Source organism: Bufo bufo, chromosome 4, assembly GCF_905171765.1.
Source record: "Bufo bufo chromosome 4, aBufBuf1.1, whole genome shotgun sequence".
NCBI classification, from domain to species: Eukaryota; Metazoa; Chordata; class Amphibia; order Anura; family Bufonidae; genus Bufo; species Bufo bufo.
The window spans coordinates 464,186,416-464,318,146 of NC_053392.1; the positions used below are offsets into that span (position 1 = coordinate 464,186,416).

The window sequence follows — 131,731 nt, forward strand, 5'->3', positions numbered from 1 at the left end:
CTTCTCCTGAGTACGGCGATACCACATGTGTGACACTTTTTTGCAGCCTAGGTGGGCAAAGGGGCCCACATTCCAAAGAGCACCTTTAGGATTTCACAGGGCATTTTTTACACATTTTGATTTCAAACTACTTCTCACGCATTAGGGCCCCTAAAATGCGAGGGCAGTATAACTACCCTACAAGTGACCCCATTTTGGAAAGAAGACACCCCAAGGTATTCCGTGAGGAGCATGGCGAGTTCCTAGAATTTTTTATTTTTTGCCACAAGTTAGCGGAAAATTATGATTTTATTTTTTTTCTTACAAAGTCTCATATTCCACTAACTTGTGACAAAAAATGAAAACTTCCATAAACTCATTATGCCCATCACGAAATACCTTGGGGTGTCTTCTTTCCAAAATGGGGTCACTTGTGGTATCGCCGTACTCAGGAGAAGTTGGGCAATGTGTTTTGGGGTGTCTTTTTACATATACCCATGCTGGGTGAGGGAAATATCTCTCTAAAAGACAACTTTTCCCATTTTTTTTATACAAAGTTGGCATTTGACAGAGATATTTATCTCACCCAGCATGGGCATGTGTAAAAAGACACCCCAAAACACATTGTACGGCGATACCACATGTGTGACACTTTTTTGCAGCCTAGGTGGGCAAAGGGGCCCACATTCCAAAGAGCACCTTTAGGATTTCACAGGGCATTTTTTACACATTTTGATTTCAAACTACTTCTCACGCATTAGGGCCCCTAAAATGCCAGGGCAGTATAACTACCCCACAAGTGACCCCATTTTGGAAAGAAGACACCCCAAGGTATTTCGTGATGGGCATAGTGAGTTCATGGAAGTTTTTATTTTTTGTCACAAGTTAGTAGAATATGAGACTTTGTAAGGAAAAAATAAATATAATAAAAAAATCATCATTTTCCGCTAACTTGTGACAAAAAATAAAAAGTTCTAAGAACTCACTATGCCCATCAGCGAATACCTTAGGGTGTCTTCTTTCCGAAATGGGGTCATTTGTGGGTTTTTTCTACTGTCTGGGCATTGTAGAACCTCAGGAGACATGACAGGTGCTCAGAAAGTCAGAGCTGCTTCAAAAAGCGGAAATTCACATTTTTGTACCATAGTTTGTAAACGCTTTAACTTTTACCCAAACCATTTTTTTTTAATCAAAGACATGTAGAACAATAAATTTAGAGAAAAATGTATATAGAAATGTAGTTTTTTAAAAAAAAGAAAAATTACAACTGAAAGTGAAAAATTTCATTTTTTGGAAAAAATTTCGGTAAATTTCAATTAATAACAAAAAAAGTAAAAATGTCAGCAGCAGTGAAATACCACCAAATGAAAGCTCTATTAGTGAAAAGAAAAGGAGGTAAAATTCATTTGGGTGGTAAGTTGCATGACCGAGCAATAAACCGTGAAAGTAGTGTAGTGCAGAATTGTAAAAAGTGGTCTGGTCATTAAGGTGTTTAAAGGGAACCTGTCACCTGGATTTTGGGTATAGAGCTGAGGGCATGGGTTGCTCTATGGCCACTAGCACATCCGCAATACCCAGTCCCCACAGCTCTGTGTGCTTTTATTGTGTAAAAAAACCCGAATTGATACATATGCAAATTAACCTGAGATGAGTCAGAGCTTGAAAATATGACTCTTCTCTGGTCACACAAGTAAAATATGACTCTTATGTTAATTTGCATAAAAGGCGGGAAGTACAAAAATGCATAATACTTATTGAATTCGTCGGTAAATGAAATTAAAAGTGTAATTTATACGTTTAGGGTAACACAGTGAACATTTTGAAACACTCAGTGAGGGTAGCATAGTAGAGGTGACAGGTTCCCTTTAAGCTAGGGGGGCTGAGGTGGTTAATCATCGCCTCTCCTTACCTTGGTGTTATCATGGTTGCTGTTGTTTGTGTGACCAGTGACAGTGACCAGTGAAATAGGGGGAACATTGGCCAGTAAGATAGAGCAGCATCCAGGAAGAAAGGGGAGATAGTAAGCAGTAAGATAGGACAGAGACCAGTAAGATAGGATGAATAATAACCAGTATGATAGGGTAATGACCAGTAAGACAGGACAGTGGAAATGTCAGATTATTAAGACCACTGATACATACGATAATGGGCGATACAGTATTTAATAATGGGTAAGTTGTGAGAGTCACCCACAATAAATATCATCCATAACCCCAATTGTAGTATAAAAAAACTGATTTTACTGATTCATGACCATACCCAAAAACAGGACATTGAGATAACCCATAATTCCCAACATATCTTCTTTGGTGTTCTATATCATCAATCTCACTGACTTGAAGATAGGACAGTTAGCAGAAAAATAGGGCGGATAGAGACCAGTAAGGTAGGGTAATAACCAGTAAGTTATGACAGTGACCAGTAATATATGGAAGTGAATTGTAAGATAAGGCAGTGATCTGTAAATTAGGGTGGGAAGTGACCAGTACGATGAAGGGGGCAGTGAATAGATAAACCAAAGGCACTGGAACCTTATTGGCTGCTATGAACAGCTCCACTCGACTTATGCAGAGGTTTAGATGAACCTCTTCATCCACATAAATCATCCCATACAGTTCCCTGGTCCAGTAATGTCTGACTGAGAACTTACCATGATCTAAAGAGGGGTCGCAGACGTCACTACAGACACACGGATGCTTATCTCTTGCAGACAGAGGGGATGATGCAGCAAAGCTGGGAGACATCTTCCTCCTCTTGCAGCCGGCAACCAGGAATGACAGTTTGTAACAGCAATTATCAGTCATGTTTCTGAGGGGCAGTGCTGATTGGTTGATCAGATTCTAATCCACCAATCAGCAGCTCTCTGTTCTCTACAGCCTGGGACTGGAGGAGCACACAACAGTCCGAGCCCTGAGTGCAGCACAACCGATGTGTGCGACTGCGAGGTGGACTGCATGTTCTTGATTCAAGGACCAATTATTACCTCCATAGCAAAGTGTTGGTAGGGTTGATGCAAATTACATTTCCCATTAGTGTCCATACTTTTGCTCTTTTTCCCCTGAAATACCTCAACTTTTTTGTTTATAGTAAGGTACATATGGTTAAAGGAAAACATTTTATTTTATTTCACTATGCCGTAAATAAGCATTATTATTAATCCCACTAGATGGATTTTATCCTGTTCCTGTTATTTTTCACCTTCCTGACAGAGCCTAGTTTTAAAAATCTGTAACTTTGGGATGCTTTAATTATCCAAGCCATTAAGAGACTCTTTTTCTAAATTTTCTAAATTTTTATTTCTCTGCTTTTGTATTTAACTTTTTTTGCGATATGTTTAACCCCTTAGTGACCACCCATACGTGTTTTTACGGCGGTCACTAAGGGGCCTTAGGCTGGGCCGCCGCATTTTTACGGCGGCCCAGTCTGAGCGCTGCACGGCTCCCCCGTGCAGCGGGGAGTGCGGACCCGGCTCTCACATGAGAGCCAGGGCCCTGCTCTAACAGCCCGGACCGGCAGGAGTGCCGATCCGGGCTGTTTAACCCTTTACATGCCGGGCGCAATGGCGCCCGCAACATGTAAAGTGGTGACAGAGGGAGCGGACTCCCTCTGTCTGCCATCAGCACCCCGAAAATGCAATCGCGGGGTGCTGATGTGTTGGGAAGCTTACCTTGCTTCCGATCAGGGCCCCGAGCCTGTCTTCAGTTATCTCCAGCAGGCTGTGCCTCTCTGGCGCAGCCTGCTGGTCAATGTTTGAATAGCATTGCTATTGAAATGCAATGCATTATAGAGATAATGCATTACATTTTAAAAGCAATCAAAATACTGTATATTATAGTCCCCTTGTGGGACTATTAAGTAGTAAAAAAAATAGAAAAAAATACACATTTATTAAATAAAAAAATTCCATAAAATAAAAAAATATGCTTTTTTTTCCATTGAAAATACTCTTTTCAATGAAAAGAATTGCAAAAAGAAAATATCCCCCATATGTTTGGTATTGCCGCATCCGTAACGACTGGGAATACATAAATATTACATAAATTATCCCCTATGGTGAACGCCGTAAAAAATAAATAAAAAAAAAAGACAGAATTTCAAATTTATTCTTAGTTTCCACCGAAAAAAACGTAATAACAAGCGATCAAAAAGCGGCATTTACTCCGAAATCGTACCAATGAAAAATACAAGTCGTCTTTCAAAAATCAAGCCCTCACACAATTCCATATAAAAAAATAAAAAAAAGTTATGGGTCTTGTGAAGTGGCAATGCAAAATCATTTTTTTGGTTAATAAAAGGGGTTTTATTGCAAAAAAAGTAGTAAAACGTAAACAAAATTATAAGTATTTAGTATCACTGTAATCGTACTGACCCAGACAATAAAGATATTATGTTATTTGTACCGAAAAATGAACGCCATAAAATTAATAATGTAAAAACGCAGTGGCAGTATTGCTATTTTTCCCCATCTCCCTCCCAGAAAGAGTTAATAAAAGTTAATCAGAAAGTTATGTATACCCCAAAATGTCGCCATTGAAAACTACAACTTGTCCCGTAAAAAACAAGCCCTCATAAAGCTATATAGACGAAAAAATTAAAAAGTTATAGCTCTTGGAACGAGACCATGAAAAATGAAGAAAAACCCTTGGTCATAAAGGCCCAAACAGGCTTGGTCACTAAGGGGTTAATTTAATTCTGTATTTGGCATAAAAAGCAAACATAAAAGAAAAAAGAAGAATATCCAGGAGGCTCCTGAAAAATGGAGAGATCTATTGCATGAGTTGGCAAATCTCCTGGGCATCACGGAAGCATTCTGGCACTTCCCGTATTACAGTCCTCCATGAACCTGTGTGTGGGATCAGATGCAGCTCTGGCACCCAAATGTACACTGAGGGGGCAGTGCCATGTCATGAAAAGGATGTGTGGCCTATTAGAATTGTGCATGGTCTGCAGAAAGGGGCAGTGCATTGTGCCTGTGTATACTATGAAGGGGACATGGCAGACTCCAAGAAATCAAGCACTGATGGCCTAACCTAAGGAAAGGGCATCAGAATTAAAGTTGCAATGAAAACTTGCTCTGCTATATGGCTGCCCAACTGCGGTGCACAGTACATTACACACCGATCAGCCATAACATTGGAACCACATACTGTAGGTGAACTGAATAACATTATATTGTGTCAATATCAATTGTGGATTATACATATAAGGTGACAAGTGAACATTCAGTTCCTGAAGTTGATGTACTGGAAGCAGGAAAAAGGAGTCAGAGCACACTGTGCATTACAGCTTGCTGTATATGTAATTGAGACCCCAGACCTGACCTCTGAATTAATTCAGACCCAAACCAAGCCAAAAAATGTATTCTATCCTCTGACCAGAACCCTAAATTATTTCAGACCTCGTAGCAAACCCCTAAGTTAAAGGAGCTGTCACTCCTTCACTCCTTGTTCACTGAAAATGTGGCCGCTGGAGTCATCAGCTGATGTTCTCTCAACATCTCCAGAAAACAGCTGATTTTGCTGGGGGACGCCTCGACCATCCACATCCAGCCAGGTATTTCAGTTCAGATGGGTAGTGTAGGGGGCATATTACTTAATGTGGGGAAGTGTGGGGGGGCAGTATTACTAATGAGGGCATTCTAGAAGGGAATTACTATTGGTGGGACAAGGAGGAGCACTATTACTATGGGGCACTATTATTTCTTCAGGATAGTATTTGTGGTATTGGGGCCGAGGCACATTGTGCAGCAGGATAACACTGTGGGGACTCCAGGTTGGGGGATGATGATAGAAAAGTGAGGACACTAAGATGTCTGTGTGTCACACTCTGCAGAGACGAGGAGCGGATGAAAGAAGTGTTTGGACCAAATGGAGAAGATGATGACAGAGAAGATCTACATTGGAGGAGACGTCACCTGGGAGGCCCTGGATGTGAAAGTGAGAGGTACGTGCTGCTATATATCAAGTACAGCAAAATGCAGGGGGTGGGGGGGGGGGCTTAGAGAATTGGGCCATATTCATTGGGGCTGTATATATAGTGTATTTATTTATGTGTACCATGTATATGGTGTATTTATGTGTATGTCCGTTGGATATATATGGTGTTTGTGATCGGATCGGCTAGCAGATGATGAGCCCTAACCTTAGCAGTGGGGGTGTGGCGGAACTGCTTGTGTAAGGAAAGCCTAAAGGGGGCCACCTTGAAAGGAGGATGTGTGAGTTGAGGGCTGTGGGTGGGAGGGTCAGCTGTAGCTGAAGACCGCGTCACCCGGGAGCTCGCTGCTCCTACCTTTTGTAGTCCTGCTGGCGCCTCCCCTCACACAAATGCGGCGTCTGCCGCGCCTATACTTGTGATCGGATCGGCTAGCAGATGATGAGCCCTAACCTTAGCAGTGGGGGTGTGGCGGAACTGCTTGTGTAAGGAAAGCCTAAAGGGGGCCAAAAATGACGCGTGAGACACGGATGGTACAAAGGACTCATGTTACTGACTTATAGTAATACCTTCTGAAAAGCACAAGACCTTTCGGAGCGTGGATTGGGAATGTACCTGGTATAGCATGACGACTGCCACCTGACCTAGTTACATTATGATGTGCGCTGGGGTGCTATATATTTGAAGCTGCGGAAGCTGCGCCTATCCTAAAGGAATGCCCCGTGATAGATCGCGGGTTTACCTTTAGCTTGGAGAGGAGGATCCGGACGTGCTTTGGGAAGACTAGAATGCTGAGGGGAACGGAGCCAAGAGTTAGTAGAGGAGATCAGCTGAATCATCGTCAGCCGGGGCCCACTGGTGCGTGTAATCAGCCTTGTAATCAGCCTCCCCTCCCACAAATGCCGCAATATATTTGCTTAATACCTGTGGTCGGATAGGCTATCAGAAAGGCGGGCCTACCCTATCTACCATGAGCAGTAGAGTTATGCCATGACCGCCGTGGTAGGGTGGCCTAAAGGGGCCAAAAAGAGCCGACCTTGTTTAGAGTAAATATATACATACCGTTACGACACCCGATTTTGAACGGAAAAAGACCCTTCACGATGGAGGTGCGGAATATACCGTATATATCACAGTGACTACCATCTACCTTACCTCTTTGTCATGTGTACCGCCACATCGTTCTTGGAGATGGTTAATGCTGATGCAATTGAAAGAGTGGCCAGTAACCAGAAACGATTTACTCCTATGTTGACTAACAACATATGACCATATTACGAGAAGGTCTGAATCCTGAGAGCTGCAGACTGAAACAAACAATGGTGAATCTGTTGGTCGGGCCTAGATGAATTCCAACCATCCGCCCAGGGCCCAGATCGGGCACCAACTGTTCCTGGTGGCAAAATACTTTACCTCTACTTATTCCCCAGGCCACACTTCCTATTAAGGCCCACGAGTCAGAACATGATGTCTGCCGTCTTACTGTAGTAGTAAATTAAGTGAAATGTGTAAACCCACCAGGCCTGGGGAACCATCCACAGGAATACATGCTATATCGATTAACGAGCTAATGTTGCCTGTAATGAGGACAGAACGTACATGATACCTGCAGTTGTGACAGAAAAATGCTTAAGGTCGTGATGAACTGTGTATGCTGCGCCTATAGTCGTGATAGGACTAGTCGTGTCAGAAGACATGACGGACTTCGTAAGCTGCGCCTTATTACTGTACCTCCTACTGGAAGATGGACCGAGACCCAGGACTTAGGCCGGACACCAACACCCTCAGTCCGAGTTTGTAGATGAAGTAAGCATGCCTGGGAGAAGATGATGTCCGCAAAGGCAGGCCTGGGATGACTGCTAATAAAGAAAACAATGAAACCCAACAACCTAGAAAATAAAAGTCAGGGAGAACAATAACGTGAGTGAGGCTCTAATGGCATGAGTCACATGTGCGAGCCGCCACGAGAAATTGTATTGCGAGCCACAGATTGCCGAGCCATGCGAGCGGGTCTGAAGGCAGAATAAGACATGGAACTTACTTGTTGTGGGACTACGCAGCCGGCCTCGAGTGGCGTTGTTGTGTGTAAAATTTAACGGAGAAGCCATACGTGAGAGACTCTAATGGCGGAGCCATGCGTGAGAGACTCTAATGGCAGAGACCTGTGTAACACTGAAAGGGAGAAGCCATGCGTGAGAGACTAATGGCGGAGTCATATGTGTGACACTAAAACGGAGAAGCCCTGCGTGAGACTAATGGCGGAGTCATACGTGTAACACTAAAAAGGAGAAGCCATGCGTGAGAGACTCTAATGGCTAAGCCATGCGTGAGAGACTCTAATGGCTAAGCCATATGTAACACTAAAAGGGGGGGAAGCCATGCGTGAGAGACTCTAATGGCTAAGCCATATGTAACACTAAAAGGGGGGGAAGCCATGCGTGAGAGACTCTAATGGCTAAGCCATGCGTGAGAGACTCTAATGGCTAAGCCATATGTAACACTAAAAGGGGGGGAAGCCATGCGTGAGAGACTCTAATGGCTAAGCCATGCGTGAGAGACTCTGATGGCGGAGTCATATGTAACACTAAAAGGGGGGAAGCCATGCGTGAGAGACTCTAATGGCTAAGCCATGCGTGAGAGACTCTGATGGCGGAGTCATATGTAACACTAAAAGGGGGGAAGCCATGCGTGAGAGACTCTAATGGCTAAGCCATGCGTGAGAGACTCTAATGGCGGAGTCATATGTAACACTAAAAGGGGGGAAGCCATGCGTGAGAGACTCTAATGGCTAAGCCATGCGTGAGACACTCTGATGGCGGAGTCATATGTAACACTAAAAGGGGGGAAGCCATGCGTGAGAGACTCTAATGGCTAAGCCATGCGTGAGAGACTCTAATGGCGGAGTCATATGTAACACTAAAAGGGGGGAAGCCATGCGTGAGAGACTCTAATGGCTAAGCCATGCGTGAGAGACTCTGATGGCGGAGTCATATGTAACACTAAAAGGGGGGAAGCCATGCGTGAGAGACTCTAATGGCTAAGCCATGCGTGAGAGACTCTAATGGCGGAGTCATATGTAACACTAAAAGGGGGGAAGCCATGCGTGAGAGACTCTAATGGCTAAGCCAAGCGTGAGAGACTCTAATGGCGGAGTCATATGTACCACTAAAAGGGGGAAGCCATACGTGAGAGACTCTAATGGCGGAGCCATGCGTGAGAGACTCTAATGGCGGAGTCATGTGTGACACAAAAAGGGAAAAGCCATACGAGAGAGACTCTAATGGCGGGGCCGTTCGTGGGAGACTAATGGCGGAGTCATATGTGTAAACCTAAAACGGAGAAGCCATGCGTGAGAGGCTCTAATGGCGGAGTCATGTGTGTAAACTGAAATGGAGAAGCCATAAGAGAGACTAATGGCTAAGCCATGCGAGAGAGATTAATGGCGGAGTCATATGTGTAAACCTAAAACCCGAAGAAGCCATGCGTGAGAGACTAATGGCGAAGCCAAGTGTGAGAGACTCGTGGCGGAGTCATATGTGTAAACCTGAAAACGGAGAAGCCATGCGTGGGAGACTCTACCGGTGGAGCCATATGTGTAACACTAAAACGGAGAGGTCATGCGTGAGAGACTAATGGCGGAGCCATGTGAGAGAGATTCTAAGGGCGGATTTTTAATTATATATGTTTTATTTATTTATTTATTTTTTGACCACTTATGCAGCTCCAGTATGACTTGGGGACTCGCATAACCATGACCCTCTCCAACAACCTGGGACTCTAACCAGCCTACACCCTATTGTACCCCTAACGGACAACATGAAGAACGGTCATCGGGCCCCCTAAGCCATGAGGCCCCCTGAGCCAAGAGACTGACCTGGATGACCTTACGGTGACGATAAGTAATTTAAAATGTAAGCCAGACCTAATGGAAAATGCATAGACATTAATGATCCGAACCACTTGCATAAATTAAACATTAACCAACCGTGAAATTGATGACAAACGAATGAACACCTGTGAAACATTGTAGGAACTTACTCCTATTGGCCCACTGTCCACTAGGGAGCTATTTGGTTAACTGGGGCGGGAGATCAATCTGAGTGAATGTGAACCAGAAGTAAAGGAGACCAGTCTGAGTGAATGCCAACCAGGATTAAAGAACACCAACAGAAAAAGGGGGTAGGCCTAAGGAATGTAACAAACCATCGAGGAAAGAAACGTAAGCCTGAAAAGAAAGCAGCTATGTTTATCGGAAGAGCGGTATCAGAGCGGTGTGCTGATAGCCCTAGTAAATGCAGAGTAACCATTATGTAGCAATGAAAGAAATGCAGCTTTAGGTGGAAGCGGAGTATAACACATGATGTAAGAATAAGTGGGTAAATGCAGCTCTGGATGTGAGTGGAGCCTAAACATGGTATGGGCACACTCTGAGTATGAATATGAGGAGCATGGTATCAAGCAGCCGTATGAATGCAATCTGAAAGTGAGCAGAGTATTAATGTAATGCAACAGCGAACGCTGCTCTGGTAGTGAATGGCGTATAGGACAAAATGTAAATGCAGACACACGGATGTAGCTTTGAAGATAACAATCCTAACCCCGATCTTTTGACCATTGGAGCCCAACCCCCTTCACCCCAGAGCGCTACACGTCATGGACCGCTTTTAAATCATTAACCGTTGATCCACATTTACCATAATTTAACCCAGCACGCGTGCTTGAGCCAACTGCAAATACGCGCCCCGCGTGCGCTAAGCGTATTTGGGTACTCAGAGAGGACAGACAGACACATGAACCTGATAATACATGGTGATGCGCGACTAGCGCCCCGGCGATGAGGGGGCGCAGCTGATTGTTGCAGAATACCCGGGCCGTACGCCCCTTATGAGAATTTTCCCTACGTGACCTATCAGCAGCAGGATAATGTCACCATCGCCAATATTTCCTCTTTCCTCTTCCCCCCCCCCCTCTCCCACGGGCAGATGCTCCCCTTATTTATATTTTATTTGTCCCCTTATCACTGAAACTGGCGCCCTGTAAGGGAAATGTACTTGATGGTGGACTCCCATGTTTGCATTGCCACAGCCCTATTATCCCCAGACAATGCCTTTAACACACCTACAGTAAGCGCTGCTATAGTGAGGGATGCTGAACTGCCACTTGCGGCAACCTGTTGGAAGAACACATGTGAGGAAGCGGGTAGATGCGCCGCAAGGACCGGGCGTGCGTGCCAGTGATCCGGCGCCACTGGTAAGTGTGAAAACATGTCTGGCTGGTGTCTGCGCCGTGCCGCCCCCCCCTCCCCACTTACCCTCCGTATGTACCGATGTACGGTCCCTCGCCTCGGCTGCACGCCCTATACTTACCCACCGGAGGAAGTATCGGGGGATCGCGTTCCACGCCGACGCCGGTGCAAGAGTAGGAGCAGGAGAATCCCGGAAGTGACATCAGCTGTAGCTGAAGACCGCGTCACCCGGGAGCTCGCTGCTCCTACCTTTTGTAGTCCTGCTGGCGCCTCCCCTCACACAAATGCGGCGTCTGCCGCGCCTATACATGTGTCGTGACGCTGCGCGTCCGCCGTTGAGTAGGGAACCTGTTCTTAAAAATTTTAATCCCATCCCTGACCCCACCGTCGGTAATCTGTCTGCTTAGCCCCCCCCCCCCCCTCCACGTCAGCGGTCTGTTTACTATCCAAACCCCCTCCGCCTCCCGTTACCTCTTGGGTCGGTCGGCAGGCTCAGTGAAGGACGTGAAGGAACGTCAGCGGCGCCGTGGCGGCAGGGAGGAGCTTAATGGACGTCCCCTACGTGACTCATCCCGAGAGGGGGTGACACCATTTTCTACCGCACCGGATGATATCAGCCGTAGCAACGCCACTGGGGATACATAGGCGTCTGTAAGTAAAAACATTCAGGGCTTTGGCCCTGGATGTTTTGTCCTAGGCCCGAATCTACTGCCTGCTGGACCCATATGACTGTACAATTAAATCCCTGCACTGCAGCGCTACCATACTGAATGATGTGCACCGGGCCCCCTGCTCAGCTGGTCCACAGATAGTGAAAATACAGGGGGGACTACTGACCAGGATGCACTGCAGGAGCTGAAAGCAGGGCCGGCCTTAGGGTTGTGCAACCAGTGTGGCAAAACAGGGTGCATTGCCCTGCATTCCTGAAGGGGGCGCCAGAGCAACTTTCCCAAAGGCAATGAAGCTATTCATTTTCACCTTGCTCCATCCCTCCTTCCCCGTCATCAGCTCTTACCTAACAACTGTGACGGCCCCTGAGTTTTCTGTGAGCTGTGAAGTCTCTTGAGAAGGAAAGCAACAACTGCTTCCTCCCACATGCTGTTTTGTTAGGAGCAGTTTGTGTGGTGCACTGTGCACCTCGTCCAGACACCCCACAGAGATGAGAAAAACAAAAGAAGACTTGAGCTGCTAAACATCCAATTATGAAAAAATACTTTATTGTTACATAATAAATGTTACATATATTGCCGTTAAAAAGGGGAGAAGGGACAGAAAAAACACCATCCCGGCATACAATAGACCACTAAACACCAATAAAATACATGTATAATCGAAAATTCATCAATCAGATGTATGCCATCTTTATAAATTCTGGGGTGAGTCCTCAGCACTAATGGCATAAAGGGGGACAGGGGTGGACCAATAGGTACAAAGGTCCTCATATAAAATATAGAATATATTGTAGATGGAGTGTATACCGACCTATCCACAGTTAAACATAGCCTAGTGTCATAACAAACAGACAAACAGTTACAGGGTTGCTCACAATTTAGCCTTGCCCAAAATGCCAGAACAGTAAACACACCCCACAAATTACCCCATTTCGGAAAGAAGACACCCCAAGGTATTTGCTGAGGGGGCATATTGAGTCCATGAAAGATTGAACTTTTTGTCACAAGTTAGCGGAAAGGGAGACTTTGTGAGAAAAAATAAAATAAAAAATTTCCGCTAACTTGTGCCCAAAAAAAAAACTTCTATGAACTCGCCATGCCCCTCACGGAATACCTTGGGGTGTCTTCTTTCCAAAATGGGGTCATATGTGGGGTATTTATACTGCCCTGGAATTTTAGGGGCCCTAAAGCGTGAGAACAAGTCTGGTATCCAAATGTCTAAAAATGCTCTCCTAAAAGGAATTTGGGCCCCTTTGCGCACCTAGGCTGCAAAAAAGTGTCACACATGTGGTATCGCCGTACTGCGGAAATGTGTTTTGGGGTGTCATTTTACATATACCTATGCTGGGTGAGATAAATATATCGGTCAAATGCCAACTTTGTATAAAAAAATGGGAAAAGTTGTCTTTTAGAGAGATATTTCTCTCACCCAGCATGGGTATATGTAAAAAAGACACCCCAAAACACATTGCCCAACTTCTCCTGAGTACGGCGATACCACATGTGTGACACTTTTTTGCAGCCTAGGTGGGCAAAGGGGCCCACATTCCAAAGAGCACCTTTAGGATTTCACAGGGCATTTTTTACACATTTTGATTTCAAACTACTTCTCACGCATTAGGGCCCCTAAAATGCCAGGGCAGTATAACTACCCTACAAGTGACCCCATTTTGGAAAGAAGACACCCCAAGGTATTCTGTGAGGAGCATGGCGAGTTTCTAGAATTTTTTATTTTTTGCCACAAGTTAGCGGAAAATTATGATTTTTTTTTTTACAAAGTCTCATATTCCACTAACTTGTGACAAAAAATGAAAACTTCCATAAACTCATTATGCCCATCACGAAATACCTTGGGGTGTCTTCTTTCCAAAATGGGGTCACTTGTGGTATCGCCGTACTCAGGAGAAGTTGGGCAATGTGTTTTGGGGTGTCTTTTTACATATACCCATGCTGGGTGAGGGAAATATCTCTCTAAAAGACAACTTTTCCCATTTTTTTTATACAAAGTTGGCATTTGACAGAGATATTTATCTCACCCAGCATGGGCATGTGTAAAAAGACACCCCAAAACACATTGTACGGCGATACCACATGTGTGACACTTTTTTGCAGCCTAGGTGGGCAAAGGGGCCCACATTCCAAAGAGCACCTTTAGGATTTCACAGGGCATTTTTTACACATTTTGATTTCAAACTACTTCTCACGCATTAGGGCCCCTAAAATGCCAGGGCAGTATAACTACCCCACAAGTGACCCCATTTTGGAAAGAAGACACCCCAAGGTATTTCGTGATGGGCATAGTGAGTTCATGGAAGTTTTTATTTTTGTCACAAGTTAGTAGAATATGAGACTTTGTAAGGAAAAAATAAATATAATAAAAAATCATCATTTTCCGCTAACTTGTGACAAAAAATAAAAAGTTCTAAGAACTCACTATGCCCATCAGCGAATACCTTAGGGTGTCTTCTTTCCGAAATGGGGTCATTTGTGGGTTTTTTCTATTGTCTGGGCATTGTAGAACCTCAGGAGACATGACAGGTGCTCAGAAAGTCAGAGCTGCTTCAAAAAGCGGAAATTCACATTTTTGTACCATAGTTTGTAAACGCTTTAACTTTTACCCAAACCATTTTTTTTAATCAAAGACATGTAGAACAATAAATTTAGAGAAAAATGTATATAGAAATGTAGTTTTAAAAAAAAAAAAAATTACAACTGAAAGTGAAAAATTTCATTTTTTTGAAAAAATTTCGGTAAATTTCAATTAATAACAAAAAAAGTAAAAATGTCAGCAGCAGTGAAATACCACCAAATGAAAGCTCTATTAGTGAGAAGAAAAGGAGGTAAAATTCATTTGGGTGGTAAGTTGCATGACCGAGCAATAAACCGTGAAAGTAGTGTAGTGCAGAATTGTAAAAAGTGGTCTGGTCATTAAGGTGTTTAAAGGGAACCTGTCACCTGGATTTTGGGTATAGAGCTGAGGGCATGGGTTGCTCTATGGCCACTAGCACATCCGCAATACCCAGTCCCCACAGCTCTGTGTGCTTTTATTGTGTAAAAAAACCCGAATTGATACATATGCAAATTAACCTGAGATGAGTCAGAGCTTGAAAATATGACTCTTCTCTGGTCACACAAGTAAAATATGACTCTTATGTTAATTTGCATAAAAGGCGGGAAGTACAAAAATGCATAATACTTATTGAATTCGTCGGTAAATGAAATGAAAAGTGTAATTTATACGTTTAGGGTAACACAGTGAACATTTTGAAACACTCAGTGAGGGTAGCATAGTAGAGGTGACAGGTTCCCTTTAAGCTAGGGGGGCTGAGGTGGTTAATCATCGCCTCTCCTTACCTTGGTGTTATCATGGTTGCTGTTGTTTGTGTGACCAGTGACAGTGACCAGTGAAATAGGGGGAACATTGGCCAGTAAGATAGAGCAGCATCCAGGAAGAAAGGGGAGATAGTAAGCAGTAAGATAGGACAGAGACCAGTAAGATAGGATGAATAATAACCAGTATGATAGGGTAATGACCAGTAAGACAGGACAGTGGAAATGTCAGATTATTAAGACCACTGATACATACGATAATGGGCGATACAGTATTTAATAATGGGTAAGTTGTGAGAGTCACCCACAATAAATATCATCCATAACCCCAATTGTAGTATCAAAAAACTGATTTTACTGATTCATGACCATACCCAAAAACAGGACATTGAGATAACCCATAATTCCCAACATATCTTCTTTGGTGTTCTATATCATCAATCTCAGTGACTTGAAGATAGGACAGTTAGCAGAAAAATAGGGCGGATAGAGACCAGTAAGGTAGGGTAATAACCAGTAAGTTATGACAGTGACCAGTAATATATGGAAGTGAATTGTAAGATAAGGCAGTGATCTGTAAATTAGGGTGGGAAGTGACCAGTACGATGAAGGGGGCAGTGAATAGATAAACCAAAGGCACTGGAACCTTATTGGCTGCTATGAACAGCTCCACTCGACTTATGCAGAGGTTTAGATGAACCTCTTCATCCACATAAATCATCCCATACAGTTCCCTGGTCCAGTAATGTCTGACTGAGAACTTACCATGATCTAAAGAGGGGTCGCAGACTTCACTACAGACACACGGATGCTTCTCTCTTGCAGACAGAGGGGATGATGCAGCAAAGCTGGGAGACATCTTCCTCCTCTTGCAGCCGGCAACCAGGAATGACAGTTTGTAACAGCAATTATCAGTCATGTTTCTGAGGGGCAGTGCTGATTGGTTGATCAGATTCTAATCCACCAATCAGCAGCTCTCTGTTCTCTACAGCCTGGGACTGGAGGAGCACACAACAGTCCGAGCCCTGAGTGCAGCACAACCGATGTGTGCGACTGCGAGGTGGACTGCATGTTCTTGATTCAAGGACCAATTATTACCTCCATAGCAAAGTGTTGGTAGGGTTGATGCAAATTACATTTCCCATTAGTGTCCATACTTTTGCTCTTTTTCCCCTGAAATACCTCAACTTTTTTGTTTATAGCAAGGTACATATGGTTAAAGGAAAACATTTTATTTTATTTCACTATGCCGTAAATAAGCATTATTATTAATCCCACTAGATGGATTTTATCCTGTTCCTGTTATTTTTCACCTTCCTGACAGAGCCTAGTTTTAAAAATCTGTAACTTTGGGATGCTTTAATTATCCAAGCCATTAAGAGACTCTTTTTCTAAATTTTCTAAATTTTTATTTCTCTGCTTTTGTATTTAACTTTTTTTGCGATATGTTTAACCCCTTAGTGACCACCCATACGTGTTTTTACGGCGGTCACTAAGGGGCCTTAGGCTGGGCCGCCGCATTTTTACGACGGCCCAGTCTGAGCGCTGCACGGCTCCCCCGTGCAGCGGGGAGTGCGGACCCGGCTCTCACATGAGAGCCAGGGCCCTGCTCTAACAGCCCGGACCGGCAGGAGTGCTGATCCGGGCTGTTTAACCCTTTACATGCCGGGCGCAATGGCGCCCGCAGCATGTAAAGTGGTGACAGAGGGAGCGGACTCCCTCTGTCTCCCATCAGCACCCCGAAAATGCAATCGCGGGGTGCTGATGTGTTGGGAAGCTTACCTTGCTTCCGATCAGGGCCCCGAGCCTGTCTTCAGTTATCTCCAGCAGGCTGTGCCTCTCTGGCGCAGCCTGCTGGTCAATGTTTGAATAGCATTGCTATTGAAATGCAATGCATTATAGAGATAATGCATTACATTTTAAAAGCAATCAAAATACTGTATATTATAGTCCCCTTGTGGGACTATTAAGTAGTAAAAAAAATAGAAAAAAATACACATTTATTAAATAAAAAAATTCCATAAAATAAAAAAATATGCTTTTTTTTCCATTGAAAATACGCTTTTCAATGAAAAGAATTGCAAAAAGAAAATATCCCCCATATGTTTGGTATTGCCGCATCCGTAACGACTGGGAATACATAAATATTACATAAATTATCCCCTATGGTGAACGCCGTAAAAAATAAATAAAAAAAAAGACAGAATTTCAAATTTATTCTTAGTTTCCACCGAAAAAAACGTAATAACAAGCGATCAAAAAGCGGCATTTACTCCGAAATCGTACCAATGAAAAATACAAGTCGTCTTTCAAAAATCAAGCCCTCACACAATTCCATATAAAAAAATAAAAAAAAGTTATGGGTCTTGTGAAGTGGCAATGCAAAATCATTTTTTTGGTTAATAAAAGGGGTTTTATTGCAAAAAAAGTAGTAAAACGTAAACAAAATTATAAGTATTTAATATCACTGTAATCGTACTGACCCAGACAATAAAGATATTATGTTATTTGTACCGAAAAATGAACGCCATAAAATTAATAATGTAAAAACGCAGTGGCAGTATTGCTATTTTTCCCCATCTCCCTCCCAGAAAGAGTTAATAAAAGTTAATCAGAAAGTTATGTATACCCCAAAATGTCGCCATTGAAAACTACAACTTGTCCCGTAAAAAACAAGCCCTCATAAAGCTATATAGACGAAAAAATAAAAAAGTTATAGCTCTTGGAACGAGACCATGAAAAATGAAGAAAAACGCTTGGTCATAAAGGCCCAAACAGGCTTGGTCACTAAGGGGTTAATTTAATTCTGTATTTGGCATAAAAAGCAAACATAAAAGAAAAAAGAAGAATATCCAGGAGGCTCCTGAAAAATGGAGAGATCTATTGCATGAGTTGGCAAATCTCCTGGGCATCACGGAAGCATTCTGGCACTTCCCGTATTACAGTCCTCCATGAACCTGTGTGTGGGATCAGATGCAGCTCTGGCACCCAAATGTACACTGAGGGGGCAGTGCCATGTCATGAAAAGGATGTGTGGCCTATTAGAATTGTGCATGGTCTGCAGAAAGGGGCAGTGCATTGTGCCTGTGTATACTATGAAGGGGACATGGCAGACTCCAAGAAATCAAGCACTGATGGCCTAACCTAAGGAAAGGGCATCAGAATTAAAGTTGCAATAAAAACTTGCTCTGCTATATGGCTGCCCAACTGCGGTGCACAGTACATTACACACCGATCAGCCATAACATTGGAACCACATACTGTAGGTGAACTGAATAACATTATATTGTGTCAATATCAATTGTGGATTATACATATAAGGTGACAAGTGAACATTCAGTTCCTGAAGTTGATGTACTAGAAGCAGGAAAAAGGAGTCAGAGCACACTGTGCATTACAGCTTGCTGTATATGTAATTGAGACCCCAGACCTGACCTCTGAATTAATTCAGACCCAAACCAAGCCAAAAAATGTATTCTATCCTCTGACCAGAACCCTAAATTATTTCAGACCTCGTAGCAAACCCCTAAGTTAAAGGAGCTGTCACTCCTTCACTCCTTGTTCACTGAAAATGTGGCCGCTGGAGTCATCAGCTGATGTTCTCTCAACATCTCCAGAAAACAGCTGATTTTGCTGGGGGACGCCTCGAACATCCACATCCAGCCAGGTATTTCAGTTCAGATGAATGGCTGTCCCTGTAATAGAAGGGTGACCTAAGTCTGACTGAGTCAGGGATGCTCATACAAAGCAGCTCTCAGTTTTAGCTCTTAGAGGGGAGTCCCAAGCCCTAATACAATGTCCTGATGCCACGTTTCCTTGCTACTCCAGAAGAACGGGAATTCCAGGCCCAAATACAACGTTCTGATGCCAACGTTTTTTGCTAGTCAGGAAGAACGAACTGCAGCGTGTAACACCTATCAGTTGTGAGACGCTGAGTAACAGGATGGAATGCTGGCAGGGAGTGGGCCCCTGTGTTAGGTGCCAAGATTGGGCCCCATCAAGCCTGGGAATTTAGGTACGGGGCTATGGCGTGAACTGAATCTAATTACATAATGTGAGGCAGTGTGGGGGCAAATTACATAATGTGAGGCAGTGTGGGGCAAATTACATAATGTGGGGCAGTGTGGGGGGCATATTACTTAATTTTGGGCAGTGTAGGGGGCATATTACTTAATGTGGGGTAGTGGGGGGGGGGCAGTATTACTAATGAGGGCATTCTAGAAGGGAATTACTATTGGTGGGACAAGGAGGAGCACTATTACTATGGGGCACTATTATTTCTTCAGGATAGTATTTGTGGTATTGGGGCCGAGGCACATTGAGCAGCAGGATAACACTGTGGGGACTCCAGGTTGGGGGATGATGATAGAAAAGTGAGGACACTAAGATGTCTGTGTGTCACACTCTGCAGAGACGAGGAGCGGATGAAAGAAGTGTTTGGACCAAATGGAGAAGATGATGACAGAGAAGATCTACATTGGAGGAGACGTCACCTGGGAGGCCCTGGATGTGAAAGTGAGAGGTACGTGCTGCTATATATCAAGTACAGCAAAATGCAGGGGGTGGGGGGGGGGGCTTAGAGAATTGGGCCATATTCATTGGGGCTGTATATATAGTGTATTTATTTATGTGTACCATGTATATGGTGTATTTATGTGTATGTCCGTTGGATATATATGGTGTATGTGTCGTGACGCTGCGCGTCCGCCGTTGAGTAGGGAACCTGTTCTTAAAAATTTTAATCCCATCCCTGACCCCACCGTCGGTGATCTGTCTGCTTAGCCCCCCCCCCTCCACGTCAGCGGTCTGTTTACTATCCAAACCCCCCTCCGCCTCCCGTTACCTCTTGGGTCGGTCGGCAGGCTCAGTGAAGGACGTGAAGGGACGTCAGCGGCGCCGTGGCGGCAGGGAGGAGCTTAATGGACGTCCCCTACGTGACTCATCCCGAGAGGGGGTGACACCATTTTCTACCGCACCGGATGATATCAGCCTTAGCAACGCCACTGGGGATACATAGGCGTCTGTAAGTAAAAACATTCAGGGCTTCGGCCCTGGATGTTTTGTCCTAGGCCCGAATCTACTGCCTGCTGGACCCATATGACTGTACAATTAAATCCCTGCACTGCAGCGCTACCATACTGAATGATGTGCACCGGGCCCCCTGCTCAGCTGGTCCACAGATAGTGAAAATACAGGGGGGACTACTGACCAGGATGCACTGCAGGAGCTGAAAGCAGGGCCGGCCTTAGGGTTGTGCAACCAGTGTGGCAAAACAGGGTGCATTGCCCTGCATTCCTGAAGGGGGCGCCAGAGCAACTTTCCCAAAGGCAATGAAGCTATTCATTTTCACCTTGCTCCATCCCTCCTTCCCCGTCATCAGCTCTTACCTAACAACTGTGACGGCCCCTGAGTTTTCTGTGAGCTGTGAAGTCTCTTGAGAAGGAAAGCAACAACTGCTTCCTCCCACATGCTGTTTTGTTAGGAGCAGTTTGTGTGGTGCACTGTGCACCTCGTCCAGACACCCCACAGAGATGAGAAAAACAAAAGAAGACTTGAGCTGCTAAACATCCAATTATGAAAAAATACTTTATTGTTACATAATAAATGTTACATATATTGCCGTTAAAAAGGGGAGAAGGGACAGAAAAAACACCATCCCGGCATACAATAGACCACTAAACACCAATAAAATACATGTATAATCGAAAATTCATCAATCAGATGTATGCCATCTTTATAAATTCTGGGGTGAGTCCTCAGCACTAATGGCATAAAGGGGGACAGGGGTGGACCAATAGGTACAATGGTCCTCATATAAAATATAGAATATATTGTAGATGGAGTGTATACCGACCTATCCACAGTTAAACATAGCCTAGTGTCATAACAAACAGACAAACAGTTACAGGGTTGCTCACAATTTAGCCTTGCCCAAAATGCCAGAACAGTAAACACCCCCCACAAATTACCCCATTTCGGAAAGAAGACACCCCAAGGTATTTGCTGAGGGGGCATATTGAGTCCATGAAAGATTGAACTTTTTGTCACAAGTTAGCGGAAAGGGAGACTTTGTGAGAAAAAATAAAATAAAAAATTTCCGCTAACTTGTGCCCAAAAAAAAAACTTCTATGAACTCGCCATGCCCCTCACGGAATACCTTGGGGTGTCTTCTTTCCAAAATGGGGTCATATGTGGGGTATTTATACTGCCCTGGAATTTTAGGGGCCCTAAAGCGTGAGAACAAGTCTGGTATCCAAATGTCTAAAAATGCTCTCCTAAAAGGAATTTGGGCCCCTTTGCGCACCTAGGCTGCAAAAAAGTGTCACACATGTGGTATCGCCGTACTGCGGAAATGTGTTTTGGGGTGTCATTTTACATATACCTATGCTGGGTGAGATAAATATATCGGTCAAATGCCAACTTTGTATAAAAAAATGGGGAAAGTTGTCTTTTAGAGAGATATTTCTCTCACCCAGCATGGGTATATGTAGAAAGACACCCCAAAACACATTGCCCAACTTCTCCTGAGTACGGCGATACCACATGTGTGACACTTTTTTTGCAGCCTAGGTGGGCAAAGGGGCCCACATTCCAAAGAGCACCTTTAGGATTTCACAGGGCATTTTTTACACATTTTGATTTCAAACTACTTCTCACGCATTAGGGCCCCTAAAATGCCAGAGCAGTATAACTACCCTACAAGTGACCCCATTTTGGAAAGAAGACACCCCAAGGTATTCTGTGAGGAGCATGGCGAGTTCCTAGAATTTTTTATTTTTTGCCACAAGTTAGCGGAAAATTATGTTTTTTTTTTTTTTCTTACAAAGTCTCATATTCCACTAACTTGTGACAAAAAATGAAAACTTCCATAAACTCATTATGCCCATCACGAAATACCTTGGGGTGTCTTCTTTCCAAAATGGGGTCACTTGTGGTATCGCCGTACTCAGGAGAAGTTGGGCAATGTGTTTTGGGGTGTCTTTTTACATATACCCATGCTGGGTGAGGGAAATATCTCTCTAAAAGACAACTTTTCCCATTTTTTTATACAAAGTTGGCATTTGACAGAGATATTTATCTCACCCAGCATGGGCATGTGTAAAAAGACACCCCAAAACACATTGTACGGCGATACCACATGTGTGACACTTTTTTGCAGCCTAGGTGGGCAAAGGGGCCCACATTCCAAAGAGCACCTTTAGGATTTCACAGGGCATTTTTTACACATTTTGATTTCAAACTACTTCTCACGCATTAGGGCCCCTAAAATGCCAGGGCAGTATAACTACCCCACAAGTGACCCCATTTTGGAAAGAAGACACCCCAAGGTATTTCGTGATGGGCATAGTGAGTTCATGGAAGTTTTTATTTTTTGTCACAAGTTAGTAGAATATGAGACTTTGTAAGGAAAAAATAAATATAATAAAAAATCATCATTTTCCGCTAACTTGTGACAAAAAATAAAAAGTTCTAAGAACTCACTATGCCCATCAGCGAATACCTTAGGGTGTCTTCTTTCCGAAATGGGGTCATTTGTGGGTTTTTTCTATTGTCTGGGCATTGTAGAACCTCAGGAGACATGACAGGTGCTCAGAAAGTCAGAGCTGCTTCAAAAAGCGGAAATTCACATTTTTGTACCATAGTTTGTAAACGCTTTAACTTTTACCCAAACCATTTTTTTTAATCAAAGACATGTAGAACAATAAATTTTAGAGAAAAATGTATAAGAAATGTAGTTTTAAAAAAAAAAAAAAATTACAACTGAAAGTGAAAAATTTCATTTTTTTGAAAAACTTCGGTAAATTTCAATTAATAACAAAAAAAGTAAAAATGTCAGCAGCAATGAAATACCACCAAATGAAAGCTCTATATTAGTGAGAAGAAAAGGAGGTAAAATTCATTTGGGTGGTAAGTTGCATGACCGAGCAATAACGTGAAAGTAGTGTAGTGCAGAATTGTAAAAAGTGGTCTGGTCATTAAGGTGTTTAAAGGGAACCTGTCACCTGGATTTTGGGTATAGAGCTGAGGGCATGGGTTGCTCTATGGCCACTAGCACATCCGCAATACCCAGTCCCCACAGCTCTGTGTGCCTTTTATTGTGTAAAAAAACCCCGAATTGATACATATGCAAATTAACCTGAGATGAGTCAGAGCTTTGAAAATATGACTCTTCTCTGGTCACACAAGTAAAATATGACTCTTATGCTTACATATGCATAAAGGCGGGAAGTACAAAATGCTAAACTTATGAATTCGTCGGTAAATGAAATGAAAAGTGTAATTTATACCTGTTTAGGGTAACACAGTGAGACATTTTGCAACACTCATTGAGGGGTAGCATAGTCGAGGTGACAGGTTCCCTTTAAGATAGGGGGCTGAGAGTGGTTTAATCATCGCCTCTCCTTACCTTGGTGTTATCATGGTTGCTGTTGTTTGTGTGACCAGTGACAGTGACCAGTGAAAAGGGGGAACATTGGCCCGTAAGATAGAGCAGCACCAGGAAGAAAGGGAGATAGTAAGCCAGTAAGATATGGACAGACGACCAGTCAAGATAGGATGAATAATAACCCAGTATGATAGGGTAATGACCAGTAAGACAGGACCAGTGGAAATGTCAGATTATAAGACCACTGATACATACGATAATGGGCGATACAGTATTTAATAATGGGTAAGTTGTGAGAGTCACCCACCAATAAATATCATCCATAACCCCAATTGTAGTATCAAAAAACTGATTTTACTGATTCATGACCATACCCAAAAACAGGACATTGAGATAACCCATAATTCCAACAAATCTTCTTTGGTGTTCTATATCATCAATCTCAGTGACTTGAAGATAGGACAGTTAGCAAGAAAAATAGGGCGGATAGAGACCCAGTAAGGTAGGGTAATAACCAGTAAGTTATGACAGTGACCAGTAATTATATGGAAGTGAATTGTAAGATAAGGCAGTGATCTGTAAATTAGGGTGGGAAGTGACCAGTACGATGAAGGGGGCAGTGAATAGATAAACCAAAGGCACTGGAACCTTATTGGCTGCTATGAACAGCTCCACTCGACTTATGCAGAGGTTTAGATGAACCTCTTCATCCACATAAATCATCCCATACAGTTCCCTGGTCCAGTAAGTCTGACTGAGAACTTACCATGATCTAAAGATGGGGTCGCAGACTTCACTACAGACACACGGATGCTTATCTCTTGCAGACAGAGGGGATGATGCAGCAAAGCTGGGAGACATCTTCCTCCTCTTGCAGCCGGCAACCAGGAATGACAGTTTGTAACAGCAATTATCAGTCATGTTTCTGAGGGGCAGTGCTGATTGGTTGATCAGATTCTAATCCACCAATCAGCAGCTCTCTGTTCTCTACAGCCTGGGACTGGAGGAGCACACAACAGCCCGAGCCCTGAGTGCAGCACAACCCGATGTGTGCGACTGCGAGGTGGACTGCATGTTCTTGATTCAAGGACCAATTATTACCTCCATAGCAAAGTGTTGGTAGGGTTGATGCAAATTACATTTCCCATTAGTGTCCATACTTTTGCTCTTTTTCCCCTGAAATACCTCAACTTTTTTGTTTATAGCAAGGTACATATGGTTAAAGGAAAACATTTATTTTATTTCACTATGCCGTAAATAAGCATTATTATTAATCCCCACTAGATGGATTTTATCCTGTTCCTGTTATTTTTCACCTTCCTGACAGAGCCTAGTTTTAAAAATCTGTAACTTTGGGATGCTTTAATTATCCAAGCCATTAAGAGACTCTTTTTCTAAATTTTCTAAATTTTTATTTCTCTGCTTTTGTATTTAACTTTTTTTGCGATATGTTTAACCCCTTAGTGACCACCCATACGTGTTTTTACGGCGGTCACTAAGGGGCCTTAGGCTGGGCCGCCGCATTTTTACGGCGGCCCAGTCTGAGCGCTGCACGGCTCCCCCGTGCAGCGGGGAGTGCGGACCCGGCTCTCACATGAGAGCCAGGGCCCTGCTCTAACAGCCCGGACCGGCAGGAGTGCTGATCCGGGCTGTTTAACCCTTTACATGCCGGGCGCAATGGCGCCCGCAGCATGTAAAGTGGTGACAGAGGGAGCGGACTCCCTCTGTCTCCCATCAGCACCCCGAAAATGCAATCGCGGGGTGCTGATGTGTTGGGAAGCTTACCTTGCTTCCGATCAGGGCCCCGAGCCTGTCTTCAGTTATCTCCAGCAGGGCTGTGCCCTACTGGCGCAGCCTGCTGGTCAATGTTTGAATAGCATTGCTATTGAAATGCAATGCATTATAGAGATAATGCATTACATTTTAAAAGCAATCAAAATACTGTATATTATAGTCCCTTGTGGGACTATTAAGTAGTAAAAAAAATAGAAAAAAATACACATTTATTAAATAAAAAAAAGTCCATAAATAAAAAAATTTGCTTTTTTTTCCATTGAAAATACGCTTTTCAATTAAAGAATTGCGAAAAGAAAATAGCCCCCATATGTTTGGTATTGCCGCATCCGTAACGACTGGGATACATAAATATTACATAAATTATCCCCTATGGTGAACGCCGTTAAAAAAAAATAAAAAAAAAAGACAGAATTTCAAATTATTCTTAGTTTCCACCGAAAAAAAACGTAATAACAAGCGATCAAAAAGCGGCATTTACTCCGAAATCGTACCAATGAAAATTACAAGTCGTCTTTCAAAAATCAAGCCCTCACACAATTCCATATAAAAAAATAAAAAAAAGTTATGGGTCTTGTGAAGTGGCAATGCAAAATCATTTTTTTGGTTAATATAAAGGGGTTTTATTGCAAAAAAAGTAGTAATACGTAAACAAAATTATAAGTATTTAGTATCACTGTAATCGTACTGACCCAGACAATAAAAGATATTATGTTATTTGTACGAAAAATGAACGCCATAAAATTAATAATGTAAAAACGCAGTGGCAGTATTGCTTATTTTCCCATCTCCCTCCCAGAAAGAGTTAATAAAAGTTAATCAGAAAGTTATGTATACCCCAAACTGTCGCCATGGAAAACTACAACTTGTCCCGTAAAAAACCAAGCCCTCATAAAGCTTTATAGACGAAAAAATAAAAAGTTATAGCTCTTGGAACGAGACCATGAAAAATGAAGAAAAACGCTTGGTCATAAAGGCCCAAACAGGCTTGGTCTCTAAGGGGTTAATTTAATTCTGTATTTGGCATAAAAAGCAAACATAAAAGAAAAAAGAAGAATATCCAGGAGGCTCCTGAAAAATGGAGAGATCTATTGCATGAGTTGGCAAATCTCCTGGGCATCACGGAAGCATTCTGGCACTTCCCGTATTACAGTCCTCCATGAACCTGTGTGTGGGATCAGATGCAGCTCTGGCACCCAAATGTACACTGAGGGGGCAGTGCCATGTCATGAAAAGGATGTGTGGCCTATTAGAATTGTGCATGGTCTGCAGAAAGGGGCAGTGCATTGTGCCTGTGTATACTATGAAGGGGACATGGCAGACTCCAAGAAATCAAGCACTGATGGCCTAACCTAAGGAAAGGGCATCAGAATTAAAGTTGCAATGAAAACTTGCTCTGCTATATGGCTGCCCAACTGCGGTGCACAGTACATTACACACCGATCAGCCATAACATTGGAACCACATACTGTAGGTGAACTGAATAACATTATATTGTGTCAATATCAATTGTGGATTATACATATAAGGTGACAAGTGAACATTCAGTTCCTGAAGTTGATGTACTAGAAGCAGGAAAAATGGAGTCAGAGCACACTGTGCATTACAGCTTGCTGTATATGTAGTTGAGACCCCAGACCTGACCCTCTGAATTTAATTCAGACCCAAAACCAAGCCAAAAATGTATTCTATCCTTCTGACCAGAACCCTAAATTATTTCAGACCTCGTAGCAAACCCCTAAGATAAAGGAGCTGTCACTCCTTCACTCCTTGTTCACTGAAATGTGGCCCGCTGGAGTCATCAGCTGATGTTCTCTCAACATCTCCAGAAAACAGCTGATTTTGCTGGGGGACGCCTCGACCTTCCAATCCAGCCAGGTATTTCAGTTCAGATGAATGGCTGTCCCTGTAATAGAAGGGTTGACCTAGTCTGACTGAGTCAGGGATGCTCATACAAAGCAGCTCTCAGTTTTAGCTCTTAGAGGGAGTCCCAAGCCCTAATACAAGTCCTGATGCCACGTTTCCTTGGCTACTCCAGAAGAACGGGAATTCCAGGCCCAAATACAACGTTCTGATGCCAACGTTTTTTGCTAGTCAGGAAGAACGAACTGCAGCGTGTAACACCTATCAGTTGTGAGACGCTGAGTAACAGGATGGAAAGCTGCTAGGCAGTGGGCCCCTGTGTTAGGTGCCAAGATTGGCCCCATCAAGCCTGGGAATTTAGGTACGGGGCTATGGCGTGAACTGAATCTAATTACATAATGTGAGGCAGTGTGGGGGCAAATTACATAATGTGAGGCAGTGTGGGGCAAATTACATAATGTGGGGCAGTGTGGGGGGCATATTACTTAATTTTGGGTAGTGTAGGGGGCCATATTACTTAATGTGGGGTAGTGGGGGGGGGCAGTATTACTAATGAGGGCATTCTAGAGGGAATTACTATTGATGGGACAGGAGGAGCACCTATTACTATGGGGCACTATTATTTCTTCAGGATAGTATTTGTGGTATTGGGGCCGAGGCACATTGAGCAGCAGGATAACACTGTGGGGACTCCCTGGTCTGGGGGATGATGATAGAAAAGTGAGGACACTAAGATGTCTGTGTGTCACACTCTGCAGAGACGAGGAGCGGATGAAAGAAGTGTTTGGACCAAATGGAGAAGATGATGACAGAGAAGATCTACATTGGAGAGACGTCACTGGGAGGCCCTGGATGTGAAAGTGAGAGGTACGTGCTGCTATATATCACGTACAGCAAAATGCAGGGGGTGGGGGGGGGGGTGGGGCCTTAGAGAATTGGGCCATATTCATTGGGGCTGTATATATAGTGTATTTATTTATGTGTACCATGTATATGGTGTATTTATGTGTATGTCCGATGGATATATATGGTGTATGTGTCGTGACGCTGCGCGTCCGCCGTTTGAGTAGGGAACTGTTCTTAAAAATTTTAATCCCATCCCTGACCCCACCGTCGGTGATCTGTCTGCTTAGCCCCCCCCCCCATCCACGTCAGCGGTCTGTTTACTATCCAAACCCCCCTCCGCCTCCGTTACCTCTTGGGTCGGTCGGCCAGGCTCAGTGAAGGATGTGAAGGGACGTCAGCGGCGCCGTGGCGGCAGGGAGGAGCTTAATGGAGTCCCCTACGTGACTCATCCCGAGAGGGGGTGACACCATTTTCTACCGCACGCGATGATATCAGTCGAGCAACGCCACTGGGGATACATAGGCGTCTGTAAGTAAAAACATTCAGGGCTTCGGCCCTGGATGTTTTGTCCTAGGCCCGAATCTACTGCCTGCTGGACCCATATGACTGTACAATTAAATCCCTGCACTTGCAGCGCTACCATACTGAATGATGTGCACCGGGCCCCTGCTCAGCTGGTCCACAGATAGTGAAAATTCAGGGGGGGACTACTGACCAGGATGCACTGCAGGAGCTGAAAGCAGGGCCGGCCTTAGGGTTGTGCAACCAGTGTGGCAAAACAGGTGCATTGCCCTGCATTCCTGAAGGGGGCGCCCAGAGCAACTTTCCCAAAGGCAATGAAGCTATTCATTTTCACCTTGCTCCATCCCTCCTTCCCCGTCATCAGCTCTTACCTAACAACTGTGACGGCCCCTGAGTTTTCTGTGAGCTGTGAAGTCTCTTGAGAAGGAAAGCAACAACTGCTTCCTCCACATGCTGTTTTGTTAGGAGCAGTTTGTGTGGTGCACTGTGCACCTCGTCCAGACACCCCACAGAGATGAGAAAACAAAAAGAAGACTTGAGCTGCCCTAAACATCCATTATGAAAAAATACTTTATTGTTACATAATAAATGTTACATATATTGCCGTTTTAAAAGGGGAGAAGGGACAGAAAAAACACCATCCCGGCATACAATTGACCACTAAAACACCAATAAAATACATGTATAATCGAAAATTCATCAATCAGATGTATGCCATCTTTATAAATTCTGGGGTGAGTCCTCAGCACTAATGGCATAAAGGGGGACAGGGGTGGACCAATAGGTACAAAGGTCCTCATATAAAATATAGAATATATTGTAGATGGAGTGTATACCGACCTATCCACAGTTAAACATAGCCTAGTGTCATAACAAACAGACAAACAGTCTGGGCGATGTACTCCACACACATGGACTCACCGGACAGTGATAGGGTCTATATGCTGGGATGGCATTACTTGTTTTCTAACCCCACAGAGATGACCTGCTGGTGCTGTCCCTGACATGCTTCACTAAGTTACTACAAAGGCTTCAAGTGGTGAGTCTGTCTATATCTACCTCTTTCTATCGATCTATCTATTTATCTACATAATCTAAGAATGAACCAGCACCTCCAGGGTTAATAGCAGGTGCAAGCTACCATGCTATGCTAGCGAGCTATGTATATACAAATAAAGTAGCAGCACACCACTAAAAGCACTAAGATATCTATCTATCTGTCTATCTATCTATCTATCTATCTATCTATCTATCTATCTATCATCATACTGTAACTATTTATCTCTCATATCTATCCATCCATACCTCTATGTCAGTCTGTCTATCAATCTATCTGCAACGGCACCTCCCACCAGGGCCCTCCTATAACGCGTCCCAGATGTAGGAAATGCTGAGTGGTGTAGTGCGGCCTAAATGTCTCTTTATGTGTCACGGTGCTACTACGTGGATACTGCTGGACCCCAGGCTTTGGCTCTGAAGCAATGAAAAGGGGGAACAATTAAGGGATTGAAAAGAACTTGAGTCCAGACTGGACTGTTTTTTTTTACATCAATTGACACAACCAAGATAAGGGTTTTGGTCAGACCGATACTAATAAAGTGGGCTAAACCCTGAAGTCCAAAAAATATTCACAATATGGGTAGCTTATTAATACTTAACATTTAATTATATCAAAAGTTAAAATGATGGGCCCTTAATGTATAGATTATAAAAATCTAGACTGAGTGCAATTGGGATATTGCATACAACTCTCCGTTGGCAATGCCAATTCAGAGAGAGGAAAACGGACCAAAAAGGAGGAAGGGATAGATATAATGATAGGTTGAGAAGAAAGGATGCGTAGTAAGAGGGACACACTGCTGGGTCAAAGCCCTAGATGTCCCTTATCCTAACTCCTCAACACACTATACATCCATCACTAACCCTATATAGCCCTACCTAGACATGGACTGCCCAGCTTTGTCCGAGAGATAGAGTGTGGTCCCTAAATCTAGAGGAAAGCAAACTAAATCAGAAAAAGGAGGGCAGTGTATAGAGACTGACAAACAAAAAATATGAGACAACCTATATTAATTGCAATAAATAAGCTATATAGGTACAGTGCTCAGGGATCAATAGTAGGTCCCAAGTTGGTAAAAAATGTCCCTTTTGTTTTTTTTTACACCATGTCCCATTTGAAGCCCCCCTGATGCACCCCTAGAGTAGAAAATCCATAAAAGTGACCCCATCTAAGAAACTACACCCCTCAAGGTATTCAAAACAGATTTTACAAACATCGTTAACCCTTTAGGTGTTCCACAAGAGTTATTGGCAAATGGAGAAGAAATTTCAGAATTTAAATTTTTTGCCAAATTTTCCATTTTAATCCATTTTTCTCAGTAACAAAGCAAGGGTTAACAGCCAAACCAAACTCAATATTCATGGCCCTGAATCTGTAGTTTACAGAAACACCCTATATGTGGTCGTAAACAGCTGTACGGGGACACGGCAGGGCGCAGAAGGAAAGGAATGCCATACGGTTTTTGGAAGGCAGATTTTGCTGGACTGGTGCACCCCTAGAGTAGAAACTCCAAAAAAGTGGCCCCATTTTAGAAACTACGGGATAGGGTGGCAGTATTGTTGGTACTAGTTTAGGGTACATATGATTTTTGGTTGCTCTATATTACACTTTTTGTGAGGCAAGATAACAAGAAATAGCTGTTTTGGCACCGTTTTTATTTTTTGTTATTTACAAGATTCATTTGAGGGGTTAGGTCATGTGATATTTTTATAGAGCCAGTCGATACAGACGTGGCGAAACCCTAATATATATACTTTTTTTATTTATGTAAGTTTTACACTATAACAGCTTTTTTCAAACAAAAGAAATTATGTTTTAGTGTCTCCATATTCTGAGCCATAGTTTTTTTTTATTTTTTGGGCGATTGTCTCAGGTAGCTGCTCATTTTTTGCGGGATGAGGTGACGGTTAGATTGGTACTATTTTGGTGGGCAAACGCCATTTTGATCGCTTGCTGTTGTACTTTTTGTGATGTAAGGTGACAAAAAAAATGGTTTATTTAGCACAGTTTTTATTTTTTATTTTTTACGGTGTTCCTCTGAGGGGTTAGGTCATGTGATATGTTTATAGAGCCGGTCGATACGGACGCGGCGATACCTAATATGTATAACTTCTTTCCCCCCCCCCTATTTTTTACCAATTTTTTTTTACTTTATTGTGGAAAATGATGTTTTTGTTTATTTTTACTTGAAACTTAAATTTTTTGGGAGGGAAAACTTTATTTTTTTCCACTTTTTTTTCACTTTATTTTTTGTCCCACTTTGGGACTTGAACTTTGGGGGGTACTATTCCTTTACTTCTGTATTGGAATGCATTGGCTGTATGAGTAATACACACAGTATTACTCATACAGCTTCCTGCCTGTGAGATCCAGGGGGCTGGATCTCACAGGCTCATCACCGGAAGGCAGCGCGATGCCTTCCTTAGACATTGCGCTGCCTTCCATGCCATCGGGTCCCCCCCCACAGCCGCATGGGGACCCGATGGCACCGCCGACACCCGCCCCAACCGCAGGTAAAAGCCGCAAACCGCAGGTCTGAATTGACCTGCGGTTTGCGGCGATCGCCGATACGGCGGGGTCACATGACCCCCCTGGCGTTGTGACAGGATGCCGGCTGAATGATTTCAGCCGGCATCCTGTTCGGATTAACCCCCGCGGCGCCCGCAATCGTGATTTAAACTTAGGACGTACCGGTACGCCCCTGAGTCCTTAAGGATTCGGGAAATAGGGCGTACCGGTATGCCCTAAGTCCTTAAGGGGTTAAAGGCAGCTAGGTGTTAACAAAAACCCAGACCGGCACTGCGATCCAGTCCGGTGTTTTACCTTACCTGACTGCTAATTAGTCCAGCAGCACACACTGGGAGGAAAATACCTGCCTCCACATACAATTCCCTTTACTGTGTCACATTACCCCCCATTTGTTCAACCTTGAGGGGGTGAAACACAAGCATAAACAGTGCACCCGGGACCGTGCCTCCGCGTTTCCCTGCAACCGGCCTGCTCTGTGCTCCACCGTGAACTCAAAGTTCTGCAGTGACAGAGTCATCTGGTGACCCGGAAACTTTCTCTCTTTGTCCAGTGGTGACAGGCAGTGGCCAACTCCGTATCGCTCCTTCAGAGGTGGCTTGCCGCCGAGCCACAGGCACATGGTTCGGCTCTTTACCAGACTTTGCCTGGGGCTCAGTGACAATATCACGGTGGTTAAGGAAGGGCGTTCAGGGAGGTCAAGAGGGCACATCTGTGTTCCGAATTACGAATTCCTGGCCCCCTGAGTCTGTTTAGCGGAAAATTGATTATGATTGACTCCCAGCAGCTCTGTGTCTTGATGCAGATAAATGGTCCTATAACCAGGACGCGTTTCGGCGATGTGCCTTCATCAACAGGGTACATCCAAGTGTGTTAAGAACAAGATATATATACAAAAGATACCGCCAACAGGGACGGAAGGCCCATCCACAAGGGGAGTAGCCACAAAGGATACAAAACATCAATATAAATCTGCATACTACAATAGTAAACAAACAAAAAGCACTATGATAGAAAGACTATCTTACATGTTGTAGACTATTCCCATGATAGATAATTAGATAGTTGAGTCTGAAAAAAATAAACAATAGATCAATTATAATCAATAAAAAGTAAAAATGTATTCATGTTTCAGGTGCATAACCTCATATACCTATTCAGGCCTCTTGGGTGCAATGTATCCAACGTGGTGGATCCAGTAAGGCTTCTCTCCGTAGCAGAATTTTCTTGATATCACCCCCCCTACGTGGTCTAATTACCTGTTCCAAAACCTGAAACTTCGGCTGGGCTATGGAATGTCTACATTTCTCAAAGTGGCTTGGTATAGGTAACAACTAATTTTTTGTTCTGATGGTTGACTTGTGCTTATTAATTCAGTCTCTCACTGCCTGCATTGTCTCTCCAATGTACAGCAGACCACAAGGGCATTTGATGAGATAGATAACGTTGGAAGACTCGCATGTAAAGAAACCCTTTACTTCAAATGAACGTCCAGTATGTGGATGATAGAATGTAGGGCCCTTTATGATGTGCGAACATTGGAGACAATGCAGGCAGGGAAACGTGCCTTTACGTGGTGTTGACAGTACACTCTGGCGTGATAAGCATTTGGTACCTCCTATATATGCATTACCTAGCATTGTCCCTATAACTAGGGTTCTTTCTATTGCAGATCAGAGGTGGACTTTTAAATTTCCAAAACCTCTGGATAGGCCTTACCAACAGGTGCCAATGTTTTCTGACAATATTGTCAATCTGTGTGTTAAAAGGATGAAAATTTGTGTAATGAATGCTACCCTAGCGGTGTCCCTTTTATTAGGGTGATCTCACAATCGATTGGTCAACACACACTACTTAGCTAGTATGTTTGAGGGATATCCTTGTTCCTTAAATCTGGTATTCATTTCCTCAAGCCTCTGGTTCTGTATGGATGGATCCGAAACAATCCGTGTCACCCCGCTGGTATTGAGATCTAGGGGGGGATGTGCACTCGTATAATGTAGAATGCTATTTCTGTCTGTCTCCTTCCTGTAGAGGTCAGTGGATAGCTGACTCTCTTGGTTTTTTATAACCATCGTATCCAAAATGCTGACCATGTCCCTGTCACATGACATGGTGAACCGATATAGACTATCACAACCTGTATTTAATCATCAATGAACATCAACAGGTCTCACGTAGCCCTGCCCATATGCAAAAAATATCATCGATAAATCTTTTACAAATAAGGACATTGTTACTGTATAAGTCATTGGTGTAAAAACATTGGAGCCAATTTTTTTAGGGATACTAGGGAATCTGTCCACACAGGGCCAGGTATCCGGACGGGGACGCTCCTTGCGGGGAAAGGTTCCCCGTCTTGATAGGTAGGGCAGTACTAGCCCCTGCCCCCTTCTCAGGGCCCGTTAGGGTTAATTACCCTGTCACCCACTTATGTCAAAGGGGCATCCTCCCTTTGACATAAGGGGCATCATATCTCCTCACATCCTATCCTCCCCTTTGACAAAGGGGCATCCTATCCTCCTCCAGTGTGGCTACCAAGTACTACAGGGCCGTCTCCAATCATCAACCATCTCTGTGAGAAACACTGGTCTACAATCAGGTGAGAAGTTCCAGTTATTTACCTTTACATCATCTTGGCCACACTGTGTATATACATGCTTCCCCCCCCCCCAAAAAAATAAAGGGAACACAAAAAAACACATCCTAGATCTGAGTTAATTAATATACTTCTGAAATACTTTGTTCTTTACATAGTTGAATGTGCTGACAACAAAATCAACACAAAAAAAAATGGAAATCAAAATTTTTCAACCCATGGAGGCCTAGATTTGGAGTCACACTCAAAATTAAAGTGGAAAAAAAACACACTACAGGCTGATCCAACTTTATTGTAATGTCCTTTTAAAACAAGTCAAAATGAGGCTCAGTAGTGTGTGTGGCCTCCACGTTGCCTGTATGACCTCCCTACAATGCTGTGCATGCTCCCTGATGAGGTGGCGGACGGTCTCCTGAGGGATCTCCTCCCAGACCTGGACTCAAAGCATCTGCCAACTCCTGGACAGTCTGTGGTGCAACATGACGTTGGTGGATAGAGCGAGACATGATGTCCCAGATGTGCTCAATTGGATTCAGGTCTGGGGAACGGGCGGGCCAGTCCATAGCATCAATGCCTTCGTCTTGCAGGAACTGCTGACACACTTCAGCAATATGAGGTCTAGCATTGTCTTGCATTAGGAGGAACCCAGGGCCAACCGCACCAGCATATGGTCTCACAAGGGGTTCTGAGGATCTCATCTCGGTACCTAATGGCAGTCAGGCTACATCTGGCAAGCACATGGAGGGCTGTGCGGCCCTCCAAAGAAATGCCACCCCACACCATTATTGACCAATGCCAAACCGGTCATGCTGGAGGATGTTGGAGGCAGCAGAACGTTCTCCACGGCATCTCCAGACTCTGTCACGTCTGTCACATGTGCTCAGTGTGAACCTGCTTTCATCTGTGAAGAGCACAGGGCGGCCCAGTGGCGGAATTTGCCAATCTTGGTGTTCTCTGGCAAATGCCAAACGTCCTGCCGGTGTTGGGCTGTAAGCACTACCCCACCCTGTGGACGTAGGGCCCTCATATCTCCCTCATGGAGTCTGTTTATGACCATTTGAGCAGACACATGCACATTTGTGGCCTGCTGGAGGTCATTTTCCAGGGCTCTGGCAGTGCTCCTCCTGTTCCTCCCTTGCACAAAGGCGGAGGTAGCGGTCTGCTGCTGGGTTGTTGCCCTCCTATGGCCTCCTCACATCTCCTGATGTACTGGCCTGTCTCCTGGTAGAGCCTCCATGCTATGGGACACTCGCTGCCAGACACAGCAAACCTTCTTGCCACAGCTCGCATTGATGTGCCATCCTGGATAAGCTGCACTACCTGAGCCACTTGTGTGGGTTGTAGACTCCGTCTCATGCTACCACTAGAGTGAAAGCACCGCCACTGCATTCAAAAGTGACCAAAACATCAGCCAGGAAGCATAGGAAACTGAGAAGTGGTCTGTGGTAACCACCTGCAGAACACTCCCTTTAATTGGGGGTGTCTTGCTAATTGCCTATAATTTCCACCTGTTGTCTATCCCATTTGCACAACAGCATGTGAAATTGATTGTCACTCAGTGTTGCTTCCTAAGTGGACAGTTTGATTTAACAGAAGTGTGATTGACTTGGAGTTACATTGTGTTGTTTAAGTGTTACCTTTATTTTTTTGAGCAGTGTATGTACAAGTCTATGCCCGTAGGGCTGTCATTCATTATGTTTGTTGTAGAGGCTCATCCTCTAGTGTCTATCTATTTTAGATTGTATCGTTATTAAATGCTAAGTTTTATCCCTCTGTCCTACGGGATCAGTATATACGCTATTTAACCTTGGGATTAAGTAGGCCTGGTCGCCAAATCTGGCCTTTCCGCTTTTCTAAACACATGTTTCTTCAAATGCAGCCATGAATATATGTGCATAGGGCGGGGCCACGTTCGACCCCATCGCGGTCCCACGCTTCTGGAGATAATAATTATCCCCAAACAGAAATAGTTCTCCATCAGAACAATCTCTAACAGCTGATACAAAAAATCACGTCTAGATGGTGAATATTCACTGGTTTCTAAGATCATAGAGACTGTCTGAATACCCTCCCTGTGGCCAATCGACGTTGTATAGCCAACAAACGTCGATAGTCAATAGGAGGCTATCTCAGGAACATGACCCAAATCATTAATCATCCTCAAAAAGTGGTGTGTGTCCAATAGAACGACTTTGTATTTTTTCTTCTCAAGGACCATAGCCTTCTCTAGGACCATAGCCAATGGGCTAAAAATAGAATCTACTGAGGACACAATTGGGCATCCTGGGGGGTCTACAAGAGTCTTATGCACCTTTGGCAGTATATATAGCACCGGGGTGATTGGAGACTGTTTAATCAGAAATCTACTCATATTTTGGTCAATCGTCCAGCTGTCTCAAAAGCTTGACTAAGGTAATAATCTTCTCTTTAATTCTCCAAACCGGGTCTCTATCAAGGAGTTGGTATGTTTGAGAATCAGACAGCTGTCTCATGACTTCACTTATATATTTCTCCCTATCCATCACCACAATTAAACCCCCCTTATCAGCAGGTTTTATCATTAAAGTATTGTCTCCATGAGGGCCCTGATCGTTCCTTTTTCTTCTCTTGTTATATTATGTGTCATGTAAAGTCCACCATTCTTAATCTTATCACAATGCTCCCTTACCTATAGGTGTGGCTCCTGCAGGCATGTAAATTTATTTCGACAGCTAAGGTTATCACGTGCTCTGTGACCAATCAGACTTTTCAGGTCAGGGATTTCATTAACTGTAGGAGCAAGGGGCAATTATTATATGCAGTGTATGTGTCAATGGACTATATAGGTAAAATAGTGAGAGAGGTGAGAAGGAGGATCCTTGAACATTTTAACGACATAGTGAAGAAGAATGTAACACCGGTGGCACTGCATGTTAATGATCACCATGGGGGGGACCCGAGATGTCTTAGATTCTCGGTTCTTGAACTGGTACCTCCATCTCCCCCGAGGGGGGTGACTGGGACAGGAAGATCCTTCAGAAGAATGTGAATGGATACATCGATTCCGGTCCCAGTCCCACGCGGGATTAATGAGAGATTGACCTTCTCTTGTTTTCTCTGACTGTTACTATGAAGGTAGTGGGTGCCCTGTCCTGGCTGTCTCGGTCTGATATGGCTGGGCCCACTGTAAAATTAAGTATCCCTTTACTGGCCAGATGCGGGAAGCATCTTAAAATTGAACATTATCATGATCAATGAATGTAATAGTTTCATTGCTAGGTTTGACACCCTCTACAATCTTAGGAGGATGCCTAATGACACTTTTAGACTATGGTTCTATTAATCACTGTACCTCCTAACTGTAATGAGTTCCTTCCCTTCACTCTATGCCATTGAGATTGGTCATCTTTGACAGTGACATCCCTTTATTGCCCTGGTGCTTGCCATGCGGCGGCTGCTGCTATATATATGTTTTAGTAAGATAAAGGCAGTCTAGGTATTAATGGGTGTTTCGATGTGTTAGACAGCGCTCTTTTCACTATATTCTACCTGTGGTGTAGGTCTGGAATCACGTGGCCGGAAGTGCATCTGCGGTTCACTGCATTCCATGTACCAGAAACATGTGACCGGAATTGCGCTCCATCGAAAACATATGAAGAATGTGCGTTCCATCGACCGGAAATTACTCACTTCATAGACCGGAAGTGATGTCAATTGCTAGGCGACACGGACGCAGTATCTATGGGCGGGAACCATGACCGGCAGGAGTGTATTTAAAAAGGGGGACTTGGGGCACATATGGTAGCGGGCCTCTGGAGGAGCCGGTACGCTTTATCTCATAGATGGACGATAAACTGTAAGTAGGAACACACTTTCCCCAGGAAGTCTTTATCATTCTGATGATTTTTGGTGATACTGAGTATGTATTCTTTATGAATTAGGACACCTATATGTGTTGATGCCATCTTGCTACTCATTGGACATTTCTTATCTCTGTGGAGACTGTTACTTCCGGTTTCTGCTATTGGTGGTCACTGGTGGAGGTGAAAATTTTGGAACCTGCTGTGTTCTATACCATTAAGTTTTTCTCCTCCACAGATGTCTCTATGGAAATGTAACCTCATGGGATATCAACTTCCTTATGCTATGGTCCGCGTATTGTGCAAATGAGATTGATCTCCTCCCGCTATCATCTAATGGCCCCCTCACAATCGATATGAATACATAACGGACACTAATATATCGCTATTGGTGGTCCTCACCCAAATTGCGGATATCACTTTATCATTATTGGTACACGATATCTATGATATCAATTGAGCTTACTTACCCCCTGATGATCCCACATAGTGGGGGAAACGCGTTGGGGTTTTTCTTTATGTCTATCTACTCTTAGGGTGAATTCACTACATATACCTTGATGCACTGTGTACCTTGTTGACTGTTATAAACACCAGCACTAGGGTTGTATACAGAGTCCATCAATTTACCCTATCTCTATAGGGGAGAGTATATGTATAGTATTTATTTTTTCTTCCTTATTTTCACTGACAGGCACCTATTCTACTTCCACCACTTGGCTAGGGTTGATTTAGGACCTTTTTAGTCCAGGTCCGAGGACAGGGAGTCCCCACCATCAGGGGTCATCCCTGGGCTGAGCACTAGACTAGGGTGAGACTATAGGGACAGTTCTCCCCACCCTTCAGGATATATCTGCATAGCTGCCTGCTGTGGAACTATCTGAGTTTAATCTCAGTGATTTTTGTTCCGTGTGTCTTATTTTAAGGTTATTTAATTAAAGTTTATTAATTTTAAGGGTTACAATAATTGCTGGAACTGGATTTTTGTCTACTAACCCTGATTTAGATTGCATCTCTACTTGCTGGACTAGGACAATAGAAAGAACCCATTAAAAAGATCTCGACTCTTTATTCTTTACTACTGCCTAAGATCAATCTAACTGAGTATTGGTTTATACCTAAATGGGAGTGAGATCTTGGTGTGAAATTTTCGGAGAGTGAAAAGACACAACTGCTGTCTCTATCACCAAAAATTTCCAGATGTATAAAACTGCAGGAAAATGATTATAAGGTGGTAATGAGATGGCATTATACGCCTGTTAAAATTAATACCCTTTTCCCAGTGATCCCGTGTGCTTGAGGTGTGGGAGTGAGAAAGGCTCCGATCAAAGAATTTTGGACGTCGGTTTGCGCGCAGCTATCTCTAATATGCAACATCCACCTCCCAGTATCCCCTAGGATTTTCCTACTAGGCCTTATGACAGAAGTGCAAATTTCCTCTACTGCCAAACATTTAATCCAAATACTACTAGGAGCGGCCTGGATCTTAGTGGCTAGTTTTTGGAAACAAGCTGAGGCCCCCCTCGATTTCGCATGGCAAAACAGAGGGGATCAACTATACAGTTTTGAGCAATTGGCCGACTGGGAACTTCACACACCAAAAAAATTCATGGACTAATGGGACCCGTGGAAGAAATATAGAGGTCTAGGATTAGCCACTTCCAACTCTTCGCAGACATAATCGCCTCCTATTGTGGAACACCCTACTCTCATAGCTTCTTATATGTGACAACTAAGGCTACTTTCACACTAGCGTCGGGGGTTCCGCTTGTGAGCTCGTTTGAAGAGTCTCACAAGCGGCCCCCCCCCGAACGCATCCGTCCAGCTAACAATGCATTCTGAGTGGATGCGGATCCGCTGAGAATGCATCAGTCTGGCAGCGTTCAGCCTCCACTCTGCTCAGTGAGCGGACACCTGAACGCTGCTTGCAGCGTTCGGGTGTCCGCCTGGCCGTGCGGAGGCAAATGGATCCGTCCAGACTTACAATGTAAGTCAATGGGGACGGATCAGTTTGAATTTGACACTATATGGCTCAATTTTCGTCTGAAGCTACTTTCACACTTAGAATTTGTTCTACAATATAATGCAGATGGATCCGTTCTGAACGGATCCCAAGTCTGCATTATATGAGCGGATACGTCTGGGCAGACCCCAGACGGATCCGCTCTGAACGCAAGTGTGAAAGTAGCCTAAGACAGGACCCCACTTTCCTTCCTCTCCTTCCCCCCCTCATTTTCCCCTCTCCCCAACCCTTAAAGGGACACTGACAGGCCCAATTAGCATATTTAGGCATATATATGTCAGTACAGGTCTTATAAAGTATATTAAAATCATCTAAGTATCCCCCCTGTCCACCTTATAAATACCGAAATATTAAGTTTTATAACCTGCTTGTCCGGTCACCAATCTGCCCAAGGGGCGGCGTTTCATCTGAAAATGCGCCCAGCCAGCCGCTCCCAACTGCCGTCTGCAGCCCCGCCCAGCTCATCAATATTCACTTCGCTGGGCGGCGGCTACAACTCTCCCGACTCAAGTGCCCGGTGCATGCGCATAAAGCAGGGGCTGCAGCGCTCTGTACGCAGGCGCGATGTGACCCCGGCCGGGCGCATGCGCTGAAAATTGGACGGAGGACGTGCCCAGAGGATCGAATGGGCTGTGCGCAGAATCTTGAGTCGGGAGAGTTGTAGCCGCCGCCCAGCGAAGTGAATATTGATGAGCTGGGCGGGGCTTCAGACGGCAGTTGGGAGCGGCTGGCTGGGCGCATTTTCAGATGAAACGCCGCCCCTTGGGCAGATTTGTGACCGGACAAGCAGGTTATAAAACTTAATATTTCGGTATTTATAAGGTGGACAGGGGGGATACTTAGATGATTTTAATAGACTTTATAAGACCTGTACTGACATATATATGCCTAAATATGCTAATTGGGCCTGTCAGTGTCCCTTTAACCGCCCACCCCCATTTCCCCACCCCTTTCTTTTTGGTTAATACACTCACTCTGATTTGGTGATCTCAACTGATGTGATATGTCTTTGATAGGCCATGTCGACCAACTTTTGTATCTGTTACTATATTTATGCTTTTCAGAATTAAAATATGTTAAAAAAAAAAAATTATGTTTGTATGCCAGAGGATTTCTAATGCCATTTAAGAGTTTTCCAGTGCAAATTTTGATGAATCCATTGTGCCATACCTGTCGACGACATAAATGTGGCAAGCACACCATAAATAAGCAAAAGTTGCATATTGCTGGGCAAAATAGGGTTTGCTCAACCATTTGTGACTTTTGGGTGCTTAATACATTAACTCCAATTACTGTAATCCAACTATACTTTGTTGGAGCTGAAATTAGTGGGCAAAGGTAGGATTGTGATTCCACAAGTAAAGGTAAGTAATAAAATCCATAGATAATCCAATGTGCATCAGACCAGCAAAAACTGGAGTGGTGCAAATGCAGTGGAAGAAGTACTTGAAATGACAGGCACAATGTTATGGGGACATCTACAGTGCATTTGGAAAGTTTTCAGACCCTTTTTTTTACAAATTCAAATTTTTCCTCATCATTCTGCCCTCAATGCCCCATAATAACAAAGTGAATACAGAATGTTAGAAATCTTTGCTGATTTATGGAAAAGGAAAAACTAAAATCTTGCATTGACATAAGTATTCAGACCCTTTACTCAGGACTAATAGCAGCGATCACAGCCTTCAGTCTTCTTGGGTGTGATATCACAAGGTTTACACACATGGATTTGGGGATTTTCTGCCATTTTTCTCTGCAGATCCTTTCAAGCTCCATCAGGTTGGATGGGGACGTCGGTGGACAGCCATTTTCAGGTCTTACAGAGATGTTTCATTGGGTTCAAGTCAGGGCTCTGGCTGGGTCAGTCAAGGGCGCATTCACAGAGTTGTCCCTAAGCCACTGCTGTGTTGTCTTGGCTGTGTGCTTAGGGTCATTGTTGGAAGGTGAACTTTCAGCCCAGTCTGAGGTCCAGAACACTCTGGATCAGGTTTTCATTAAGAATACCTGTGTACTTTGATCTATTCATCTTTTCCTCAACCCTGACCAGACTCTCTGTCCCAGTCGCTGAAAAACAAGCCACAGCATGCTACCCCTACCATGCTTCACTGTAGGGCAGGGGCGTTGCTAGGGTCTGAAGACATCCGGGGCACGAGCCCACATGAAGCCATGCCCCCATCCCATGAAGTCACGCCCTCATCGTCACCGAGGGGTGGGGGGGCCTTCACAGTGGATGGGGGACTGTTGAATGGGGTTAATAACTACAGTTAAGGGCCTAGCCGTCTGGGCAACCCCACAGATCATCCATAACAGTGCCATCCACAGATCCCCCTCCCCATAACGGTGCCATCCACAGATCCTCCTCCCCATAACAGTGCCATCCACAGATCCCCCCCCCCCCATAACAGGTCCATCCACAGATTCCCCCTCCCATAACAGTGCCATCCACAGATCCCCCCCCCCATAACAGGTCCATCCACAGATTCCCCCTCCCATAACAGTGCCATCCACAGATCCCCCTCCCCATAACAGGTCCATCCACAGATTCCCCCTCCCATAACATTGCCATCCACAGATCCCCCTCCCATAACTGTGCCATCCACAGATCCCCCTCCCCATAACAGTGCCATCCACAGATCCCCCTCCCCGCCGTTCACAGGAGTGTACATTAACATCTTACTGTAATCCCAATCCGTATCCTGCAACTTTAACTTTAAATCAGCACTCATCTCTAGTCTTTATCGTACTCTCAGCTAGTCAGCTCCAGTAACAGGCAGTGCGGACGGTGCTCACTCACTGACGTCCCGCGCCTGCGCCGCCTAGTGGGAGGAGCAGGCGCCTGACGTCAGTGAGCGAGCGCTGCCTGCTGTTACCGGCGCTAAGAATCTAGTAATGAGATGAGCGGCTGATTTCAAGTTAAAAGTTAAGTCTGCAGGCGGATTAGGATTACAGTTTAGAGTTAAATATATGTGAGCGGTGGGGCCGGCGTAGCGCAGGAGAGTCAGAGCGCCAGCCGACCCTGCCAGTGCCAGCAATCATTCGGGGAACTGGTCAAAACATCCGGGGCTCAAGCCCCGAATGTTTTGACCTAACAATGCCCCTGCTGTAGGGGATGGTACTGGGCAGGTAATGACCAGTGCATGCTATCCTCCAGACATGACGCTTAGAATTGAGGCCAAAAAGTTCAGTCTTGGTTTCACCAGACCTGAGAATCTTGTTTCTTTAGGTGTTTTTGTGCAAACTCCAGGTGAGCTTTCATGTGTCTTTTACTGACGAGAGGCTTTTTTTCTGGCCACTTTGCCATATTAGTGGATTTCTGCAGTGATGGTTTACCTTCTGGAAGTTTCTCCCATCTCCCACAAGATCTTTGGAGCTCAGACAGAGTGACTATTGGATTCTTGGTCACCGATCTTACCAAGGTCCTTCTGCCTTGATTACTTAGGCTGCTTTCACACTAGCGTTTTGCTGGATCTGGCAGGGTTCAGCAAAAACGCTTCCGTTACTGATAATACAACCGTCTGCATCTGTTATGAGCGGATCTAGTTGTATTATCTTTAACATGGCCAAGACGGATCCGTCATTAACTTTATTGAAAGTCAATGGGGAATGGATCCGTATTCTATTGTGTCAGATTGTGTCCCTATTGACATACATTGTGGGTCATGACGGATCCGTCTTGCTCCGCATCTCAGGACGGAAAGTAAACCGCAGCATGCTATGGTTTGCTCTCCGGTATGAGAATTGAACGGAATACATTTTGGAGCATTCCGTTCTGTTCAGTTACCTTTTATCCCCATTGACAATTAAAGGAGACAAAACGGAAGCGTTTTTTTTCCGGTATTGAGATCCTATGACGGATCCCAATATCGGAAAACATTAACGCTAGTGTGAAAGTAGCCTTAGTTTGATAGGGCGGCCAGCTCTAGGAAAAGTCCTGGTTGTTCCGAACTTCTTCCATTTTGTGCACTTTGGAACTTTCTGTCTCTGAGCTCCACAAACAGTTCTTTCCTCCTCATGGCTTGGGGTTTGCTCTGATATGCATTGTCAGCTGTGAGAGCTTATATAAACAGTGTCATTCCAAATCAAGTCCAGACAACTGAATTCGCTGCTTTTCCGGCATAGAGTTCCGTCAAAAGGGTTCAATACTGGAAAAGAACTGATCATTTTTATCCCCATGCATTCTGAATGGAGAGCAATCCGTTCAGGATGTCTTCAGTTCAGTCTTTTTGACTGATCAGGCAAAAGATAAGGGCTCTTTCACACCTGCGTTATTGTCTTCCGGCATAGAGTTCCGTCGTCGGGGCTCTATGCCGGAAGAATCCTGATCAGGATTATCCTAATGCATTCTGAATGGAGAGTAATCCGTTCAGGATGCATCAGGATGTCTTCAGTTCCGGTACGGAACGTTTGTTGGCCGGAGAAAATACCGCAGCATGCTGCGCTTTTTGCTCCGGCCAAAAATCCGGAACACTTGCCGCAAGGCCGGATCCGGAATTAATGCCCATTGGAAGGCATTGATCCGGATCCGGCCTTAAGCTAAACGTCGTTTCGGCGCATTGCCGGAGCCGACATTTAGCTTTTTCAGAGTGGTTACCATGGCTGCCGGGACGCTAAAGTCCTGACAGCCATGGTAAGTGTAGTGGGGAGCGGGGGAGCAGTGTACTTACCGTCCGTGCGGCTCCCCGGGCGCTCCAGAGTGACGTCAGGGCGCCCCAAGCGCATGGATCACGTGATCCATGTGATCACGTCATCCATGCGCATGGGGCGCTCTGACGTCATTCTGGAGCGCCCCGGGAGCCGCACGGACTGTAAGTATACCGCTCCCCCGCTCCCCGCTCCTACTATGGCAACCAGGACTTTAATAGCGTCCTGGGTGCCATAGTAACACTGAAAGCATTTGGAAGACGGTTCCGTCTTCAAATGCTTTCAGTACACTTGCGTTTTTCCGGATCCGGCAGGCACCTCCGGCAACGGAAGTGCATGCCGGATCCCAACAACGCAAGTGTGAAAGAGGCCTAAAACCGCAGCATGCTACGGTTTTATCTCCGGCGAAAAAAAACTGAACACTAGCCTGAATGCCGGATTCTGCATTTTTTTCCCATAGGAATGTATTAGTGCCAGATCCGACATTCAAAATACCGGAATGCCGGATCCGTCCTTCCAGTCTGCGCATGCACAGACCGAAAAAAAGGTGAAAAAAATAAATGCCCGATCCATTTTGCCAGATGACACCGGAAAGACGGATCCGGCATTTCAATGCATTTGAGACTTACAAATGCCATCAGTTGGCATACGTTTTGCCGGATCCGGCAGGCAGTTCCGGCGATACATATCTGATTCAATATCTGATTCCAGCAAACTTTAGTATTAAAACTGGCAGGCAAACTTGTCTCTGCTACATCTGTTTCCCTCTGGCTCTGCTGAACTGACAGGCTGATTGTATGACTCTGCTTCTTCAGTATGCTGCACTTCACTTTGTAATCTGTCTCTAGATTAGGCCAGGGAACTTTCCTCCTGGCTACTGAGGCTTCAAGCTTTGGCCTCCATGACCAACAGAGCGGAAGGTGCTCTGGCTGGCTTGGCTTGGGCACGTCCAGCAGAGATGTGCCCAGCACACCCTCCCTTGGCACTGTTGGCAGGGGGTAAGCTAAAACTAACTAGAACTTGTCCCCACCCTTCCTGCAGGAAGTGGGACTCGCCCACTTCTCCACAGAGGGGGGTTACAATGGAATGAAAGGTTCCATTCTCTCTAAGTACAGCTCTGCCGAGTTTGCTGCCACCTGCTGGTGAACCAGATACATTATATGAACGTAACAGTTACATTAGAAATAGGAATGCACAATGTAGTGGACCTGGAATATGAATGCATAGATGACTTTATGTTAGACCATTAAAGACAGTAGCGGGGTGAAGAAGTAGTAATGCCACTCTAGAGTGTTACACTGACCGCATGTGATGCTGCTGTGATGAGCACTCTGACGGGGGCCCGGCATGCAGTACAGTGACAGTGCTGGGCCCCGTTACATGTGAGTGCAGTAGGCCCCCTATCCCAGCCAGACCTGGTTACTGGGGGCAGTGGAAGGATATTACTGGGGGCAGTAGAATGACATTACTGGGGCAGTGGGGGACATTACTGGGGGCAGTGGGAGACATTACTGGGAGCAGTGGAAGGACATTAATGGGGGCAGTGGGGACATTACAGGGGTCAGTAGAAGGATATTACTGGGGGCAGTGGGGGACATTACTGGGGGCAGTAGAATGACATTACTAGGGCAGTGGGGGACATTACTGGGAGCAGTGGAAGGACATTAATGGGGGCAGTGGGGACATTACAGGGGTCAGTAGAAGGATATTACTGGGGCAGTGGGGGACATTACTGGGAGCAGTGAACGGACATTAATGGGGCAGTGGGGACATTACTGGGAGCAGTGAAAGGACATTAATGGGGGCAGTGGGGGACATTACTGGGGTCAGTAGAAGGATATTATTGGGGGCAGTGGGGGACATTACTGGGAGCAGTGAACGGACATTAATGGGGCAGTGGGGACATTACTGGGAGCAGTGAAAGGACATTATGGGGGCAGTGGGGACATTGCAGGGGTCAGTGGAAGGATATTACTGGGGGCAGTGGGGGACATTACTGGGAGCAGTGAACAGACATTAATGGGGGCAGTGGGGACATTACAGGGGTCAGTAGAAGGATATTACTGGGGCAGTGGGGGACATTACTGGGGGCAGTGAATGGACATTAATGGGGGCAGTGGGGACATTACAGGGGTCAGTAGAAGGATATTATTGGGGGCAGTGGGGGACATTACTGGGAGCAGTGGAAGGACATTAATGGGGCAGTGGGGATATTACTGGGAGCAGTGAAAGGACATTAATGGGGGCAGTGGGGACATTGCAGGGGTCAGTGGAAGGATATTACTGGGGGCAGTGGAAGGACATTACTGGGGCCGGGCAGATCCAAAGTTTATCCTGGGGCCCATAGAACTCTAGTTATGTGACTGTTCACTGTGTTATCTGTGCTGTTACATAGAACTGCAGGTGACATCTACTACATTATCTGTACTCAGAGAGTTATCACTGTGTTATTTGTGGTGTTACATAGGACTGCAGTTGAATCTACTACATCATCTGTACACGGAGAGTTATCACTGTTATCTGTGGTGTTACATAGGACTGCAGTTGAATCTACTACATTATCTGTACACGGAGAGTTATCACTGTGGTGTTACATAGGACTGTAGGTGACATCTACTACATTATCTGTACTCAGTTATCACTGTGTTATTTGTGGTGTTACATAGGACTGCAGGTGACATCTACTACATTATCTGTACTCAGTTATCACTGTGTTATTTGTGGTGTTACATAGAACTGCAGGTGACATCTACTACATTATCTGTACTCAGTTATCACTGTGTTATTTGTGGTGTTACATAGGACTGCAGGTGATTACTACATTATCTGTACTCAGAGAGTTATCACTGTGGTGTTACATAGGACTGCAGGTGACATCTACTACATTATCTGTATTGTCAGAGCTATCACTGTGTTATCTGTGAAGTCCAGCTAAGGGCTCTTTCACACTTGCGTTATTGTCTTCCGGCATAGAGTTCCGTCGTCGGGGCTCTATGCCGGAAGAATCCTGATCAGGATTATCCCCATGCATTCTGAATGGAGTGAAATCCGTTCAGGATGCATCAGGATGTCTTCAGTTCCGGAACGGAACGTTTTTTGGCCGGAGAAAATACCGCAGCATGCTGCGCTTTTTGCTCCGGCCAAAAATCCGGAACACTTGCCGCAATGCCGGATCCGGAATTAATGCCCATTGAAAGGCATTGATCCGGATCCGGCCTTAAGCTAAACGTCGTTTCGGCGCATTGCCGGAGCCGACATTTAGCTTTTTCTGACTGGTAACCATGGCTGCCGGGACGCTAAAGTCCTGGAAGCCATGGTAAGTGTAGTGGGGAGCGGGGGAGCAGCATACTTACCGTCCGTGCGGCTCCCAGGGCGCTCCAGAGTGACGTCATTCTGGAGCGCCCCTGGAGCCGCACGGACTGTAAGTATACCGCTCTCCCGCTCCTACTATGGCAACCAGGACTTTAATAGCGTCCTGGCTGCCATAGTAACACTGAAAGCATTTTGAAGACGGTTCCGTCTTCAAATGCTTTCAGTACACTTGCGTTTTTCCGGATCCGGAGTGTAATTCCGGCAAGTGGAGTACACGCCGGATCCGGACAACGCAAGTGTGAAAGAGCCCTTAATGTGGCTTTTCTACCCTCAAAACACATCCACATGGCCTCCGGGTGCCTCGTTGTTGTTTTTTTTTTTTTTACAGAAAATGGAGAAGAATGCTGCAGGCTGTGGCGCCAATTCGCCACTGAATACGGACGGGCAATAGAATGCGGATGTAGCAACCGCCAGCATCCCCGTCCGCAGCAGGAGGATGAGAGGCGGAGCCCTGCACGCGCGCTCCCGCCTTCCAACTGACTGCGGGAGGACGCGCGCCTCCACCCCGAACTAGAACATTCTGTATTAGGCGTGCTAGTGCTCAGAGGCCACGCCCATATGCCGATGACGTTTTTACGTCCTTAACCCATTCGCCGCCGTGTAGCTATTTGTGTCCATTCTTTCAGTGTTTTCTAAAAACCTGCTTCCTTCTTGGTGGTGAAGGGGTGTATGAAGTGGGCGGAGTCTCGTGGTGGCTAAGCAGCAGAGGGGTAGCTCTTTCTCTGCGTGCTTAGCGAGGCGGTTGGAGAGCACGTTGTAGCGGGTTTGAGGCCGGGTGTGTGAACGGACGGCAGAAAATGGAGGGCCCGCTAGCCGTGTTCGGGGAGCGCAGTACCGGAGAGGCCGTCAGGAGCCAGAACGGTAGATATTCATCATGTCTTCAGGCCCTATAAGCAGGCCCGCCTGAGTCAGCATGGAGGGCCTGGAGAGTAGCGGTACTCCACACCGTCCACAGCCAGATACAGGATCCCAGTATGTCACGTGTGGCCTCAGGAGGAGCAGAGTGAGAGACCCTTATATAGAGTGAGAGACCCTTATAAGGCTACTTTCCCATCTGCGCGTTCCCCTATTGAGATCGGTCGTAGGATTTCAATACTGGAGAAAAACTCTTCCGTCTTGTCCCCATTCATTGTCAATGGGGACAAAACTGAACAAAACACAATGCGTTCTGTTCCGTTTGGTTGCGGACAGAATAGCGCAGCAAGCAGCGTTTTTCTGTCCGCGATGTGCTGCGGAGCAAGGCCGATCCGTCCTGACACACAATGAAAACCAATAGGGGCGGATCCGTTTTCTCTGACACAATGGTTTCAGAGACGGATTCGTCTTGGCTGTTTTAAACCTAATACAACCGGATCCGTTCAGAACTGATGCAGACGGTTGTATTATTATGATGGAAGCGTTTTTGCTGATCCATGATGGAAATTGTGTGAAAGTAGCCTAATTGGTGTTTTACTCCTGTAAATCCCTTCTGGGGTTAGGAGTCATGTGGGTGGGCGGGCTCTTCAGTGACTGGCAGCCTTCCCTGTTTGCTTAGGCCTTGATGCACACGACAGTGTCCTGGATCCGCACCCCATTTTACATTTTTTTGCAGATTACACACCGACTCATTGATTTCTATGGTTCCGCAAAACTGACATCGCATGCATGTCATCCATGTGCCGTCCATCCCGCAGACTATAGGACCGTTGTCTGTTTTGTGGACAATAGCCCTTTCTGTTAATGGGACTGAGAAGAAAGCCGATTGCACATGGACGGTGTGCAAGTAGTCACTGATAGGACCGCCCACATGACTCCTAAGCCTTGAAATGGCAAGGATTTAACCGAATAAAATATGAATTGGGCTGCGTTCACACCACCATATTTATTTGGAGACATGCAAAGCACGGATTCGCAAAAAGTACGGCTGCTGTCCATGTTGCATTTTTTTATTTTATTTTTTTACACATTTTTTTTTGGGGGGGGGGAGGGCGGGGCGGCCCACTGTAACCATGCCTATTCTTGTCCCCAAAACGCGGGGCCACAGATGAACGTGCTGGAGGGGGAGGCCTTCTACACCGGTCCTAGTCTGGAGTAAGATGCAGCATTTGTCTCCTCTTTGCCGGTCTGTGCGCTAGAAAATCAAATGTAACTTAGGTTTGTGCTATAGCGTATGGTAATTTGTAGGGGTGCACCGAAATTTCGGCAGCCGAAAATGCACCTAATCCACTTCGGCCGATATTGTTACATATCGGCCGAAAATATGGGGTGTGGGATTTGTCACCCACCATCTGCGGGCGGGCGCCGGGCGGGCGGTTTACTTTGTCACTGCATCTTTATTTTACCTTACAATCGTGAGGCTCCAGTAACTAACAACTCTGCAGGCAGAGCGGAGGCCGGCGTAACGTCACTTACTCACGTGACGCGCCTGCTCCGCCTCCTTCATTCATAAAGTGGGCGGAGCAGGTGCGTCACGTGAGTAAGTGACGTTACGCCGCCCTCCGCTCTGCCTGCAGAGTTGTTAGTTACTGGAGCCTCACGATTGTAAGGTAAAATAAAGATGCTGTGAGCAGCAGGGCCGGGGCTGTTATGGGTAGGGGGGATCGGTCTATGGAACTGCTATGGGGAGGGGGGATCTGTGCACTGCTATGGGGAGGGGGGGATCTGTGCACTGCTATGGGGAGGGGGGATCTGTGCACTGCTATGGGGAGGGGGGATCTGTGCACTGTTATGGGGAAAGGGATCTGTGCACTGTTATGGGGAAAGGGATCTGTGCACTGTTATGGGGAAAGGGATCTGTGCACTGTTATGGGGAAAGGGATCTGTGCACTGTTATGCCCATAACAGTGCACAGATCCCCCTCTCCATAACAGCGCCGTGCACAGATCCCCCTCTCCATAACAGCGCCACCCACAGATCCCCCTCTCCATAACAGCGCCACCCACAGATCCCCCTCTCCATAACAGCGCCACCCACAGATCCCCCTCTCCATAACAGCGCCACCCACAGATCCCCCTCTCCATAACAGCGCCACCCACAGATCCCCCTCTCCATAACAGCGCCACCCACAGATCCCCCTCTCCATAACAGCGCCACCCACAGATCCCCCTCTCCATAACAGCGCCACCCACAGATCCCCCTCTCCATAACAGCGCCACCCACAGATCCCCCTCTCCATAACGGCGCCACCCACAGATCCCCCTCTCCATAACGGCGCCACCCACAGATCCCCCTCTCCATAACGGCGCCACCCACAGATCCCCCTCTCCATAACGGCGCCACCCACAGATCCCCCTCTCCATAACAGCGCCACCCACAGATCCCCCTCTCCATAACGGCGCCACCCACAGATCCCCCTCTCCATAACGGCGCCACCCACAGATCCCCCTCTCCATAACGGCGCCACCCACAGATCCCCCTCTCCATAACGGCGCCACCCACAGATCCCCCTCTCCATAACGGCGCCACCCACAGATCCCCCTCTCCATAACGGCGCCACCCACAGATCCCCCTCTCCATAACGGCGCCACCCACAGATCCCCCTCTCCATAACGGCGCCACCCACAGATCCCCCTCTCCATAACGGCGCCACCCACAGATCCCCCTCTCCATAACGGCGCCACCCACAGATCCCCCTCTCCATAACGGCGCCACCCACAGATCCCCCTCTCCATAACGGCGCCACCCACAGATCCCCCTCTCCATAACGGCGCCACCCACAGATCCCCCTCTCCATAACAGAGCCACCCACAGATCCCCCTCTCCATAACAGCGCCACCCACAGATCCCCCCTCTCCATAACAGCGCCACCCACAGATGAATTTCATTCATGAAAAAGAATTATTAATAAAATCATTAAAAAAAAAGTATTTTAAAAGTATTTGGGCAAAAAGGCAGTTTCGGTTTCGGTTTTCGGTCAAGGGCATCCTGAATTTTCGGTTTCGGTTTCGGACCAGAATTTTCATTTCGGTGCACCCCTAGTAATTTGGCACAGTGATGGCAAAATTGTCAAATTTTTATTTTTTAAGTGCCATTATATACCGAGCTTCGAAATAAGACTGGAGTGAGCAGCTTTCCACCCGGCCTCGTGGGGCAGCTCCCCAAAACACATTACCTTTTCCCTGTGAGAATGGTCACAGACCGCCATGCGCAGTGCAGACCGCTCCGATTGTTGTAAACCGGATTCTACGTGCCCTTCACATCTAATATTTCCATAGAGCGCGTGTGCACCAAAACAGGATTGCCGTCGGCATACCAGCCGCTCTGCCATAGTCACCACAGAGGTTGGTGTCAACTTGTCATGTCACTGAAAGCGTCATAAAACAAAAGGGTGGGGGTATAGGGTATGTCTTTCCCTAAATCACCCTAGTTCTAGGCTCACACCCCGAAGTCGCTCCTTGATGGTAGGTGTGCTCGTGCCTAGGAGGCCCCAGATACGACTAAGTCCACAGGTAGTTGCCCAATACAAAATAAGCCCCAAAAAATTAAAGCAAAATGCCTGACTTGTCCTGTGGAATCTGCCTCCCTTTTTCTTCAGTGTGAGGCCAGGACGAGGCTAACAAAGGGCATGTCCTTATCACGGAGTCTGTTCAAGGTTTAGCTCCATTTAGTGGGTCTGTGGTATCCAAACTGAAAAACGGTGCCATGTTTTTTCCTGTGTGAACAGGGCCACACTCTCTTGTAAGGTGCACTATGCTGGGACAGCTGGGGTCCCCATTGCACTTCACTCTATGACGAGGGGGGGGGGGGGGGGTTAGTATCTTCCTCCTTTGTACAGGGCATATTTTATATCGTGTGCACCTCACTCTGGATACATCAGAAAGGACATGTTATTGAGGATATGTAACTCCCCTGTAATTCTTCTTTCAGTGATGGCAGCAGCATCCATTGCCAATATCGTGAAAAGTTCCCTTGGTCCTGTTGGTCTGGATAAAATGTTGGTGGACGATATTGGGGTAAGTGCACAGACTAGTGTTACTTCCATCTTAGTTCAAACATAGCCAAGCCCCATACTGAAAAGAATTGAAGTCCAACCCCAAAATCAAGGCTGGAAATGGTTTAAAATGAAGAAAGACACTCACCTTGTCGCTGCTATTCCGTGCCAGTGCTGAGGGTCCCATCTGCGCTGCTCCCGGTCCCCTGTGGACCAGAAATGTGACGTCCCATCCGTGGTTACATTCACTGATGAAGCCTTTCACTGGCCTCAGTGATGACATGTCCCAAAGGCCTCATGCACACGACCGTTGTGTGTTTTGCAGTCCACAAAACGCGGATGGCGTCCGTGTGCATTCTACAATTTGCGGAACGGCGCGGACAGCCTTTAATATAACTGACTATTCTTGTCCGCAAAGCGCGGACAAGAATAGGACAGGTTGTTTTTTTTTTTTGTTTTTTTTGCGGACCACGGAACAGAGCAACGGATGTGGACAGCACACGGAGTGCTGTCTGCATCTTTTGCGGCCCTATTGAAGTAAATGGGTACGCATCCGAGCCGCAAAAACTGCGGCTCTGATGCGGACCAAAACAACGGCAGTGTGCATAAGGCCAAAGTAGAACGTGACCACAGTCACGTTCTGATTGTGGACCTGTGGCTGCATCGGTGAATGTAACCACGGAGGTTAGTGACGGCAGTGGTCTTGGACCAAAAATTGTTTCCCGTCCCTCTTGGTCCACAGGGGTCCGATGGGAGCTGTGGTGCTTGAATGCAGGGCATCTGGAAAGGTGAGCGAGATTTTTGACCACAGCTTTTTTTAAATCTGGCAAGACAACCCCATTGAATTTAATGGTTTTGTATTAAAGAGGACCTTTCATGGGTCCAGACATTATAAATTAAGTATCAGGATATGTAGGGCATAGTGCAGGGATCTAACTGCACTTCCTATTTTTTCTGGACGCCTCTCCGTTCGCCCACAGTGGCCCCCGTTGTATTCTCCCGCCTGGTATGCTAATTTTAGCATCGGAGCAATGAGGAGGAGACTGAGTCTTTCTCCATGGGCGTCTCCTCCCTGGCTGTGACGCTCTCCGCTGCGATTGGTCAGCTGACATCCAGGGAGAAGGAGACGCCCAGTGAGAAACGGCGATGCTAAACTTAGCATACCAGGCGGGAGAATACAACGGGGGCCACAGTGGGCAAACGAAGTGGCGCCCAGAAAAAATAGGAAGTGCAGTTAGATCCCTGCACTATGCCTTACATATCCTGATATTTATTTCATGATGTCTGGACCCATGGAAGGTCCTCTTTAAAATCTTGCACTGTCAGTGTATGCAGCCCCATTTTAGTACCACGTCTTCTTTTCTCAGAATAAGTGGCTATGCTAATGGGGTAGAGCAGCAGCTGCTATTGTCTGAAGGGGAATGTGTGTCGGTCACCTTCTCCAATATGAAATAGCAGAACATTCTTCTTTCTGGGACTTATTTATTTATTTTTTGGTGGTTGCTGTCACACAAAAAAAAAGTGTATGTAGGGCATTTTATAATTTAATCTGACCGCGGTGGTTTTAGCTACAAAATAAAAGCCAATTCCTTCAGAATATTGGCGCCGAAATTCTGCCAGGAGCCGCATTGTTCCTGCCTCCTATTCTTTTCAATGGAAGGCGGTGCTGAAGTTCCCTTCTCGCCGTGGTCACGGCCGCTCCGCACTCTTCTGTGCTACCTGCTATTGAGAAGAATTGGATTATATTTCTGCAGGTTTTCTCCTTATTTGTCATGCGCTGTTCATACATTCTCTCATAGTCGCTTCCTTATTCTAGGATGTGACTATAACTAACGATGGGGCGACAATCCTGAAGCTGTTAGAAGTGGAACATCCTGCAGCTAAAGTGCTGTGTGAACTCGCCGAACTGCAGGACAATGAAGTTGGAGATGGAACGACATCAGTTGTGAGTTTTTATTTGTTTAAAGGGGTTTCCCGGTATTTGTATATTGATGGCCTATCCTCAGGAGCTCAGGCATTGGAAATGGTCACCGGAACTCTGCATAGGTGCTTCCATTGTTTAGTGCCTGTGCCTGCTATGCAAAAGCTTGGCATGGCTCATCTATGCCAGGCTTTAGGAAAGCAGCAATGTGCAGCCACAGGGGAATCGGTACTCCTATGCGCGGTGGTGTGCTGGAGTATGGATTGAAAGCAATATAGTCATCTGAACTTCCAGTTGCCTATATCGCATGGAAAACAACCAAAACAAATATATTAGAAAAAAATCATTTTAGGGCATTTGCAGTAAGTTTGAACAAATTTTACAAGTTTAGGTACGATGACCACTATGTAATGCTACAAAAGAAATGTCTAGCGGGTCTGGATTACCCCTTAAGTCAGACCAGTTTGATGTTATGTTGATTAGCTGATCTGAAGAAGAGTTCTCCATGTCATTGGACCACATTTATCAAAATTGTCTAAGGAAAAACTGTCCTTGTTATCGCCCAGAGACTACTCTGAACTCATGAGACATGAAAGCCATAAATTGTTATGGGTGCCATTAAAAAAAACACAAAGCCTAAAAAATTTGATCTTCAAAACCAATGCAAACATGTCTCCTCCTTTTGTACTTGTGTGACATAATAACTTTCAGGTTTAGTTTTGCTTTCTCAGATGTTTGCGGATTCCTATAGTGAGTTTTAACCTAGTCATTTCTGTATGTAGGTGATTATTGCTGCAGAGCTGCTGAAGAATGCTGATGAGCTGGTGAAGCAGAAGATCCACCCAACCTCCGTTATTGGTGGCTATCGTCTGGCTTGCAAGTGGGTAGTAGCTTCACTGCTTTGACAATGCAGTGGAACATTCTCCTTAGTTCCTCAACTATTTCTGTTTTTCTGAATTCGTTGTGAATGTATGAGGGGGTACATGTCGCTTGACAATTACAACAATGGTACACAGAACCCATGCCGTTTGTATGTCATGGGAACATTTTTTAATTTTTTTAACTAGTAACATAGGTGACCGCTTGGCTTTACATTTTATAGGTTTCACTTATCAGATGCTTTTATTGTAATTGCATGATGACCCCGTTTTAGTACCACTTCTTCTTTTTCTCAGAATAAGTGGCTATGCTAAGGGGGAAGAGCAGCATCTGCTATCATCTGAAGGGGAAGGCGTCTCCATCACCTTCTATATGAACTAGCAGGACAATTCTTTGTGATTTTGGAATTTTTTGCAGATTTTCCTAGACCGGATTCACAGCGTGATTTTGTCATTTGCAGGGTGAGGTGTATTTCCCCTGTAACTGGGGCTACTATGTCAGCCCCTGTCAAAGGAGAAATGTATAGAGGGGAGAAAAAAGACATTAAATGTCCCCGAGAGGTCTTGTATGACCTTATGGGGGAAGCAAAGTGTAAAATAAGAAAATAGTGTTTTAAAAAATAAATTCCACAATTAAGTAATTAAAAAAAGTTAAAAATAGAGAAAAAAAATTATAAAATAGACAGACATATTTGGTATCGTCGTGTCCGTAACAACCAGCTCTATAAAAAATATCACATGACCTAACCCCTCATGTTAACATCGTAAAAAATAAACTGCTAAAAAGCTTTTTTTTTGGTCACGTTAAATCACAAAAATTGCAACACCGAGCGATCAAATAGGCGTATGTCCCCCAAAATATTACCAAACTGTCACCTCATCCTGCAAAAAATGAGACCCTAACTAAGACAATCGGTCAAAAAATAAAAAAAAAACTATGGAGACACTAAAACATCATTTATTTTTGGTTTCAAAAATGCTATTGTGTAAAACTTAAATAAGAAAGTATACAAATTAGGTATTGCCACATCCGTAATGATCTGCTCTATAAAAATGTCACATGACCTAACCCCTAAGGTGCCAAAACGGCAATTTTTTGGTTACCTTGCCTCACAAAAAACATAATATAGAGCAATTAAAAATCATATGTACCCTGAAATAGTACCAATAAAACTGGCAGCTTATCTCCTAGTTTTCAAAATGGAGTCACTTTTTGGGAGTTTCTATTGTAAGGGGGCATCAAATGGGACATGGTGTCTAAAAACCAGAACAGCAAAATCTGCCCTCCAATAACCATACCGCACTCCTTTTTCTTCTGCGCCCTGCCGTGTGCCCTTACATCAGTTTACGACTACATGTGGGGTGTTTCTGTAAACCGCAGAATCAGAGTAATAAATATTGAGTTTTGTTTGGCTGTTAACCCTTGATGTGTTAAAGAAAAAAAATGGAAAATCTGCCAAAAAAGTGAAATTTAGAAAGGTCATCGCCATTTCCCTTTTTAATTCTTGTGGAACACCTAAAGGGTTGTTAACAAAGTTAGTCAAATCAGTTTTGAGTAACTTGAGGGGTGTAATTTCTACAATGGGGTCCTTTATGGGTGGTTTCTACTATGTAAGCCCCACAAAGTGACTTCAGACCTGAACTGGTCCTTAAAAAGTGGGTTTTGGAAATTTTCTTAAAAATTGTAATTGCTTCTAAAATTCTAAGCCTTCTAACGTTCTAAAAAAATAAAATGACATTTACAAAATGATGCTAACATAAAGTAGACATGGGGAATGTTAAGTAATAACTATTTTATGAGGTTTCACTTTCTGTTTTAAGAGCAGAGAAATTGTAATTTTGAAAATTGCAAATTTTTCCAAATTTTTGGTAAATTTTGGATTCTTTTATAAATAAAGGTGAAAAATATCGACTCAAATTTACCACTGTCATGAAGTACAATGTGTCACGAGAAAACTGTCTCGGGCTACTTTCACACTAGCGTTCGGGGCTCCGCTTGTGAGTTCCGTTTGAAGGCTCTCACAAGCGGCCCCGAACGGATCCGTCCAGCCCTAATGCATTCTGAGTGGATGCGGATCCGCTCAGAATGCATCAGTTTGGCACAGTTTGTCCTCCGCTCAGCAGGCGGACCCCTGAACGCAGCTTGCAGCGTTCGGGTGTCCGCCTGGCCATGCGGAGGCAAACGGATCCGTCCAGACTTATAATGCAAGTCAATGGGGACGGATCCGTTTGAAGTTGACACAATATGGCTCCGTTTTCAAACCGTTTGCATTATCATGAAAAAAAAAAAAAAATTTTTTTTTTTGTTCATGGTAATGCAAACGGATCCGTTCTGAACGGATCTAAGCGTTTGCATTATAGGTGCGGATACCAGACGGATCCGCACCTAACGCAGGTGTGAAAGTAGCCTCAGAATGGCTTGGATAACTAAAGGCGTTCCAAAGTTATTACCACATAAAGTGACACATGTCAGATTTGCAAAATTAGGCCTGGTCAGGAAGGGAGTAAATGGCCCGGATGTGAGGTGGTTAAATGCAAAGCCAAAAATGCCATGTAAAAACTTTAGTGAATTTGATCCACTATAGATTTTAAAGTAACATCTAGGCTAATGAAAAAATGTTTAACACCAACAGATCCTACTTGTGAATTTTGTGATTATATTTTTTATTTTTTTTGCTGCAAGAGGTTTTGAGTACTTTTTAACCAAAGCCAGAAGTGGATTTGAAAGGTATCAGAAGTATAAAGGAAGAACTTCTACTTCTCCTTCCTGCCTGATCCACTTTTGGCTTTCGCTGAAAAACATGCAGGAAAACTGCTCCAGGAAACCTACCCTACTATTAGGTCATAAAGAAAATTGTTTATTTAAATCCAGCCCATAATTTTAAACCGTTTTTGCATTTATGCTTTTTAAGGGGTTGCTGAGTTTTGGTAAGATATTAGATGTGAGATGTGTCTAGTTTTGCACAGTGGGGGGTCTGAGCGCTGAGTCTCTCTCGTATCAAGAGAGGCCCATAGGCTTCTATTAAAAAAGAGACAGCGTGCGATATGCAAGCACTTCTTATTCTAGTGATCGTAGGGGTCTCGGTGCTCAAAACCCCCACCAAGCGATCTCCACCATATAGAAAGCCTTACCAAATCCAAGCGACCCTTTAAATACTTGACAGATATTTCAGGAATGTTAGTATAGCGCCACCTGCTGTTTCTGTTGACCAGCTTTTCTGTGCCCACATCAGCAAATGTGCCAAGTACCTGCACATGTTCAGTCCTCGGGTATGTGAGTGATGTCTGGGATGTCACCCTTTTATCTAATGCTTTCTGTTCTCTCAAATAGAGAAGCTGTCCGATACATCACTGAAAACCTCACAATTAACACGGATGAGCTTGGGAAGGACTGTCTTCTTAATGCTGCCAAGACTTCCATGTCCTCTAAAATAATTGGAGTGTATCCTTTTCCATTTGTTAGCCACGGTCTTGGAAATTATTTGTGCTGCCTGCTTTCACATCGTTCTATCTGAATGAATTTAGATGGCAGCTACCTGTAAAGTCTTGAGAAATAACTTTGGCGCTGGGGGGGATTGATCTGAGGCTGAGAAAGGGACAAAGGTAGGGACAGTGACAGAGTGAATGCTGGGTGGTTAACCAACCCCCCCCCCCCCTCTGGACCCCTCTGGGATGAGCTTGGCTGCCATTAATGCCAAATAAAGAACTAAATATATAACATTCTTAACTTTAAATATTAGACAGCTATGTTTGTTCAAAATAACGCCTGTACTATTTGTAATACAGTCCTGATCGAAAGTTTAAGACCACTTGAAAAATTGCAAAAAATCATATTTAGCATGGCTGGATCTTAACAAGGTTCCAAGTAGAGCTTCAACATGCAACAAGAAGAAATGGGAGTGAGACAAAACATTTTTTGAGCATTTAATATAATGAAAACAACGAATAAACTGAAACAGGCTGTTTTTCAGCTGATCAAAAGTTTAGAACCACTTTAAAAATTAGTTTTGGCATGCTTGATGCAAGCGTTTCCATGAGGCGAGTGGGAACATTTCTCCAAGTCATGAAGACGGCCGCACAAAGGCCATCTACTGTCTGGAACTGTTGTCCATTTTTGTAAACTTCCCTTGCCATCCATCCCCAAAGGTTCTCAATTGGATTTAGATCAGGGGAACACGCAGGATGGGCCAAAAGAGTGATGTTATTCTCCTGGAAGAAGTCCCTTGTCCTGCGGGCATTGTGTACTGTAGCGTTGTCCTGTTGAAAAACCCAGTCGTTACCACACAGACGAGGGCCCTCAGTCATGAGGAATGCTCTCTGCAACATCTGGACATAGCCAGCGGCTGTTTGACGCCCCTGCACTTCCTGCAGCTCCATTGTTCCACTGAAGGAAAAAGCACCCCAGACCATTATGGCGCCCCCTCCACTGTGGCGCGTAGAAAACATCTCAGGTGGGATCTGCTTGTCATGCCAGTAATGCTGGAAACCATCAGGACCATCAAGGTAAAAAAAACTCATCAGAGAATAAAACTTTCTTCCACCTTTGAATGTCCCATGTTTGGTGCTCTCTTGCAAAGTCCAAACGAGCAGTTCTGTGGCGTTCAAGGAGACGAGGTCTTTGAAGACATTTTTTGTTTTTGAAGCCCTTCAGTCTCAGATGCCGTCTGATGGTTATGGGGCTGCAGTGAGCACCAGTAAGGGCCTTAATTTGGGTCGAGGACCGTCCAGTGTCTTGACGGACAGCCAATTGGATCCTCTGGCTCAGTGCTGATGACATTTTTTGGGTCTTCCACTTGACTTTTTGTTCCATAACTCTCTGGTTCATTTAAGAAATTCCAAATGACTGTCTTACTGCGTCCCACCTCCGCAGCGATGGCGCGCTGTGAGAGACCCTGCTTATGCAGTTCAACAACCCGACCACATTCAAAAAGGGAGAGCTTTTTTGCCTTTGCCATCACAACGTGTGACTACCTGACAGAAAATGACAATGAATCCACATCTTTGCACAGATTTGGCCTTTTAAAGGCATGTGGTCCTAAACTTTGGATCAGCTGAAAAACAGCCTGTTTCAGTTTAATCGTTGTTTTCAATTAATTGAATGCTCAAAAAATGTTTTGTCTCACTCTCATTTCTTCTTGTTGCACGTTGAAGCTCTACTTGGAACCTTGTTAAGATCCAACAATGTGTAAAATATGATTTTTTTTTGCCATTTTTCAAGTGGTCTTAAACTTTTGATCAGGACTGTATATAGCGCAGGCACAATTTTGTCCTGCAAAAATACAGCGCTCTAGATTTATTTTTATTTTTTTAATTGAAGCGTACTTTCTGTAACTTACCCCTAAGTCACTCATATGTTTGACCAAATATAGCCATCAAATTTTTAAGTTGAGAATTTTGTATGGCCCTGAACGATGTTACAAATATCCAAATTGCCCTTGGCAGCAAATAGGTTCCCCACCCCTGCTCTAGACGGTTAACATGGCCGTGTGCTTTTGAGATGGTTTGCTACTGTTGGTCTATTCATCTTCTTATCCTTGACTCCTTTGCTCAGTGACTGCGACTTCTTTGCTTCTCTGGTAGTTGATGCTGCACTTGCTGTAAAATATGTGGATCAAAAGGGTCAAGCCCGTTACCCGATAAACTCTATTAACGTGCTGAAAGCTCATGGCCGGAGCCAGAAAGAGAGTATTCTTGTCAATGGTTACGCACTTAACTGCATTGTGGGCTCACAAGGTGAATATATATCTATATAATCCCATGTTTACTGAAGATCTGTATCATAAAGTTGCAATGTAAATTACTTTTCTTTAAGACTGTAGAAATTCATAGAATGGTAATGGAAATCCGTTTCCAGCTTGTGACAGACTAGGTCATCCCTGGTTGACTTTAAGGATGTTTGAAGGAATCCGTCACCTCGGCATCCACTCCACAAAGCTAAAGTGGGATAGATTAAAGAGGTCAGCTGGGCTACAAACGTTGATGAGCAATCCTCGGGACAGGTCATCAATATCAGATTGGTGGGGGTGCGGGGAGTTTTTGTTCTGAGGATTGCTCATCAGGGGTTGTGGCACTGCTGTGTGTACCTGCACGCAGTCTGGTTTGTAGTGGTCGCACAGTCTGATTACAGCTGTTAGTTCTATTCATGAAAATAGGTCATCAATATCTGTAGCCCAGGCAGCCCCTTTGCATAGAGGGCATATTTTCAGATGGTGCTCAGAACAGGAGCATTGGTGAAGGAAGAGGCAGGGCTCCAGGTGGCGATCAAAACGGTCGCCAATGCGTCTTAAAATTTGCAGATGGCGACAAGACTTCTTAGTCTTGTCACCATTTGCGACTGTACCGCCGCGATCCTGCGCACGCAGCCTACGTTCTCTTCAGTAGCACAGTGGAGAAGGAAGGAGTCCCTCCCTCTCCACTGTGACGCGGCCGCCACTACCACCAATGGGGAGACAGCAGGGAGGAGGAGGGGAGGAGCTGTCGCCACTGCGCCACCAATGAATGTAAAACATAAGTATAGGCAGCGGTATCACAGACCCGGCCTCAATAACAGGGCATGCGATCCGCGGCAATTAACCCCTCAGGTGCCACAGATCGCATGCCCCGTTATTGAGGCCGGGTCTGTGATACCGCTGCAGACAATTGTATAAAGGAGTTTAAGAGGACCTTTCGTGGGTCCAAAGAATATGAACTTAGTAGCAGGCTGCATAGAGCGGCGCCCAGGGATCTAAGTGCACTTACTATTATTCCTGGGCGCCGCTCCGTTCGTCCGCTGTGGCCCCCGGTATTTTCAACATTCAGAGCAAGGAGGAGGAGACGCCAGTGTCTCTCCTTCTCCCTGACTACAGCGCTGTCCAATCACAGCGCAGAGCTCAGAGCCAGGGAGAAAAAAAAACTCCCTCGCTCTGCGCTGTGATTGGACAGCGCTGCTGTCAGGGAGAAGGAGAGACACTGGCGTCTCCTCCTCCTCCTTGCTCTGAATGTTGAGAAATTACCGGGGGGCCACAGCGGGAGAACGGAGCGGCGCCCAGGAATAATAGTAAGTGCACTTAGATCCCTGGGCGCCGCTCTATGCAGCCTGCTTCTAAGTTCATATTCTTTGGACCCACGAAAGGTCCTCTTTAATTACGTTCATTGGTGGTGCAGTGCGCCCCCCCCATTATCACTGGCCACAAGTCCGTCCGTCCCCATTATCACTGGCCACAAGTCCGTCCGTCCCCATTATCACTGGCCACAAGTCCGTCCGTCCCCATTATCACTGGCCACAAGTCCGTCCGTCCCCATTATCACTGGCCACAAGTCGTCTTCTTCTTCCCCTCCCCCCCCCCCCCTCCCATATTGTTATATGGTGGCCACAGGGTCCCATCCCCTCCAGTGGTGGCAGTGGCAGATTACACTGCTGGGAGTCAGATCGTTACCAGGACGCTACTGAAGCCCTGTCTATGTTCAGCTCCCTGCTGCTGTGAGCACAGGGCAGCAGGGAGATGTGTGAGATCCTATTCACCCTGATAGCTCTCTATCAGGGTGAATAGCAAAAGGAATGAAAAGATCCAAGTTCTAGTCCCTAAGGGAAGAAATGGTTATTTAATAAAAAGTAAAAAAAATTCTAAAAGTTTAAATGGCCCCCTTCCCAGTTTTACATATAAAATTTACAAACAATAAAGAATAAACATATTACATATCGCCACTTCCCAAAAAGTGTGAGCTATTAAAATATTAAAAAATATTTCCGCTCGGTGAAGGCCGTAACAGAAAAAAAAAAAACTAAACCACGCAATTCGCCATTTTTAGTCACCTTGTCCCCCAGAAGATGTCCCTGGATGTGAGAGGTATGTGGTGCTGTTTTCTCCTATATGTAGTGCTGGCTCACTACTGTGACCTGCGTCTCATCTTCTCAAAGTTCCTTTTTTTTTTTTTTTTTTATTATATGCATTTTAAATTTGGCGACTAAAAAATTTAATTTGGCTCCTAAAATTTTTAGTTTAGGAGCCAATGGCTCCTGGTCATTTTTTAATTTTTTTGTCTGGAGCACTGAGGGCGTTTAATAGATGCTGTAAACGGGTCTATCCTATAAAAAAAATTATTTATTTTATTTGTGCTGATTATGGGGTTGCTTTTGCAGAATTTAATAATCTTGATTTTCATTAATCCCTCTGTGGTCTCCCTGAATACATTGAGAATGCAGTTTGCCTGAAACGACTTGCTTCTCTTTTTCCCAGGAATGAATAAAAGGATCACCAATGCAAAAATTGCCTGCCTGGACTTCAGCTTGCAGAAAACCAAAATGAAACTTGGAGTGCAAGTGATTATTTCAGACCCATCCAAACTGGACCAGATCAGGCAGAGGTATGCATCTCAATTTAGGATGTGTTCCTTACGATATTTTCACTCCTTTCCATTTACAATGCCTTGTAATGTCCCATACGTTTTATGTGACTAATTTGAGGTAAAGTCCTGTCTTCCCCATTTTATTTGCTGCCATACAGTATTTGTGGTGTGAGCAGTTATACGCGTGGGGTACATTAGAATTGGAATTCTGCTTTAAAAGGTGACATACTATTTAGTCACCGTTGCCAGAAGGCCTACATTATATAACTGAGAATCTGGCTACACAACGACTCGGTGTCAGGTAGGTGTGGGTCCCACCTCTGAGACCTGCTCTGGTCTCAAGAACGGGATCCCTGAGGTGAAAAGAAAGCAGCATGTGCGTGGCCACCCTCCATTCACTGCTATGGGAGTTATGAAAGTCCCATTGTGGTTTATGGAGAGCTGCGCATGCGTGGTGTGCTCTCCTTCAATCCAGGGACCCCCTTCTGGAGATGGGTGCAGGTCCCACCTCTGAGACGCACACTTATCGGACATTGATGGCATACTGCTAGGATTTACCATCAATGTTCCCAGATGGGTTGTACCCCTTTAAGGTGCATTCTAGAAGCCTAGTTCATCTTTAAAATAGAACAAAAAAACAAAACGTTGAACATATTAATGTTTTGTGCTAGGGAGTCTGACATTACCAAGGAAAAGATCCAGAAGATCTTGGCGACGGGGGCCAATGTCGTCCTCACTACTGGTGGAATTGATGACATGTGTCTGAAGTATTTTGTGGATGCAGGCGCAATGGCTGTGCGAAGAGTACTGAAAAAGGATTTGAAACGTATTGCTAAAGCTACTGGTGGTGAGTGACTTCTAGATTTGAATACCAATGGTTAACTCTAAAGTTATTTAACAGTATCTGATTGGTGGGGGTCAGACACCTGGGACCCCCACTGATCAGCTGTTTGAGAAGGCACTGGCTCTCCTGTGAGTGCTGCGGCCTTCTCAAACATCTAATTGTTGAGGGTCCTGGGTATCGGACCCCTCCGATCAGGTACTGATGACCTATGTCTCAGAAAACCCCTTTAAAGGCAAGTCATTGGCGTTTTTGTGGTTCCTGACTGTCCTGCACTTTCAATCAACAGCTACTGTTTGTTCAACCCTTGCCAACCTGGAGGGTGAGGAAAGCTTTGAGGCGACCATGTTGGGACAAGCTGAAGAGGTTGTGCAAGAGAGAATATGTGATGATGAGCTGATTCTTGTTAAAAAGTAAGTGCCCTCTGCATTGACACGCATTCCCATTTAATTGCTGCCATGCTGTGCCATGCTATGTGCAGTTATACGCGTGGGATATAGGAGAATCTGTCTCTGAGAAAAGGTTGAGGTTGCTCAGTGGCCTTAACCTATATAATATGGAGACTGTACATTCCTGTTTAGGTCACCGCAGAACCAGCGAGGGGTTATTATCTATACCAGGGATGGCCAACCTGAGGCTCTCCAGAGGTTGCAGAACTACAACTCCCAGCATGCACAGACTGCCTACAGCAGGGCATGGTGGGAGTTGTAGTTTCACAACAGCTGGAGAGCTGCAGGTTGGCCATGCCTGATCTATACAAAGGATAGTAGGGACCGTTTGTGTATATGTACTTGAGAACTATGTTTCACATGGCTCCTCTTAGCTTTAGGGGAAATCTGAAGGAATACTTTTAGCTGTGGAAGTGATCTTTTCTCTATAAAATGTTCTAATAATTACATTATAGTACAAAGTCCCGAACATGTGCATCCATCATTCTTCGGGGGGCCAACGACTTCATGTGTGATGAGATGGAACGATCTGTCCATGATGCCCTCTGTGTAGTGAAGAGAGTTCTAGAATCCAAATCTGTGGTACCGGGAGGTGGTGCTGTGGAAGCGGCTCTTTCCATTTATCTGGAGAATTATGCTACTAGCATGGTAAGGATGTATTTTTATAGAAAGACATTCACGCTTTAAGAAATTATCATTTTTAAATCATCTTGGCACAAATTTAGAATCCATTATCTGTATTGAAAAGTTTCTGTATGTTAATGCCGTGTTAAGGACCTCACTTTCCTGACAATTGAAGGAAAGTTTGGTTGCTGCATGTAAATGAAGCTATCACTTCCTCTGTATGGTGAAGAACTATCACTACGTTCCCATACAGAATCATTATTTTGCCGGCAGCACATCGTCCTACGTAAATGGGATGTGCTGACAGTGATTTTGTCCTGCATAATCGTCCAATGAACACTATTGCTCCTTGATCAGGTGATCGATGGCACCATTTACACAGGGCGGTTACCAGAGGACAAGGGTTCATCCCCAATAATTGCCCCAATTGGCGTATGTCTGTGGAACTATTCACAGCGCTATAGATAATAGCTGTACACAGAAATATCACATCTATAGCAATAAACCGTATTGAACTTTCCACTTGAGAGCAAAGCAACCCATCCAATGTAACATTGTGTACGGCATATACAATAGGAATGGTCTTGCCAAGCGCTGCTGGTTGCAGTGATGGTACGTACCATGAAGGAGCCAACAAAAAGGACTGTCGCTATCCCTGTCAAACTGTGTCTTCCCACACCCTGAGTAACCCTGTATGGGAAGTTATGCAAGTTAATGGCCTAACAAAGTTAACCTCGTCTGGCTTATTTTTTTTCTGCTCTGTCCTTTTGGGTTTGGATCAGGGGACTGCAGTTTGTATGTGTGTATAATGCTTGAGGGGCTATCATGCAGATGTGTGTATTGCAACATCTGGAGCTCAGTGCTGCCTCTGGTGACCACTGGTGTTGTGCTGCAAGATATCGGACAGACTGCTGAGACTTGTGTACTTGTGACCACTTAGTGCTGTTCTCCAGAGAAGGACACTTTCTTTTTTTTTTATAAAAAAAAAAAAGAAAATTAAACTTTTCACCTTTAAACAATAGAAGGTCTTGGATTTAGTTCATATTTAGATCAGAAATGCACGTGTTTTAAAAGGCTACTTTCAGATCAGCGTTTTCAATTTCCGCTATTGAGATCCGTCCCAGGATCCCAATAGCGGAGAAAAATGCTTAAGTTTTGTCCCCATTAATTGTCAGTGGGGACAAAACTGAACTGACAGAATGCATTCTGCTCCGTTTGGTTGCGTTCCCATGACTCGCACAAGCGCAGCAAGCAGCGTTTTTGAGTGCATCCTGGGATGCAGAGCAAGATGGATCCGTTTTCTATGACACAATCTGGCACAATAGAAAACGGATCTGCGCCCCCCCCCCCCCCCCATTGACTTTCAATGGAGTTCATGACGGATCCGTCTTGGCTATGTTCTAGATGATACAACTGGATCCGTTCATAACAGATGCAAAAACGCTGGGGTGAAAGTTACTTTAACTTGACACTTTTCTGTGAATTAAACATTTTTGTTTTTCTACAAATTTCCAGGGCTCCAGGGAACAATTGGCAATTGCAGAGTTTGCAAGAGCACTTCTGGTTATTCCAAAAACCCTGGCTGTGAATGCTGCACAAGACTCCACTGACCTGGTTGCCAAGCTGAGAGCGTTCCATAACGAGGCTCAAGTCAACCCAGAGCGCAAAAACCTGAAGTGGTAAGAAAAGCCATTTTCTATCATTTGTTCTGTGCAACTTTCTAGTATCCGGTCTGCAACCACTAGAACAGGGATCAGCAACCTTCGGCACTCCAGCTGCTGTGAAACTACAACTCCCAGCATTCAAACATGGTCGGCTGCTCTGACAACTCACATAGAAGTTAATAGAGCATTCTGGGAGTTGTAGTTTCAGAACATCTGGAGTGCCAGAGGTTGCTGATCCCTGCACTAGAAGCTGAGCCCTGGTCTCTACAGCAGGGGTAGGCCACCTCCGGCACTTCGGCTGTCGTGAAACTACAACTCCCAGCATGCATACTTGCTCTTCTAAGAATTCTCATAGAAATGAATGAATCATGAAGCTGAAGTGCCGAAGGTTGGACCCTATGGTTTTATCCACTGCATGTGATATTTTTATGGATGTTGTGACTGTGCATACAAAAACTTGTAGTGTTGGGTAATTTTTAAAATTTTTGGAAGAAACCTAAATCTGCTGTTATGTTGACTGGGGAAGATGTACTACTGTTGGCTATATTCAATAACTGTGTAGATTAATATGACATTTGCCCAATTTCTCAGTTATCAGTCACTACGGGTAAGCTGAATTGGTGATCAACCTTAGCACAGCTCCTGGGCATGCAGGAATCTAGTGCAGATACTGTGGGGGGAATTTATCATAAAGGGAATATTTTAAGTCTGTTTTAGCATCCGCACTACAATAGAGAGATCCTTTTGTATACACTTAAAAGGGTTTACTGATACTTTTCAGAGGATAGCTCATCAGTATTAAAATATCTGATCGGTGGGGGTCCGACACCTGGGATCCCTGCTGATCAGCTGTTTGATACTGCACTCATGTGAGCGTCGTGGCCTTCATTCTGCTCGCTACGTTGTATAGCGGCTGTGTTTGGTATCGCAGCTCAGCCAAATTCACTGATATGTGACCGATGGCCTAGGAATAGCTGGAGAAGGCCATGTTGCGCACAGGAACGCCCTGTTTTTTTTTTAAACAGCTGATCCCAGGGGTCCCTGATGTTGGATGCCCACCTATCGGATACTGATGACCTATCCTAAGCATAGGTCATAGTATTAAAATCTCAGAAAACCCCTTTAAGGCATGTTCATATTTTTTTGCCATTAACCCCTTAAGGACTCGGCCCTATTTCACCTTAAGGACTTGGCCATTTTTTGCAAATCTGACCACTGTCACTTTAAGTGCTGATAACTTTAAAACGCTTTGACTTACCCAGGCCGTTCTGAGATTGTTTTTTCGTCACATATTGTACTTCATGACACTGCTAAAATTGGGTCAAAAAAGTTAATTTTTTTGCATAAAAAAATACAATTTTTACCAAAAATTTGGAAAAATTAGGAAATTTCCAACTTTCAGTTTCTCTACTTCTGTAATACATAGTAATACCCCCAAAAATTGTGATGATTTTACATTCCCCATATGTCTACTTCATGTTTGTAGCATTTTGGGAATGATATTTTATTTTTTGGGGATGTTACAAGGCTTAGAAGTTTAGAAGCAAATTTTGAAATTTTCTGAAATCTTCAAAATCCCACTTTTTATGGACCAGTTCAGGTTTGAAGTCATATTGTGAGGCTTAGATAATAGAAACCTCCCAAAAATGACCCCATTCTAGAAACTACACCCCTCAAGGTATTCAAAACTGTTTTTTCAAACTTTATTAACCCTTTAGGTCTTCCACAAGAGTTAATGGCAGATGGAGAAACAATTTTGAAATTTATATTTTTTGGAAAATTTTCCAATATAATCAATTTTTTCCAGTAGTAAAACAAGGGTAACTGCCTAACAAAACTCAAAATGGGTTGCCCCGATTCTGTAGTTTGCAGAAACACCCCATATGTGGTCGTAAACTACTGTTTGGCCGAACGGGAGCACATAGAAGGAGGGGAACACCATATGGGTTTTGGAAGGCAGATTTTGCAGGACTGGTTTTGTTTATACCATGTCCCATTTGAAGCCCCCTGTTGCACCCCTAGAATAGAAATTTCAAAAAAGTGACTCCATCTAAGAAAGTACACCCCTCAAGGTATTCAAAACTGGGTTTACAAACTTTGTTAACCCTTTAGGTGTTCCACAAGAGTTGATGGCAGATGGAGAAACAATTTTGAAATTTCTATTTTTTGGAAAATTTTCCAAAATAATCAATTTTTTCCAGGAGTAAAACAAGGGTTAACTGCCAAACAAAACTCAAAATGGGTTGCCCCGATTCTGTAGTTTGCAGAAACACCCCATATGTGGTCGTAAACTACTATTTGGCTAAACGGCAGGACATAGAAGAAGGGGAACGTCATATGGTTTTTGGAAGGCAGATTTTGCTGGACTGGTTTATTTACACCATGTACCCTTTCAAGCCCCCTGATGCACCCCTAGAGTAGAAACTCCACAAAAGTGACCCCATCTAGGAAACTACGGGATAAGGTGGTTGTTGTTTTGGGACTATTTTAGGGGTAAATATGATTTTTGGTTGCTCTATATTACTCTTTTTTGAGGCAATGTAACAAAAAAAAAATTCTAAAATTGTTTCTACATTCGCTATTTAGTTTTGTGGAACACCTAAAGGGTTAACATAGTTTGTAAAGTAACTTTTGAATACCTTGAGGGGTGTAGTTTCTTAGATGGGGTCACTTTTTTGGAGTTTCTAGTCTAGGCTACATCAGGGGGGGCTTCTAATGGGACATGGTGTCAAAAAAAAAAACTGTCCATCAAAATCTGCCTTCTAGAAACCATATGGAGTTCCCTTCGTTCTATGCCCTGCCGTGCGGCTATATAGCCATTTACGACCACATATGGGGTGTTTCTGCAAACTACAGAATCAGGGCCATAAATATTGAGTTTTGTTTGGCGGTTAACCCTTGCTTTATTACCGGCAAAAAGGATTCAAATGGAAATTTTGCCCAAAAATGAGTGTTTTGGCACCGTTTTTATTTTATATTTTTAACACCGTTCATCCGAGGCGTTTGGGCAAAAGTTATTTTTATAGCGACGACTTTTACGCACGCGACGATGCCCAATATGTATGGTTCTCAGACTTTGGAGACACTAAGCAGGCATCCTAAAAACTGCGGCCCTCCAGATGTTGTAAAACTACAATTCCCACCATGCCCTGCTGATGGCTGTAGGTTGTCTGGGCATGCTGGGAGTTCTAGTTTTACAACATCTGGAGGGCCGCAGTTTGAGGATGCCTGCACTAAAACTAATATTTTTTTGGGAAAAAAAAAATGTTTCCGTGTCTCCAAAGTCTGAGAGCCATAGTTTTTTATGTTCTCTAGTGGACTGTTGGGGATTATAAAAATTTAGTACTCCATGGAAGTGTGATACTCCCTGAAGCAATCGATAACGCAGAGGCCCGGATGATCGGGGCAAGTGTCGCACTGAGTGGTGGTGTCCTTCCGTATCCCCCTCCTGCGACACACTCTGCACTTTTTTTGGGTTCGTCCCTTCTTTCCAGTATGGGGGACCACACCTGGAAAGTGTTGGCCAGGGACGATCCGGGCGCCTCCAATTCCCGAGGTACTCCGGCCTGCTCTTTCCCGGTCCGAAAAGATCAGGTCCTTGAGGACTGCCTCATAGAATTGGAGGAATGTCCCTGTGCTGCCAGCGCTTCGGGATAGTACAAAAGAGTTGTACATGGCAACCTGCACCAAGTAGACCGCAACTTTTTTGTACCATGCCCGGGTTTTGCGCATGGCGTTATATGGCTTGAGGACTTGATCCGAGAGATCAACTCCTCCCATATACCGATTGTAGGCGACGATACAATCGGGCTTGAGGACCGTTGCCGCGGTACCTCGCACAGGGACTGGGGTGATGCCGTTACCGTGGATTGTGGACAGCATAAGGACATCCCTCTTGTCCTTATACCTGACCAGCAACAGGTTTCCACTGGTAAGTGCACGGGTCTCACCCCTGGGGATAGGTACCTGGAGGGGGTAGGCAGGGAGGCCGCGTTGATTTTTCCGCACGGTCCCACAAGCGAACGTGGATCTGGCGGCAAGGGACCTGAACAAGGGAATGCTGGTATAAAAGTTGTCCACGTACAAGTGGTAACCCTTATCCAGCAGTGGGTACATAAGGTCCCACACGAGTTTCCCGGTAACACCCAGAGTGGGGGGACATTCTGGGGGTTGAATCCGGGAATCTCGCCCCTCGTACACACGAAATTTGTAAGTGTACCCTGAGGTACTCTCACAAATTTTGTATAGCTTCACGCCATACCTCGCCCGCTTTGTGGGAATATATTGGCGGAAACTGAGTCTCCCCTTGAACGCAACGAGAGACTCATCAACCGCGACCTCCCTTCCAGGTACGTAGGCCTGCTGAAATGTGGCCCCAAAGTGATCGATGACCGGCCGTATCTTGTACAGCCGGTCATAGGCAGGATCACTTCGGGGGGGACATGCTGCATTATCGGAATAATGCAGACATTTCCGGATGGCCTCAAACCGGGGACGTGTCATGACCATACTGTACAGTGGGGTCTGGTATAGGACGTCCCCACTCCAGTATTGCCTGACACTGGGTTTTTGGACTAGACCCATATGCAGCACGAGGCCCCAAAATGTCCTCATCTCGGCTGCACTGACCGGCGTCCAGCCACCGGTCTAGCCAAAAATGAGCCTGGGTTTTGAGCGACGAACTGTTGGGCGTACAGATTCGTCTGCTCCACCATCAGATTCACCAGTGGGTTACTGAAAAAAAAACTAAAATAGTCTATTTCAGTAAACCCCACTGTGGGAATCTGGATTCCAGGATTGCCAGCAAAATCCGGAATCTCAGGCTCAAAGTCCACTGGGGGACACCAGCTAAGTTCATCGGCAGGGGGCTCCGGTGGACTTATTTGGTGGGCCGGGAAACCAGTACGAACCCCAGGGCGGCTCGTACTAGGGTGGGCCACAGGATCCCTAGCATGTGGGGCCCCTGGCTCCGCCTGGCGGCCTCTCCGCCGCCTTGGTGGCTCATCGTCATCAGATGATGATGAGGAGGATGCGGATGATAAAAGGAACGTGGGGTCATCCTCACTGGGGCTCTCAGAGTCGGAGGCAATCTGGGCGTATGCCTCCTCGGCCGAGAACATCCGGCGGGCCATGGGTGTGTGTGCGTGTATGTGTGCGTGTGTGGAAACCTTTATTATATGTGCGTGTGTGTGGGGGCAACGGGTGTTCGCGTACTAAAAAAGGCAAAAAAAGAAAGGGCAAGTGTTAGGAAAAAAAAAGTTCAAACTTGCTGATCAGCGGTACAACGCTGATCAGCGGTCGGTGGGGTGGTGGGGCGGGCGATGCGCTAACACTGGACGGACGCTAAAAAGTGCCGGCCAGTCAGCGCACGCAGAAAAAAAAAGTGGTGGTAAGGGGGCTGGTGGTCAGGGGAGGGGGGGGGGGCTGGTGGTGGGGGGCTGGTGGTGGGGAAGGGGGGTGGGGTGGGGGTCTGGTGGGGGGGGCAAGTGGCAGGGGGGGATCTGGGGTCTGATGGATGGATCAAAGAAAGTTTGGAAATAAAAGTTTTTTTTTTTTTTTTTTTTTTTCTAACTAACTTTTCCCTTCTTTCCCTGCCTAACGGTGCCTCTCCCTCACTGACCCTAACCTACCTGGGTGGCGATGGGTGCAGGAGGGTGATGGATGCCGATTGTGGGGACACAGGAGCTCGTTCTGGACGGTGCTGGACAGGAAGAGGAGGGGAGAGAGGAGCGCAGGAAGTTTGAATCTCGCGCCTCTCTCCCCTGCTCCAATCAGCACCCTGGACAGCGGCGTTCAGCACCAGGGCCAGCACCGCCTCTCCAAATCCTCGGACTGCGATAGGTGGTGTAAAATTACGCCACCGATCGCAGTCTTTTTCCGGTTCATCGGGTCACAGGACACCCGAATGGACCGGAAACGCAGAAAACCGCAGGTCTGAATTGACCTGCGGTTTTCTGCGATCGTCGATGCGGGGGGGTCAAATGACCCCCCCCTGCATTGTTACGGGATGCCGGCTGAATGATTTCAGCCGAAATCCCGTTCCGATTAACCCCTGGGGCGCCGGAATGCCGATTTCAAGTTAGGACGTACCGGTACGCCCTGAGTCCTTAAGGACTCGGGAAATAGGGCGTACCGATACGCCCTGCGTCCTTAAGGGGTTAAAGAGGACCTGTCGCCACTCCTGACATGCCTATTTTAATAGCTACATGCATTCCCCATGTAGTAACAATTCTGGAACATCTATTCTTATGTCTCTATGTTGTGCCATTCCTTTATTTGCACTAGAAGTTATGAATTAATTGCTATTGTCCTTCAGTAAGGGTACAGAGGGGTGGTAACCAGTTGGGTGTACCTACACAGTCTGACCATCCAATCATGCTGCCATTTTCAGTGTGTGCAGGTACACACACCCCCAACTGGTAACACCCCTCTGTACCCTTACTGCAGACTGCTAGCAATTCATTCATAACTGCTAGTAGAAATAATAAAGGAATGGCACAACATAGAGCTATAAGAATAGATGTTCCAGAATTGTTACTACATGGGGAATGCATGAAACTATTAAAACAGGCATGTCAGGAGTGGTGACAGATCCTCTTTAATGTTTGATAAGTGACAACATAATTGCATAGGATAATTAATAGCTTTTCTCCGTGGGCGTCTCCTATCTGGCCGTGGCGCTGTCCAATCACAGTGGAGCGTGTCATAGCCAAGGAGAAGGTGAGCTGTTTTCTCAATGGCTGACGCGCTTCGCTGTGATTGGACAGCACCACAGCCAGATAGACGCCCACTGAGAAAAGCTGATGTCTCCTCCCTGTTCCAATGCTAATAATTGGCATACAGGACGCCTAAACGGAACGAGGGGTGCAACGGAGCAGCATATCATGAAAAAGATTAGTGATATGACGTCTAGGAACATGGGCTACAGTGTGAGGTATCACTTTTATAAAGTAAACTGGTGAAAGGTCCTCTTTAACCCTTCCCTATCTTCCTTGAGTCATAACTTTTTTTTATTTTTCTGTTCACATAGCTGTATGGGCAAATTTTTTGCAGGACAAGTTGTACTTTCTAATGCCACCATTTAATATGGTTTTAAATGTAGAGAACAAAAAATTCCAAATGGGGGGGGAAAAACGCAGTTCCTCTACCGTTTTACGGGTTTTGTTCCCACAGCGGTCTATTTGCGGCAAAACTGACCTGTGCCTTTCATTTTCTGGGTCTGCAGGATTTACGATACCACATATGAATTTAAACTCAGAAATTTATTTTATTTTTTTTGCATAACTATGTTCTGAGGCCCATAACAATTTTTTTTAAAAAATTTTGCGGGACAATCTAGTTTTTATTGATACACTTTTTGTAAAAAAAATAAATAAAAAAAATGTCCCAAAAAAAATTTGGGGGTGAAAGCGATAAAATGGCAAATTGGCTATTTTGACACTGGCCATTTTTACACTTTTTTTTTTTTTCTATTATGCCATTCACTGTATGGGAAAATTATTTTTACATTTTAATAGTATGGGTGTTTTCAGTCAGTGATGCCCATGGTGTGTGTTTTATTTTTACATTCTATGAAAAGGGGGGTGAATTAAATATATATTTTTTTTACTTTGATTTTGAAGCTTATATTTGAGCCTACAAAATCCACTTTTCTCGCCCAATTTCCTTGGGGGACACAGAAGACCTTGGGTATAGCTCATCTCCCTAGGAGGCGTGACACTAAGTGAAGACTGTTAAGCCCCTCCTCCACAGCTATACCCTCAGCCTGGAGAGAGAGACTGCCAGTTTTTGCTTAGTGTCCAAGGAGGCAAGACACTCCCTGCTCTGCAGGGCTGCTTTCTCCTTGTTTCAATTTTAGATTTTTACTTTGTTTTATTTTCTTTTTGTTCCAGATCATCAGGGATAACAGAGACGCACTAGACCTCTCTGCTTCTCCCGGGGTTGAGCTGCGCCAGTGCCGGTCACCCGCACTGCTGCCTCCCCCACAGAAGGCAAGGTGGACCAGGGCAGCCCAGCTCCCCTGCATCCCTCCAGCGCAAGGGTCGCCCGCACGCCAAGTCCCTCCCCCGGCGTCCTGCCACTACGGTGCCAGTAGCTGAAGGGGCGACCCTGCTGGAACGGACCGAGGGTGAAGACGGCTATGGTGAGAGATTGGCTTCTCCAGCCCTACGTCCCCCCCCCCCCCCTCGGTCTCCTGCGTGCCTGACCCTTACCTGGGCCTATGGACCCTTCTGTCCCTGCTAGACCTAGGCTGGCCCTGGGCTGCCGCAGGGCGACATCTGCTCCCTCTCTCCTGGCCTCCATAGGTCATTGGCACCCTTGTTCCTACAAGAGGAATGCCTAGGGAGCTGCGGAGGTCCGCACCTAGCTGCCCCTGACGGAGGGGTCATGCAGGCGTCCCACCCTCACAGACCCGGTCTCGGGGTCCCCCTCCCTCTTACCGGCCACTACTTCAGGGCCAGAGGGCCCGCGCCTTGCTGCCACTGACCCTCCCTGCTCTCACGGGCACCGGTCCAGGGGAAAGGTGGTTGTAGCTGCCGGCAGGGGTGAAATCATATGGAGCGCTGTTCTAGGCCAGGGGCCCGCTCCAGGGGTAAAATGGCTGCCGGGTGCAGGGTCCTGACTTCCGGACACCTGGGTGGGCACCGCGGCCTGCAAAGGAGCGCTTCAACAGCCCCGGCCGACCGTCGGAACCTTCCGGTCGGCCGGGCGCCGAAGTCTTGTGTTCCACTTCAAGACGATCCCGCTCTATCCGGGTCCCCGGCTCGCGGGGTGGGCACCCGCGGCCGGTATGTGCCGCTCCGTAGGCCCGGCTGGTACTTTAAGTACTTGCGGCCCCGGTCAGCCGGGCGCCGCAAAAAATTTAGGCCCCGGCTCTTCCGGCCCGCGGGGTGGGCACCCGCGGCCGGTATGTGCCGCTCCGTAGGCCCGGCCGCTACTTTAAATACTGTGCGGTCCCGGTTCGCCGGGCGCCGCTAAAAATTTAGGCCCCAGCTTCACGGCCTACTAGGCCGCAAAAATTCAGGCCTCTGTTGGAGGGGGCTGGAACTTCTCCAGGCGCGAATTTTTCCCGCCTGGAGGTTCCCCCGCCCACAGAGGATGGGCCTGTATGGGTGGATCTGTGCCCTGTAGGTGGCATCTGCCTCAGTGAGGCTGTGTGTTAAAAAAAAAAAAAAAAATAATAATTATTTATTATATATATGACTTGTGGGCTGCGCAGGACGCTGCAGCCTCATCTCTGAGTGCTGCCTGTATACATGCCCCCCTTCCATAGGCGGCATGGTGTCGCGCTCCCCGGCTGCGGCGCTGCCAGGTTCTTTTTTCCCCTTCTGGGGGTTTTTTTGCCCTCTCCGCGCTACGGCGCTGGTCAAGGTGCATGCCTTTTCTGTAGGCAACATTCGTCACCCTCTCCAGTTATGGTGCCTGCCATGTGCAGGACCCCCCTCCTGGGCGGGATACTGCACTCTCCCTAACTGCGGGTTGGCCTTGTGCATGATCCCCCTTTCTTTGGCGGCCTACTGCAGTTTCTCCGGATACAATGCTGGCCATGTGCACGTCCCCCTTACATAGGTGGAACACGGCACTCTCACTGGATTCGCTGCTGGCCATGTGCGTGCCCCCCTTCCATAGGCGGAACGCTACACTCTCACTGGATTCGTTGCCGATCATGTGCATGACCCCCCTTTTTTAGGCGGAATACTGCACTTTCACCGGATACGGTGCTGGCCATGTGCACGACCCCCTTCCTTAGGCGGAACTCTGCACTCTCACTGGATTAGCTGCCGGCCATGTGCGTGCCCCCCTTCCATAGGCGGAACGCTACACTCTCACTGGATTCGTTGCCGATCATGTGCGTGACCCCCCTTTTTTAGGCGGAATACTGCACTTCACCGGATACGGTGCTGGCCATGTGCACGACCCCCTTCCTTAGGCGGAACGCTGCACTCTCTCTGGATTCGCTGCCTGCCATAGGCATGACTCCCTTCTGTGGACGGCATTCGGCACTCTCACTGGATTCACTGCCAGCCATGTGCATGACCACCTTCCATAGGCGATATGATGTACTCTCATTGGATTCACTACCAGCCTTGGGCATGCCTCCTTCCCGGGTGGCGGCATACATACACTCCCTCGGTCGGTGGTTGTTCTCTCGCCTGTACATTGTTGGCCATGTGCATGACCCCTATACATGCACTCTCTCTGGATCCACCGTCGGCCACATCAGGACCCCCCTTCCGTGGGCGGTGTACGCACTCTCACTGGATTCGCTGCCGGCCATGGGCATGCCTCCTTCAGGTGGCATACACACATTCTCACCGACTGCTCGCATTCTCCCTGAATGCGATGCTGGCCTTGTGCATGATTTCCCCCCCCCCCCCCCCCTTCCTTTTCTGGGCGGCATACTACGCTCACCAGATACGTTGCTGGCCTTGAGCATGGCCTCTAACATGGGCGGAACGCTTGCGCTCCCCTTGGATACGGTGCTGGCCTTGTGCGTGACCACCCCTCATTCCATGGGTGGAATTTTGCACGCTCACAAGATTCAAGGCTGTCCTTGTATGTGCTGTACTGGACTTGCACATGTTTCCCTTCATTGGCGGAGTAGTTACACTCTCACGAAATTTCGTGAGAGTTGGGTGAATTGTTGCACACTCACTTAATGCTAGGATAGCCCTATGCATGTCCCCCTTTTCCCTAGGTGGACCTCCTGCGTTTCCGCTGGATACTGTGTGGCCATGTGCATGGCGCCTTTCTGGGCGAAGTATGGTATGCCCTACTTCTCTGACGTAGGTACGGCCTTGGGCATCTCCCCCTTTTTGGGGCAGGCCTTTGCATTCTTGCCCACTGCAGTTTGCCAGGTACATTTCCTCCCTTTCGGGGCGGTCAGTTTGCGTTCCATCGCATTCCATATTAGTCTTGTGCATAACTCCTTTCAGTTTGCACTCCCGTAGATACTGTGGCACTCTGTGGCTGGCCCTCTTCGCGGTGTTATATTTTTGCAGTGAGCGGACGTTCTTGTGCGTTGTTTGGGCCGTGTATGCCTTCTCGTCCTGTAGGTGGGTTGGCCTTCTCACTGCTTACGGGGCTACTCGTACGTAGCCTCCTTCCTCCTGCGACATTCTTTTTCTCTTGGGATACGATGATTGCCGCAAGCCTTGCACTATTCTCTAAGGAGATCATTCTGGTGCAGTGTGGTATGATTCTTTCCGGATTGGCGCCCTCGGTGCTTCAGTCTGATCTGCTACCAGGTTCGGGCCGCTCTTCTTGGGAAGGTCACCCAACTTCTCTTGGGTGCTCGCTTATACAGGTCCGGGGGACCTCTACCTTGGGTTCTTCAGGGTATTCGCCTTCTGCGTGGCGGTGAACCGGGCGTCTCTGTGTAGCGGTGTTCTGCTTTTGAGCTGTCCTATGGCCTCTCTGTTGCCCACTCCCCCTTTTTTGGTTGGAGGGTGTTATACCGGCCTCTGTCTCGCCTGCCTTTTCTCGCCGGCTCTGTTTGACTCCCACTCGGTACAGATCATTCCGATGTGGCGTCTGTTCCAGCCACGCTTCAGAGGCTGTTCCTTCACTGCCCTTCCCTCTGGGGAGAGCATGTTTGTTCATTTGGATGGTTATGGTGTTCCTTTTCAGTCTCCCTTGTCCACACTGGCTGTACTAGCTGTGTGCCTAGTTACCGGGTCTACCGCTTTCTGTCCTCCCGCTGGGTACAGATTGCGTTTTTTCCATTCTAGGCAATGTTTCGGCTTTGGATTCACCTTCTCGGTAACTTGGGAGGACTACCATTTGGTCAGGATTGTCTTTTGATCTCCCACACCGGAACTGTAGTCGGTCTTCCTGTGGTGGCTACATTGGCTTCGGCTTTAGCCTGTCTTGTCCTGGCGGTTGCTGGGCGGACCCTTCGGTTCCTGTCCGTTTGTCCTTCTGCTTCCCCACTCTGGGGGGATACGGGACAACCTTGCTCGGGGGCCGACGGGACCAGTTCTACCGACTGTTCTACCCGTGTTACTGGTCCGCGCCTGATCATTGGGTTTTCACCCGCTTGCCCAGGCGACTCTAGTGGGCTCGCTAGTGTTCGCTTCTAGCCGAGTTTTTCGTCCAGGATCTGTGGTAGGACTTAGGGCTTTACCTGGGGTTCTGTGGGAAGCTGGGCGTTCCCCCACTCTGCCTTTCTCCATGGTTCTGTCTTTCTCCAGTCCGGCCTGGACCTGGGGCTGGGACTCTGTTGCTTGAAGTATCAAGTGTCATTCCTGTCCTTCCTCTTTCAGCGTTCCCCGTCCCTCTGGGCCTGTCAGGAACTTCTTCCATGGAGCGGCTCTTGGGTTCCTTTGTACTGCCCTCCGTTACCGTCCTGGGAACTACATACTGGGCTCTTGGCGCTCCAATTTTTCCTTGGAGCCGTTACAGAAGTTCTCTCTACTCCTTCTGTCCTGTACGGTTGGGTTTCTGTAGCCATCGTGTCTCTGACGGGTGCCTGAGTGGCGGCCCTTCTTGTTCCGAGCCTTCTGTCTTCCCCCAGGACAGGACTGTTCTCCATTCCGTCTCTTCCTTCCTTCTGAAGGTGGTATTTGTCCTTCATTTCATTGAGGCAGTCGTCCACCCCTTCCCCCCCCCCCCCCCCGGGAACGGACACTTCACCGATTTGGACGTTGTTTGGGCCTTGCAGTTTTTACTTGGAGATCTCCGACTCTTGTCGACGTTCGGTCTCTTATGTTTCCAGGAGGTCCGAGCAAAGGGTTGACGGCCTCCAGGGTGGCTTTCCTCCGCTTTCTCAGAGTGGCTCTTGCTGTGGTTGCCGCACCAAGGGCAGGGTTCTGCTTTTGGTGTCACCATTCATTTGGCCAGGGCCGTCGGTTTTTTCCTGGGCCGGAGGCTTTAGGCTTCGGCCATCCATTTGTGCAAGGCGGTCACTGGTCTTCCTTGCACACCTTACCGAGTTCTACAGGGTGCATACTCGGGCTTCGGCGTATGCTGCCTTGGGCCGCCTGGTCTGCAGGCGGCGGGTTTTTTTGATGCCTTCGGGTGCTTCGCCTTGGTGCTGTGGTCCCTCCCCCTTTGGACTGCTTTTGAACGTCCCAAGGTCTTCTGTGTCCCCCAAGGAAATTGGGCGAGAAAACGAGATTTTTGTATAACTTACCAGTAAAATCTCTTTCTCGCTCTTTCCTTGGGGGACACAGCACCCACCCATTAGTTGTTCTTCTCTGACTGTTTCCGAGTTTGTTTTACCCTTTGGGTAGTGGGCTTGTTGGTTCCAATTTTTTGGACTTTGCCTTTTCTCACTACTTGGACACGCAACTGGCAGTCTCTCTCTCCAGGCTGAGGGTATAGCTGTGGAGGAGGGGCTTAACAGTCTTCACTTAGTGTCACGCCTCCTAGGGAGATGAGCTATACCCAAGGTCTTCTGTGTCCCCCAAGGAAAGAGCGAGAAAGAGATTTTACTGGTAAGTTATACAAAAATCTCGTTTTTTAAAATTTATATTCTGAACAATCGTGGATCTTTTTAGATCCATTATTTGTATAGAATTGCTTATCTATGTTGGCCTGCCACCTGCTGGCCAAAATAAGAATTGCAGCTTCAATGCTTTGGGTCTCGGCGACCCAGTGCATTGAAATCAATTACCGGCATCCTCATCGGCCACAGAAGATGCAGAGAAGAAGTTCAGAAGCGTGAGCTTCCAGGCATTTCCCCCTTTACATGCCGTGAACAAGTGAGATCACAGCATCTAAAGGCTTTAATGGCTACGATCAACATTATTTTGGTTGCGGTCATTAGCTGCTGGCCATGACGCCCACTGCATGCGTGAGTGGGCGCTATGTTAAAACTTTGCTCCAGTGCCGTACATGTATGGCACTGGTAGCAAAGGGGTTAAGGATCTACACCCACTTGAGACCCAGTATAAGTGTTATCCCCTTTTGTATAGTCTAAATATTGGGACCCCACCACAGATACCAAGTATTGAGCTTATGTTTGCTCATGGGTCACCTCTCTGCTGCAATCATGGATAATTACCTGCAGAAGTGGGTGAGCAGGACATTGAAGCTGGGTTTACATTTTTTTTTTCTGGCGCTAAACCCAGAGTGAATTAAAGTGACGAGGTAGTACATGTCCTTTTATACTTGCCCTTCAGGATCCAAATCTGGTTTTACCTCAAAAACAAATGGGCTAACCCAGCCTGTTGTGTCTATCCTATCGCATAAAACAAAACTGCAGTTTTTCTGCTCTGCCAATGCTGCCCTTGGCATGAGAAACCCAGGACAAGTGTTGAGTGGCCCTCGGTTTATGTCAGTAAAGGGTTGATTTACCTATCTGAGTAGTAATCCTGATTTACTTTTTTTGCAGGATTGGTCTCGATTTGGTCAATGGAAAGCCAAGGGATAACAAACAAGCAGGGGTCTTTGAACCCACTGTTGTCAAGACAAAAAGCCTGAAGTTTGCAACAGAAGCTGCAATTACAATCCTGCGAATTGATGATCTCATCAAATTGCATCCAGAGAGTAAAGAGGAGAAGGGCAAATATCACGAAGCAGTGCAATCTGGATCAATTGAATGCTAATGTGTCACAGAACCGTAGTGGGTTTTTTTTTTTTTTTGTATTACTGTAACTTATAACTAGTAACTCATGGTTTATCTTGCACTTTTTGGTCTTGTACCAAAACCCATCACCCAAACACTTAATAAAAGTAAAGTGTGAGCTCTTTTCTTGACTCTTCCATTATTGAATAGAAACCTAAGGCAATTGTGCTGAGAACTGGCTGTAAGACTCTGCTCCCGTGATAGTGTTTTTTACATGTGAAAATGAAACTGCTCTGTGGCTGCAATGACTATTCTTTTAGAGCAGGCATGCTCAACCTGCAGCCCTCCAGCTGTTGCAAAACTACAATCCCAGCATGCCTTAGGCCACTTTCACACCTGCGTTAAGGTGCGGATCCGTCACCTATAATGCAAACGCTGGTATCCGTTCAGAACGGATCCGTTTGCATTACTCTGTAAAAAAATAAAATAAAAAAAAGTCTAAGTCAAACGGATCCATCCTGACTTACATTGAAAGTCAATGGGGGACGGATCCGTTTACAATTGCACCATATTGTCAGTGAAAACGGATCCGTCCCCATTGACTTACATTAACTCAGGATGGATCCATTTGGCTCCGCATCGCCAGGCGGACACCAAAACGGGTGTCTGCCTCCAGAATGGAGCCAAACTGATGCATTCTGAATGGATCCTTATCCATTCAGAATGCATTGGAGCTAAACTGATCCTTTTTGGGCCGCTTGTGAGAGCCTTGAAACGGATCTCACAAGCGAACCCAGAAACGCCAGTGTGAAAGTTGCCTTAACAGCCTACAGCAGGGCATGGTGGGAGTTGTAGTTTTACAACAGCTGGAGGGCCGCAGGTTGAGCATCCCTGTTTTAGAGTATAGTCAGTAGGCACCCAGTATGGTCATGTAGAATTGCTCTATTGGGTTGGCATGTGACAGTGTAGAATTCTACAGATTTTTGCATTTGACGACTTATCATTGGCTCTCTGAATTTGATAAGTATAACATATACTTCTCCCTAGCTTAAAAAAGAAGCCACATGAAGGAATCTTGAGTCTTGCACCAGTAAACACAGATTGAACGGAAGAGGTTGGTTAATACTTTTTATTAAAACAAAAATTAATAACAAAAGACACCGAGCTGTGAAACCTACAAATGTAGGAGATTTGTGCGTTTGGCTTTACTCAGACGGCCATAATGTGGGCACATATTTGGAATCCATGTTCTAGCTTTAAATCCCGACTGAACCACAGGTCTTACAGCCCACACTACCTGCATCATAAGGGATGCTGTACATTCAGTTCTTTTGGAACCTTGGTCGGGCAAGACTTGTGGCTGTAATATGGACACTAAAATGCGCCCGCTTCATTGCCGTCTGAATGAGGAGTTAATCTGCTTTCTCGGTTCATCATTTGAGACCCTGTTTACAGCACGTTGTGGATCTTCCCTTGGCATTTATGCCTTAAACAGCTCCTGGCGTACACTCCACTGTATCCATAGGGTTCCTTCACCGAACATAGAATTACTTTCAGACAGGGCAGCAGATATGGGTATAATAGACTATGCTAAACAGAAACTTATTCTGTATAAATGTACACCTTATGGTATGTTTTTCCTATGGGTGATGTATCCCACCTTGCCTATACCTGTGCTATACTGTCAAGTATACACCAAAGAGGGTGAAAAACAGGGTCTTAAGTCAAAATGCCCTAGATAACTGAACATGTCACCCATAGCATTCAGATTACAAGTCCAAATGTATGTGCGCCTTTGTTTTGTAAGCATTCTCAGTGTAAGGCTGGGTTCACAAGAGTCTGATTCAACAGAAACTGATCTATGGCGCAGTTCTTAAATCTTCATCATGTCCGTTCACACTGCGGATTACAAGCAGAAAGTTTGAAGCGACTTGTGAACTCAGCCTAAGGCCCCCTGCACACCCCGTGGTTGTGCTGCAGCCCCATTCACTTTAATGGGTCCGCGATCCGGCCATTCTGCAAAAAGATAGATAATGTCCTATCTTTTTGCAGAACAGAAGTACGGGACGAAACACCCTGTACGGTTCCGTTCCGGATTTGCGGACCCATTCAAGTGAATGGGTCCACATCCGGAATGCTCACGGAACGGCACCCGTGTATTGCGGGTCCGCAATACGGCAGGGAGGGGGTAAAAGGTACAAATGAGGTGATCACTTGTGCTAAACGTCAGTTCATCAGGTAAACTATTAAATGTAGTAGTGATTCAAAATTAAAAAGGAAACTGCATAAAATAAGTGGAGGCTAAAAGTAGCTGATAATCTGAGGAATGTACTTTTTTTCTTTTGTCACTTATGTTCCATAGGAACAAGTGCTTTCTGAAGTGTCTATAATAATGAGCACTCTGTGACCCAGAATATTGAAATGAATTAACTTGTCCTTTCCACACACATTGCTATTCCCATACCACCACCAATACACAAGGAAGCAACTCCTTTCTTCCCACCAGTTCTTTCTAGAGCATAAAGAAGAGTGACCAGAATACGACAGCCAGACATTCCAAGAGGGTGGCCGAGCGCTATAGCTCCTCCTTGGATGTTAACCTGGAAATGAAACAGAATCATGTAACTGAAGGGTACAGGGCTACATACTGTATCTTGAAGTACTTAATTACCCCAACATTACAACTAGATAGCCACCTGAATGCAGAGTTTTATTCAAAACGGGTTAATTCCCATCAGTAGAAAAAGTTTTTCTACTTCTTATTGACGTAGTACATAAAAGGTGGTTGTCAGTGTGCGCATTGAGGACCCACCCATGCTTGTATAAATGTGGGTCTTTATGCAGAAGATATGGTCCTATTTCTTGCTGACCCAGACCTTTCATTGCAAAAAGCACTGTATATAATTTGAACAATTTAACCTCAAGATTAGTTGGGAAAAATCACTTACACCTTTAACTGGCCATACATTTGAAATTATGGTCAATCAGTCGTCCATGGCATGTGCAGCTGCCCTCCATTCATTTTCTATGGGGGCAGCAAAAAGCGCTGGCTCGGCTATTTCCGTTGGCCGCATAGAAATGAATGGGAGCAGGGGCCACTCATGCGCGGTACGCTCCCATTCACTTCTATGGGGAGCCGCACCGATAAGACAATGGAGGCATAGCCTAGTGATATGCCCCCATTGTCCATGATGAGACAACCCCTTTAAGGGAAGAGTATCCTCTCTACCTTTTAAATCTAACTTTGTACTACAGCAAGCTAGACATGCACCCTTCCTAACTATATGCTGTTCCAATATATTCAGTCTTATAATCCGTTTGGTTCCCATGCCGTGACATTTCTTGCTCCATGCAAGAGTAGAATCTCATACATATGCTGACACTAGAAATGAAAAAAAAGTTGGCTATACCCACCTGGGCAGAGCCAACTCACCTGCTGGTTTCTTTTTGAACTGTTCTTTTTCTTAGAGCATCTAGCTCTTTACTATCTGACTAAGTCACCCCCAGCTTGACAGTGCTGACATAGTCGCTTTCGCTCCTGAACCAACGCAATAACCGCATTAAAGAAGAAGGGCTAATGGAAGACCCTGAGGAATACTCAGCAAGCGAAAAGGAATACAACCAGGCAAGTAGAACCCTGAACTGTCCCAGACTTAAAATTGTCATGACCGTGGTGAACCCATAAGTGGAGCCCAGGAGTATGTCAGGACAAAGGGGTTACCAAAGAAGCTCTGGTGAGCTGGACATATTGAGATATGGAATAGTGAATTTCCATCATAGAAAGGGACGAAGACCCCTTCCTCCGCAGGCCAGGTGGAGTAAGATGAAGCCCTCTACGAGCAGTAGTAGATGGTAATCCCATTCTCCTCAGGAGTGCAGTCAACCTCAAGGGAAGGAGGGAATTTGTAATAATGGCTATGAAGAGAGAACCCAAAAAATTGCAGCAAAACCTGGAGAAAATAAGAGCAGGTCTTGTCTGCCTCCTACAAACGCTAGACTAAAGCCGATAAAGCTAGTGTCTGTGGAGAGGGTATTGCCCACCTGGAGCCAACTTCTTTTTTTTTTTTTTTTATTTCTAGTGTCAACCTCCTATGGCCATACAACCACAATACTGTGTTCCCCAATTATATTAACAAGAAATGTACTTTACTGTATATTCTCGTGCAGTTTGTTCCACTAAAATATTTTCCAGATTAAAAAAAAAAAGTGGTTTTCAAGGTCTTCTGTTGTCGAGATTTGTTAATAGAAATGTGACAACATTCAAATCAATGGTAGTTTGATAGGACTGTCAGGTGGTCTGCACATATTATGACTACACTGGATTCCTACCTTTAGATATATATAATGGAAAGCATTTTAATAAGACTAACCTTTTCAGGGCTCAGTCCTAGCTCTTTAACAACTGCTAAGGCTTGAGCTGCAAAAGCTTCATTTATTTCGAATACATCCACCTCATCGAGGCTCCATCCTGCCTTTTCAACCTGCAAGATACAACATGAAAGTCTGTCAATTTGATGAACGTCAAGAATATACCGTAATCTTGACAGCTATGGGTACAATCGTAAAACCACAAGTTGTTGCACAAGGCTGGGACACAGATTCCATAAAAAACGCCAAAGTAATGCTACAAGCCAGGAGCCGTGCTGAGCAGGGAAGAGAAGTTCTGTGGCCACTTCTGGGTCAATAGAGGTCAGACCCCCACTGATATAAAGTGATGTCATATCACTAGTATAAGCCAACACTTTATGATGATGGGAATACCCCTTTAATGAGAACCTGTCACCATGAAATACAGTGCAAACTGAAGGCAGCATGTTATAGAGCAGGAGGAGCTGAGCAGATTGTAATTGATACGTTTGAATCTCTGCGCTTTTTGAGATCTGTTGCCCAAGTGAGCTATGTTATCAGTGACTGACATCAGCTGGCCCATCTCACACATCGATGGCATGTTGCTAGGATATGCCACATAAGTGCGGGTCTAGTACGGGGCTTTACAAAGCGATGGAGAACGCAACCCTAAAGCGCTGCATGCTTTCTATTTACTTCTATGGGAGTCTTGAAAAGGCCCAGTTCGAGAGATAGCCGTGTGTCCCACTGGACCTCCACCTGTCTGACAAAGGTGGCACATCCAAACAACATGCCATCCATGTGCGAGATGGGCCAACAATCGGGGCAGTTATCCGGATGGAGCATACCTAGGATCACCAGCACTCATTCACGATAATTGCCCTGTGTCATTTTTTTTATATTTTTTTTTTTTTTCTTATTTTGAAATAATTTTTTTCTTGATTGCATTCCTGAGATATATACCTACTTGGTATAAAGGAGCATTAAATAAACCTACCTTTGCATACTACTTTGAGAGTGAGTGGTTTCATTCATATTGACTATTAGTGGGTTCTCACCCTTATACCACTGCACCTCCCCCTAGAGGAGTGCATCTTTCATTTTCTCTAACTTTGCTGTGTAAACAGGTATCTGCTGTGCAGAAGCAATGATCCTCTATGCCATGGGGACTAGCAATCTCTAGACTGCTGCGTGTATATGCAGCTCTCACCTCCTCTGAAGAGCAGGCGATTATCTGGAACAAACCATTCTTTCCTGATAATTGCCTGTTGTGTTGGCCCGTGTAAGGGAACCTTAAAGGGGTTGTCTCACCTCAGCAAATAGCATTTATCATGTAAAGAAAGTTAATACAAGGCACTTACTAATGTATTCTGATTGTCCATATTGCCTTCTTTGCTGGCTGGATTCATTTTTCCATCACATTATACACTACTCGTCTCCATGGTTACGACCACCCTGCAATCCATTAGTGGCAGTTGTGCTTGCACAGTATAGGAAAAAGCTCTGGTCTATGTGCTAGCCCACGGTGTCAGCCACCAGAGAGGCCATAGCTTTTTCCTATAGCGTGCAAGCACAACCACCACTGATGGATTGCAGGGTGGTCTGTAACTATGGAAACCAGCAATGTATAACAGTGATGGAAAAATGAATCCAGCCAGCAAAGGAGGCAATATGGATAATAACAATACATTAGTAAGTGTCTTGTAATAACTTTCTCTACATGATAAATGCCATTTGCTGAAGTGAGACAAGCTCTAACACAGCGAGTGCTATCAGTCACTAATCAGGCCGCCCACATGGGCAACAGAACAGAGATTTGAATATATAAATTACAGGTTTTGCTGAAACTTTTCCCACAAAACTAGATAGAAATCTGCTCAGCTCCTCCTGCTCTGCGACAGGTTCTCTTTAACAGTAATGTACTCAAACTGGTGACATTGTGGCTCATTGACTCATTTGCTGTACACATATGCACGACAGAGCTGAATTTTTGCTCCTGAAGTTACGAGAAGTTTTTAACTCTCAATATCAGAATAAAGGTGACTGCATAGAGCCTCCATGATCAGTTTTCTCACAGGCCAATTATTAGAGCAATTATCAGGAAGGGGTGTTCCTAGGAATGTTCGTTCCGGATAACAGCCCTGTGTTAAAGTGCCACAGATGAATGGGTGAAAGTACTGTTAATGCTGCACTGCACCCTAAATCACTGGGTAGCATATTGTCCTGTGTGAACGTTGGTCTGCTGCCCAGAAACAATGAGGGATGATGGGGATGAACAACAGCAGAGCCCCATACAGCAGAGGTGATTGCTGCATGTAAATGCAGCTCTCATCTCCACTCATGATCAGGCAATTATTAGAAACAAATTGTTCATTCGCAACAATTGCCTGGTCATTAGACCTATGTAAAGGGACATTAAAGAGGACCTTTCACCGATTCTTACCCTATGAACTAAGTATACATACATGTAGAGCGGCGCCCGGGGATCTCTTTGCACTTACTATTATCCCCGGGCGCCGCTCCGTTCTGCTGCTATGTCCTCCGGTATCTCCGTTCCCTAAGTTATGGTAGGCGGAGTCTGCCCTAGCGCTGGCCAATCGCATTGCAGAGCTCACAGCCTGGGAGAAAATAACCTCCCAGGCTGTGAGCTCTGCGCTGCGATTGGCCAGCGCTAGGGCAGACTCCGCCTACCATAACTTAGGGACTGGTATCTCCGCCTACTATAACTTAGTGAGCGGAGATACCGGAGGGCATAGCAGGAGAACGGAGCGGCGCCCGGGGATAATAGTAAGTGCAGTGAGATCCCCGGGCGCCGCTCTACATATCTGTATAGTTAGTTCATAGGGTAAGAATCGGTGAAAGGTACTCGCCGCAGCATGGACAAATGTGGATTTTGATAAACCCCTGTAAACATTCCCTTTAATCAACAATTTGCTTTCAGCTTTCGGCGCAGTGAGGGAAAGACACTCGCAGGCTGCCAGCTTCCTCACCGCGCCTGTGCCAAATACTGAACGCCGCAAGATTTCACAAGAACACATGGCTGGCAGACAGATGCGAGCGCTGCCTGGCCCTGTCAATCAGGACTTGGAGGGAGACGACAAAAGGTGGGAGAACGGAGCCTCTAGGAGCAGTAACAACCCCCCCTTCTCCTAGAGGCTAATTAGCATATTATAAAAGTTTGATTTCTGGCGTAACGGGGGCATAGATAAAAGTAGGAATAGGCTAGTTAGGTTTAGCTAGCATTAGCACATCGCTAATGTCAGCTAGGTTAATAGGGTTAAATCTGGTGAAAAAATCCCTTTAAGGTTGCAGTGATGACATGATTCTACCACATTTTGCAGCGGACTAAGCCCTCTTTCACACGGGCGTTGCGGGAACATGCGCGATTTTTCCGCACTAGTACAAAACATTGTAATGCGTTTTGCATGCGCGTGAGAAAAATCGGTATGTTTGGTACCCAAACCCGAACTTCTTCACAGAAGTTCGGGCTTGGGATCGGTGTTCTGTAGATTGTATTATTTTCCCTTATAACATGGTTATAAGGGAAAATAATAGCATTCTGAATACAGAATGCATAGTACAATAGCGCTGAAGGGGTTAAAAAAAATAAAAAATTATTTAACTCACCTTAATCCACTTGATCGCGCAGCCCGGCATCTCTTCTGTCTTGTTCTTTGCTGTGTGCAGGAAAAGGACCTGTGGTGACGTCACTCAGGTCATCACATGGTCCGTCACATGCTCCATCACCTACAACCCCAAAGGGCTATTTGACCATGAAGGAGAGTGATGGGGTGCTGCGCCAGATGACCTGGCCTCCACAGTCACCGGACCTGAACCCAATCGAGATGGTTTGGGGTGAGCTGGACCGCAGAGTGAAGGCAAAAGGGCCAACAAGTGCTAAGCATCTCTGGGAACTCCTTCAAGACTGTTGGAAGGCCATTTCAGGGGACTACCTCTTGAAGCTCATCAAGAGAATGCCAAGAGTGTGCAAAGCAGTAATCAAAGCAAAAGGTGGCTACTTTGAAGAACCTAGAATATGAAATATTTTCAGTTGTTTCACACTTGTTTGTTATGTATATAATTCCACATGTGTTCATTCATAGTTTTGATGCCTTCATAGTCATGAAAATAAAGAAAACCCTTTGAATGAGAAGGTGCGTCCAAACTTTTGGTCTGTACTGTATATATTTTATTTTTTATTTTTACCCTTCGATTTTTAACTTACTCTAACACTTCTCCGGACTATTTCTATCTAACTGCCAGTACTCAGGCTAACTAAACTATGGCTAATTCTATCTAATTACCAGTAATATATATATATATATATATATATATATATATATATATATATATATATATATATATATATATATACACACACATACACACCTAAAGAATTATTAGGAACACCATACTAATACGGTGTTGGACCCCCTTTTGCCGTCAGAACTGCCTTAATTCTACGTGGCATTGATTCCACAAGGTGCTGATAGCATTCTTTAGAAATGTTGGCCCATATTGATAGGATAGCATCTTGCAGTTGATGAAGATTTGAGGGATGCACATCCAGGGCACGAAGCTCCCGTTCCACCACATCCCAAAGATGCTCAATTGGGTTGAGATCTGGTGACTGTGGGGGCCATTTTAGTACAGTGAACTCATTGTCATGTTCAAGTAACCAATTTGAAATTATTTTTAGCTTTGTGACATGGTGCATTATCCTGCTGGAAGTAGCTCATTTACCTATTTGTAGTGGAGATGAGTGGTACCCGGTGGGGTCTTCTGCTGTTGTAGCCCATCCGCCTCAAGGTTGTGCGTGTTGTGGCTTCACAAATGCTTTGCTGCATACCTCGGTTGTAACGAGTGGTTATTTCAGTCAACGTTGCTCTTCTATCAGCTTGAATCAGTTGGCCCATTCTCCTCTGACCTCTAGCATCCACAAGGCATTTTTGCCCACAGGACTGCCGCATACTGGATGTTTTTCCCTTTTCACACCATTCTTTGTAAACCCTAGAAATGGTTGTGCGTGAAAATCCCAGTAAACTGAGCAGATTGTGAAATACTCAGACCGGCCCGTCTGGCACCAACAACCATGCCACGCTCAAAATTGCTTAAATCACCTTTCTTTCCCATTCTGACATTCAGTTTGGAGTTCAGGAGATTGTCTTGACCAGGACCACACCACACCACACTGCATTGAAGCAACTGCCATGTGATTGGTTGACTAGATAATTGCATTAATGAGAAATAGAACAGGTGTTCCTAATAATTGTTTAGGTGAGTGTATATATATATATATATATATATATATATATACACACACATACACACACAAACACACCTCAAAAAAATAAAGGCAACACAAAAATAACACATCCTAGATCTGAATTAATTAAATATTCTTCTGAAATACTTTGTTCTTTACATAGTTGAATGTGCTGACAACAAAATCACACAAAAATTTGAGGTCTGGATTTGGAGTCACACTCAAAACTAAAGTGGAAAAACACACTACAGGCTGATCCAACTTTGATGTAATGTCCTTAAAACAAGTCAAAATGAGGCTCAGTAGTGTGTGTGGCCTCCACGTGCCTGTATGACCTCCCTACAACGCCTGTGCATGCTCCTGATGAGGTGGCGGACGGTCTCCTGAGGGATCTCCTCCCAGACCTGGACTAAAGCATCTGCCAACTCCTGGACAGTCTGTGGTGCAACGTGACGTTGGTGGATAGAGCGAGACATGATGTCCCAGATGTGCTCAATTGGATTCAGGTCTGGGGAACGGGCGGGCCAGTCCATAGCATCAATGCCTTCGTCTTGCAGGAACTGCTGACACACTCCAGCCACATGAGGTCTAGCATTGTCTTGCATTAGGAGGAACCCAGGGCCAACCGCACCAGCATATGGTCTCACAAGGGGTCTGAGGATCTCATCTCGGTACCTAATGGCAGTCAGGCTACCTCTGGCGAGCACATGGAGGGCTGTGCGGCCCTCCAAAGAAATGCCACCCCACACCATTACTGACCCAATGCCAAACCGGTCATGCTGGAGGATGTTGCAGGCAGCAGAACGTTCTCCACGGCGTCTCAAGACTCTGTCACGTCTGTCACATGTGCTCAGTGTGAACCTGCTTTCATCTGTGAAGAGCACAGGGCGCCAGTGGCGAATTTGCCAATCTTGGTGTTCTCTGGCAAATGCCAAACGTCCTGCACGGTGTTGGGCTGTAAGCAACAACCCCCACCTGTGGACGTCGGGTCTTCATATTACCCTCATGGAGTCTGACCGTTTGAGCAGACACATGCACATTTGTGGCCTGCTGGAGGTCATTTTGCAGGGCTCTGGCAGTGCTCCTCCTGTTCCTCCTTGCACAAAGGCGGAGGTAGCGGTCCTGCTGCTGGGCTGTTGCCCTCCTACGGCCTCCTCCACGTCTCTTGATGTACTGGCCTGTCTCCCGGTAGCGCCTCCATGCTCTGGACACTACGCTGACAGACACAGCAAACCTTCTTGCCACAGCTCGCATTGATGTGCCATCCTGGATAAGCTGCACTACCTGAGCCACTTGTGTGGGTTGTAGACTCTGTCTCATGCTACCACTAGAGTGAAAGCACCGCCAGCATTCAAAAGTGACCAAAACATCAGCCAGGAAGCATAGGAACTGAGAAGTGGTCTGTGGTCACCACCTTCAGAACCACTCCTTTATTGGGGGTGTCTTGCTAATTGCCTATAATTTCCACCTGTTGTCTATCCCATTTGCACAACAGCATGTGAAATTGATTGTCACTCAATGTTGCTTCCTAAGTGGACAGTTTGATTTCACAGAAGTGTGATTGACATGGAGTTACATTGTGTTGTTTAAGTGTTCCCTTTATTTTTTTGAGCAGTGTGTATATATATATATATATATATATTTTATTATTATTATTATATATTTTTTTTAACAAATGCCTAACTCTAACCTCAACTATTTCAAGCTATCTGGCTAGCTATTTTATAAAAAAAAAAAAAACACAACAAACATACTGAAGTTCTGTGGGGAGGAAGGGTGGTTGGAGGATGGGGTGTCAGGGGAAGGGAGTGTGTTTGGATCACTGTCGGGTGTTGGTGGCACTTGTGGGCACTCTGACAGGAGACCAGAACAGCGCAGCTCTGATCTCCTGAAGGGTAACTGTCAGAATAAGGAGATCGGAGCTGTGCTGGACGATTCTTGCCTGCAGGGCAGGACGCACTGCGATTGGTCAGTCAATCACTGCGATCAGAAAGCAGGGACCGCGGTGATTGGTCCCCTGACGGGTGCATGGACAGCTCTGCTGTTGGTGACACCCGTTTAGATGCCGGTGTCACCGCAACTTGCAGTGACACTTTCATCTCATGATGTACTGTGCACGTCATGATGCGGTAACTAACACCATATCATAACGTACACAGTATGTCATTAGTCACTAAGGGGTTAAATGCAACTTATCCTCTATCCACAGGATGGGGGATAAGTGTTTGATTGGCGGTGGTACGACCGCTGGGGCCCCCACTGATCATGAGAACGGGGACCCATACTCCCTGTTTGAAATAAGCTGCCGTCACATGTGCACACTGCCACTGCATCCAGATCTATGTCATGTAGTTGAATGAAGCGGTGTACACACCTATGAACGCAGCTCCATTCAAATGGATGAGAATGGGCCCCCATTCTTGTGAGCAACAGGGTCCCCAGTGAGCGGACCTCCGCTGATTAGATAATTGTCCCTTATACTGTGGATAAGGGATACGGTGTCTTCATAACCCCTTTAAAAAGGAGCCTGTTACATATAACATGATGTCTGAGACAGCAGACATGTTACAGAGCAGAAGGGGCTGAGCAGATTAATATATAGTTTTATAGGAAAGAATTCAATAAAAAAAATTGTAATTCATTTAAATTTCTGCTAATTTTGGACTTTGAAGTCAAGTAGGCGGTCCTATCAGTGATTGACAGCTATCTCTGTATACACAGCCATAGGGGGGAAGGCTGTCAATCACTGACAGGACCACCTCCTTGACTTCAAATCTAGAATAAACCGGAATTTAAATGTGTGAAATACAATAAATCTATATATCATTCTACTCAGCTCCTCCTGCTCTTTAACATGCTGCCTGCAGATTACACAGAATTTTGATGACGACAGGTTCCCTTTATATCAGTCACTGGAGAAACTTACAGCTTTTCTAATAGCAGGAATTGGACCAACTCCCATAACAGATGGATCCAAGCCAGCCTGAGCAGTGCAGACTATCTGTGCCAGGGGTGTGAGGTGCCTGCGCTGTGCTTCGGATTTCTTCATCAGAACAACTGCAGCAGCTCCATCATTAATACCTGAGAAGAATGCGGATTTTATTATTAATCGCCCTTATTTATAAAAATGATAAGGATATTCTATCGTTATTACAAGATGCCTCCACAGTCCTGCAGATATCAGCCATCTCTTAGGACCCATTATTTGTATGTAATTCTGAATAAATAGCAACGGTAAGATGCTATGTTACTGATGTACATGCTGATTTTGGGGCTCTCTCTGTTGCAGGTAATCAATAAAAAAATATCCCATTAGCAGTAGAAGATATTACCAGCACCACAGCGAATTTATGAACAGGATATCAGTTTAAATTCTCCTGGCTCTGCTGCTCTACGTTTGTATTATACAAACGTAGAGCAGCAGAGCCAGGAGAAAACCAACACACAACACCTCTCCAGGCCAGGTACTGTCTATACCCCGTTAGTATCCAGACTTTAGAAGTCAGCAATGCCTCTAATCAGGAATTGTGCTCTTTTCCATCAGCCACCTAATGACAATCGCAACTTCCACATGTCGGTTTATCTACTGATACTGTATACAGCTGTACATAGATCTGACTTGATGGCTACTGGAAGACGTGGGCTACAGTAATTACACCAAGGAAATACATAATAAGTCTTCTGTATATGCACATTCTGTGCGATATTGCATCTGACATATTCCTATGGGATGGCCTGAAATCACATGTTGGATTTTGTGCAATAATCACATAAAACCTACCGGAAATCCTCCCCTTCTTACTACTAAACCTAGTAAATCGCATGTGGATTCGCAGTTTGAACCTGCGTAAGACTGCAGTGCGATCACAAGCTATTTAAGCACCCTTTTAAGGTATTTCCACGTGAGAAGGATATGTTGTGGATTTGAGCGTGGCAATTTTACAAAGTTTTACAGTACCAGCCAAGTGGAGGAAATTTTAAAGAAATCTTGATTTATGCTGTGGATTTCACCCTTTGTAATGCATGTGAAAATGACTTTGGTTTTGTATTGTCTCTTTCTGAACCTTCCAATGCCACAGTATAACTTATTAATATCTGAGGTCAGAACTGCTATTGACAACACTACAAACCTGAGGCATTAGCTGGCGTTACAGTACCAGTCCCGTCCTTCACAAAATAGGGTTTCAGTTTTGCCATTCCTTCTAAACTGCTGCCATGTCGAGGAAACTCGTCTGTTGTTACAGTCACAGGGCCTGGTTAACATGAAATTTAGTTAATACAGACGGATTTCTTAAGCAGCATCTACACATTTTGCAAATTCACTTTTTTTTTTTATTGAGTTTTTACAAAATCAAGGACACTTTAAAGGGTATCTGTCAGCAGTTTTGTACCTATGGAACTGGCTGACCTGTTGCATGTGTAATTGGTAGCTGAAGGCATCTGTGTTGGTCCTATGTGCCTATATTTCTGAGAAAAATGATGCATTAATATATGCAAATGAGACTCTAGGAACAATGGGGCATTACTGTTACGCCTAAAGGCTTTGCTCTCTCTGCAACTGCCATGCCCTCTGCACTTTGATTGATAGGGCCATGTGTGAGGACGTTTTCAGTACCTGGCCCTGTCAAAGTACAGGGGTGCGGCAGTTACAGAATGAGAGCAGAGTCATTTGCAAATATTAAAACTTCATATTTCTCAGCAATGCAGGCACATATGAACATGGGGCAAACACAGATGCCTTCAGCTGCCAAGCGCACATGTAACAGGTCAGCAAGTTTCATAGGTAAAAAAATCTGCTGACAGATGCAGTTTAAGGGTCCATTCACACACCGGCAATGTGTGTTCCGCATTTTGCGGACCGCACATCGCCGGCACTCTCAAAGAAAATGCCTTTTCTTGTCCGCAATTGCGGACAAGAATAGGACATGTTCTATTTTTTTGCGGAACGGAAGTGCGGATGCGGACGGCACATTCCGGCCCCATTGAAAATGAATGGATCCGCACCTGTTCCGCAAAATTGCGGAACAGATGCGGACCCATTTTGCGGACGTGTGAATGGACCCTAAAGAAGCAGGATATACTGGGCATACAGTTATGGAATTACTTGTACATGATATCACTATGACACAACTGATTTATACTATACCTTTCCTTGAGGGAACCTCTACAGGCACAATCTCTTTGTCAAAATACCCAGATTTTTGGGCAGTTTCAGTCCTGTTCTGTGACTGGACTGCAAGCCGGTCCTGCTCCTCTCTGGAGATATTCCACTGCTTGGCCACATTTTCAGCTACAAAGACAAGATTGGTAAAGATAAGTATACAAATTAAAGACTACATGGATAAGTTGGAGAATTTGTCGGCAGTTTACAGTACTATAGTCTTACCAGTTACTCCCATGTGATACTTGTAAAATGCATCATTAAGACCATCACAAAGAATACTGTCCTGCAAGGAGACATCTCCGGCTTTTACGCCTGCTCGCATGTAGACTAAATGAGGAGCCTGAAAGCAAAGTTATGCAGAAATAAAAGAACACGTTGATATGATAGAATAAAGGAGATGGCATAGTGCGCGCCTTTAAGCATTAAGTAACCCTTACTATGGACACCGTTTCTGCCACTGTCTCCAGTTGATTTCTGCACTTCCTATATTAGGAGTCCACACACTACACTTTTGTGCCATATAACCTTCAACCACACCTAAAAATGACCATACTAGTGTTCTGAAGATAGTCAGAGGGATAGCGTTTGGCCAATTAAGTTTCTGACTAACAGCCATATTATGTGTAGGCACAATCTTTCCCTCCCAGATCTGTCACAAGTCTAGTAATCGGTCTATAGAAGTATATTCCCGTTGTAGTCACTTACAGCATATCCACAGGATATTCAGTAAATATATGATAGATGCCCATCCTACCTGTGGGACCTGCTCCTATTTTGAGTCCCTCAACATGCCTAGTGAGGTGGCAACTTGTCGTATTGAAGTTGATAATGAATGGAGAGGTAGCCGTGCTCATGTATAGCCACCTCTACAAAAAGTCTCTGCCTGGATGCGGCCGACTCACTAGGGAGAACGGGAGACCCCCATTCTGGAGTTAAGTGCAGGCCCCAGAGGTGTGGTGACATTTATGGGAATACACCTGTAATTACTGGTGGGAATAGCACCACATGAGTAAGTCTCTTTTGTGAAAGATTATAATCAGTGAACAGACTGGGTACTTGTTGCTGCAAAACTCTAAGGCCCCTTGCACACGGGCGCCATAGATTTTGTCCGGATGCGTTGCGGGTGCATTGTGGCAAACCTGCGTGAGTAGGCACGCAATTTCAGTCAGTTTTGTCTGCGATTGCGTTCCATTGTTCAGTTTTTTATGTGCGAATGCAATGTGTTTTGCTCGCGCATGACAAAAAACTGAATGTGGTACTCAGACCCGAACCCGGACTTCTTCACTGAAGTTTGGGTTTGGGTTAGGTGTTCTGTTGATTTTATTATTTTCCCTTCTAACATGGTTATAAGGCCAAATAATAGCATTCTTAATACAGAATGCTTACTAAAATGTCCATTGAGGAGTTAAAAAAATAAAAAAATAAACTCACCTCATCCACTTGATCGCGCAGCTGGTATCGTCTTTTTTCTTCTTCCTGCAGGACCTGCAAAAGGACCTTCGATGACGTCATCACGCTCACCACGTGGTGAGTGCGGTGACGTCAGCACAGGTCCTGCTGAATGAAGATAGAAGGACCTTCCATCTTCATTCAGCAGGACCTGCACTGACCTCACAGCGCTCACCATGTGGTGAGCGCGATGAGGTCATTGAAGGTCCTTTTGCAGATCCTGCAGGATATAAGAATGCACCACAAAATCCGCAACAGAGGCATACTTGCTGCGGATTTGTGTTGCAGAAGCTCACATAGGATATAAGTCTATGAAGAAATTTCCCCAAAATCCACATTGCATATCGAAAACACCGCAGAAACTTTCCATAGCAGAAGAATTCTGTTCCATTTCTGAACCATGCATGGCTAAGGATCCTCCTCCCTGCCCACAAGAATACATGGTGGAAATTTCTGGAGCATATTTGAGGGGACATTTTCCTGTTCCAGTTTTAAGTCCAGTGGGAAAACAGCTTTGGATGGTGATCCAACATTTTGATATACTAGTCACTACTCTGCTAATTTATGCTGTACTGTTTAACCACACCTGTCCTATAGTGATGTCAATCACAAAAGTCACTTAATACACCCATATTTATAATGATGTGCAAAGCTTACAACCTTGCACTTTGATGTGGCTAAACAGCTTTTTATACATATTTAATATCTGAAGCAGTTTACAGGATTGGACATGTTTCCTCAATACTTTGAATATCACAATGTTCTTACCTGGCTCATGTTCTCCATACCACCAGCCACCACTATGTCAGATTCCCCAGTTAATATAGACTGGGCGCCAAGGCTAACTGCCTTTAACCCTGACCCACAGATCATCTGGCAACTCCAGGCTGGAATCGAGTAGGGCATTCCCGCACCCACACTGGCTTGTCGTGTAGGGTTCTGCCCCGTACCTACAATGTAGAACAATACAATAAGACAAGCAAACAGATAAAAATATGAGACAATTGTTCGCCCCAATTTAGTTGTGGACTGCTGCTAATCTTTTAGTGAAGGCTCACAAATTTCATTATTGGGAGGAAGTCCCTGCAGCTTTATTTAATTTAATGGAATCATAGGTGCGCATCAAAAACTAGTCTGGCACTGTATTATGGATGTGTACAACATGGATCGATTAAACGGCCACATGCTTAAAGGGGTTATCCAGGAATTTGATATTGATGGCCTATTCTCAGGACAGGTCATCAATATCAGCTAAGCGGGGGTGTCGGGAGGTAGACAAGCTGCTTGAAAAGGCTGCTGAGCTCCAATTAGTGCTGCGTCTCCTCACAGGTTACCAAGCACAGCGCCATCCATCGGATAGCTTGAATGGGACTAACCTGCGCCTAGGCCATGTGACCGTTGTACGGTGACGTCACCGGCCTACAGCGAGTCCTATGCGCTCTTAAAACAGTCGATTGGCGGAGATGCCAGGAGCCGTACCTCCACCGATCTGATATTGATAATCTATCCTGAAGATAGGCCATCAATATCAAATTCCCGGATAACCCCTTTAAGCCCTGACTCTTATGAACTGTGTATGCCTGAAAATGTCCTGATGGAGGCAGTGACTGATGAGATGAAAAACCAGAATGCTGGTCCTGACTGGGAAAATCTTTACGTGGTTGGACAGCTTTTTCTATCGGTCATCACCATCCAGATAATAACCCTTTGATATTCAGTCACTTACCTCCAGTTAAAACATGACCAAATATTACTTCCGAGATCTCATCAGTATTAACGCTGGATCTCTTCAGAGCCTCCTTGATCACAACTGTGCCCAGGGTGTGAACAGGTAAAGTTGACAGGGCTCCATTGAATATACCTATTGATGAAATGTACATCATTATCAACATAGAATTATACCATTATTCATGAATTCAGTCCAGATAAAGTGTTTATTTTTTTACCTAAAACCCAACACTTTGACTTTAATAATCACTATCAGCCCATTATCAAATCATCATATGATTCTTCTATTACATGAGAATCCATGAGCACGGTATACATCTGCCATGTCAGGATTGACGTCTGTACATATCGTGAGAATTCCCCAGCATATAGACGTGCTGTGAACAGAGCCTTAGGGTAGGTTCACATGGAGTTTTTGGGAGGAGGCTCTCAGACAGATTTGCCAGATTTTTTAATTTCTTTTTGGGAAACACAAAAGGAAGGACTTCTACTTCTCCTTCTCCTTCCTGCTGGATCCACTTCTAGTTTAGGCCGAATGCACACCTCCGTGGTATCCTGGCCTGGTATCCTGCTGACAGCAGGAGCACACGGTGTCATTGGTTTTGCACTTCATGCCGCCGCTGCACTACAGTAATACACTCGTATGATCTATAGGAGTGTATTACTGTAGTGCAGCGGCGGCATGAAGCGCACGGCGTCATAGCAACCAATGACGCCGTGCGCTCCTGCTCTCAACAGGAATCCTGGTCGTGTTACCACGGACCGCTCTCGGCCGCGGAACACGGCCGTGTGCATGAGGCCCAAGCGCTGATTCACACGATCGTATAGTGCCTGTGCTGCGGACCGCAAATAGTGGTTCATAATGCACGGGCACCGGCCACGTGAATCCCGTATTGCGCTGTGGACTCACTGGGTTGAATAGGTCCGTGATCTGCAAAATACCCCATCACGCCCCTGCCACTCCCAAGTGGCGAACACAGTGCAAAAATATTGTCTCACGGGCATAAAAAAATTGTTAAAGTTTATTTTTTTTCACCAAACAGTGGCGAGGCACCTTTAATAAATGACCCCCCACTTTGTTTTCCCAAGCGAGAGCAATTCTCATAGCACTACAAGGAGACATTTTATCAGCCGCTTGCAGATGCTGCCAACATAATACAACTGTATTCTGTAAATGGACTGCCCACTGTATGTATGTTATATGTCTCTGTGATAACCTTACCATACATGCAAGTAGCAAAAATCTCCAAAATGGCCCTATTAACCCTTCACAAAGCATGTCCTTTTGAACTATGACCAATGATCTGAGGTCTAAAGTCTCAAAGGATCTGGATCATTGTTATCAGTACAGCTGGACAAGTGGTTTAGGTCAATAATTCACAATGATTGCTCTAATTTGTAAATGAAGTCATTCTGCTAATGGGGAGTCCTGTATATGACGTGGTCCGGCCACGGTTCCGCATGTCGATTACCTTTAAATGCCAGCCTGCACCTGTACTTGATAAATGAAATAACAGCAAGTACAAGTGCAGTCCGGCAATCACCAGTAATCTGCATGTGGATCCCATGTTCAGACCACACCATGCACAGGCACTTATTTGTCATAGTTATTTTCATTCTAATAACAGAAATTGTGGTGCTTTTGGCTTATTTCACACGAGCGATACAGAATGAGGGCTCATGCACACGGCCGTAGCCTGTTTTGCGGTCTACAAATTGCGGATCCGCAAAACACGGATACAGGCTGTGTGCATTCCGCATTTTGCGGAACAGAATTTTCTCTATAGAACAGTCCTATCCTTGTCTGTAAAATGGACAAGAATAGGACATATTCTATTTTTTTGCAGGTCCCGCGGAAGGGACATACGGATGCGGACAGCACAGGGTGCTGCCCGCATCTAAAGCGAATGGGTCCGCATCCGACCAGCACAAAATGCTGATCAGATGCAGAAAAAGAAAACGTTAGTGTGCATGAGCCCTGAGTCAGGGTCTGTATTCTGTGTTCTCCTTGCGAATGCAATCAGTTTTTGATGCGTTTTTCAAGCACGTGCAGAAAAACTGAAGTATAACTATCTACATCTCCTAGCCACCATCAGTGAAAAAGGCGCTGCATCCGGATAAATTCCATTTTTTGCACAAGTCCCATTCATTACTATGGGGCTGTGCGAAAAACCCACAATATAAAACTTGCAGCAATGTATTTCCTGATTGTTGAGATGATGTGTGAAAAACAAGGCCCATTGAAATGAATGGGTCCGGATTCCGTGTGGGCGCATTGTACTCGCGCGGAATACTCACTCGTCTGCAAGGGGCCTTATGCTTTATCACATCCCAAAGAACTGACTAAAGCAGCAATGTGAAAGCTCAATTGCCACTCCATTCGAACGGGTGACACAGACCCCCATTCTTGACATCAGTGGGGGTCTGATCGGTCGGACCTCCACTATCACTTCTCTATACTGTAAAAGGTTTATAACTTTTCATTCTGACAAAAACTTTATTTCTCCATTGCCTGTATAGTTCCTAACTGAACGTTACACAAGTCTATTGATTAGGAGACTTGTGTGCTAATGCGTTTTAAAGGGATTTTCAGAGACTTTCCTCAGGATAGGTCATCAGAATCTGATCGGTGGGGGTCTGACACCCGAGACCCACCGCTGATCAGCTGTCGGAGAAGGTGGCGGAGTTCACAGTAGTGCCGCAGCCTTCTCATAGCATTTCCTAGGCCAGAAATGACATGTTCATCAGTCAGGTGGCCTAGGCGCAGCTCAGTCCCATTGAAGTGAATGGAGCGGAGCTGCGATACCAAACACACAGTCGTTGTACAATGTAAGATGAGCTGAGAGAAAGCGGCGCCGCTACTGCAAGCGCCAACACATCCGCCGATCAGCATAAAAAAAAGTCTCTGAAAACCCCTTTAACGTATACACAACATATATGCTAAATGGATATCTAAGCATTCGCTAACAAAGGAACCATTAGGCTAAATGCACACGATCAGGACTGCGCGCGGATTTGTGTGCGGAGAATCCGCACCGTAGGTCATGTACATTGTATTCTATGAGAGTTTGAAATCCTCAATGCACACGATGCAGATTTTTAAAATCCGCAGCATGTTAAGTTATTTTATTTTTCCTGACCGGATTTTCTTCATTTACTTAGTAAAAACCGCACCAATTGATGCGGTTTCTCCGCACATGAATCCTGAACGCGTGCATGTACCATAGGTTTTTTGCTGGACTCATGGAAAACCATAGTGTACTCTGTACAACACTTTGGCATCTTGGTTTTTTTCCCGAAGTGATATGTTAGTGGGCAAACATTTGATGTGAGCAACCTGTAAAATAGCCAGGTTCAGATAGAAAGTCATGGGTGTTTTACTCGATGAACCGTATAACCTGCCCCTCTAACCGTCCAGGAAGTTGGGAACTATGACCTCCAGGTAAAGTTACACAACTAGTTTGTTACTTGGTAAATATAGTATGATAAGGACAGGGCTGTGTAAGGACAACGACCCGCACGAATCACTCCGCTCCTGCTCATTACTGCACTACCCCGTGCAGCCACTGACACTAGAGACAAGCGCGATCGTTCTACGCCCACAGCCAATCAGAACGCGAGTAAAGAACTTGTCAGCGCAGTGACCAATCATTAAGCCACTACCAGATATGGTTCTACGCCAAGCAGCCAATCAGCAGCAGAGGTGAGAAAAGCTGACTGACTGCGGTTGCGGCTCCTCCCTTAACGCCACATCTAGTGACTGAACATTCATGAGCAAACACATAACCCGCCTATTTACTATAATGATCCGCCCGTTCAGTGCTCACCTCATACACAGTGTACGTACAAATGCAGACGACTGTAGTCACTAGCAATAATACAAGCGACTGTACTCACTATACTACAAGCATATAAATACAGGTGACTGTACTCACTATAGTAATACTACAAGCTTATAAATACAGGTGACTAGTCACTATAGTACTACTACAAGCATATAAATACAGGTGACTGTACTCACTATAGTAATACTACAAGCTTATAAATACAGGTGACTAGTCACTATAGTAATACTACAAGCATATAAATACAGGTGACTGTACTCACTATAGTAATACTACAAGCTTATAAATACAGGTGACTAGTCACTATAGTAATACTACAAGCTTATAAATACAGGTGACTGTAGTCACTATAGTACTACTACAAGCATATAAATACAGGTGACTGTACTCACTATAGTAATACTACAAGCTTATAAATACAGGTGACTAGTCACTATAGTACTACTACAAGCTTATAAATACAGGTGACTGTACTCACTATAGTAATACTACAAGCTTATAAATACAGGTGACTGTAGTCACTATAGTAATACTACAAGCATATAAATACAGGTGACTGTACTCACTATAGTAATACTACAAGCTTATAAATACAGGTGACTAGTCACTATAGTAATACTACAAGCATATAAATACAGGTGACTAGTAACTATAGTAATACTACAAGCATATAAATACAGGTGACTAGTAACTATAGTAATACTACAAGCATATAAATACAGGTGACTAGTCACTATAGTAATACTACAAGCTTATAAATACAGATGACTAGTCACTATAGTTATACTACAAGCATATAAATACAGGTGACTGTACTCACTATAGTAATACTACAAGCTTATAAATACAGGTGACTAGTCACTATAGTTATACTACAAGCTTATAAATACATGCAGCTACTCACTATAGTAACAAGCAGCTATATAAATACAGGTGACTAGTCACTATAGTACTACTACAAGCTTATAAATACAGGTGACTGTACTCACTATAGTAATACTACAAGCTTATAAATACAGGTGACTAGTCACTATAGTAATACTACAAGCTTATAAATACAGGTGACTGTAGTCACTATAGTAATACTACAAGCATATAAATACAGGTGACTGTACTCACTATAGTAATACTACAAGCATATAAATACAGGTGACTAGTAACTATAGTAATACTACAAGCATATAAATACAGGTGACTAGTAACTATAGTAATACTACAAGCATATAAATACAGGTGACTAGTCACTATAGTAATACTACAAGCTTATAAATACAGGTGACTAGTCACTATAGTTATACTACAAGCATATAAATACAGGTGACTAGTCACTATAGTAATACTACAAGCTTATAAATACAGGTGACTAGTCACTATAGTTATACTACAAGCTTATAAATACATGCAGCTACTCACTATAGTAACAAGCAGCTATATAAATACAGGTGACTAGTCACTATAGTAATACTACAAGCATATAAATACAGGTGACAGTACTCACTATAGTAATACTACAAGCTTATAAATACAGGTGACTGTACTCACTATAGTAATACTACAAGCTTATAAATACAGGTGACTGTACTCACTATAGTAACACTACAAGCTTATTAATACAGGTGACTAGTCACTATAGTAATACTACAAGCTTATAAATACAGGTGACTAGTCACTATAGTAATACTACAAGCATATAAATACAGGTGACTGGAGTCACTATAGTAATACTACAAGCTTATAAATACATGCAGCTACTCACTATAGTAACAAGCAGCTATATAAATACAGGCGATTGTACCCACTATAGTAATACTCAAGCTTATAAATACAGGCGACTGTACTGACTACAGCAATAATAATCATCAGCTTCATGTCAATAGACTAAACTGGTAGATAGAAAATCTGTCTGTAGGTATAACAGAAATAAGTGATATTCTAGTTTCCCTGACAACGTATATCCCTCAACAGTGCAGAAAAAAATAATAGGTGCTTATAATAATAGGGGTTTAGGCTAGGTGACTGAAATGCTGGAAGTTTACCATCATGGCAGCCCATCTGCAGCGTCGTACAGTACTAGCAACATGAAGGAGATTAGAAGGGTACATGCACATCTCCAGGATTCACGTGCGGAGGCAAATCTGTGCGGTCAATCTACAGCAATTGGTGCGGATTCGGTGCGGATTTTACTAAGTGAATGAAGAAAATCCGGTCAGGAAAAATAAAATAAATTGACATGCTGCGGATTTTCATTGAGAATTTCAGATTCTCATAGAATACAATGTACATGACCTACGGTGCGGATTTTCCGCGCGGAAAATCCGCACGCAATCCTGATCGTGTACACTTATTCTAAGAAATCTCATCCGCACGCTGCATTGAAAAAAATATATAAAAATGACAGTGTAAATTGACCTGCGGTGCGGATTAGAAATCTACAGTGTCAGTTTGTGCAGTTGAATTCACACTTTGAAATGGAGCGGGTGACATCCCAGCCATTTCACTAATACATGCGGTTTTCCATCGTATTTTCAGTCATGTGTGGACAGAGGTTTATGCAGGTCAATGTCAGTCCTGAACGAGCACCACATACAGGTCGAATGCGGGACGAGCGACCGTTGCTACTTTACACCGGAAAGCGACGGTTTTAGTTACACTATAAAAAATGCAGTCCCCTTGGCAGCACCTTTACATGGGGCAACCATCAGGAACAAGTATTTTTCATTCCCGAACATTGGCCCATGTAAGGCCTATTGCACACGGACGTTTTTTTTTCCCGTTTACTGGCCGTTTTTTGCGTTCCGTATACGGTCCGTATACGGAACCATTCATTTCAATGGGTCCGCAAAAAAAAACGGAATGTACTCCGTATGCATTCCGTTTCGTTTTAACATAGAACATGTCCTATTATTACCCGCAAATCACAGTCCGTGGCTCCATTCAAGTCAATGGGTCCGCAAAAAAACGGAACACATACGGAAATGCATCCGTATGTCTTCCGTTTCCGTTCCGTTTTTTGCTGAACCATCTATTGAAAATGTTATTCCTAGCCCAATTTTATCTATGTAATTACTGTATACTGTATATGCCATACGGAACGGAAAAACGGAACAGAAACGGAAACAAAAAACGGAACAACGGATCCGTGAAAAACGGATCGCAAAACACTGAAAAAGCCATACGGTCGTGTGCAATAGGCCTAAGGCTCTCTTCACACGGAGTCTCCAGTGTCCGTCGGATGCTTCTGGCTGGAGGATTTCCATTTCAACGCAGTAAAAAACAGGTAAACCCCAGCGAATACCACCAAAAGGAGACCCCTAACATCAGTGTAATGGGGGTCTAGGAGTCTATATAAAAGGTACACCGCAGAGGCAGTGTGAAAAGCCCCTTATACAAAGCAATCACTAATGTCGCTATACTTCTGCATGCACATATCAATGATTGTGGCGATTTCATGTGACTCACAACCAGTAAATGACATTTACTGCCCATCACTAGGGCCGTCATTATAAATACTTGTTTGCTGCGTGCAAATGGACCTCAACCTGTGCACTTTGGGGGAAAAACAAGAGTTAAATCAGCATTACAATGAGTATTTCAGTATGACAGGCTGCAGGAGCGCACAGCCTAGAGGAAATAGTGGGTGTAACAATTAGATCATTCCAATCTTACCTATGGGAGTGCGGACGGCTGACACAATCACCACCGGATCCTGTGCTGAACTCATCTTCCAGGCTGATGTTCTCCGCTCTGCACACACACTGATACTGACACTGGCTCTGCCTCACTCTGCAGTATTAGTCTCTGTGTCTTCCTGGATGACAGGGCGGCTGCTGAAAAAAAGATAACTGCTCCATCTACTGGCTTGGAGGAGATATTGTTGCTTTTTTTTTCTAATCCTGAAAATGCCAGGATCATGGGCGTAGCTATATGGGGTGCAGAGGTAGCAATCGTTTCCGGGCCCAGGAGCCTGAGGGGGCCCAAAGACCCTTGTGCCACATAAGAAGACACACAACGCACTGAGGGAAGGGGGCCCAAGCTGAACTCTTGCACCAGGGCCCATGAGCCGATAGCTACGCCCCTGGCCAGGATGTTTTCTTCACATTTACACCCAGCCTTAAAAAAATAATAATAATGTTTTTGATGCATTTTTTTTTAGCCAAAGCTAGAAGTGGATCAGCAGGGAAGAGAAGCATAAGTCCTTCCTTTATATTCCTTATCTGGGTACATAACAATCTGAGGCACGAACACCAGGTAATCATGTAGCTGGTCGGTGGTCACAGGTCCCTGTCCCCAATTCAACTGTATCACCATCCTCAGGACAGTGATACAGTTAAAGGGGTTGGCCACTTTCTCGCTAGTTTTGACCAATGTGTATGTAATGGTACTTTCACACTAGCGTTTTTCTTTTTCGGCACTGAGTTCCGTCATAGGGGCTCAATACCAGAAAAGAACTGATCAGTTTTATCCCCCATGCATTGTGAATGGAGAGAAATCCATTCAGGATGTCTTCAGTTCAGTCACTGAACGGCGTTTGGACTGCTGCGGTATTCTCTCAGTCAAAAATTCCGGATAAGTTGCCGGAATGCCGGATCCGGCATTAATTTACATTGAAATGTATTAGGGCTGGATCCGGCATTAAAAGTACCGGAGTGCCGGATCTGTCCTTCCGGTCTGCGCAGAGCGGTAAAAATGTGAAAACAAATAGAAACGTATGACAAACGGAGAGACGGATCCGTTCTTGCAATGCATTTGTGAGACGGATCCGGATCCGTCTACAAATGCTGTCCATTTGCATGCAGATTGCCTGATCCGGCAGGCAGTTCCGGCGATGGAACTGCTTGCCGGATCACTCTGCCGCAAGTGTGAAAGTAGCCTAAGATGACTATATGACACTTACTAATATAGCCTTTGTTAATTTTCTGTTCCGTTTGCGTTATTTTATAAATCATGTCCCATTGTTGGGCAAATCTTCTGTAAGATCCTCACCTGTCTCGCACACTGGTGTGACCAAAAAGGGTCCTCGAGGAGCGGCGGGACAGGTTACGCGTGTCCCCACTGATACACCAGATCCGACCCCTTTGCGAACCAACACGGGGATGCGTTCAACATGTGCGACGGAGGGAAAGACCGGGGACAGGTTGGTCGGGCTAGTGTCTTCCTTGGTTTTTGGAGGATCACCAGACATGAAAAGTGAAAAAAAAATCTAAAGCCAAGTTTGCCTTGCAAATGATAGGAAAAAAATGGACGCAGATGACAATCTTGTGTGCCTCCGTGTTTTTTCACAGACCCATTGACTTGAATGGGTCCGCGAACCGTTGTCCGTGAAAAAAATAGGACAGGTCATATTTTTTTGACGGACTGGAAACACGGATTACGGACGCGGATGACAAATGGTGCATCATCCGAGTTTTCAACGGACCCATTGAAAGTCAATGGGTCCGCAGAAAATTACGGAAAACGGAACAACGGACACGGAACACAACAACGGTCGTGTGCATGAGGCCTTAGGGCTAGATCTAATAGGCTTCCGTAGAAGGCAAGCTCCAATGCCTATGGAAGGCATCGGGCTTGCCTTCTCTGCCATCCGGTCACCACCACTGCAGCGCGGGGACATGATGGTGAATCGGAGGGCACCCGTACCCTCTGCACGCGCGGTCAGCTTTGACCGCGGCATACAAGGGGTTAACACGCCGGCATCAGTTATGATGCATATAACTGAATAAAGGAGATAATATTGGAGAAACTCTCTGTTGGGAATCTTAATATTCCCTAGTTTGATATCAAGAAAAGACGAACATGCAATGCGACAATTCACTGCAATATAGAGTACAAAATTGCATAAAAATTAAAAGTGCTACACTAATAAGTGAGAGATACTTGGCAAATCGTTTTGTACAAAATAATCTGAGCCCGTCTGCCGAACGTCAAGGCAATCTCTATTAGACGGGTTCCTACGCTAAATTCTACCTGTTAGGCGCCATGACGGCTACCATACACTTCAGGGAGTGTAGGTTACACAGCAGGCCCACTCCACAGCATCACCGCCGCCAATGCATACCAAGGGTTGCAGTGAGAGTCCACAAACTATCTCACTCCTGGTGCAATGGCCATGCACATAATTCATTGATTTTATATCTCTCACAGTTTTAAAGCCGTATTGCATAATATTCTTGTGTTGGTTGAGTAGTGTTTTGTTGGCACCATATAGTGGCGAATTCTGGGTACTTGCATATAATTGTATATTATTGAGATTACGTTGATTCATTTTTGATTGTATTTTAAACTATTGTATAATAAACCATTTATATTTTTGCATAAACGCTTGTACCCTGTTTTGCTGATTGCACAAAATAATCAGGTTCTCGATTGAACTCTATTTGAGATGTTTATGTCCATCTCACGGATCAATATCATTTGAATAATTTTTCTTTTGATCCGTAAACATTTTTTTAAAAATATTTATATAAAGCATTTGCTTTATATACCCGACAGCTGCGGCTACAAATACTGTGACAGTTGTGCTACCCAATGCCCACAAATACTATACTGCAAAAATAGTGCCGTACATAATCCCCTCCATACTAATAGTGCTCTCAGACGGTTCTCAATAGTAATGGTGCCATCTACAGTGCCCTCAATAGAGATAATCCTCCCCAAGAAAGTACACAGTACCCCCAGTAGTAATAATGTCACCATAGTGCCCAGAGTAGAAATAAGGCACCCCTATAGATCCTCCAGCAGTTAAAAGGCTGCTCTATAAGGCACCTCTATAGAGTCTCCAGTAGTTACAATGCCCCCTATAGTGGATCCCAGTAGTATCCTTCATAGTTATAATACCCCTGTAGTTCTAATGCCCTCCTGTAGTTATAACCCCCCTGTATTATTCCCCCCAGTACTGCCTCTTGTATTATATTGCTTCCCCGTAGTGCTCCAGCCTGTATTACTGCCCCCCTTTGTAGTGACCCTTGTACTATAATGCCACTCTGTAGTGCTCTGGCATATGGAGCCTGACCACTAATAGAGGAAGATGCCTGAGAGCTTAGCTCCTCCAAGACAGTCCCTGCAAGCAGCCTAAACGCTATCTTCCCCAACGCCAACATGGTTAAATAGGGCAAGGAAAGAAAGCCAGACCCTCCTGGTGCCCAGAAGCATCATAAAAACCCACAGGTTCCTTCAGTAGAAGACTCCAAGCTTACAGCTGAAGTCTCCCAAGATGGCGTCCAGAGCACTGATGACTCAGACCAACTCAGCATTGCAGCAAGTGAGCAAAGGAGATTAGAAATAGCTGCCACCTCTAAGACCTTCTTTAAAGGGGTTCTGCAGTTTGTTTAAACTGATGATCTATCCTCTGGATAGATCATCAGCATCTGATCGGTGGGGGTCCGACACCCGGGACCCCCGCCGATCAGCTGTTTGAGAAGGTAGCGGCCTTCTGACTGTTTACCGCAGGCCTAGTGACGTCACGACTTGTATGAACTGGCCTGGGCGCGGCTAAGCTCCATTCAAGTGAACAGAGCTTAGCCGCGCCCAGGCCAGTTGATACAAGTCGTGACGTCACTAGGCCTGCGGTAAACAGTGAGAAGGCCGCGGCGCTCCTGGAGCGCCACTGCCTTCTCAAACAGCTGATCGGAGGGGGTCCCGGGTGAAGGACCGCCGCCGATCAGATGCTGATGATCTATCCAGAGGATAGATCATCAGTTTAAGCAAACTGCAGAACCCCTTTAAAGAAGGTCTTAGAGGTGGCAGCTATTTCTAATCTCCTTTGCTCACTTGCTGCAATGCTGAGTTGGTCTGAGTCATCAGTGCTCTCGGCGCCATCTTGGGAGACTTCGGCTGTGAGCTTGGAGTCTTCTGCTGAAGGAACCTGTGGAGGTCAGATGGGTTTTTATGATGATGCTAGGATCCCAGGAGGGTCTGGCTTTCTTTCCTTGCCATATTTGCTCTGGAATCTCGATCTACGGATCATCTAGCTCACGTCAATAAATCCCTGGCTATAATAGATCAGGAAAACAAGCCGAAGACAAATTGTTTGCATCAAAGGCTTGCTTGAATCCTGGTGTTCTGATTCTTTACAGAAAGTGGCTCTAGAAGTCTTTACAGAGCTTCTTGGAGCGGATGCAGCACAGGGGATTACAATTGAGAGGATCCACAGGTCCCTTAGGTCTAAGCCATTTCCATCAGAGACCCCTCAAGATGTGATAAGGCCCCTGTGACATATGCCTGTTCAGAGCTTGCTCTCTATGAAGACACAGCACCACAGCACCTCCTAGAGCAGCTACACCTGAAGAACATAGCTTACTCCTGGCTGTATTCGTTCGGCCTCTCAATTGCACACAATGGTTGGCGTTTGAGAGTTCATACCCCAGAAGACCTTACCAAAGTGTGGTCGGTGCTGGCTATAGCTCTCACCATACCTAACTTGCCTAGACAGGAGCAGTGTCAGCCAGTCCCCAAAGGCAGGGTCAGCGGTCAGGAACTCACATGCCTCCAGTCACTTTCGACCCAGCCTGAACTGGACATCGACTGTATCTTAGGACATTTCCCATATGGCCTGGGAGTGTTACTCCCCGTTACACCCTCTGTGGTTACTTTGAGCGCCCGTGCATCCAAGGTTCATACTTAAACTGTTCTTGATTATTTTTCTTTTTCCTTATGAGAGGTCCCCTTATTTCCTCTCTCTTTTTCCTTTTTATATTAGTCTTCAGAGACTTTGTACTACACTGTTTATAATACCATGTCATCAGGTTATGTTACCAGAGAACAGATCTCTGGAGTTCTCCATCCACTGCTCCAAGTTAAGAGGGCAGTGCGCTACCTCACTACTATCTTTTCCTCCCCCTGTCGCTATATATTTTGATTTTAATCTATTACGCAGTCATTGACCCTAACCTCCTATCCAGATGGACTGTAAAATGAAAGTTTTTACTCTCCCAATAAGAGAAGTCTTATCTTCCTTTTGCTATGCAAACTGAAGATTCATATACTCTTTTTGCAAGAGACCCATTTTAGAAAGAACTGAATCCCTAAACTCCCAAGGTCTATCTATCTTGCAATGGTTCCACAGTAGTCAGGGCCGGTGCAAGGATTTTTGCCAACACAAGCGAAGCTACATTTTGGCCCCCATGTCACATTCCCCCCCCCCCCCTTTTTACATAATCCCCTCTGTCACATTTCTCCCCCCATGTCAGATTTCTCCCCCTCCATGTCACATTTCACCCCCTTAATGTTACATTTCTCCCCCTCAAGGCCTCAATGTCACATTTTTCCCCCTCCATGTCAAATCACCTATGTTACATCAGCCCCCCATGTCACATTTCTCCCCCTCCAAACCATGTCACATCACCCCCTTTGTGTCACATCATGATCACATCATTACCCCCTATTGTGTCACATTTCTCCCCCATGGCACATAATCCCCCCCCCCCCCCCCGGCCGTCCCTGTCCCCATGTCACAGACTACAGGCATTATCTCCCTCCCCCTCTCCATTTATGATTGTTGTTTGTGTAATATTTTTTTTTAAACACATTTATGCCGTGCACTTTGGTGCTAATGCGCTCATCAGTGATCACCTACCCACCTATCCTGCTGCTACAGCAATCTGGCTGTGTGTGAGTCAGATTCACAGACAGTCAGCTCCCTGCTGCCGCCTGCCGCCGCTGCGCCACTCGCCAGTCATACCCCCCCTGGCCTGACCCCGTGACCGTGTTTCCGGGCCCTGTGAGTGAGGGCCGGGGCCGCACACGGCGCACGCAGGCTGGGGCGGGTGGCCGGAGGCGCTGCGGCTCAACTCACAAGTAAATGATTAAAAAAAAAAGGTTAATTTTTCCACCCTCCCCCAGGGTGCGCCCTAAGGCAGACGCTTGGTCTGCCTTATGGTAGCACCGGCCCTGACAGTAGTCATGCTTCCTCAGCCTCCAAGGGGGTGTCTTTAGATATTCATAATTCTATCCCCTTTGTATTGAAACGGCAATATACTGACATGGAAGGGAGACTCCTATTAGTCAAAGGTGAGATTGGTTCACAGATGTACACCCTAGCTAATCTCTATGCACCCAATTCAGGTCAATTCCCTTGCCTGTGGAAACCTTAGAGACACTACAACTGTTTGCAGAAGGCGCTTTCATTTTGGGTACTGATTTGATTACATTGAACCCTCCATAGATTATTCTATGAAAAAATCCCATGTTTCTAACATATTGATAAGTTTACAGGACAAGGTTCATCATCTGCATTTAGTGGACATCTGGAGATCTTGCAACCCATCCGAGATTATACTTTCCATTCTGTCGTTCACAATTCTTTTCAACGCCTAGATTACATTTTTGTTTCAGCACATATAAGTTCAGTTACTGTTTCAGACCACGCTCTGCAATATATCGCCTTTCTCAACTCCCCCGAGGAGAATGCATCTGCAGCTTAATGAATCCATACTCATCTTGGATACTCATCGGTCCTATATTAGACAACATCTTCAATCATTCTTTGAGCAAAATGCCTCCCTATAGGTTACGCCGTCCTTGCTTTGGGAGACCCATAAAGCCTATCTCCGAGGTGTATTTGTAGCTTTGGCAACAAGTGTTAAGAAGGAAAGACAGCAGAAGATTTACTCCTTACTGGACCAAATAGAGAATCTTAAAGGTGTTGTCCGAGTTATTTTTTTGTTCTTTCTATGTTCCTAACTGGGCAAATATAACAGCTTTCCAATTAACTCACTTTATCTCCAGTGGCTGATTTCACCGAGGGTCACATGACCTGTGATGTCAGCTTCTCTCCCTGCTCTGATAAACTTTGTTTACAAGCCTGTAAATGAGACGTCACTGTGCTGGCCACGCCCCTCTTCACTGCCGTCTGCTCTCTCTCCTAGGATTCTTAACCCCTTCAGCTGCACACATTGGGTATCTGCAGCAGTGACAATTCTGGGCACAGGAGCTGAAGGACTAGAGAGAGCATTGCACAAGAAGGTAGGGGGAAGATCCTGTGTGTATTAGCAGTGTCATTATACAGCTGGGACTTGTAGTTCTACACATACAACATGCTGCAGAGTCTCCCAGCAGGCAGACATGTCACTCAGGGCAGCTCTTGTATTCACTCCCTTAGCAGTGCAGGGGGAGGGGCAGAGATTGTTTTTATTGCATGTAAACAAAGGGCCAGAAAAGAACCAGGGAAATGAGGAAATATATATATATATTTTGCATAAAACTTGCTTAGCTTAGTTATATATTGCTGCCCATCAGATTTTCAGTGCTATATATTTTTTTTTTCATAACTCTGACAACCCCTTTAATAAAGAATCCTGCTCACAGGAAAGACAAAAATATATTTTGTCATTAAAGGATAACTGTCATATTTTTTATTTTATTTGTTAGTTTATTAGAGCTAGGCATGTATACCTGAATTAGTCTGTCAATGATTGTCAAAAGATTTGTAATTACCTTATAACAGCTTTCATTAATGTCCTCTGTCCCTTTCCACTGCTCCCTTAAAAGACCATTGCTATGGCTCATCTGTCTCCGGCTAGGAAGACAGAGGGGCGGTCCTTCACACTGCATGCCTGCATTAGGCTTCAGAGTGAGGAGGCGTGTCTCTCAGTAATCCAATCTGATTGGCTGGCAGGAATCTGCTGGCTACAGCAAGTTTGTATTTGACCTGAGGGAATGCAGTTTTGGTCTCAGAGAACTGGCAAAGGAGCCATCTTGAGAAGATCCTCATAATGTAGGATTCAAAACAGCCCTAACTAAGGGGAAAACTCAAGGAAAACAGTGGTAAGTGAAGAAACTAAAGATTGCTTTATGCATAATGCTGCTGCAGCAGTAACATATACTAAAATAGTTTTTTTTAATGAAAATATGACAGTTATCCTTTAAGGCAGCGTAAACAGTTTAAACAAATATTGAACCTTCATCAGGCTAGACAATAGTTATACTTCAGACATAGGCTATATGCTCATGGAAATAAGGTAGGTAAACTCATGTCCTACAGTGCCTTGCAAAAGTATTCACTCCCCTTGACTTTTTTCGTATTTTGATGCCTCACAACCTGGAATTAACATGGATTGTTTGAGGATTTGCATCATTTAATTTACAGAAGATGCCCACAATTTTGAAGATGTTTTTTTTTCTTTTTCATTGTGTAGCAAACAACAAATAGGACAAAATAACAGAAAAAGTCAATGTGCATAACTATTCACCCCCCTAAAGTCAATACTTTATAGAGCCACCTTTTGTGGCAATCACAGCTCCAAGTCTCCATGAACTTGCCACATTTTACCACTGGGATTTTTTTCCCATTCCTCCTTGCAAAACTGCTCCAGCTTCTTCAAGTTGTATGGTTTGTGCTTGTGAACAACAATCTTTAAGTCTGACCACAGATTTTCTATTGGATTGAGATCTGGGCTTTGACTAGGCCATTCCAACACATTTACATGTTTACCCTTAAACCACTCAAGTGTTGCTTTAGCCGTGTGTTTAGGGTCATTGTCCTGCTGAAAGTTGAACCTCCGTTCTAGCCTCAAATCACGCACAGAGTGGTACAGGTTTTGTTCAAGAATATCCCTGTATTTAGCACCATCCATCTTTCCCTCAACTCTCACCAGTTTCCCAGTCCCAGCTGCTGAAAAACATTACCACAGCATGATGCTGCCACCACCATGTTTCACTGTATGGATGGTGTTCTTTGGGTGATGTGATGTGTTGGGTTTGCGCCAGACATAGCGTTTTCTTTGATGGCTGAAAAGTTCCATTTTAGTCTCTTCAGACCAGAGCACCTTCCCTCATACATTTTGGGAGTCTCCCACATGCCTTTTCGCAAACTCACAACGTGCCATTTTGTTTTTAGCTGAAAGTAATGGCTTTCTTCTGGCCACTCTGCCATAAAGCCCAACTCTATGGAGCGTACGGCTTATTGTCGTCCTATGTATAGGTACTCCAGTCTCTGCTGTGGAACTCTGCAGCTCCTCCAGGGTTACCTTAGGTCTCTGTGCTGCCTCTCGGATTAATTCTGTCCTTGCCCAGTCCGTGGGCGGCCGTCTCTTGGCAGGTTTGCTGTTGTGCCATGTTCTTTCCATTTGGTTATGATAAATTTAATGGTGCTCCTGGGGATCATCAAAGATTTGGATATTTTTTTTATAACCTAACCATGACTTGTACTTCTCAAAAACATTGTCCCTTACTTGTTTGGAGAGTTCCTTGGTCTTCATGGTAGTGTTTGGTTAGTGATGCCTCTTGCTTAGGTGTTGCAGCCTCTGGGGCCTTTAAAAAAAGGTGTGTATATGTAATGACAGGTCATGTGACAATTAGATTGCACATAGGTGGATCTCATTTCACTAATTATGTGACTTCTGAAGGTAACTGGTTGCACCAGAGCTTTTTAAGGCCTTCCTAACAAAGGGGGTGGATACATATGCACATGCCAATTTTCTGTTTTCTATTTCTAAACAATAGTTTTATTTATATATTTTACTCATTTCACTTCACCAACTTAGACTATTGTGTTCTGATCCATCATATAAAATTCAGATGAACAAAACATTGAACTTAAGGCTGTAATGTAAAAAATTAACGAAAAAAGTCAAGGGGGGTGAATACTTTTGCAAGGCACTGTATTTAATTAAAAATACAAGGACCAAGAGTTATATACATAACATCAAAGAGAGCCAGGAAGTTTTACATACACAGACAGCAGATATTGCTAAGGCTTTCCTCTCGTACTATTCTGGGTGATATAATTTACAGGCCACCCCTGAACCTTCTCTCCAAACCCACATAAAGTCCTTTATGGATTCTCTCCATCTCCCAACCGTATCCCCAACTGAGGCTTCTAGCCTCTTAACCCCAGTTACAGTACGTGAACTATGATCCATTCTACATAGTTTTCCCCCAGGTAAAAGCCCAGGACCTGATGGACTCCCCCTTTTGTATTTCCATAAGTTTGAGGATGTGTTAGTACCCCACTTAGTCACCCTTTGTAATCATTTACTCCAGGGAAAGAGGGAACCTCTTTAAGGAATCCAAAGAGGCACATATCACGTTAATTCATAAGAGTGGGAAAGATCCCCAATCATGTGGAAGTTGTCCCATCTCCCTTCTGAACCTTGATTTAAAGGTGTGGGTTAAATTGCTGGCAGTCCGTATTAGCTCTCCCCCGTCTAATCGGGTGTAGTTTACTAAAAGGGGTCAATAAGGGGTTCCACACTAGAGCCTCTACAGTTCTCATTTATTCTTGAGCCCTGCCGTATGTTCAGGCAAAAGACTAGGGTCACACATAGGGTTTTTCTAAAATGAGGATGTATAGCATAATAAAAAGGCTTGCTCTTCACACTGGCACATGATGGGCACAACATATTGAGCACTGAAATGGCATAACTGGAAAAATTACAATTTTCACCATAAAACTTTTAAAAATATATATTTTTTCTTTGCATCACCATATTCTGACACTCAACTTTTTTGTATTTCCCTCTATAAAGGCTTTTGTCCATGGAATGTAGCAGGTATTCCATGCAAAATAAGGGGTGGACATGCAGAAAAATGCCTCTCATTGTTTTTAATGAGATTGTACTGCCATACATTCCCACGTATATGTCTCCTTTTTCGGTGCAGTGTCCACACAAACGCCACTCTTGGTTTAGCCCTATTCTTGAGCTGCACAAATTCTCTGGAATGTGATACCACAGGCCTATCACTTTCCCTTGTTTTACCCTCTTTATATTGTAAGGGTATTTTTAAGTACTGATTGGTTCTGTCCCCCTTTAATTTTGTTTAATACTCTGTGTAATAGTTTACAAGTATTCCTTGTAATAAAGTAGGTTAGAAATAGTACCCATCCCCCATTGTGCTTATAAGAAAACATTTCTGAGTGATCTCAGAGACAGGCGTGATGCACACTGGAGGAAGGGCTGCACTAACAAATTAATTGGGATTCGACCACATACTTCATCCTAGGTAGGATGTAAGTATTGTTTGCTCTAGCTCGTGTACAGCCTGGGGTGTCGGTCATGTGTTATAACGTGGTAGACAGCCATGCTATAACATTGAATTCACGTTACGTTACACTCCTTTCCCCCGTTATACATTATTCCTTATGACCTAATCTTTTTCTGTCAGCAGTTTTAGGGTCCATTCACACGGCCGTATTTTCGATCCACATCCAATCTGCATTTTTTGCAAATTGGATGTGAACCCATTCATTTCAATGGGGCTGCAAACGATCTGTATGTCCATTCAACAGCCCTGCAGAATATATTTTTTTTTATTTTTGCACTCACCGTAAAGTTTGTTTCTAGTTCAGTTCATTGGGGGACACAGCACCATGGGTATATGCCCAGCTACCACTAGGAGGCGGCACTAGATATCAAAAAGGTTGGCTTCGCCCAGGTGGCTATACCCTCTCCACAGACACTAGGCTAAATCAGTTTGTACCAATAGCAGTAGGAGAGAGAAACAAAAGCAAAGAACCAACATGTCCTGGACCGGGGAAGAAAGAAGAGCAGCAGCCCGGTGACAGAAAGAGAATGAAAACAATGGGTAGGATCTGTGTCCCCCAATGAATTGAACGAGAAACAAACTTTACGGTGAGTACAAAAATCCAATTTTCTCGCTAATGTCATTGGGGGACACAGCACCATGGGACGTCCCAAAGCAGTCCCCGAGGGTGGGAAGGAAATCTCATGCAAAAAGTTGGGCACACAGGTGCAGGAGAACCATGTGACCCAAAAAGACCAAGAGGCCATAGCATGAAATGGTAGATAGAAAACTAAGGAAGTGAGCAGAGAAGCTCCAGGACCAGGAAGAGTCCAAAGAAAAAAATTATGGGAGACCGCCAGGATCCGAAGGACAAGTACCTGGGAAAAAAGGCCACATGCAAGAAAAGAACAAGGGGAAACACCCAGCTCCACCCAAGGTTGAAGAAATAAGCTAGAGAATAAGGAGCAGGGCTAGATGTCCTGCGCAAGAACCAAGAGTTGAACAAGTGCGCACTAGAGAGCCCGAGGAAGGATCTGGAAGAGCCAGATCATCCTGAAGAAACAGGAGAGCAGCACAACCGGAAAGCATCTGTTGGTAATGACCTAACGCTCTAAATATAAAAGGATGCTCCAGGAGGAGAATCTATAAGAGGACAGACCCAACAAGAAAAATTAGACAAGCTAAAGGAAGACCCACAGGACCACCCCTCAGCAAAAGGAAGGCGATACCATAAGGCCTGGAAGCAAGGGAACCCGACCAGTAAGAGGATCTGGCAAGGAAAAAAGTTTAAATTGTCTCAGACCAAAAACATAGCCTGTCCGTGGCAAACACCATGTGAAGGCCAGGGGAAGCACTGGAGGCTGAACGATTGAGAGAAAGAATAGCAAAGGCAGGTGGGAAAAGAGAAACACCCTAGGAGAAGGTGGAAACCCCCATTCTGCCAGAGAAAGCAGCCATTCTCTGAGGGATGAGGGGGTCCTCAGTAATGGCTAGGAGAAGGGAACGTAAAAACATGCATCCCGTACAAGGCGAGAATCGAGCCTCAGAAAAACTGGAACAAAACATCACTGTGAAATGTAAGACCAGAGAATCCCTGGCCACATGAAGCCTCAGGAAAAAAAAGGAAACAGTTGCAGGCCCTGGTGATACAAGTGGAGACACACTCGTCTAGGGTTGAGCGATATACCGGTATCCGCGATATACCGCGATATTAAAACGCGGCGATATGGCGATATTACCGTTTCCGAAAAACTGCGGTATTTAATGACGTCATAGGAGTGGTCACATGTGTGCTGACCTACTTCTAAAATGTCCGATTCCACCTGCTTATGTTCCCTGGTCACTGGCCTCCTGCATTACTACTAGCACGCGGAGGGCTGAACCTGGCTGCAGGGACGAGCAGGCTTTTTTTTTTCCACTTTATATAAACCTGTCATATACTGCCGAACAAGTCTGGTGCTTCGCAGCCGCCGCCTTTCACCTTGCTATGCTCCTCCTCCGCCTCTGGTCAGTGCAGTAGTTTGAGTGACATATGACTAGAACTCGGTGGGACCTAACAAATAGACTTTTCTCTGACCCATGGGGCAGCCAACATATAAAGCAGTAAATGATATTGCTGCCACCTGCTGCAACTTTACCAAGACTTTGTATTAAAGAGGACCTTTCATGGGTCCAAAGAATATGAACTTAGTAGCAGGCTACATAGAGCGGCGCCCAGGGATCTAAGTGCACTCACTATTATTCCTTGGCGCCGCTCCGTTCGTCCGCTGTGGCCTCCGGTATTTTCAACATTCAGAGCAAGGAGGAGGAGACGCCATTGTCTCTCCTTCTCCCTGACAGCAGCGCTGTCCAATCCAATGTGTGGCAATTTTATTACTCGTGTAATCAAATGCGTGCTTAAGTTGAGGTTTTTTTTTTTCTCCCTGGCTCTGAGCTCTGCGCTGTGATTGGACAGCGCTGCTGTCAGGGAGAAGGAGAGACACTGGCGTCTCCTCCTACTTGCACCGAATGTTGATAAATTACCGGGGGCCACAGCGGGCGAACAGAGCGGCGCCCAGGAATAATAGTAAGAGCAATTAGATCCCTGGGCGCCGCTCTATGCAGCCTGCTTCATATTCTTTGGACCCATGAAAGGTCCTCTTTAATATGTGTCACCAACGCATGCGTCTTCACTCCAGTGTCCACCTGTAGACTGATGGTTTACATTGATGGTGTTTTCTGTGTTTTCATCTGCGTCGCCCTTTGTAACAGACAGCCCACTACTGACTGCTAACATAACCCCTGGCTATTTCGCTACTCCTTCAGGTAATGACTGCAGTCACTGTCCATTGGGGTGATTTATAGGGGTAGGAGAACTTCATATTTGAAATCAGCTTCCTCATGTACTGCTATTTTGGGGGTGGAGAGTGACATCACCACAGAATGACCCCCTCCCCATACCAGTTGTCACTTCTAGCCCATGTGGAGCCCTGTCCTCTTCTTTAAAATCTCCCAAAGAAGACTTCCTCCACAAATTATCCTAATAGGATTTTAACCCAGTTAGATGGATCGTAAGAGGCTTCCCTACACTACCACACACCGCCCCATACAGTATAATGTCTCCTTGTGGCCCACCACCCCATAGATTAAAATGTCTCCTTGTGGCTGCCCCATACAGTGCAACGTCTCCTTGTGGCTGCCCCAGTGTAACGTCTCCTTTTGGCTGCCCCATACAGTGTAACATCTCCTTGTGGCTGCCCCATACAGTGTAACGTCTCCTTGTGGCTGCCACATACAGTGTAACGTCTCCTTGTGGCTGCCCCATACAGTGTAACGTCTCCTTGTGGCTGCCCCATACAGTGTAACGTCTCCTTGTGGCTGCCCCATACAGTGTAACGTCTCCTTGTGGCTGCCCCATACAGTGTAACGTCTCCTTGTGGCTGCCCCATACAGTGTAATGTCTCCTTGTGGCTGCCCCATACAGTATAACGTCTCCTTGTGGCTGCCCCATACAGTATAATGTCTCCTTGTGGCTGCCCCATACAGTATAATGTCTCCTTGTGGCTGCCCCATACAGTATAATGTCTCCTTGTGGCTGCCCCATACAGTATAATGTCTCCTTGTGGCTGCCCCATACAGTGTAACATCTCCTTGTGGTTGCCCCATACAGTATAATGTCTCCTTTTGGCCCCAAGTGTTTTTTTTCTGATAAATGGGTATTTATCACGATATATATCGTTATTGCGATAACTTTCTTAATATCGTGGGAATATTTTTTATATCGCCCAACCCTACACTCAGATATTGGCGTAGAAGAGAGAGGACTCCAAACAGCCTAATGGCTACAGCATTTGGAGATGGTACAGGTACTCTACCTAATAAGGGAATAATACGGCTGTGTAGTGCAGACTAAGGCCAGACAGGTGTAATGGCTACAACATCTGGAGATAGTACAGGTACTCCACCTCTGCATGGTGCACACTAGAACCAGACCGATGCAATGGCTTAAGCGTCTGAAGATGTCCATCAAAAAACTACCAGACCGCATAAATTATAAGTAGATTTAATAACAAATTACATACAGTACAATCCATACATAAAGAACAAGTGCAGGGAAAGGCGGCATCCTTAGGAGGAAGATACAGGAGCAGTGATTCAACATAACATCCACATTAAACGACAATAAAGTGCAAGTGCATAGTGCCAAGTTTGTCAAACGAATAATACACAATCAGTTACCCATGTGTGCTTGCTCAAGGATGGCGCCAGCCCCAATGCGCGTAGGGATAGATTCCCTATGGTCTGGGACAGAGAAGGGACCGATTCAGAAAGGAAGGGGGGGGGGCAGGGAGCCCTGAGGGAACCTGGAGACCAGGCACTGCGCACAAATAGGGTCAGGCTGACTGTATGGCGACTTTCTACAGCAACAGGAGCACAAAAAATCCGTGGCGACCCCGAAGGTGGGCTGGGAATGGGGGACTTCTCAGCATTGCCAGCCTGGAAGCCGGAAAAAAAATAAAAACAGTCAGCTGGAGGCTGTCCTACCGGACCCCAGGTGCTGTGTTACCGAGGGGGTGCTGCAGCAGGCGCAGAAGCGTACAAAAAGGCTGTATGGGATGATCCTTGATGCTGGCAAGATGGAGGCCCTGAAGCTGGAGTTCAGTGAAAATTCCACCCACGGGGCTAAAGCCCGGGCTTGAATGAGATGGGGGGAGGAGACCCCTCCCAAAAGCCGAGAGGAGCGGGGAGGGGTCTGAAAAAAAAGTCTGGGAAGCCAGAAGGGGGCGGGAGAGGATGCGGCCTAGCAAAGGTAAAGGCTGGGGCCTCAATGAATGAAACGGCCGGAAAAAGTGGTCCGTCAGCGGGACAGAACCTCGGGGAGCTGGGGGCCCTCCGGAAAGAAAAAAGCAGGCGTGGGGGGGCTCCTGAGGAGGCGTGACACTCAGGGAGGGGAAAAACTGGGCAAAAGGCGCATCTGGGACCCAAGGACAGGCCAAAGATGCAGCCTAGTCCCGGCAGAAGCCGGGGACAAAGGTAGAAGGGAAGGCCAGGAGGAGCATGGGTGGCCAGGAGGAGAAAGGGTTTCCCAGGCCCCCCGAATAAAGTGAAACCCACCCCCTGGCCAAAGGAGGGGAACTAACCAGAGACCCCATGGGACAGGGACGCAGGGGGTAATACTTAACGTCTGGCGTCTTCAGGCGCTTAGGCAAACTCGCACATACTTGGGATTACCAGCATGCCACTGCGGATGCAGTAACGGGGGACTGGGTGACCGGCGAGGTACTCAAAGTACTCACTCGCAGGGGGTGCAACTAAAGTGGTTATTCACGATGGAGCCCCATCCTGCAGCAGGCAGAGACCTGCAGACAAAAAGGAATAAAATAAAATAAAAAAAATAAAAAAGCAGCAAGACCTGCAAAAAAACAGCAGGTCATGTCTGCCTCCTACAGACACTAGACTAAAACTGATTAGCCTAGTGTCTGTGGAGAGGGTATAGCCCACGTGGGCGGAGCCAACCTTTTTGATATCTAGCATCGCCTCCTAGTGGTAGCTGGGCGTATACCCATGGTGCTGTGTCCCCCAATGACATTAACGATAAATAGAATATTTCCTATTCTTGTCCATTTTGCGGAGAAGAATAGGCATTTGTTACATAATTTGGGACCTGTGGAAGGGGAAAATGCAGGATGCACACAGCTGGTATCTATGTTTTGTGGATCGCAAAAAGTATACGGTTGTCTGAATGCCGTGCATGCAGAGTCCCGATATTCATAAGCTTTTGGCTTTCACCACCCCTCCCACTGATTGTCTTTTCCAACTGAATTAGCAGCAGGAAGGGGGGCAGAGAAAGTCAGGATCCCATGAATATTCAGGACTCATTATTATGCACTGGAATTGTTCAATACAAGATTTCAGCAAAAAGCCTGGGTCAATTAAAGAAGGTGGCCCAGCATTCTGTTAAAGGAATCTGTCACCTTATGTTGCTTTTAATTATGACACCATATATCTGGTAACAGAATCCCTTTAAACAGTATTCCCCACACTCCTTGCATCCTAATGCACTTCGTATCTGTGCATACACAGGTAATGGCTAATTTAGGTTTTTAAGTAATCACATCATTGTACCAAACCTCTTGTGTCAATACAATTTCCTCATAGATAGCAAGCTCTTGCGAGTAGGGCCCTCACTCTTGACTGAAGTGTTTATTATTCGTCACTATGCAAAGTCTGATTTTGTTTGTACCTGTACCTTCTGAATTATAAAGTGCTGCGGAATATGTTGGCACTATAAAAGATTGTTCTTAAATCATTTTGCATAAATAGTCATAAATTTGCTCCAGTACTTTTTAACATAAGGATAGTAGTCTACTGGCAAAATCAAAGCTGTGATCTGGTTGCCAACACTGGCTTAAAGGGGTATTCCCATCTTCTGTTTTAATACTTTTAATACCTCAGGTTAATTCAGGTGTCTTCTGACTATATTGTCATCCCTGACTATCTATTATATTTAAACTTTATGTATTTCAGGTGTTTGATCACTTTATCAACCCTGATTTTTCTTGTTGTGTGTCTGTACTGTGTTGTCGATATCCAGCAATATTTAGTCAATTTTGGTGCTATTAGCACTTTATTATCCTCACCTTATACCTGGGATACTCTAGTATAACTCCTCATCCCTGTAGGGACACAATAGGGATATTAGTCTAGGTACGTGGACAGGGGGTCTCCACCATTAGGGGTCTCCCCTGGGCTGAGGTTTTAGGATAAGGGTAGTTATAGGGATAGAATTCGCCCCCCCACCCCAGGTAATTCTCTAATTGCTGGATATATGCCATCGGTTAATTAGTCTGTGTGTAATTTTTTAGGATGCCCATATGGGACCTTTTTAAAGGCATATCATTAAAATTGTGTTTTTAGGGGTTACTTTTCTGCTGGAACTTGTTTTAATACTTACCTTCGTCCAGCGCGACGTCCACTTCCTGGATTCGACTGGGCTTCAGTGACGTCTTCTCCCGGACACGTTTGCGCAGAAGACTGAAGTTTTTCTCCCGGCCGGGCAATGTCCTGAATGCGCACGCACGCCGCGCATGCGCCATGGTGACTTATTCCTGGCCTGTATAGTACAGAGCCGGCGTGCGCGTTCCCGGCTCTGTACTATACTGGCCAGGAAGAAGTCATCATGGCGCATGCGCGGCGGCGTTCAGGACATTGCGTGGCCCGGCCGGGATTCGACAGGAGAGGTGGCCGTAACCAGGGGAGACGATAGACAGGTAAGAGGGGACTTGTTTTCTGAAAAAGGGGTGGGAATTGGGTAATAAAATGTATTTAGAAAAATGATCACTGTCAAATCATTAACAGATTTAACAGTGATCATTAAGATGGGAATACCCCTATAATTAGAATACTGTTTATCCATGTAGGCCATTGTCTTCCTGTCATAGAGATATCCCCTATAAACCCTACTACCAGGACACCTTGGCATGATCGCAAGGGGAGGCATACAGTTATTTAGAGTCAATGGGACTTGTGTATAGATAAAGTCATCCAGAAATTGTAAGCTCTTGTGAGCAGGGCCCTCAGGCTGGGTTCACACTTGAGCGTTTTACAGCGCGTTCAAACGCGCTGTAAAACGCTCAACACATGAAAACCAATGCTTCCCTATGGCCCTGGTTCTCACTTGAGCGTTTTACAGCGCTGAAAAACGCGCTGTAAAACGCCCTACGCTCAAACAAGTACTTGAGCTTCTTTGGGGCGTTTTGACGCGCGTTTGTGGCCATAGGACATTGCAGTCAATCACACAAACGCGCGTCAAACGCGCGTTTACTATTGCAAAAAACGCTCGTCAAAAACGCGCGTCAAAAACGCGCGTTAAACGCGCATATCAAAGACGCTCAGGTCTGAACCCAGCCTTACTCCTAGTGTTTCAGTTGTATACTAGCCAGTTACATTGTGATGTCTTTTTGTACATGAACCATCTGAATTGTAAAGCGCTGTGAAATATGGTGGCGCTATATAAATAAAGATCATTATCCAGGGGCGGAATTGGCGGCATAGCAGCATGACGTAGCTACGTGGGCGTGCTTCGCGCCTCTCCTCCACCCTCCTGCTCTCCCTCCCTTTGTGGCGTCCTGGCCTGACGGGAGTGTACGCTGATGTGGGTATAGGCTCCCAGAAACGCTCGTAGCTGCGTGGAGAAGCCTGGAAAAGCGCTCGAGAGGACGGGACAGGTGTGCTTTCTGTGTCGGGAACCCTGGCTGCGGCTAAAGATCGGCTGCTAAGAAGGATTGGCACCGGAGTATCGGCGATGTATGCGGAACAACAGCATGCTTACTGCCCGGGTGACGTCGGAGGGTCGCTCTGGTAGTGCTACACCTGGAAGATCCTGTCGCCCCGTCGACTCTACTTTTGGGAACCTGCTGCACGCTGGAGGTGTTCCGTACTACAGAGACGCCCGAGCTTCAAACTGCCCGTAGCAAGTAGCCCTGATACCTTTGGGCCGAAGACTAAACTTTCCCTCCGCCCTACTGGTCTGTATTGTACTCCTGCTAACTCACTAACACGTATATACAGAGCCAGTGATGAGGTCGGGATAGGGTATAATCCGGAAAATGGAATGTGGCTTATCGGGACCTATTTAACATACTAACTTTTCGGCATATATACTTTTTGAATCTTAGCTCTGATATTTGACCGGGATATCATCGCCGTCCACGGACCTATTAACTTTAATGCATCCTTGGTATCAACGGCCAAAACCATTACAGGCCTTGAGGTCCCCATCTCCCCTCAGGTTATAGGGATAGGTACACCCCACCAGTATTTGGTGATAACGTATACCATTAGGGGGAACTGAGAACTTGTGTGTACGGTTGTTTTTTATTATGTTTTACGGTGGCGAGTTCTACTACTCTGCCTTGCTTGTGGTCCTATGCACTACCGCACTAAAAAATTTGGGATCCTCCTCTGGTCGGCATATACACTGGTGTGGGAGGGAGAGTGGCCACGGTTGTCGTCATGAACAGAGTCTCCAATGTTACTAAATATAACGGGATTCAGGGAAAACATTCATTACTCCATGGGCTTTGTCAGGAAATGGGGCTAATAGACATTTGGCGGGATATATATGGCAACAGGAAGGTATACTCATGTAATAGCAATACATATAAGGCTATGTCAAGCATTGACCTAGCACTGGCCAATAGCGATGATAGTTTCAATCTCCAAAATGAAATAGGAGGTACATGGAATATCGGATCATTCGCCGATTTTGATAGTTAAGGAGAGGGATCAAAACACAAGTGTTAGACCATTCAGACTTAATCCACATTGGATATCAATTATAAAAAGACCATGACATGATCCGTAAGGAAATAACCCAATTTTGGACACAAAATATAGGATCAACCCATATTCATTTTGTGTGGGAAGCGATGAAAGAGTTTCTTCGCGGCCTGTACTATAGTGCAATTAGAGTAAAAAGATCAGAGTTTTTCAAGGAAGAGAAAGGTTTGGAGGAGCAGCTAAAACATTTGGAGGTAACCCTTATACAAAACAATGATGAGTGTAGTCGGGCCCAGCTTAAAATAGCTAAAGACAAATATACAAACTTCATGATGAACAAGGCAAAAAACAAGTTGTTTTTCCAAGGCTATGACTACTATAGTGAGGCCGGCAAACCAGATAGATTAGCCTCGATAATCTTAAATCAAAGATGCTGCAATAAAATTAGACAGATCCAAACAAGTGATGGGGCAGATAACGGACCATCCGGAGGAAATCGAGGGAGAATTTGTTAAATACATTAACTCCTTATATAGATCAGAGATAAACGGCAAAGCAGGCACTTTTAGAGCGTTATTTGCAGCAGACAAAAATCCCCTTACTTTCAGAGCAGGAGTCAGCGACCTTGAATTCCCCAATCCTGTTGAGTGAGCTGCAGGAGGTGGTATCCGGGATTCAGGGATCTTCATCGCCGGGTCGGATGGTCTCCCGTTTGACATAGGTGTCATGGGGAGATCCTTCTGCCAAGGCTATTGCAGGTATTAAATGAGTCCGGTCTGTGGGGAAATTGCCTCCATCGTTAATGGAGGCTGTCATCACGTTAATTTTGAAAAAAGGGAAAGATGGGAATAACGTTGAGCCATATCAACCCATATCATTACTTAATACAGACTATAAGATAGTCGCCAAACTGCTAGCAAATCGACTAAAAAGAGTAATAAAGGGGCTAGTGCACGCAGATCAGACAGGGTTCATTCCCGGGCGGCAGATTCAGACTAATATACGTAGAACATTTCTGAACATACAGATGGGGGGAGGGGGGGGGAACCGCTCCATTCTGTCTTTAGATGCCGCTAAGGTCTTTGACAGGGTGGAGTGGTCCTTCCTCTGGAAGACTATGCATAGGATGAATCTGGGAAACAGCTTTATTGATTTGATTCGATTGTTGTATTGTCGGCCAACAGTGAGAGTCAATATCAACAGGGTAATTTCTCCTGCAGCGTGTTACTCAACAGGGTTGCCCCCCTGTTCGTCTTGGCAATCTTCATGGAACCCCTTGCTTGCAGAATTAGATTGGATGACGAAATAGAGGGATTTGGAGGAAATGGGGTAAAAGATAAGATCAGTTTATATGCGGATGACATTTTGCTGCATCTGCATGACGGCTGGAGAAGTGTCCCCGCGTCATTCAGATAATTGATGAGTTTAGTCAGCTGGCGGGTTATGAGATAAACTGGTCTAAATCCGTCCTTCCTTTGAATCAGTGCCCCACAAAGAGACAAAGTGAAGTTATTATCGCCGTCGGATCATATGGAATATCTGGGGATAAAGATTGGTGGGCACCTACGCGACCATATTGGACTAAACGTCATCCCTATGATAAACAAAATAAAGGAGAAGGTGCGGGTCTGGCAGAAACGGTCCCTTTCACAGGCTAACAGAATTGCACTGGTCAAAATGATTTTGCTGCTGCTGATATTGTATGTGGTCAGCACCAGCCCCATTTGGATTGAAGATAACTTCAACTTGTTGGAGAGATTGATTAACGATCTGATATGGGGCAGAAAATTATTTCCAGGGATACTATTTGTGTTCACAACTACAATGGTGTATTAATTCCGGGGAAAGTTGCCTGATATCATACCTCACTGAAAAACATAATCGCTCCATACAGAACATATTTAGTATACTTGAATCCGGCTGCTTAGAAGGCAGGGAAAATACCTGCCCTATAAAGTATAATGCTCCAGAAAGTATGGAATAAGATAAAAGGTCATTTTGAAGGCTACATATGCCTTACATTTTACCCCTCTTTGGGACAAAACATTCTTAAAGGAGTTTCTGGCACTAAATGAAAATTACTGGAGTCGGAGAGTTATCACTAAGGTGTCCCACATTTACACATTAGGTAAATTAAAACCCATAGCAGAACTGTTCCATGACATGTCCACTATGGCTTTAAAGAGGACCTTTCATGGGTCCAAAGAATATGAACTTAGTAGCAGGCTGCATAGAGCGGCGCCCAGGGATCTAAATGCACTTACTATTATTCCTAGGCGCCGCTCCGTTCGCCCGCTGTGGCCCCCGGTAATTTCTCAACATTCGGTGCAAGTAGGAGGAGACGCCAGTTTCTCTTCTCCCTGACAGCAGCGCTGTCCAATCACAGCGCAGAGCTCAGAGCCAGGGAGAAAAAAAAAAAAACTCAACTTAAGCATGCATTTGATCACACGAGTAATAAAATTGCCACACAACCACTTTTAGATTTTTGTTACACGTCATTTTGCAATAAAAACTCAATGTCACAAATATACGCCAGACTACAAAAAGAATTAGTAAAGGTCACAAAATTTTTAAAAAAAGTGTGGGAAAATGGGAAGCGGATTTAGGGATAAGTAATTCACTTCAGTGGGGAGAAGTCTATCAAAACATTAAAAAAGCCTCGCTCTCCAGTCAACATAGGCTGATACAGTATAAAATTGTACATCGGTTATACCACACTCTGGCGGTCCTCTCTAGAATTTACAAGAACAAGAAGAAAGAATTTTGTTGCCTGAAGTGTCCAAGTCCGGAAGCTGGATACATTCATCTGTTATGGAGTTGTCCGGCCATTAACAGCTTTTGGGAAAGTATATTTCAGGCAATAAGGTTAAGATCTACAACAAATTTAGAACCCACGATTTGGAGTTTGCCATATTGGGTATACTTCCCCCGGATAGTAAAAATAAGATTTCAAAAAGTGAATT

The 131,731-nt window shown here is 45.2% G+C and overlaps 2 protein-coding genes and 2 non-coding genes across 4 annotated transcripts; 3 read left to right on the forward strand and 1 right to left on the reverse strand.

The window, feature by feature from the left end:
- Positions 1-49,282: 49,282 nt before the first annotated feature.
- On the forward strand, positions 49,283-82,934 carry TCP1 (t-complex 1). The gene is made up of 12 exons (XM_040429470.1): positions 49,283-49,488; positions 53,473-53,558; positions 55,353-55,481; positions 56,240-56,337; positions 59,667-59,777; positions 61,887-62,068; positions 64,552-64,678; positions 65,332-65,507; positions 65,791-65,914; positions 66,406-66,598; positions 68,090-68,253; positions 82,577-82,934. The coding sequence occupies exons 1-12, from the start codon at positions 49,425-49,427 to the stop codon at positions 82,788-82,790; spliced, it is 1,668 nt and encodes a 555-aa protein (XP_040285404.1). The 5' UTR covers positions 49,283-49,424; the 3' UTR covers positions 82,791-82,934.
- Positions 54,870-55,005, forward strand: LOC121000201. Its single transcript, XR_005778826.1, has one exon. It is a non-coding gene; the product is annotated as a small nucleolar RNA SNORA29 (small nucleolar RNA).
- LOC121000202 lies at positions 56,598-56,731 on the forward strand. The gene has a single exon (XR_005778827.1). It is a non-coding gene; the product is annotated as a small nucleolar RNA SNORA29 (small nucleolar RNA).
- Positions 82,935-85,082: 2,148 nt separating the features above from the next.
- Positions 85,083-108,357, reverse strand: ACAT2 (acetyl-CoA acetyltransferase 2). Its single transcript, XM_040429471.1, has 9 exons — positions 108,216-108,357; positions 100,703-100,837; positions 99,745-99,926; positions 97,750-97,867; positions 97,510-97,653; positions 96,494-96,616; positions 95,290-95,444; positions 87,121-87,231; positions 85,083-85,350 (listed from the first exon to the last, which is right to left on the reverse strand). The coding sequence occupies exons 1-9, from the start codon at positions 108,268-108,270 to the stop codon at positions 85,177-85,179; spliced, it is 1,197 nt and encodes a 398-aa protein (XP_040285405.1). The 5' UTR covers positions 108,271-108,357; the 3' UTR covers positions 85,083-85,176.
- Between the last annotated feature and the right edge of the window lie 23,374 nt (positions 108,358-131,731).

What these genes read in the sequence shown, in the direction of transcription:
- TCP1 (XM_040429470.1), top strand. Translation starts at nt 49,425, where the DNA reads ATGGAGGGCCCGCTAGCCGTGTTCGGGGAGCGCAGTACCGGAGAGGCC. An exon ending in TCCTCTAAAATAATTGGAGT is followed by an intron (nt 59,778 to 61,886) that starts GTATCCTTTTCC and finishes TCCTTTGCTCAG; the next exon opens with TGACTGCGACTTCTTTGCTT. An exon ending in AGAATTATGCTACTAGCATG is followed by an intron (nt 66,599 to 68,089) that starts GTAAGGATGTAT and finishes ACAAATTTCCAG; the next exon opens with GGCTCCAGGGAACAATTGGC.
- ACAT2 (XM_040429471.1), bottom strand. Translation starts at nt 108,270, where the DNA reads ATGAGTTCAGCACAGGATCCGGTGGTGATTGTGTCAGCCGTCCGCACT. An exon ending in AGAGGTTCCCTCAAGGAAAG is followed by an intron (nt 96,617 to 97,509) that starts GTATAGTATAAA and finishes CATGTTAACCAG; the next exon opens with GCCCTGTGACTGTAACAACA. An exon ending in AACGCCAGCTAATGCCTCAG is followed by an intron (nt 95,445 to 96,493) that starts GTTTGTAGTGTT and finishes CATTCTTCTCAG; the next exon opens with GTATTAATGATGGAGCTGCT.